Here is a 144,179-nt window from a genome sequence, read left to right as displayed (position 1 = left end):
TATAAAAAATGAATGTGTTACTTGACATAGGATTTTTAATTATCATATTTCCATGACATTTACTGAGAATTACATGGTAGACAGCGTCACAGCAGTTGTGGCATGATTCAGTCCAGTTCACGATAAAGATCCCTCCCTGCTCAATGGCCGTCAGCGTCGAGCATAGGCCTAAATTTTACAGCCCTGTGCCGGTGTTATAGAGCAAGACTTCCCCCATTTTGAGCCTTCCCCTGGGAAGTATGGCTCTAGAGTGAACCTTCCCCCGGTAGTCTCGCCCTAGAGTGAGCCTTCCCCCCAGCAGACTTACTCTAGAATAAACCTTACTCCCAAGAGAAAGACTCACTCTAGATCCATACCACCCTCTTGAAGTCTCGCTCTAGAGGGACGCCCCCGCTTTTATCCCCTCCTGCGCAAACTATGAAATAAATTTTAGCTTATCGGACAGGGAATTACTTACCTACCAATACCTATCTACCTTTACCTATCAGCCTACCTACCTCTCTACTTCTCTACCTACCTCTCTACCTACTTACCTACCTACCTCTCTACCTACCTAACTTCCTACCTATCTACCTCTTTACCTACATGTACCTACCTACCTACCTACCTATACCCACCTACCTACCTCTCTGCTTACCTACCTACCTGAAGTTGTACAAGTTTAAAAGCATAACCGATATTTGTACGCAGATAAGAAGAAACATAAATTCGAAATTTCCTCATTTCATTTTTCAATCTTCTAAAACGAACCAAGGCATGGGTATTGTGTGGGACAAAGTTCAAGGTCTATGGGTCAAACAAAATGACTTATCAATTCCAATGTTTTATTCACCGTTTTCTTCTCTTGAGTTTAATGAACGATTTAAGCAAAATCATTTAATGCCCAGCTGAAAAAGGTCCTGGCATCTAAACAATCCCCATAAAGTGATAGTAGTTTACCAGGAACAAATAAAGGGGAAAGTCCTGCTATGTGGGAAGTCTGACTCTACAACTAGTGATAGAGTGGGTCTTCGCACGGGGAAGTCTGGTTCTTGAGTGAGACTTCACCGGGGGTTCTACTGCTCTAGAGTAAGCCTTCCCCGAGGGGGAAGGCTCACTCTAGAGCCGGGGGAAGGCTCACTCTAGAGCCAGGCTTCCGGGGGGGGGGGGGGGGGCTCATTATGGGGGAAGGCTCACTCTACAACACCGGCAATGGTGACGTCGCCATATGAGTGAAAAATCCTCAAGAGGAACATTAACAAATAGATCATCAATCGATCATTGTACATAATGAGGTACTCTACATCGTCATAATGTCTGACTTCCTTAATTGGAGGAAGATATAAATATCAGCAATATTTGTCTATTCATTTCAAAAATCATCGCCTAGCTGAGTAGCTCAGTAGATTAGCACGTCGATTGCTAAAAGAGAAAAAAATGCACGTCGACTGCTGAACTGTAGATCGTGAATTCGAGTCCAACAGGGGTTTTAAATTTTTTCCAGATTGCTTTCTACTAAAACTTCATTTTTGACTAAATGAAGTAAATATGAAAGTTTTCAATTTCATATCCTTAATGTATATACATAATATTTCTTCCACTTTTCATCCATATCAAATTTATCTGGTGTAGCATACCTCCTTAGCCTGATTGAAAACAAATTCACCATTTTTTGATCACCTATATTTCGGTAAGTCGGATGGTGCATATTTGCTGATGACATGATGCTACATGTACTTTTCACACAATTCTGCGAACTGTGATTTAATTTTTCAGAAAGGCTTCCTTTTCTCAGAAGCATTGAACTCACTTAAATGATTTTGGAACTGATGGAATTGTTTTTGATTTTATTTGCCAGGCACTTCAGTGATAAACAACCTAGCTAAGTGTGTATATTGATCAGCCTTTATCATCTTCTACAAATATCACGTGATATTGTCAAAAACAACTCTTTAGATAAGCCAAAAGAAGACCTGTGCACTTATAAAAGCACACCAATTAAGTCTCTCTCTCTCTCTCTCTCTCTCTCTCTCTCTCTCTCTCTCAATCATGTCAGACCCCACAATAGCATAACAACAGCGATATTACAAAAATCCTTTAATAACATAAAAGAAAAATAAATTAAAAGAAAATAAAGAATCAAGCTTATGTTACAATGAAATACATGTAAATCAATCGCGTACTGAGTAAATAAAAATTAATGCAACAATAAGAATGACATGCGTTTGCGATACATAGTTTTATTTTTAAAATTCCCATTGAGGCTTACAACATGTTTACTACGAAATATGGACCAAAAATACAAATCATCGAGTTCTGTATTCCATGGATATCAGACCTTTTCTAGAAGCGATTCTTTCTTACGATTAGGAATGGTGTGTGTATATCAACAAAACATTTAATTGCACCATTTATCCCCTTGCTCTGCTGGCTTTCATCTCTTCCAACAATACACAAAGCTCCCATTTTAATTCCAATACCTACAAGAAAAATCATTTTATGAATATATACAATTACACAGTTAGGATTTAGGAATGTGGTGTAAACTATTCATATTTACCTTCAATACAATATCCATCTTCTTCAACAGCGCTTCCATACGGATCTTTTTTTGCTCTTGTTTTTCATACATAGCTTTTTCCTGTTTTCTTCTCTTTATAAATTCGATGCACGAGTCCAAAATAAACTCCTTGTTCTTCCTCAATGACCTGGATTTAAAAAAAAAACGAAAATACTTATAATATCAAATGTTGTAGCAATGTAACTTTTTCTACTGGGACTAGGTGACAAGAGCTTGGCACTGTGATGTATTTACGTTAGAGAATTTCTTCATGTTACAAAATGTACAAATGGTTATGGGAATAAACGGCACATCAACAGTAAGTACGTAACTCCGATATACACTACACGAGAGCGTTATATACCAATCTCTCACCAGAGGGCGCGTTATCTACATGTACATGTATATACTTTATATGATTCCTCGAGCTCAAAGTATGTTGGTCTCTGTATTTATAAAATATTTCTAGTAGTGTTTCAAATCAATGCATCCATTTTTTTTCTCCATAGCAAGGTATATTGTCAATCATTTTTGGAAATGGTACTTACTGTGATTTTTTTTTAAATAAGTATAACAACACAAACTGTTGTGAACCTAAAAGAGCAAAGTTTTAACTAAGTGTAAACTATAATTAACGACAGTAAGTGATTTAACTTATTGTGATAATTTTAACTTCTCGTAGTAAATGATATAACTTATTTGCTAAGAGTAAATCACACAAAAAATTATCACGGGAAAGCAAATAAATAGAACTAAATGTGACAGTGATTCTCAACTTGGAACCTAGAGTGATTTCCAATGATTTATTTTGAATTGAAATGTTAGCGATTTCGTGTTAACAAAACACTTTTATCTGAGACGCAATTTTGCCATATTCTTACGGAGATTTGTTGATGCCGAGCATCCTTGCCATCTCTTGATAAGGTTCTTCTGTGCTCTTCTGTTGCTTTGATAACCCTGTAAAGGAAAGTTCCATCCTGCTTTATCATAGCCACAAAACTGTAGCCTTTATTACATATTTTGAAAGGAGATTAGCTGTGAAAGTAATGACAACAATTTTCCCCCCTCAAAATCGCTCAATGGCATAGGAATATATATTGATTAAGAACATTTATTTTGTATAAAAACAAGAGAAACCTAATAAGACTACGTTAGATAACCGTTTTTTATATAGTGTAACGAAAAATAGAAGGACGAATCATTGTCTTGCAGGACAATAAATATCTAATCACCAATATTACATATTCATGTGCCTGCTTCGAGGTTAAAACGTGTTTGAAATAATTAAATACTGGTGTTAGTACTGTAACATTTAATATAGAGCAATTCTCATTGCAGCAAATTTTTTGTTACATAATGACAGCTAATGCCCCTATAATAAAAGTTTTTTTTCAAAAGCAAGGATTTACGTTTTAGAATAATTTGCAATCATTTAGAATGAAAGGTGAAGATACCGAACAGTGATCAATCTCATAACTCCTATACGCAATACAAAATAGATATTTGGGCAAACACGGACCCCTGGACACACCAGAGGTGCCTAGGAGGAGTAAGCATCCCCTGTCGACCGGTCACACTCGCCATGAGCCCTATATTCAGATCATGTAAACGGAGATATCCATAGTTAAAAACAGTGTACCAAGAACGGTCTAACAATCAGTATGAAACACGCCAGACAGCACCTGACCCAATGGTAGAATCCTTTACATGGTATGGTATTGTAGCAACTCCAAATTGTAAGGTTTTTTTTCTCACATTTTATGAATCGTTGTTAACTATGAATGTACAAAACATAAGGCTTCGTCACATTGATATTCTGACAAATAAGTTTCAGAAGTTTCAGCAGTCCCGTTTAAAATCAGCACTTCGCAAATTCTATGGTCGTTATATTGATCTAAATACCAATACATTCTGCCATTGGGTAAAATGCTATCAAAAACATTATGTGATATACTGTTATCTGTAATACTTAGACTTGTATTCTGTCCTTTGTCTTGTTGTAGTCAGACAGAGGCGCATAATTTCACACAAACCCATCACACAGTATCACCACATAAGTTTTAACACTATTTGTATTTGTACTTAAGGGAGGTATGCTACGCCAGAGAAATTTGATATGGATGAAAAGTGGAGGATATGTACCACAATATTTTGAAGTTGAAAACTTTCATATGCACTTTATTTAATAAAATAAAATGCAGTCTTAGTAGAAAGCAATCTGGGGGGGGGGGGGGGGTGGGGGGGATTCAAAACCCCTGCAGGACTTGAATACGCGATCTACAGTTTAGCAGTCGACGTGCTAACTTACTGAGCTACACAACTAGGCGATGTATTTTTAAAATGAATAGATAGATATTGCTGATATTTATATTTTCATCCATGTTTTAGAAGGGAATCAGCCATTATGACGATGTAGAGTACTACCTGAAATGAAGAATGAAAAATCGTATATATATTTATACCCTAACTACAGGGCGATTTTGTGTCATTGTTCCATGTAATATAGGAGACGGATTTATACAACTCTACACGCTTGTTTCCGAATTCTATTGCATCTTAATAAAGTTTGTTTGTTTGTTTGTTTCATGTGAATTATTCAATTAATAAATATAGTTTAAACCAAATACTGTCTGACGTGTTTCAAACTAGCTGAACCATTCTTTATACACTGATTTTGACTATGGATTGCTCCGTTTACCTGATCAAGATATAGAGCTAACGGCTCGTGGCGGGTGTGACCGGTCCGTCGACAGGGGATGCTTACTCCCCAAGGCTGATCCCACCTCTGGTGTGTCCAGGGGTCTGTTTTTGTCCTACTTTTAATTTTGTATTGTGTATGGGAGTTATGAGATTGATCACTGTTCATTATATTTACCTTTTGATTGAATGCCTATTGAAAGTACAACGTTTAGGATAACTTTCATTTAATTATATTATAATAAGATGCTATAATAGTTTGGATGCATTACATCGTATTACTATGGTATCCAGGATCTATTTCAATGGAGAACGTGTTACACAGCATAGGATTTTGTTAGAATACATAACTCTAGAATAATTAAACAAAAATGTTCGTAATAAATTAAATAAATAAATAGATACCTTTATTGCGAAAGACATACATCTGATAGCATCATAACAAAATTGAACATGGATAATAATTACAAAGCTGAAAATAAACGGTCAATTCTTACAAAGACATCTAGCAGATGTAAATACAATAGTATAATGATAGTAAAAAAAGGAGAATGACGAAACAAATTACATATTATGGACTGTTCTTAGTTCAAGAGCTTTACAAATAAATTTTCCTAAGTTACATAGTTCTTTAACATTGTTCACACTTAATAGTTGTATAAATTTGAACATAGAGGGTTTATTCCAGTAATACGTTTCACTAATTTAGCTTTATATATGTATACATAATCACATTATTGATACCACTGTACGAAATCTTTGACTTTTTCATTATCAAGGACATACGTAATCAAGACATGTCTTATGTTTTTGACTATCCAAACATTTTCACATGTTGTGCAAATTTCAACATGGACTGAAATAAAAGTATACACTTCCTTAATTTGAACGTGAAGTGTATAAGAAATATATAGCAATTAATCTTTGAAATCTTTGAAATTGATTTTATGAATAACTAAAACGAAAACAGAATGAATAAGTTTTGATTATCTGTTTCCATACTTATTTGTACGTGTTCGCTTTTTGCCACTGCCATTCTTCTAGTGTTAACATTAAACTTCGCAGGTTTATGCACTCTTGTATTCCCCTGACAAACTGTCTTGTTTTCCTGTAATAAAAGTTTAAAAAACATTATAAATTGTAAAAATAAAAATAAAATCAACGAAGCAAACATATATGATCTGTTTCTTGGGTGTTGTCTTGATGTCATTGTAGATAACATTGTGTTTTTTACGTAAAACTTTTCAGAACGTAATTATTATTTTTTAACTCTCTCTCTTTCTCTATTTCCTTTATATCTACAATTTACAGAGTATGATTTATAATGTCAATTATAGCACCTCTCATACATTGTTTTATCACAAAGTGTAGATCTAGTCGACGAAAATATATTCATCTACTGAAAAAGACATTATGCATGGGTGAGGTTTAGCCTATTGTTAAATCCTCATCAAGTGTACAATTTATGCATATCCGACATGCAAAAGGATTTTTAAAAACTGCATTTGACTTTTGCTGCAATTCATGTGTATACACGCGAGTGATTCAAGTGATTTCAACCACAAAAAAATAATCGTTTTGGGGATGGGAAATGTTCGTCCGATGCTCTGTAAATTAATGGTATATGATTAACCTGAATTCTATTTACAGAATGACACACTTATATGGTTTAGACATAGGACAATACGTGTAAAGTAGGTTAAGTATAAAGATCTAGTTCAAAAATTGCATTTTTATGAGTTAGATTTACACATACATTAACAGATGTATAGGTCAACGTCAGAAAATATCACAATTTCATTAAACAGCATGGTAGAAAATACATTTAAAAAACTGGTTAAATTACAAAATTTTAATTTCAAAAGTTTAACAATGATTTATAGATATGCATAATTGAATTTTGAATATCAAGGAAATCATTGTGTAATAGACATACAATAGCGAAATGCATATACCAGCTTCGGAATAATGTTGCCGTTGACAGGATTTTTTTTAATATACCCAGTGAATTAAATTCCTCCGAAAGATATATTTCTACCATGCACACATTTCAATGAAATAAAGATGTTGCAAACACCTACGACATCACATGAATAAAAATTCGTGGAAAGTCAAATAGGTAAATTTCATGATGTCTTTCAATAAGCGAAGTTATGTAGATATACATGTATACAGAATTGTTTTTATGCAGTGATGTCATTTGCCTCTGCAAACTAATATAAATAATTTTTTCATAAATCCATAGAAGAAACTTGCAGATTCGTTTAATCATTGTATATTTTACATGTTAATTATTACCTTGCATGACATATTGCAATATTTTAGGAGAGGGACTTGTAAGTTGTTAGAACTTGTTCCCAATCCTTTTGATTTCATCAATGAAATATGTTCAAAACAAAACAATGTAGATATGCAACAAACTAATAAGTTGAATAGATAAGAAAATAGATAAACTTTAACGAAATGCTAAAGCTCATATTTCTCATCCCAAACCATTGTATTCCTTTCTAATATTATTTTTTTAAAAGGATAAATGATTGGTATTTATCAACTTTGAAATAATTGCATTTTCGTCTAACGTTGCACATGGAGCCAACCTACATAGTAATTTGAATTTTTGTGCAAGAGGAAAAATTCGGGGAGCGTACAAATGTAATGTTGAAGATTATAATCGTTTTAAACTTGAAAATAAATACAGATGAATGCATATAACTGTTATTCCTTACAGGAAATGACATTAATAATATTAATTATTTGAAAGAAAAAAACAACTTTACTATCTCTTTAAGGTTACAACCGTAATATATCCTTACGTGATTAGAAATATATATTATTTGCATATATTTGTTTTAAACCCATTAAAGTAAAAAAAAAAAAAAAAAAACATTTAAAAGAAAAACGGGAATTTTAATTAAAGAAGTTAGCTTCTCAGCTGTTAAACACAAATCCGCAGGATACTGCAACTGGTTTAATTCTTATCTCATTGGTTCAAACATACATGTAGTTAACAGCGTGCATCTATTATACTTATTCAGTTGGGGAAAAGAGTGTCAATTCAATTTTTTAAAATGTTTAACAGGGACTATATTTTGGAAGGAAAAGTTCTAAATCTGCACGACGGTTTATCCAATATATCCTGATGCATGTACACTATATTTCATAATTTATTATACAAGTAGTTAAGCCTTGGAACTTATTCATTTATTTGGTTGATATCTTTCTTCCAAACAGAACACCGATTCTGATAAAAGTCTAAATTAATTTACCCGAAAATTTGTATATAAATTCAGTATTTTGGCCAATACTTCAAATTTTTTATTTATAATCCCCATTTTTATGAATTCCATTTTGAATTTGAAGATAATACTTGTAATTTATATGCAATTTTAGAAATTGATATTACTCCTAATATGTTCTTTTAAACTCAAAATTTTCCGTATATCAAGTGCAAAAAGGTAATTATTTATTTCCAATATACTAGTATTAAACCTTTTTATGTATCTGTATAGTTAGAAGACATTATATAATACATATATGAAACGCAAAAATGTATTTATTTCATATAATGTTTGATTTGTGTTGTTGATGTTGTGTTAACAGACGAATCAACTTAAAACGCATAAATCTCGAGTACCCAGGGTAAGTGCAAAAGGGTCGAGTTGAAAACCGATACGTTAATAACAAGCACTAGATATGCCCCCAGTTTTTCTGTTTAATTTTCTAATTCTCCTTCGGTGTTGAAATCAAAAATACACTTCCCCAAAAAATTTACAATACCATAAAACTCAGGTGCGAACCCCTTAACATAAATGCATTACATTTGTTAAAATAATGCTCACCATTAAGGTGCAGACACATGTACATTAAGTCAGCTACGTGCACTCAAGTAGTTTCAGATCATACAAAATAACGAGGACTATAATGGCTTACCATCTCCGTTATCAGATGTCCAATTCCACTATTGTATCAGTAGTTTTTCCCCGTCAGTTCAGTTCCACGCAAGGTTTAAAAGTAAACAAAAGCCTTCAACTGCCACCAATACCTCACACCAATTCGCATTCACGAGCTCCCGACACGTCTACCTATATGCATCAAGGTCACGTGGAAATGTCAATCAGACAGAGATCACATGAGGCTCTTTTCTTTCTTTGCCAGACTTTCTTGTTAGAATATTATTATATTGTGTCTCATTTTTCTAGTTACATTTTCATAGTGAAATACTGAAAATTATTCATTGAATAAAAATTCACATTTTCACCATTGTTCTTTTCACACTGTGATATTTTAACTGAATTATCGTAATTCATGTCTGCAATAAGCATTGATAATTATGATTCATATTGTGTATGGGAGCCATTTTGTGTAGGCCTATCAGGACAACGGTTTAAGAAACTACAAGTTTGTAAGTAGTAGTACAATATCTTAATCATTGGTTCTATTATATTACATACCCCCGGTATAATGTCACTTAGCAACACCCTATCCATTTATAAAACTTCGTGCCAATTTTAATTTAGAAAGAGTCTGAAAAAAAAACACCTAAGTTTTATAGCAAAATTACTTTTCTAATTAGAAGAAAAACCTGTACGTGATTCTGCATGACTTTTACCATTTGTACATTATAATTCATCTGATTTATTGTCAGTATTTATGTCGTAGATGAGTCCTCGGATATTTGGAAAGAATAACTTCCGTTACTTTTTGAATTTAGTTATTTTATAGAATAGGTGTGAAATCTAATTAATGTTTTTAATGTATCTGTTTTTATTTATTCTGATATTCAATATTTTATTCCTCGTTGCAGAGAGTATATTAAAAATATGTATTTCACTAAGGATGAATCATATAACATATGTACAAATATGAAATTGTGAGAGCAAAGAAGAAAAAAAACCAAAAAAAAAAAAAAAAAAAAAAAAAAAAAATTACCTAATTACATGTAAATTAATAAAAAAGAAAGGAAATGCGATATATAAGGAACTCAGTGTATTAGTAACTTATAGTTTACATTCAGTTGCTTGTTTTGTATATGGTGAATACTTTAATTAAATAATTCCAACATATAAGTTGTGACTTTTTTATTTGTTTAATTAAACAATAAAATGCTTTCTTCATGCTCTTATCATGTGATGTAGTAGCTTTGCAGAAGAAAAAAAAATCATAACCCATTTAAGCAGGTTATGAAACTTTTTTCTGCAATGTCAGCAATAATACAACAGACATATATTTTAATGTTTCTATCTATATCTTTATGTATTTTTTGAAAACTAGATTTAAATATTGAAATGAAATATAATATCGTTGACCATTTCGTTACTTTAAACGGAACAGCCAATACAACCTTTGACCTTGACGACGTTCCATTTTTAGAAAGATCACGCAGACAGTCGTAACTACAATCCAGACCAAACTCGTTAGCAATTCATATTCATTGTCAATGAGGAGAGCAAATCAATTTCAAAAGAAATGTAGGAGAAAAGATTCAGTGATGATAAAATACACAAAACTGTGTTCGCAAAAACTTTAATAGCAATGTACTTATGTACAGTGTAGAACACAATCACCTAATCCGAGATTCCTCTGACTCTTACCCCCGCTTTTATATTGTGACATGTGCGGGGGAGAGTCAGAGCGGACTCCATATTGAAAAGTGGGAATTTAGCGACACCAGCTGTTGTCGCTGTTTTACCTACCTCTTACAATTTCATTTCGCGGATCTGTCTTTCAAGACGCGAGGATTCAGTTATCGGAAGATTATTCTACACATAGATCATGATTAATATATCCAGTATATCTAGTATATTTAGTATCTCCTAAATCTCCCCAGTTGTTTTATCTAGTATCAGTTCAATGTTAAATAAATGTGTACTACGTCATTGAAACTTGTCGACCTTGAATTGCCATAAAGTCATAAAGAGAACGGCAATTATTGTTTGACACATGAGATGGTCATGGACATTATCCTTTGACATTTTAGAAATAGTATCCGTTCATGATTATTAATATCTTAAAATTAAAATCTTTACTGGAGTTATTTGTACATGTATTAAATATGATTTTTGATCCCTAAGTTGCAGATTCACATATTTCAATGTGTATGGTGAGTGTGCAGAATATGCCCTACAAAATTATTTTTCGGAAATTATGTTTTGACTGAGTAAGCATGGCAACAAAAATATGTCAAATATAATTGACAAACATGTATTGCTTAAACAGTAGATACATGTAATTTATGAATGAAATCAATGTAGACATGTTTCCTTTTTTCCTTGAATTGATAATTGAAGTTTACAATTTTGAAACTTTCTTTATATTTTCAGATTTGAGATGATCGAATGAAGAAATTTATGAAATAAATCCAGCTGAATATTTAATCAATAATAAAAAATAAAAACTGTTAAACATGTTTATGTGTCATTTTTCGATATTTCATGATTTCCTTTCATCTGTCAATGTAATTATTCAAAGACTTGCGATCAATGATAAGCCGCTGGTCAATCAAACTTTTAACAATAGAGCTTAGGTTGATTGACGTTTGCAGAGTCGGTGGTCTACAGCTACCTGAGAAAGATGTTTAAAGTTTGATAACAATCATGGCTAATGATGACCGGCAGTCTTCAGATCTCGAGGAAAGCCCCAGTATACCTGAGTTTTGATAGCATTGACTCGCACCCAGAATATTTTAATTTCTAACGTCCCCTATACAATCCAATTTATCATCGTATTTTCTCTCTCCATCTTTATACATGTATTATAGATTAAACAATCAGAAATCAAACAATAATAATAATAAAAAAAACAAAAACATAAGTTATTGGAATATTTTCTATTAATGATTTATTGTGGCTTTATATTTATAAAAACATGAACAATTCTTTATTGGCGCAGCACATCAACATGTATAATGGTTATATTGCCCATGCGTAAAACTGTTACAGTAGTTTTAAAAAAAATGCTTCTGTTTGAGATACCACATGGATTATAAATTACACAATCAGAAATCAAACAATAGTAAAAAAGCATAAATAAGTTATTGAGATATTTCTATTTATAATTTATCACGGCTTTATATTTAGAGAGAGAGAGAGAGAGAGAGAGAGAGTTACTGAGATATTTCTATTTATAATTTATCACGGCTTTACATGTATATTTATAGAGAGAGAGAGAGAGAGTTATTGAGATATTTCTATTTATAATTTATCATGGTTTTATATTTATAAAGAGAGAGAGAGAGAGAGAGAGAGAGAGAGAGAGAGAGAGAGAGAGAGAGAGTTATTGAGCTATTTATAATTTATCACAGTTTTATATTTATAAAGAGAGAGAGAGAGAGAGAGAGAGAGAGAGAGAGAGAGAGAGAGAGAGAGAGAGAGAGAAATGTGTAAAACTGTAGCAATAATATAGATGAAATAATATGGCATGGCAATAGTGTTGCATACATATGACAATAATTACTCATTTAGTCAATGATTGAGAGTAAGGGAGAGAGAGAGAGAAAGGGAGGGGGGGGTAGACTAGCTATGTGTCAGCTTCTGTTTGGGATACCATCGTTACACGAACACTACGTCCACAGAAACCCTAAAGAGAGAGAGAGAGAGAGGGGGGGGGGGGTACTTCGTGTCAGCTTCTGTTTGGGATACCACCATTACACAAACACTACAGCTACAGAAACCCTACAGACGGCCCATATTGAGGGGTATCTTGATCATTCTTCATTTGGTTGTACATGTACACAGATCTACTTGGATTTATTCATTCTCTCGAAACAAGAAATAGGCATGACGAAATGGTATTAATAAACATCACAAAAATGATAAGTGTAAAAGTGTTACTATACAGCAAATCTTCCCCCATAGCAGGGTTACCCCCTCACGTTTTTTGGTTTTTTCATTTTAGAAAACAGACTATGGAAAGGCAGTCGGGCTTTGTACAACAAATATTGATATTGCATAGATCTAAGTATCGAAAAGTGTATGTGGCCGATCGTTTGAATGCAGATACATGTACCTGTATTTTCATAGGGACAAATTTTAGAGATATGCTTTACGGTATTACTGAGTAAGTATATAACATACGAAATAAAAAAAACCAAACAAAATTCATCCCATAGTACACATGGAGAGAGAGAGAGAGAGAGAGAGAGAGAGAGAGAGAGAGAGAGAGAGAGAGAGAGAGAGAGAGAGAATTAGCTAATTCACAATTGTAATTTGCATTCTCATTGAAAACATGCTCAAGAGTAGGATATCTGTATTTTCGAGTACAATTTAGAGAGTACATGTACAATATTAATTTAATTTGTTGGTATTGCTAATGCTATATCCACGTTTGAACACATATGATGAAAAGTGCATATAATTATTAGAATTTTTGATCATGAATGGACAAATTTTACGGGCCTCCACGTGGCGGTCGGTATGGATATGCAAGTTGTAAGGAGATGTGCGTTTCTACTGCGCTATTGTAACACATCGTTTGTGAAGCAGAAGTGTTTCTTAGCAAAGAATTTGTTCATGTAATAAGAAAAACTTATAAGTAAGAACAAACATAAAGAAAGAAAACGTTTCCTGATAACCATGGTAACGCAAAGTCTGAACTGCGGAACAAAACAAGGTTTTTATAGACCCAATCTTTCCAGGGGGTCCAGCATTTTTTTGGGTGTAGATATATAGTAAAAATTTGAAATTTCAAAATTCCATAGATTGGGGGGAAGGGGGGTGTTACTGCGCAAAATATTTTAATACAAGATGGACGAAATACTACCCCGAGTCTTCGTTGTCATTTTTTAAAACAATCTAGGATCTTTTAGGATAGCAGATACATGTAATATACATGTATGAACATGTACATGTAATGAATTGAGATGGCAAAACGAATAATAGTTAAGCTTTCACTCAGGTGAGCTAAACAGGTTTAGGAGTGCATGTTAAAAATAAAAAAAAAATTCCAGAATATTCTTCGTATGGGAATAAAGTATGATGACGTTGTCCATCTGTCAGATTCAAAATAAATTCATCTTTGGAGAAATTTTGTAGACGAATATGTATAAATCAAAGTACTGACAGTACAGCTGGGAGTTGCACCGCCTGGAATAGTTACGATTATATATCGATAACATGTTCACTTCTATTAATCCACCAATGAGCTGAGAACAGTTGGGGAGGGGGGGGGTGTTCCTCTCAAGAACCTCTAATTCAATTGAAAAATCACAATTTCTCCCAATGAGGTGTTAAGACTCATGTCTAGCGAGAAAGCGAGTTGATTCCTTAGTAGAGGTAATTTGGAATCAGGGGTAGACAATCAACAGAGTTGTAAAATTGAAGTTTTACACCACTATCTGTATGAAAAGCTTTTGTGTTAATCAAATGGAAAGAGTCAATTTTGATTTCTCGTACGATAAATACTTATTTGTTTAACTAACAAATTCTGAGTTGTCTAAATAGGTGCTGTTTTACAAGCACGAAATATTTTGATTTTACATTCTAAATATATGATTGTTTTACATAACATTCGACTGAATGAAATGTTTGTTGAATAATAAATATTTCCAAAAACCCCAATCAAAGGAATTCGGAAATTAACTCTCCATTTAGGATATAAAAGAAATGAATAGCCAGTAAAGGATTAATTTCAGAATGGAAAAAATATGTATGAAAATGGTCCGCCGTAAACGTAACCAGAATGAAAAGAGGGGAAAGATCTACTATATAGTAGGTTTTCCTTGGGGGGGGGGGGGGGGGGGGGCTATAAAAGAGGGGAAAGCCTACTATATAGCCACATTTCCATGGGGAAGATCTACTATATAGCCATTTTCCGGGAGAAAGATGGCTAGGGGGAAAGGCTACTATATAACACCGGCACCACGCGTCACAATACAGACACCGAGAATTTGTGTAATATAAAAGTATTGCATCCATCTAGCTTTAGCGTCCTATACTTCCAGACCATGACGCCGTTTCATCAAACATCGTAACTAGTTGCGTAAGCTTAGTTTGGCGTAACTTTCTGACTAGACTAAATATTTTACGTAAGTCCGTTTCATCAAATGGCGTAAGATTGGAATTTACGCAAGTTTTCTACTAACTAGTAGAAACACTACGTCAGGTCGAACCCTTACGTAAGTACCTACGCAAGCAAAAATCATGACCGACTGTTAGCTGTTTGTAAATATATATGGAATTTTTACCGACGAGCTTTGCGTCGTGACCATTTTTTTCTAGACAGGATGCTTTAAAACGTTTACAACGATAAATATGTAAGGCTATAAGGGTTTCTTCCCTTTGAAAACTAGTAAATTTATGGCTTGCCTTTACTGTATGATTATTTTTCATAAGTGTCTATCTGTACATGAATGTACAATGTTATTCCCAAATCCCTTTGTAAAGTAGTCCACCGTAAAGGGAACATTCACTTTGCTGTATTATATGTAGGCTATTTATAAATCTCTTCAAAACTTCCGCTCTGACTAAGTTGGAACAAATGACCTGCGAGCCCGATTCAATTCAATCTCTGTCGTATGGTGGGTGGATTTACGGGAGTGTAATGTATATTTCATGAACAGTGACTTTAAGATCTACTATTTTCCATTGTATATCTTAAATCTTGAAAAAATATCCCGTCTTAACAGATACATCATATAACTATATTATGATAATAAAGTTCTTCCAAATTAAAAAAAAAAAAGGTCTTCGTAACAGTTTGATACTTGACAAATTTCGGTGATAAGTGATGTGCGAGATAATCCGTGCAGATATAGATTTTATGTTATCAAATAAAGAAAAACATGTACATGTACAAGTATATCAGGCACGAATCGGAGTAAATGGGAGGGGGGGGGGGGGGGGCACCCTGCGTTGCTACTCCACTTTTTTTGACAATACGATTTTTTAAAATTGTGTACTGTAAGTGAATGAGAGGTATTTATGAATAAAAACTATTTAGTGAGGTATGATCATGAGCATTAATAGAAGAAATCTAACCCCCACCCCCACTCCCACCCCCACCCCACACACGCACATGATGTTTGTAGGAAAATGTTTTGAGGCACTCATGATAGAAGACTCTAGCACCCCCACGATTGAAGAAAATGAAACCTGAGAAAGAGAAAGAATGTGGAAACCACTGCAAAAGATTCCTACACCACCCACTCCACCCCACCTCCGAATAAGGATTTTGCAGATAGGACATAAGATTATCTGAAAAGCCAACATCTAATTTATGTCCCAGCTGCACCCCCCATCCCACCCACCCCCCCCCCCCCCCCCAGTCACTTTGCAAAACGATGGTACGTGCCTGTATATAATCCCAAACTGTAAAATATGCACACATATTCAATTTTTTCAAACACATTTGGGCCTATGAGTCTACATTAATTATCCAATTAAAGTATAAATATATAGTTAATATCTATATACAATGTAGATGTATCGTGTCGACCTACATGCACTTAAAATATAATAACCTTTGAAATCATAAAACAACTACTTTTTGTAGAAGAAGAGATGTAAAATATATACATAGGCCTATATAGATAAAAACAAATTTTGTTTATGAAGTGATATGTTTGATTTAGTATGCAGTGCCCAAATAGTATGGTATAGGAAAATTTAACTGCCTCTGCCAACATGGCCACCTCTGTCTCCAACCAATTCCGCTTGTGCATTTTCTTTGCGTTCTTTTTATTCATTATTTTGGTCCAGACGACAAGTGAAAAAAAAAAAAAAACGAACTGAGTATGATGTACGCATGCTCAGGACGCGGTAACTAAGCACGTAAGCTTAGTTGAAAATTTAGTCGAGTAGTAACGTACGCATGTATTTACGTCGTTTCGTGAAACGCGGTTTGCGCTAAACTAAGATTATACGTAACTACATTTACGTAGTCGGCGTAAGACTTAGTTAGTTGAAAATTTACACTTATTGATGAAATGGCGTCCAGATTACGATATAAAAATAGGGACGAATATGGTCTAGGACTATCATTTTCCGCCCTCAGTTTGGGGTTGTAGGTGTGCTACATATACCTGGGGCCTCCCAAGAGTAGAACCACTTTTCAGACCTTTCTAGCTAATAATTGACTACAGGTTTTAGAATAAAACAAAACTGCTAAACGACTAGAGAACAATGACGGCAAAGATATAGAATCCTTAAAAGGGGTAAAATAAGCCTTTAAGGGCAATTGAGCTGACCTGAAAGTTCCCAATTTTACATCATGTAGGGTCGTAATGTAGGGATGTGCTGACGCTGACTCGAATCCCCGATACAAACCCCGACTGAACTGACCTTGGGTCTGGTCATCAACCTATCGGTGAGGGGGTTGGGCTGATGTCCCCGGCACTGGAGTGAAGGGATGTAGTGACGGAGGATGATATTCTGGGAGATTCCCAGAACTGGATATGTAGCCCCCTCACTAGGGTATCGGGCATAACTGGCCCCCTCCCCCAAAGGAGCGGAGTAGTCGTCAACCAACCTATCTAAGGCCATCCTTTAAAAAATGCATGTTTGCTGTAATGCGACTCAGTTTTCTCAGTGTAGATAGGTAGGTAGGGTTTTTCTTCTTTTTTGAAAACCACTTACTATATTTATTTGTAAATGAGCCATATTGTGATGAACACTAAGACAAAATATTAAAAATTTCAAAACTAATAACTTTACTTCAGGAACTAAATCGGAGTCGAGTCTTCAATGCAGAATGTGAATAGATTACGATAAACAAATACTGGTATATATATGCTTATATTTACCTTCTGTTCTATATAACACTACCAAGTAGACAAATGCTTTATTGTCTCACCATTCCCTCGTGCCATTGTGACGTTACTCAAGCTAGCTTTCGGCCGAAGGTAATAGACATAGACAGATTTTACCATTAATCAATAAAAAAATTAATAAAACTTACTTTTTTATATTTAGGAGATAATGTAAATATAAATAACAACTGTCTAGTTTGGGAGGGTAACGAATTGATAAAGCGATTGGCCCACATGGTATTTGTACGCATAAATGCATTCACCAGCATTTATGCCAATTACCATGTGATCTAATCGCGTTTAATATAAATTCATAACCCATAAGAGTTATTCCTTATTTGTATCGTGATAAGTTATGTTTATTTTGTGTGTGTTGTGGCTTATCGATATAACAATTTACCCTTAGTAATTATATTAAATCTCTTTTTGAGTGTGCCTACTGTTGCATACTTAAAGTGAACAAGACACGGACAGCATTCAGACTTCATAAATATATAGGTACATATGGTAAGCGGTAAATGTAGTACACGTGATATTCTATCGACTATTAAGAGAGAAATCATGCAAAAATCGTTATCCGGGACTTTCGGCCGTACTACATTTACCGATTGCCGGCAATATAGAAAGGGATTAATATTTTAAGGTAGTACTCTACATCGTCATTATGGCTGACTTCCTTTAAAAACATGGACGAAAAAATCGATATCAGCAATATTTGACTTTTCCTTTTTCATTTAAATACCTATCCGAGTAGCTCAGTAGGTTAGAATACCGACAGCTGAACTGTAGGTCGCAGGTTCGAGTCCAGCGGGGGTTTTAAATTTTTTTCAGATTACCTTCTACTAAAACTGTATTTTTTGACAAAATAAAGTAAATTTGAAAATTTTCAACTTCAAAATATTGTTGTACATATCCTCCACTTTTCATCTACATCAAATTTCTCTGGTGTAGCATACCTCCTTAAAATACTAGTGTAATTACTTTAGTTTTGTCAGTCTTCAACAGATACTGAAACAAAGTTACCTATATATCAAAATGTTTAGATGTCTTCCATTTTGAAAACCTGTGAATCGTGTCAACCAAAAACTTACACGCTTTTTAGGTACTTGGTGGCTGCATTAAAATGTCGAACGCATTTCTGCTACGTCTAGTTTCAACTTGCAATAGGGACTATTAATTGACTTTTGCGAGATGGGCTGACTTTTACAGTCAATGGCTGACTTTAACACGAACATACTATACGGAAACCTTTTCGTGACATACCTGTATACGTACTCGTACTGTTTCTAAAACAGTCAAGACTATGTGACCTAATATCCCCATAAATATTTTTGGTCACCTGATCTAATGTAATTAGTCAGCATCCGTCGTCGTGCGCCGTGCGTGAACACTTGACCATTCTTAATTTCTTCCTGATACTGTAACTGCCATTTAATTTGTTTTTCAAATCTGATATGAAGCATCTTTGAGACAAGGGGGTATAAAGTATAATTTTCAGGACATCCGCAAAGATGGAGCAAACATTGACCAATGTTAAAAATCGTCCTTACATTTGTAAGAAAATCTGGTCCTGAGAGCTGGAAGGCCTCCACCGAAATTGTAAATTTCATGATATCCGGGGTAGACGTTCTGACTCCAGGAAGGGGCCAAACTAGGTACTAGTATTTAGTGTTTATGTGTAAACCATTTAAAAATAGCATAGATCTTCTTCAATGCTATGCCGTGGGCCTCTTGTTAGTTAAATATTTTAGATGAAACAATTCCAGTTCCATCCCCGCCAAGTTCTGTTTTCATATGTCAGTATTGAAGAGATTAATTGGAGAAAGGGCACCAGACTTATGACTTTCATAACTTACTAGGGTTTCTTTTCAATATTTACGTACTTCATATTGGATAGAATGAAGAGATAAAAAAAATCAACGGGGTTCGACATTAACTGCTACCTAACATGGCTACCTCTACAAACAGAATCAATTGAAGATATGCGTTTTCGGTTCACATGCGGCTTTAATAAATGTTTGGACAGAAATACGGTATACTGGGAAAATATGTCACTAGGACTTTTTTGATATTATGATGCAAGAATACAGCGACCTACGCCGTAAATCGGAGGTTTTTATAATGGGTGGATTTGTAGCTCTCTGGTATGTCCAAATATTTCCCCAGAGAGCTACATATCTGCATTAGTGCGGATGCACATGTAATTCCGAATTAGGAAGAGGGCTGAAATAGGCTATGCCTGCTGCCGAATCCCATTCACTTATTAGTGAATAGAATATTGTTCAAATAAAAATTCCGAATTGTAGGTACGTTTATCATGTTCTGTGTTGTATTTGTGTGTGTTTGATTGAATAAAGTTGTATAACAACATCATATATTTTCATGATAAAATAAAATGCAAACCTCTTGCATGATAAACTAACATTTGATTTATCATGATGCAATGACTTTTTGTAATGTTTTAACAAGGTATCTGTGCGAGTTAACATTTTACACCCAGGTATGCATACAAAAATGAAATGAATCAATAGCCTTGTGTGAAATATGTTAATTGTCAGATAAATAAAAGAAGTTCAAGTGGTTTGAAACGTAACAGGCCTACCGTAATAATATTGTAACGTGTACGCACGCCGTTGTTTAAAGAGAGACTCTACCATATCACTAGAAAAACTACCTCACTAGCGAGGCCGTAGAAAAACCTTACATACTGTCTGCTACACTTCCCCCGCTCAGGGAAGCTTCGTTCCGAAGCTTAGCATAGCTTTTCTCTGATTTTTGGCACCTCTTTAGCAAAAGCATCTGTCGTTCACGACAACAACCACCGTCGCCCCAGGACGAAACCACGTTCGTATAAGGACACACAGTCCCAGAGCTCCAAACATACTCTACCTGAAGGGTGTTCAGGCAGCGCAGAGGTAGCGCTCTCGATTCTCACCGTTGCGACCCGAGTTCGATAGTATGGTGGTCGCCCGCTCGGACACGTGGGTTTCCTCCGGGTACTCCGGTTTTCCTCCCACATAAATGACCCCCTAGCGCAAACATCCGTGCATCAAAGGACCCCATTGGAAATAAGCTTTCGAGCTTTCATGGGTTATCCTTGGTATTTATATATGTATGTTTGTATGTATATACCGAATAAATATTTATTTATTTTTTTAAGCCTCTGGACAGCCAAACACCAAGGTCACTACACTGTCATCATTTTGTAACGTGCAGCGGTTTGAACACGCTCGTCTTTGCTTAATTTGCGTGATCAAGAGAAATCACTATAAAGCTAGCTCAAGAGCGAGGCAGAAGTTCCCTATATTCTGTTCAACAAATCGACATTGCATGTATTTCACGATTCCGTGCTTCCATACAATACTCAGAGTCAGCCGTTGACCGTGAAAGTCAGCCGTTCTCGCAAAAGTCCATTGGTAACTCAAGTCCCTTACAGTGCGTATCATTTTAAATTTCTGTCAAAGTCCGTTAAAACACTAATTCATCATATGGACACGCATGATATGTAGAACCAGTGTGTGGGGTGGCAGCGACTGATGACCTCCGAGGTCAATGCACATCGGAAATAACGAGCAGGAATTACTGTCAGGAAGACAATGATTCATGAATTGACCTACCCTACTGATACAACAGGTTTATGAAATATTCAATCACATGTATGTCACTTAATCTGTTCTTTTATTTTCAATTTATTTACCGTCAGTTACAGCATGTATTGCTTTAAATTGACGGTCACAGCAAACGTGACCATGGACTTGTCCGTCATGTTGGATTTTTTTTTTCGAATCTCGATCTCGATCAAAAAATAAACTTTCGGAGTAGCCATAAAAAAAATTGAGTCGTGGTGTTTTGAGTGGGTCGGTCGCGTTACAGCAAACATACATTTTTTTAATGATGGCCCAAGTCCCTAAACCTTTGAATATAACTTTTCTTGGGTAAAGCGAAACTAATCAAGTTCTCCGGGGAGCCGCACCTAGATGAGGATATTTCCTCATATATACGCTAATATCTAAACCTGCTGAGAACTGAACTGAGGATCAGTAAACCTTTCTTCGTAAACTTTCTTCGTGGACGGGCCTTCGGCCTCCAGCCCATCCAAGCTTCGCTCAGCATTGATTAATCCTGATGTCGTGTGTATACAGTTTGTGGGTACATGCTAAATATGATCTCGATCGATTTAATGAACATTTACAACGGGCAATGACAAGTTGTTTACGGGCTTTTGTGTGGGCTTTTAAAACATGTGTTGTGTATCCTTATAGTTTCTCTAGAGGAATATCTAATGATTTAACATTATGCACTTTATTTACCGAAAAGTTTTGGCAGACTATTTAACTAAAATTTACATTTCCTCATTTTAGCTTATCATGATTTGAAAATGATTATTTGTGAAATTGTTCTACACCTGTCAAAATGAGAAGAAACAAAAATCCCCCCAAAAAACGGAAAAAAAACTTTTTAGCATAATTCATAAAACTTGGTACCGGTATTTGGTCCTTTGAATAACATGTCTTCACAATGAGTCAATACCCAATTTATTACCCAGAAATAGTGTATATACTTGTTACTTTTCTCACAATTCAATTCTTTATTGTCCTGGAGTTATACACCTCATCGGAATACATCTAGTACATATACATGTATATACACAATATATATCTAATTGTATGATACACTTAAACCCATCCATTTCAAATTGACATTGTATAAGTCAAATCAAACTAAGGACGGGTTTGGAAATGACCACATTTTATAGAAGAAAGACTTTGAATTACAAAACTTTAAATTTGTATGATTTTACCATTCTATTATTTCTATTTCACGAAATACCTACAAAGAATAGAGACTTGGGTTCAAATGTTGTTAAACCATGCTTCAATTTGGTTGGCATTTTTTTCCAAAGAGAGCGTCTATTCTTAAAAACAACTGCACTAATTAATCCAATATCGTGTATGAAAATTAAGTTTCTTGATCATTAACTTTGCTAAAACTATAGACTGAATCACATTAATTCCGTAGAAATTCCAGTCTGAGAATGCATCAAATTAACCTACAGAAACCCCCATTCATCAGTTTGTCAATTTCCCCAGGGACATTATCATAATTTACAATTTGAATTTACTAAATATGTAACACAATATCATAAGTAGTTTTTGATCGTAATTTAATGCTCGGTTTTCGATGCTGATGTGTAGATTTATTTTTGTTGCACCCCCTCCTAGACAATTAATTTTCTAAATATAAGGGGCGGTAACAAGCTAGCCTAGAGTTTTCCCTTGTATCGGTGTTTCGCGTATTTCAGGGACACTCCTTATCACCCGTATGGTATTTTTAACTCGGGTGCATAATGCAAAAACGTTATGTTTTTCTAGTCAAACAGTTTTACTGAACCGATGTTTTATGTCATATTATATTGTTCCTAGTCTATTTATTCCTGTAAATATGATTGTCTTAATATTGCCATTTATTTGATTTGTATTTGAATAAATGACCATTCTTATTCCCTTCAGGTAGTTGTTACTGTAATGATTTCATAAGACTGACAAACATAGATTAAGAAAATTGCATTATCAATTTGGATAACATTAATGATAAACATATGATCATGAGAACATGGCTATCAGACGGCTGTTTATGAAAGGTTTGCTTGCAAAACAGTTCTAGAACATTTAATGAAAAGGAAAATGTTATGTATGCTATAAGTGTGTGTAAAGCATATGCAGATATAGGGTTAAAAATTCATGTTAGACCTATAAATTACAAAACAGAATTCAGAGATGATTAATGAAAAAGTTGAAACCTTAATTTAGATTCATGGAACGATGTTATAGTTTAAATATGCTTAATGAGACTTACACGCTGTATGATGTGGTGCCATATTACATGGCACAATGACATTGATAGGCTAAAGATAAATTAGAGAGAGGTGTGAAAAATAAAAAGGAATCTATAAATTTTGTCTATAAACATTGACTGATATGGTTCATTCTGTGGCTTGATCATCAAACAAATGAACAAGGGATATTAATCTATCCCATAAATTGTATATAAAGTATCGGTTGATTGGTTGGTTGTATATTGTTTTATTGTATGTCCCACTCGAGAATTTTTCACTCATAAGAAGACGTCACCACTGCCGATGAAAGACTGCAAAATTTAGGCCTATGCTCGGCGCTTACGGCCTTTGAGCAAGGAAGGAACTTTATCGTGCCACACCAGGTGTGACACGGGGCCTCGGTTTTCACGGTCTCGTCCGAAGGACCGCCCCATTTAGTCGCCTCTTACGACCAGCAGGGGGTACAGAGGACCTATCCTAACCCGGATCCCAAAAGGAAAATATAAGGTATCGGGTGTTTTCATTATATCGTACTTATTTCATAATCGGGTAAAAATAAAAGATATAAATTTTGTTGTGCGGATGTCACCATACTATTATCTAGTTTTTTTCATTAACACTTAACAGAAGAAATAAATTAATAAAGACGGATAAAATGTCGTAAGGAATATATCATACACATGGGCACCTATATACCGGTATATGTACAAGCACATTGCATATTTTTGTATGTATGCAAGGTGAAGATAACGAACAGCGATCAATCCCATAACTCCTACAAGCAATACAAAATAGACAGCTGGGCAAACACGGACCCCGGGACACACCAGAGGTGGAATCAGGTGCCTAGGAGGAGCAAGCACCCCCCGCCGACGACTTTTACTTATGTTACTATTACTTGTACTGTTATTTAAACACTGCTGCATAGGAATGTATATCAATGACTAATAGAAACATTTATTTTGTACAAAAACAAGAGAAACCTAATAAGACTACGTTAGATAACCGCATTTAGAGTAAAAAAAAAATATCAGGAAGAATTATTCTCTTGCAAGACAATTACTGTGGAATCATTAGAATTCGTGGTAGCTCAATTTTCGTGGAATTCATGGGTACCCCTCACCCATGAATTTACATCCTCAACGAATACAGACATTCCAGAGTTATCTTTCTTACAAATATAAAAATCCACGAAATTACGTCCCCACGAACCCGTAAAAATCCAGCAATCCACGAAAATTGGCCCCCACGAATTTAAATGATTATATAGTATACCTTTATACATTACTGTATTTTCTTTCTAATCAAGAATGCAACTTGAATATTATGATTTTGCTTTCTATCATATTTAGAAAAGGGTTTATTTCAGTGATTTGCAAGAGAAAATTATTTTACTGACTGTAATTCTGTGTCTATACAATTCCCGGTTATAGACGCAATAACAAAATCAACCGGAATCGGGAAACTGTATGTTCCACGGTTCCAAATATTGGCCATTTATCAAAAATTGTTTTCGATAAATGATTTTAATTCCTGGGCAGGCGCAGTAACTCTTGAATGATTTTAGAGACCAACAATACAAAACGCATTGAGTGATCGAGTGATTCATGCTTATGATGAGCCTGGTTTCTGATGAATAACCTTTTATACGATCGAGCAAGAAGAACATTCGGAAAATTCCACCTTATTAATCTACAACCATCGCGCAATAGGCCGCATTGAAATGGAAATTGACGGGCTACAAATAACGCGGCGACTATATCTAAGCGGCCCAAGAGGCAGGGATCCGACAACAACAGGAAGCAGGCAGATACCCTGAGCACCTAAACGGCCCCGCACACTTAGCATGCTCAGACTCAGAAGGAAAGCGCCAGACCAGGTGGAACAGGATGACTGACAATGCTGTATCAACTCCGGTTATGGTCCAGGAGTCTCGGTCACTGAATGGCCCCACACTACACGTAGGTAAAGTCTGACAACAATGCACATAGATATCGTGTTCAGAACGAGGCTACATCCGGTACATGGAGTAAAGATACGAACAGGCGTAGTAAGTTGTATCCCTATCAGTACTACCGGTAATTTAGTACTACCGGTAATTTAGTACTACCGGTAATTCGGTAATTTAGTACTGCCGGTAATTTAGTACTACCGGTAATTTAGAAATACCGGTAATTTAGAAATACTGATAATTTAGTACTACCGGTAATTTAGAAATACCGGTAATTTAGTACTACCGATAATTTAGAAATACCGGTAATTTAGTACTACCGGTAATTTAGTACTACCGGTAATGTCGGGAATCAGCGGGATTGGATTTTAATGGAAACGAGTCAACGTGCTGGACAACTCGCTCTAGGGCAACAAGTGCAAAGTTGCCTATCATATGTGACCCGATAGGTATTTACGTGCCTCAGTCCATTCGCTGAAGAAATGGATTGGTTCTCACATCGATTTGCATTACTATTGACTTACGTATTGATACCTATATCACAGGCGAGATAGTAATTCAAACATCCGACATTATTGAGAACAGCATCTACATGTAAAATCTATAAATAACATACAAGCTTGGACTACAGCTTTCATTATACATATGTAGATATACTGTATACAAGGTTATTTTAGCCCCGTGTTATATTCGCCTTCCTGCACTTGTTGTTGGCGGTTTTGCTCCTTTTCTCCCAGACGCAGTGTTGTGTTATAGAGAGATAATGAGAAAAAAAAAACCAAGTTCACCCAGTCAACTGCCAACTGACAAAGGAGGCAAAAATAAAACGGGGCGAATATTTCCCTGTCTACCGTATAAGGAGACATTTCCAGATAAAGCCCAGGAGATGAGAAGATACATGCATAACATCTGTTTAGCTGCCAGCAGAGTTGTGCATTTAGGGTGGGCTAGTTACGATGAATAATACCACCGCAAGAAGGAGCATCACCCTGCATCATCCTGGGGGATTAAGAATTACTAATTATGGGTTATGTACTTTAATGTGGCACCAAGTCAACCATTCCAACAACTTTCAAGTACATGTACTAACATCTCGGCTAGTAATTCTTAATTTCGTCAGGGTTGGGTTTGACCCCAAACTTCACGAGCTGGGACCATGGGAGGAAGGTTCAGGTACAATGTCGGCTTGTGGGGGCAAATAAAACCCTCAAAGCAGTTGGCTGCCATGTGTTCAATAAGTGATCCTGCTCACTTAACCCTGCAAGTTTAAACACACAGGCATGATCTGTGGGGGTTCCACCCTCAAAGCAACTGTTTTGTGGGTGAGGACTTAGCGTCTGTCTTGTCTCTAAACTCTGTGTATTCCATCCGCAGTATTTGGAAATGTGAGTGTCACCTTTGTTTACCTTAGGTGCCGGCTTGACCCTTGAGGTACCAAGGACAAGTTTTGCGGCTTACCATTGTGTATGGCACCAGGGGAGGCAGGATAGAGTGAGGACCTGAGCCAGTACTTGATTTCCTCTTCATATGTGATATTCTCTTTTGTTACGGTAGATGTCTCACTCATCATGGTTGGCACAATTATGATGATACAAGGAAATTATTTTTAAGAAAGTAATTTTAGGATGACAGATTACAAGACGTAAATATTTCCTAAATCCATTAAATTTAAAAAAACAGCTGTCTATGCTGTCAAAAGCCTAGTTGAAAGGTGAACATTGGTTAACGACACGCAAGAGAAATGCAAACACCTATTTACGGTAATATTTTTAGTATTTCATTCAAATGTAAGTTGAAGATAAAGAACAGTGATCAATCTCATAACTCCTATAAGCAATACAAAATAGATAGTTGGGCAAACACGGACCCTTGGACACACCAGAGGTGGGATCAGGTGCCTAGTTCTGAATCAATGGATTTAGAAAATATGTCGTCTGCAGTGGATATAGCGTGCTTTTGAGATCATTAAAGACTAAGATTTTCTGTTATGAAAGCTATAATGTATCCAATGATGAACTACCATTGTATGTGCCATTAATATCGATCATTTCGTTTGATTTTTTATCGAAAGATGATATAACCTATAATAGCTCTAAAACTTCATTGTTATTTCGGATTTCAAACATTTCGGTTGAGCATCACTGAAGAGACATTACTTGTCGAAATGCGCATCTGGTGCATCAACATTGGTACCGTATAAGTTTTACATTATGACCCCTGGGTTGAGGCCTTTGCTGATGGACTGTTAGTCACCGAGAGTCTCTACAGCCCAGAAGCTAAGTACTTCGTTACTAGCTTGAAAATACGGATGTATATTTAATTGCTGTTATAAAATTTAGAAATTCATTTCAAAATTAAGGATGATCTTCCTCACACATAGCTCGTATCCTTAGACGAATTTGACTCCATTTTTTTTGGCACACTGTTTTTCCGTATAATAGCTTTAAAACTTCAATGTTATTTCGGATTTCAAATATTTCGGTTGAGCATCATTGAAGAGACATTATTTGTCGAAATGCGCATCTGGTGCATCAAAATTGGTACTGTATAAGTTTTACATTACTGTGTGGTAAGGAGGCTTCTCGGGGTGGGATTTTAAGTCAGTGACTTTCATATACTTTTCTCTATCGACAATATGCAATGTACTTGCTTTATTCTAGTTCCTAATAAACCAGTCATTATTTCTGTCAATGTTGAAACATCTTCCACTTGCGCCAAAACTATTTATCGTACGAACTTTGAAATATTCAAAATATATTTCCACGTGGCCGATACGATCAATTGACACTAAACACATATATATTAAATATTGAATATTCTTAATTTGATCCATCTAATGAACATCTGCACGGTGGCATTGATTTTGACAACCTTCAAAAATGCTTTATTAGTATGTTTCCATAATCCGGGCACCCTTGACGCTACTTTCCAACTTATTATCGTGTCCGTGCCCTTTAGGATCCATGAGGCCCTAGAGGACTCATGAGACCCTGGAAGACGCATGGGGCCCCGGATAACGTATGATGCCGTTCAACAAATGCGTCACTTTTACCTGTCACTGGCAGCAAATAACTTTGTCTCCCTCCAACCTATCCAACCTAGTTCTCTACATTCTCACTGTTTGTCCTAGGTGGTCTTAGGTCTCCTTCCGGGGGCCATATCAAGTCCATCTGCATGGCGGAGTTGTTGGCTCTACATAAAACACCTTATCTTTATTGTAGCTGATGTTGAAATGGATCTGCATGATTCTCTCTAAGTTAGAGATCTCCTCTTGTCGTTGTATCCTCCAAAGACATTTACTGTGGAATGTGTTTAGTCTTTCTTTGTATTTCTATTTGGATCTCCAAAGCTCTGATCAGTAAAGCAAAATGTTACTGCGTAGTAATCAAACTCATAAATCCAACAAAGAATACAGAATCGAAAAACGGGAGACCACAAAAATCATGAAACCCAGAGGTACAGTAGCATCAGGTGTCTAGGAGGAGTAAGAATCCCATCTTGACCGATCATACCTATCATGAATCATCTATCTTGATCAAGCCGTTGTCAAAATCAGCATTTAAACAACGGCCAACAAATGGTATGAAACACGTTGGCCAATATTCAACGTAACAACAGCCTGTATTTGCAATCAAGATCATTGTAATGTAAAACCTCTACGGTACCAATTATGATGGACCAGATGCACATTACGACAAATAATGTCTCTTCAGGGATGCTCAAGCCGAAATTCTGCAAATTCGAAATAATAATAAACTTGTAAGAGCTAAAAGGAAAAATAGAGTGCCAAAAACTGGAGCCAAATGTACATACAAAACTGAAAGCAGTTGTAACAATAACGTTCAATCTGTGACAGTGGCATTCCTATAGTGAACTATCAAGTATGCATACGTTTAAAATCACGCCCCTACGTAAGTCAATATCTTCTATACAGATACAGATAGTTTATTGCCAAATAATGGAACCCTAAGAGGCATAGATATTATAAACATTGCAATTAAGTACAATATGTTTGAACAACAACTACATGTACCAAGGAACGATGCATAGGGAACATACTGTTATATAGATATAACTATTGTTATTGTATCTATATCCAGTTGCATACACCATTCAATCATAAAAATGTAAATCATAAAAAAGTAAACAGATTATCTCATACAGATTTACTTATCTCTATCTATATCTTTACCGGTCGCGGTAGCTCATGATAGAGCGTTCGCTTCGTAATGGGAAAGTCGTGACTTTGAGTCCCGGTAGTGGCATGGTCGCGTCAAACCTAAAACGTTAAAATAAGTAGTGATTGCTCCTTCGCCAAACGCTCGGAATTTAGAAGTGAGAATCATGGGTATTTCGGATACCTTAAAATTGGAGGTCTTGTGTCGCGGCACGCGTTGGCACGATAAGGAACCCTCATTGCTACGGCCCTGAGCACTAAGCATATGTCTACATTTCTGGTACTTCATCTATGTACAGCTGGTGACGTCTCAATATGAGTGAAAAAATCTCAACGGGACGTAAAATCAATCGATCTATCCATATATGTATTTGTGCGTGTAGAAACCATCTTATCTCTACTACAAATCATGTATCTAAAATATTGATCTCACTATAATGAGTTTTTCACCCTCTTTGAGCATACTGAAAAAAGGAGACATATGGTGATACGTCCTACGGTTTCAGACAAAGCAACACAGATACATTTATTCCGACGAAAGAAGTCTTACAAGAAACATGTGCGTAAAGGGACACATCGGGCTATTTTTCTGTTTTATGTTGTTGGCTATCATAGGTAAGTAATACTACTGTATATTGTAAAAGGAATATCTTGGATATTTTAATTTCTAGAGGAAGATCTCTCCATGTACATGTATACTGTAAAGAGAAATTGATAATATATCCACAAGTGCGAATTTCTTGTAACATTGCTTTTGTCTTTCCAAATATAATTATCTTTAAAAAAGTACACGTTTGTCAGGAAGTTCCTATGAATTGGAAAGTGGAAAGCGGAACAAGGTGTCATTTTCTGATTTCCTGCTTGATTTATTGAAAAAAGAAAGAGTAAGAAGATCAACCAATGAAAGAGAACGTAAGTAAAACATTACACAAATAACTGTAAGTAAAACTGTACACAAATAAACGTAAGTAAAACTGTACTCAAAGAAGCGTAAGTAAAACTGTACACAGATAAGCGTAAGTAAAACTGTACACAAATAAGCGTAAGTAAAACATTACACAAATAACTGTAAGTAAAACTGTACACAAAGAAGCGTAAGTAAAACTGTACACAAATAAGCGTAAGTAAAACATTACACAAATAACTGTAAGTAAAACTGTACACAAAGAAGCGTAAGTAAAACTGTACACAAATAAGCGTAAGTAAAACTGTACACAGATAAACATAAAGAGAGCGTAAGTAAAACTGTACACAGATAAACAGAAAGAGCATAAGTAAAACTGTACACAAATAAGCGTAAGTAAAACTGTACACAAATAAGCGTAAGTAAAACTGTACACAAATAAGCGTAGGTAAAACTGTACACAAACATAAAGAGAGCGTAAGTAAAACTGTACGCAAACAAATAGAAAAATAAAACCGTGAAAGGCAGCAAAATTTAGGCCTATGCTGGGTGCTTATAGCCTTTGAGCAGGGAGAGATCTTTACATGGGACCTCGATTTTTGCGGTCTCATACGAAGGACTGCCATGACGATGAGACCGATGAAGCAGGTGATCTTTCCTTAAAACAAAATGTAATAACAAGCGTAACACTGAATCCATCGCTTAGAGAGATATATTGAACAAAAGTAACGTATTTACATTGTAGGAACGCCCTAGCTACATGGATATTACTGCATAAAGCATACCTAAGTGTGATTTATTTAGCTCTAAGTATTTTGTCCTAGTCCTACTTATGACCCATTTAGAACGTTTTATGTTATGAGCCGCAGGTACCTAAAAGAAGTAAGTACCCCTTGTTGTAGATGCTTTTTAGACTTGCTCCTCCGGTTTCATTTTTGTCCAAATATACAAAAAATTAGATTGATTTTGTTAATGTAAATAAGTTAAAATGTTATTTATTTACCCTGCCATTTTTTCATTTACATAAAAAGAGTGCTAATTTGACATTCTATTGATTAGCTGGATCACTATTCATTATCTTCACTTTTACACTGTATATTATGCTGTGGTATGTTAGTCTAGTCAACACTTTACTAAGATTTTTATGAATCTTCTTTTAATCCAGGTGCCTGTGAATCCTTCGATGATTGTGATGGATTTTCTATTTCGGACGTTCAGCCGGCGTGTTCTTTTTCAAACTGTGGACCAGACAAGAAATGTACTTGCGTTATGCGTTAATATTTGTAAAAGAGAATTAAAATGATGTTAAAATAGAACGCGCTTTGTTCTCACTTTGTATCAAGTAAGACTTTAGCCTGATTTTGATTAATCAATTTTGAAAGCGATTTCATCAAGAGATAAATTCGAACTTGAATCATATTATATCACGAAATAATGGAACCTCCAATACCAACTGAAATGAGGATGAATTATACAAAATGGTACCAATTCCATCGACTGAAAATGACGCTTACTTTTTAAAAAGCAAAATTTACATATCATTTTATTTGAAAACGAGTGTACATGTACATGTATGTAAGGTGAAGATAACGAACAGTGATCAATCTCATAACTCCTACAAGCAATACAAAATAGATAGTTGGGCAAACACGGACCCCTGGACACATCAGGGGTGGGATCAGATGCCTAGGAGGAGTATTATGTACAATATTTTGATATATAGTATATTTGGTGTTTTGTTTACGTATGATACAGGTTTTTTTTATTTCATACATGTGGTGTATAAAACATTAGCTTTATCGCACGACCGTTTGATAAAGCACTTCCGGTCCGAACTACTTTTGACACTGTCCCCGCTTGGATGACCTATTTTCAGTGTTGATGCATATCGATGCATGAAATAAAGCGTATAATTTGTTATTCGGTATTTATTTAGAATTTCATTTATAGCAAAATTTAAAATGATATTGCCCCCACTGACATATAATGCAAATTACCGGTCATAAAGATGTCAATTCGATTAATAATGACTCACAAATATTACGATTAGAAAATTAAGAGATGTCCACACTATTATCATCAACAAGGAATCAACCGCCTACTTGACAGGCCTAATCGAAAGTACCTCGACATGCTGCGGTACCAAGCATTTACAAGCACAGTCTCTTTTCTTTAGAGCCATATTGAATGTAATAAATCTCAACAGCTTTACTTTTTGACTGCGGATAGCTCCGTTTACCTGATCAGGATATGGGGCTCACGGCGGGTGTGACCGGTCAACAGGGGATGCTTACTCCTCCTAGGCACCTGATCCCACCTCTGGTGTGTCCAGGGGTCCGTGTTTGCCCAACTATCTATTTTGTATTGCTTGTAGGAGTTATGAGATTGATCACTGTTCGTTATCTTCACCTTACTAACTTACTAAAGTGCCTCAGGATTTCCTCTCGACCTCAGATTCAAAGAAACCACGTGCATAAAATCGAAATACACAAACACTTCTACTTTTCATTGTAAACTGTTGAACATTCTAATATAAGGCTGCATTAAAATATTAGGCCTATTTTCAATGATCGTTGTTACACATGTTTATTTCAAAATGACGCCGACATCAAACTTTTACCAGAAGGTCAGGCCTACGTCAAAAATTAAATACTCGGTCGATAGTTGTTATTTTGTTGGAATGGCAAAACCATTATGAATCATAAAGTATATCCCTTCTAAAACAATTTTCATCCATGGTTTCTTTTATAAAAATGTCTTTTGTAATATACATGAATCGATTATAAGCGCACTGTTTTTTTCCCGCGTAAGAAAGCGTAATAAGTACGACGCCTGAGAGACGGCTTCAAAACAAATTCAATCAGCTGTTTCTACCATACTGGGGATCATCTCAAAATTAAGCAAAAAGGAAGACGTATGAGATAAATAGAACATCTATAATTGCGTATTTTGATATTTTGGCTTACTCAACTCGTTGATATGATGTATTTATTCCCTCGGCAAGCCTCGCGAATAAATACACCATATCAACTCGTTGGATAAACCAAATATCAAAACATGCAATATAGATATCCTCTATATTCACACGTGTTACATGTACCTAGATACTATTCTGGAAATTATATCATTAAAGCAGTGTTTGGGAACGGAAATAAGGAACCTGATAGTGACTTACATAACGACAGTCTCAAGAATTTGGTTTTAGCACAATTGGGCTGTAAATATTGGGAGTTGTTCCTGAATAAAGAAATTATTGTATTTTTTGCAGATTTAACTTTAGTTTATGTGATCTATTGCATTTAATAGCCAGAACACTCTTACTAACGTGTTCGGAGCATGTCCTTTAGCGATGTTAAACGTGAGCTACCTGTGGCCCGGTGAAATCACCATGTTTTCAGTTCGATTATCTTCACTTCTCACACGTTAGCATCATTGTTCAATAAAATATCGAAGTATGAAGCAGTGTGGGACACTCTGTAGTGTCTTTTATTTCGATTTCACTGGGATGTATCAAATCGACACATCAAGGAAAATGAGTCATGTTAATATATAAAACGTCGTCGATATGTCTAAACATTGAATTGAAAGCCACAGCAATATATTTTTTGTTCTTCTCATATAGACGCTTTTGAGTAAATTCTGCCTAGAAAGAATGCAAATACTTTAAAAAGGAGTACAATTCATGCCCATGGGAATTCCAATAGATTTGTTCATAAAGACTACGAAGATTTTACCAACGAGGAAATCCGACATCTTTTTTATATCAACTTCTGAGTACTTGTGCGTAAAAAGAACGTTAGGTCAGATAATGATCTCAAAATGGTCAGAATTAGGGAATAGGGATAAATAAAATATTTAACTTTCCATAGAAATTTTCTTGATCATAGATAAAGGGGTTGATATCCTGCATCAACAGTACGTATGGTATAGAGAAATAAATGTAAGAACGGTAATCAAAATTTGATCATGTCTGAGAGCATTGGAGGAATCGGTGCGGTCTTTCTCTCTACCCCCTCTCTCCTGTTCCTGTCTCTTCCTATAGTTTTCCTATGCATACATCATAATGTAGATGCATATTTTGTGGATTATGAATATAATATTGGATAATGTTCTACCAATTCATACACTATTGTTACTACCTACTAAAATACATGTATAACTAATGTGAAAGAAACCTTTCAGATGTACTATGCAACGGATATGTATTCAAGTGGTGTAATCAATTTGGATTCTTAATATACCTAAGAACGTTTAGTAGATTTGCATTCATTTTCATTCATACTTCGATTTGATATGCCCCAGTGAACTCTACATAAAACACCAAATAATCTCGTACATTTGTTGGAAAGGTATTAAATAGAGCTATTCAAGAGTATCATCATGAAAGGTCAAGATAACGAACAGTGATCAATCTCATAACTTCTATAAGCAATACAAAACATATAGTTGGGCAAACACGGACCCTTGGACACATCAGAGGTAGGATCAGGTGCCTAGGAGGAATAAGCATCCAAAATAATTTATATGACCAACGGGATGATTTAGCTTCTTCGTCGTTGACATACATGTATCATATCTGTGTACAAAGGTTGTCCCATAAAATCGTGGACAAGTTATACAGAGTAAAACATAATAATAGCCATGTTCTAAAATTTTTACTATCCTTCAGTACATTATACTTCAATACGCATAACAATCCTCATATATATATATATATATATATATATATATATATATATATATATATATATATATTATATATATATATATAAGTTCAAATAAAACAATTATCAAATTTTATGTTATACGCGGTATCGCCTTAGGGCATACCGGTGATAATGTCAAAGTATTATTTGCGATAAATCTGCTAAGAAAGTTGGATCAGCCCTACAGCAATACAGTACTTTCACTGGTACACGCATCCCGTATGTGCCATGAGACGCGGTGCCAAAGTTTTCACTTTAAAATTACCCAAGTCATAATTATTATATAGCATACTAAAATCTGGTGATAATTTGATAGCTTTCCGTCCTCTGTAGTTGTTTAAAAGTCTGCAGAAGCCTCAATATTAAATCTACACAAAACTGAATCGCTTTCCAGTGCGCCGTAACGTCATTAAACCGTCGTCAATTTCCATCTGTCATGTTTACTATTATTTCATTTCAAATGCTGTCGATGGATGTAAAGCTCGGGGCCAATGAAATAAATGATATCATACTACAAAACTCATGACATGGAATTTGGATAAAAGATATAAGTAGAACTACATTAGTCTGACGATACATTCGCAGAAGTTCCTTTGCTAAAATTGTTTATACCCAATGAATCAGTCTCGTAGCGGGCATCCCGTTTCTTTACATTATTTTATTACTTTATATATATTAGTGCATTGTATCTTAATAGTGGTCATCTCAACTGCTTATAGAAAGTAGGAACTAACTATTTTAACGATTTATGAAGGTGATCGGCGGAGAAATAACGTAATTTTTCGATAACATATTGGTTTTAAATTCATTTGGTCATTGGGTAGAGAATGTACGTGTATGTATATAAGATATATATACGCTAACCACACATCAGAAGCCAGCTATTAATATCATCTGGGAGACAGACGTTAACACTATCTTATCCCAGTTCTAATCATTGTCAGTTAGAATTCAGAAGATACGTTGTTCTATTTATAGAGTTTTGTATTTGTCCGAAGCATACACAAGACGTGCTGTTGTCCCTGGTTCTCGATTGGAATGTCCAGCATCAGGGACCATATAGAATTCAGCTTCGGGCCATTTCTACAAATCACATTTGATTCAAATGATAGTCCTTACCTTGCTACATAATCTAAATTTATCGATTCTTTAGTATCAAAATACATCTTTGCTAGTCATGTACTATACTGTATTTTCCATATTAAACTAATATATAAATTCAATCCCATGTGTAGCTACAGCACGTATATTGCATTTGACTGTGTACTAGAAATTTCTTAGCCTTTATCGAATTTAAGCGTCCGTAGAACCAAGTGTTTTATTGGTATTTTCATTCATTTCTGCACTGAAACATATCGTAGACAAATGAAATTACAACAGTAAGTTTATTGTTGTTGTCAGTTTGCATGGTATCATCAACAGAAAAATCGCCACGAGAAGTAAATATGACAACAAATAATAGGGTTGAATGCAGGTGATGTGGCATATCCATATGCTTACCTTGTGTAGTAACCAAGCGGTTTCGGGTGGGCAAACTACATCATAACGGCCCTGAACTATGGTGCATGGAATGTGACGAATTTTGTCCACTTCATTAAGTACCTGTCCATCCGATTCAAAGAAACCTCCATGCGCAGCATAATGACTGAAATATCATATTCTTTGTGCGCATGAATATTTGGATATGAGGAACTCTGTTCAAGGACCAGTTATCATAATAGAGATTGTCGCATGTAGTGCATTAGATAATAGATAACCATTTAATGAGGCGGGTACGTGATGTCTGACATTATGAGCTTTGAGAACCCAAAAACTCCGCAAGAAATTGGTGCTATTTTGTTTTGTTGTGTGTACATGAAAGGTGACGATAACGAACAGTGATCAATTTCATAACTCCTACAAGCAATACAGAATACTGGGCAAACACAGAGCCCTGGATATACCAGAGATGGGATCAGGTGCCTAGGAGGAGTAAGCATCCCCTGTCGACCGGTCACACCCGCTGTGAGCCCGGTATAACGAATAATACCTTAGATACACAACTTTGTTAGTGACATTGAAATATTTGTAATGGTTACATGGGAATAAGTTTTTTTTCCAGTTACATAACAATAGACAGTGTGAATTTAACTAGACTTACATAATTTGAACGGGACTTGTTGTTTCTCATGTGTTTGTCAAGAGAAGCGGTCATTGTTAGCAGCATTTAATCATAAAATGATAGTGCTATACATACGGTATCACTAACCATTCAAGTCTTGCGAAGCCCAAAGTCCAATCATCGTTATTTGTTCTGTTCAACATCTCCTCATCTATTAATAGCCTTGATATAACCATTTCCCAAGTACTCCAAGCCTTGGCCGCCTGCAGACGACTCTCCTTATTATCGCTTGTCAAATGTCGATAATATGCATTTATCATCTCTCCTCTTTCTGCCTAATAATTTTGAAGCAATTATTTAAAAACTTTGTTCATCCAAAATATACATACGTCATTCATCAATTAATTTACCCTGATAATTACATGTTCCAAACTACAAAGATTTTTGAATCCTTAGTAGCGGGATTGCTCTTATGACTGACATTATTGTTCCTCATGAGGCTATGTTAAAGTATACTGGACATCACATAATATTATGCAACCAGCCTTTGAAAACATATCAGTAGGCCTATATATTTATGAACTCGGCTTATGAATATACATCTAGTCTGCCATCAAAATAATCGGCAAAATAAAATTACCTGAAACAGAAATCTTACAAAAATGAAAAAGGAAGCCAATGAGATGGCAGATGGGTGAAAAAACGTGTTATCACCATTAACTGTGGCTTCCTCTGGCAACTTCTTTGTACATGTTAACAACATTGTACTGGTCGGGTAAAAGTAGATATTTGGCACAGTGTAAATATTTTTTTGTAGAACAATACAAACAGCCACAGAAATCGTATCATTTGCAATAATATATGTTTGTAATTGAAATATTCCCCCATGCATTCTCAGAATATATGTCCTGTTTATCATGAAAGATGAAGATAACGAACAGTGATCATTCTCACAACTCATAAAAGCAATACAAAATAGAGAGTTGGGGAAACACGGACCCCTGGATATACAGGAGGTGGGCTGAGATGCCTAGGGGGAGTAAGCATCCCCTGTTGACCGGTCACACCCGCCGTGAGCCCTACATCTTGATCAGGTAAACGGATGTAAACGGAGTTATCCGTAATTAAAATCAGTGTGCCAAGAATGGTCTAACAATCAGCAAGAAGCACGTCAGAGAGCATTTGACCCAATGCTAGGTTGTATTGGCAAACTAGATCGTTCTAACGACCATAGAATTTGCGAAATGCTGATTTTAAAGGAGACTGTTGGAACCCCTGCACCATCAACATGTTTGTCAGTAGCCCTCTTCGAGGGTCTAACATTTAGCATTTACAAACTGAAAATGCACAAAACTGTCAATTTTGAATAAATTGGGGGGGGGGGGGGCTGTTTTGCTTTTCTACCGTTCTAAGTATTTGGGTAGTTCGTCAGGTCAGCGAATGGTTGCTTATATTTGTAAATTACATATATATCACTATAGAGATCATAGTATTTTGGAAATGCTGATTTTACACGATGCTGTTAACACCCCCTTACTATCAACTTATTTGTCAGTTGTCTACCCCGATTTCAAAATTGATCATAAACAATATGGAACGTTGTTGATGGATGTTTAATTGTTATTTTGCCGTGGACGTCCATATTCAATACAATATCCAAATACGACGCAAATATAAAGACTCTGTGGTACGTTCTTTATTTTGAGTTCAATGGGATATATCTAATCAGCATATCAATGAAAACGAGCACTGCTGGTAGATGTAACGTCGTCGATTATCGTGATGTTGAGTTCAACGATAAATCAAGATATCTTTCTTCTTATTCAGAATTTTGTATAAATTATCCCTAGTAAGAATACAAAAACAGGTCATCTAATAAAAGAACGCAGTTTGTGCCCATGGTAATTTCAAGAGATTGTTGGAAGACCTGATCATTAAGGATTACGTAAACATTATCGATAAGGAAGTCCAACATCTTTTTGATATTAGCTTCAGAGTATTTGTATGTAGAATCAAAGTGATGTTTAACAAAGCAATATGACTGAGCAAATGATGGATAGTTCTGTGTTTCATTTTTACTGAAGAATTAGCTGTCTATGATGCCGAAAAGTGTGAGGAATGTCAGTGTAAAGCCTTGACATGGTATACGTTTTGGAAAAAGTTTCAAATTCACTAAAGTTCCTTAGGGGATTTTAGAGAATCCACATGTGAGTTACACCACACCATATATGTGGAGACACAATTTATCTGAAGATTCTCCTTCAAAACAGTTAATGTATATGTTTGGGGGGGGGGGGGGGGTAAAGGGACTTGGTAGAAAATAAAGTGGATCACGCAATGTATTTCTGTGTAGTTTTGGAATCCATTGTAAGTATAGGATAATTCATATCCATTCGATACATTGACTGGGATATCGAATGTATTTAATACTAACACATACTTTTTAAGAATTTCGTCTTTGGAAAGGAAAGAGCACAATTGGATTACCAAATGTGGATTTAAAGGCAAGTTGGATTAAAACACACGTGTATTAATAAGACTAATAAAGACCATGTTGTCACAACCTTTGCCAGCTGGAACCAATACATATTCCTCATGTAACTTATCTAATTATTTCATCACATCTGCTTTCCTATACACAAAAGGATATATTGTGAATACTTTTAATGTGTCTAATACGAGAATGTAATATTCCTCCTATACTTTTTTATCAATTCTGACAAGGTGTCATGTTGTTCTTCTTTGTGAAAAGTGAAAAGTATATTTAGTCACTCGTTTGACATAATTTCTACAGCATCCATAATTCATAATAAGGTAATCTACAGGTTGAACTCTTGAAATTGCTTTAAGGATGCTAAGGGATAGGGTTTCAAAATTCGACTTTAGAAAAGAGGAATTGATAAAAGTGTCTATGCATTTGTTTTCCAATCTCGACAATTCAAATGATGTTTATTTCATCATATTCGTGATTCTTTGAAATAAATAGTTTAAACAAAATTTCCACATAATTTCAAATTTAACCCCATATATATTTTTATTCAGTATTTTAGATATTACCTAACTAATTGTAAAAGTTAAAGAATAAGTTTGATTAGCAGAAATTTTATTATCAGAAAATCCATGCCTGGTAGTATCTGTGAAACACAATTGTTAGGGCAAATTTGCTCAATTACAGGGGTAAATCATTTAATTTACTTTTTTTAATTCATGGTGAATCTTGAATTGTGTGAGACGAAGTTATAAAAATATATTGAGCAAACAATGGTTCTGCTGTCAAAAAAATAAACTAAAGGACTTCGTACTATTTTTCAATTTTGGAATTTGTGACTTTGGAGGCTACAAAAAGTGGATATCAATCTCATAATCCAACAAAACAAACTTGATCATTTTTATTTGTTGTATACAAAATGTACTATGTTTCAGGATAAATTCGAAATATTAACATAAATAAAAGTAGGAAAAATCCAATGGTTGTTTCTCTGTGAGAATTAATCAATAGCCAACTCAATGTTTCAAAATACAGGTCATTTGCTTTTTTAAAAAAAACATTAAACTACCATTCAAAATTGTAAATATCTCTAAATCAAATTTTGTATATGACCAGTCGTGATATTTATGATTCTATTTAAATCTTTCCAAGTGAGCTATAAGAGCATGGAATGGAAATTGATTTAAAACATGTCCACCATGCATACAAAGTACTGTACATATCTTTACGTTTAAATGCAAAGTGACCTTTTCCAATTATTTGACAGAAAAGTCGTTGCAGTGCATATATTTTCAGCACCTAGTAATTAAATATTCGCTCTTTCAAATAACCCCAACATTAAAAACCTCTGGTATTACGAAGTAAATTCAAATAATTTATATCTTCAACCTCTTTAGATATGTAAATTATAAAACTAACCTAATTTTTGGATAAATTATATGAATTTGTTTTTGATGAGCTCAGCACGAAAGTCTAAATCAAGCAAGGATTTTCCTACATTATATGAGACGCTATATCAATCAGCAAGAAAATGGGTTGTGAAAATAATTGGTGGGGATAAAGGAGAATTGCTGACAATGCAATAAACCAATGCTTTGACAAACCTAAGGATATGTGGACAAGTTTAAAGAAATATACAGGTGCATCAGTACCCTACAATGTACTTAGCAGTCGTAAAATTTCAAATACCTTCAATAACTTCTGTGTTATAAGTAATGAATTTCTTACAAATTGATATAATTCACTACCGAAAATCGAACAGCAAATGCTCACTTAAAATTTTAATGTTTCTATAGGGGTTTTTTATTAGAAAAAAAGAAGTTTAAAGCCAAAGTTACATGATTCGATAAATATTCTGTAAAATTCCTGAAAGCGATCCTGTTATAGCTGATAGTTTCTGTTTTATAATGAACTTTTCTGTATAAGACGGCGAGGTTGTGAATGAATGACAAAAAAATAAACTAGAACTACCACGCTTTTCAAAGCTGATGATGTCAACAACTAGAGACAATTTGCTATTTACCTGTCATTAGCATAATTATGGAAATGCATGTTTTTAACACTTTTACGAGTACCTCAATCCCAAGAAGCTTTTAATAGAATATCAATCAGGTTTTAGACCAAAACATTCATGAGATACTGCCTTATATATCAATGTCGAATGGATAGAAAACATTGATAAAATGAAACTTAAATGTGTGGGATTTCTTTGTGGTATGAACAAAGCATTTGACATAGTCAATCATTGTGTATTGATGCACACTTTTTATCCTTTAGGTATAGGTGAGGAGACTAATTTCAATTGGTTTTATTTTTATCTGCACGAAAGCTTACATTGTGTCAGATTGAAAGGTTTTCTCAAAGGAACAAGATGTTGCCATCGGAGTCCCTCTGTGCTCTATTTTGGGTCCTCTGCTTTTTATTATATACGTAAATGTCTTTAACGTTCACAGTCAATATCTATTCAGCTGATACTATGCAAGATATTTCTGGTAAATATTGAGATGTGATAGAAAGAAGGTTACTTGAAGATCTTTAAAATTCTGAGATGAATGTAAAATAAATAGTAAACTGACAACAAATTTAAAGGAAAACAATTGGATTTGATAGGAAAGTCACATAAATTATCGAAATGTCTTGTTATTTGAGCAGCAACGTTATGGAGCTCATTACCAAATTTTATTTTAAAGTGCAAAACTTTGATACCTTAAATTAGCCTATATCCATATAATAGATATATTTATTTATTATTATTGATATAATGATACAAAAGTACTGGTGATCTTACAAATGATAGTATAAGTATTCAATTTTTCAAGATTGTTTATCTGTTGATGACAAAATGCACGTCTACGTACAATTCTTGTTTCTGCAAATATATAGCGCATTGATTGATTGATGTTTTCCGCCACACTCAACAATTTTTCAGTTATATGGTGGCGCCCAGTTTTTGTATGTTGGTGGAAGAGAGAACCCAGATACAATGTACCTGGGAAGAGACCACCGACCTTCCGAAAGTAAACTGGGAAACTTTCTCACTTACCGACGCGAGCAGGATTCGAACCCGCGCCGACAGAGGTGAGAGGCCGTGTGATGTTGAGCCCGATTCTTTAACCACTCGGTCACGGAGGCCCTCTGTAGCACATTGAACATAATTTATATTATTACTAATCTACATACGAATCTCTGAAAGATAGGTCAATGCTAGTACAATATTAGATGCTTACCAATGCACTTGATGTTTGAAATGTGGAACAAAGTAAGTACTAAAAGGACGTTTCCAGAGAGTAAACAATAGCGGACGATAAAATTATTCATTATTGAAATGACACGAGATTGCCCGTAGATATTATCAAACGCAATGTTTTATGATACAAGATTTCAACAGCTGTTCAACAAAAAACATTTCACATTTCGACGACTTAAATTTTTTTTCTTACAATTTGGAGGTCAACATTGGCCATGACCATAGCTCTTTCCCTAGGTTACATACACTGCAAAATAAATACGAAAATTCCCATCTCCCAATATCGCCAATTCAACTGATTGAATTATTATTCATGGTCAAAGCTTACACTTTGTTATTTTCAGAGTCAAACAATTTCCATGCGTGTAAAGTGTAGTCCAGAATTCAGAAATAAAAAAAAACTTCAGCCCATATTTAGCTTTTGTGGCATTCGATGTATTCTTATTTTCATCCATGTTCTTTAAAACAGCCTACCTTAGGAATGGGTTTAATGAAATCCTCCCATTTGTCAGGGAATATGATACTAGCTCCGTCCTGGTAGATCCAATTACGCTCACATCTGTAATATTGGTACATGATAAGCTTGTAATTAATTTAGTCAAGGAGGTTCATAAACTATCGTAAAGATCTGAAGTTTGAGACACTGGTAGTTTAACACATATTGCAGACACACTTGTAAAGAACAAACTTTAATCCACAATACAAGTACACGAACGTCTTCTAAAATGTTCCCCCGGGGTCTTCAAAAAGGAAACCTTATGGGCTACAACGCTTACCCGAATAACCTTCGCCCTGCTGTACTTATGGGAACTATTTTTAAAAGTCTGTTTACCATCTTTATTCCCATGAAGTAACAAAAACCCATACTAGGACCCAACCATAGCCCCATGGGTCATGATTTAACCGAACTTGAAACCACACAACATAGGAATATTGCTATCATAAGGCTCCTGTTCCGGAGAAAGATTTTAAAGATTTTCCCCACATTCATATGTAAAACTTGTACGGTACCAATTTTGATGCACCAGATGTGCATTTCGACAAATAATGTCTCTTCAGTGATACTCAACCTAAATGTTTGAAATTCGAAATAACTATGAAGTTTTAGAGCCAAAAACAGCGTGCCAAAAAAGTGGAGCCAAATTCGTCCAAGGATAAGAGCTATGCATGAGGGAGATAATCCTTAATTTTGAAATGAATTTCTAAATTTTATAACAGCAATTAAATATACATCCGTATTTTCAAGCTAGTAACGAAGTACTAAGCTACTGGGCTGTAGAGACCCTCGCGGACTAGCAGTCCACCAGCAGAGATCTCTTATAAAATGATTCTGATTCTAGCCCCATTATAATCCTAATGTGCATACTTTAGAAACATAACACAACCAGTTCGCTCACACAACTTGTGAATGTTTGTTTATCTATATTATATAGAGTGATCCTGCTATCCTTAAAGATAATTTAATGTTTCCTATATATATTCTCAGGTATATCATTGAATCTCTATTTCTGCTCCACGCGCAATGATTTGATCAAATATTAATGTGCATTACACTGAAATTCCAGTATTCTAATGAAACAAGAGGTCCATGGGCCACAAATCTCACCTGAGTCACCTTGGCTCATATTTAAATATTTTTCGTATATACATGTATTCGCAAGTAAAACTTTGATCCCTATTGTGGCCCCAACCTACTCCCCGAGGCCATGACTTTTTCAAAATTGAATCTGGACTATGTCAGGAAACTTTCATGTAAATTTCAACTTTCCTGGCCCGGTAATTTTTGAAAAAGAAAATTTTCAAAGAGTTTCCCTATACATTAATATGTAAAAGTTTGATCCCCTTTTGTGGCCCCATCCTATCCTCAGGGGCCATGATTTTAACAAAGTTAAATTTGCACTATGTTAGGAAGCTTTCATATAAATTTCCACTTTCTTGGCTCAGTAGTTTTTTAGAAGAAGATTTTTAAAGATTTTCCTTATATATCTCTATGTATAAATTTGATTCCCCCCCCCCTTGTTTCCCCATCCTGCCTCCGGGGGCCATGGTTTTTACAAACATGAATCTGCACTATGTTAGGAAGCTTTCATGTAAATGTCCACTCTCCTGGCCCAGTAGTTTGTGAGAAAAAGATTTTTAAAGATTTTCCCTATATATTTCTATGCAAAACTTTGATCCCCCTTGTGGTCCCATCCTACTCCCGGGGGCCATGATTTAAAAAAAAAAACTTGAATCTGCACTATGTCAGGAAGCTATCGTATAAATCTCAGCTTTTCTGTCCCAGTGGTTCTTGATCTAATTCCCAACTATAAACCAATGAATACTGTCTGATGTGTTTCATGCCAATTGTGAGGTCGTCATTACATACATGAAACACATCAGAAAGTATTCATTGGTTTATAGTTGGGAATTAGATCACTAAATCGAATATATAATTTGTGAATTCTGATTTTCAACACGAAAGGCGACGATAACGAGTAGTAATCAATCTCATAAATCCTATAAGTTGATATTTCTATGAGAAGTAAACATATGCTAATCATAGCCGAAGATTCTTGAGAAGAATTTTCAAACATTTTATAGATCTATTCCCTGTTGTTGGTTTACCCTACATTGTACCCATCATGACAACCATCTAAACAAACTGAAACCTGCACTACCCAATCATAATTGCATATTAACCATAGCCCTGTTATTTATGAGAATATTTCCATTATATCTCCCATGTAAAGCTTTGAAAATATAGTCCCGGTGTAGTATTTTAATCAAATTTGAATCTACACTCTCTGAGGATACTTACATACAATGTATTAATATGACTAATTATGACCATGCTAATCATGAAAACATTCAAAAGTTTTTCAAATAAAATCTTATGCTAAACCTTAATTCCCTATTGCGAGTCCACCCTACCCCTGGGGCATTGGTTTCTGCACTACCTGAGGATGTTTGATAACTAATCAAATCCTACATATTCATCAGATGAATAATTTTAAATACACTTTATTATATCTTCCCATGCAAATTGTGGCCCCACCTTACCCCATACTTACAAACTTCCATATTCCTGTACATCAATTCGAGGCCCTGTTCTTCACAAGAAAATACCCAAGGTTTTATCAGAATTCCACGTGTAAGATCTTGATTTCCAATTCATTGGTTTTTGAGAAGAACCACTTTTAAAAAATGCCATCATATCAACAGTGTATCTATTTCTTAGTTACCTCCCTTTTGAAAAGGGTGTTGTCTTTCATTTGAACAATTTTGAATATCATTTACCCAAGCATGCTTTTTAGAAATTTCAGTTGAAACTTGCCCCGTGGTACTGGAGAAGAATTGTGTAAAGATGGACTGACAGACAGACACCTGGACGCCAGACAACAGGTAATTAGAAAAGCTGCCGTAACCTTATAGCCCAGATGAGCTGGGAACTGGACAAGAGGATCATGGGCCACATCACTAACCTTAGTCACATTGGCCCTGCCATTGTACAGCTGTTGTGATCTATAAATGACTTTTCTCATCAATCTTTATTCCCATGAAAGTTTTTGACCCCATATTGTGTCCCCACGGAGACCAAAGCACCATAACATATCTGAAAATGAACTCCCATAACACAGAGAAGCATCAACCCCAATATGACTAACATGGCATTGCTGTTCTGGATAAAACCAAGGTCATAAATCATGAAATGATAGGAAGTATTTGTCTTACGAAAATCTGGAAGTTCCATCTTCCATCTTAAATAGTTCCAGCCTGAAAGTTATAACACCTTTTTGAGCACGTATTCATACTCAAACTAAACTTCCGTGATCTACATCATACTTGTACTCAAACTTTTATAAAAATCATTCTCATAATTATTCAAATGGAGTACATGCTCAAGATTTTTCGAGTATGCTCCGGAGCTTGCTTAGAGTAGTAGTCAAAACTAACATGGTTGAGTTTAAGTATAAGTATGGTAAAAGTTTTATAACCTCCGGGCCAGGAGATATTGATTAGGTCAGACTTTTATTGAAAGTAAGTAAAACTTCAAGGTCACTATCACAAGATCAAACACCAAAGTATATCAAGGTCTTGCAATAAACAATTTATATACACTGTACAAAATATAAAAGTTTTACCTTAAATAGCTTAAATTATATTGATTAGGTCAGGTTTTTAAAAAACCACTGGTCATAGTAAAAATAACAAGAGGCCCATGGACCTCATCGCTCACATGAGTCACCTTGACCCAAAGACTTTTCATCTATATTTGCATGTAAAACATTAGTCCCTATTGTGGCCCAAACCTATCCCTGGAGGGCAAGATTTTTACAAACTTGAATTTGCACTATGTCAGGAAGCTTTCATGTAAATGTTAGCTCTCCTGGTCCATTGGTTCTTAAGAAGATTTTTAAAGATTTTCCATATATAGTTCTATGTAAAACTTTGATCCCCTATCGTGGCCCAAACCTACCCCCGGGGGCCATGATTTGAATAAAATTGAATCTGCACTATGTCAGGAAGCTTTCATGTAAATGTTAGCTCTCCTGGTTCATTGGTTCTTAAGAAGATTTTTACTTGATCCTACCCTAATTTTCCATTTTTGTGATTATCTCCCCTTGGAAGGAGACATGACCCTTCATTTGAACAAACTTGCAAGCCCTTTAGCCAAGGATACTTTCTGTTAAGTTTAGTTGAAATTAACCCAATGGTTCTGGAGAAGAAGATGGAAATGTGAAAAGATTACAACGACGACACCGACGACAGACAACGGACAAATTTTGATCAGAAAAGGTCTTGTCATAACAAATCTATATACAAAATATAAAAGATCTGCCTTAAATAGTTCAGGAGAAATTAAACGGGTCAGAGATATATAAAGTAAGCCTAACTTCAAGATCACAAGGCCAACCCTCACGAAATGATAAAGTCTTGCCATAAAGAACCAATAGATGTATACAAAATATGAAAGCCCTATCTTACATAGTTAAGGAGATATTGGATAGGTTAGGGTCTTTTTTAAAAGTAGATCAAATTACAAGGTCAAAAGATCAAACACAACTCTTTACAATAGCCTACCATAAAGAATGCATATTCAAAATAGATCTGGATATATTTGATAGGTCATATTTTCTCAAAACTAGGTCAAACTCCATGTTCAAGGTCACAAAGTTCAAGGTCAGAATATGAGATAATTATCTAGCCATAAGAAATATATAAACAGAATATGAAAGATCTACCTTAAATAGTTCAGGATATATTGTATAAGTCAAATTTTTATCAACCGTAGAAAAATGCTATGAATCTGCATACATATGATGTTTCTATATTGTCCGCAGTTATACCGTTAGACATCTATTTCAATTTTATAATTAGCCATACAAAGAGCAGACACTAGAAACTAATTCAAATATTGTAAATTAATCTATTTGGTTGATATATCTTTCGATTCTTTGAAGAAGTTTAGATTTAATTTAAGCCACACATTTGTATGAAAATATAATTTCGCGGCCAATTGATCAAAACACTTCATATATAGCAAATATTTTTTTCATATCACTAAACTCGTAGAAATAAGTGAGGGAGTCAATAATTGAATGTGTAAGAAAACGTTCGGCAATCATCTCGTTCCTTTTTCCATGTATAAAACACAATGACGGTTATACGAATCGCTCACTGTAGGTATGCTATCAAACAATATTCCCTTGTTTATTTTGCAGAATTTTTCTTGGATCTTGGGGATTATATTATATATACCGAAAGGAGTTAATTGATGCATGATTGGATAGTTGAATAAATGCCGTCAGTTGGATGTATATTTAATTGCTGTTATAAAATTTAGAAATTCATTTCAAAATTAAGGATTATCTCCCTCATGCATAGCTCTTATCCTTGGACGAATTTGGCTCCACTTTTTTGGCACGCTGGTTTTGGCTATATTTAGCTCTAAAACTTCATAGTTATTTCGGATTTCAAACATTTCGATTTAGCATCACTGAAGAGACATTATTTGTCGAAATGCGCATCTGGTGCATCAAAATTGGTACCGTATAAGTTTTACATTACAGCTTGTATTGCTATACACCTAACCAGCTGAAATTGAAATTTAGAAAGAAAAAAGTTTGGAAAGGACTACAATTTGTGGCTGAAGGGCTTTTATCTTTTAAAAAAGCGATGAATCTGCATGAATATAATATTTCTATTATACATGTATTATACATGTATCTAATATATTGTCTATATTTATACCGTTAGATCTGTATTTCAACTCTAAAATTTGCGATATAAAGAGCAGAGCCTTGAAACTAATTCAAATATTGTGAATTCATTTATTAGGTTGACATATCTTTCAATAAAAACGCTGATTCTTTAATAAAGTTTAAAGTTAATATAAGCCACACATTTGTATGAAAATACACTTTCGCGGCCAATCAATCAAAACGTTTCCTTTATAGCATGCAACTTTTTTTATATCACTAATTCGTGGAAATAATTGAAGGAGTCAACAGCCTCACATGGTACAGTGCATATACACTTACTAAATGCCATCATTTTAATTGCAGATATTGTGCATCTGATTTGAATTTACATCTGGTGCATCAAAATTGGTACCGTATAAGTTTTACATTGAATAAAATTAATATATATATATATATATATATATATATATATATATATATATATAATTGAATTTGGAACAAAATGATTTGTAAGGGTTTTCTGGATTTTAATAATAGCTGTTATGTATTCAGTCAATGTTCATTTGTGACATTAGCGTGTTGATTCTGACAGGACAATATAATCTTTGACATCAAATCATCATTAAAGTGCAGTGAAACTTTCACACGCATTTCATGTCCATACGAACTTTGTAATACATACTTGATAATATGTTGGCCATGTAAAAATTTGATCCCTTATTGTGGCTCTACCCTACCCGGGGGAGGGGGTATGATCTTAACAAACGTACATTATGTCAGTTAGCTGCCCTGTGAATTTGAACTTTTCTGACCCAGTGGTTCTTGCGAAGAGTTTTAAAGATTCCCCCTATATATTTACATGTAAAAGACAGATTCCCTATTCCCACGCTATTCTCGGGGCAATGATTTTCACTTGAATGTGCACTGTGTCAGGAAGGTGCCCTGCAAATTTTAACTTTTCCGGCCCAGTGGTTCTTGAGAAGATTTTTAATGAGTTGTCCTAGGAATTCGCATGTAAATCTTTGATCCCCTATTGTGGACTCATCCTACCCCATGTACCATGATTTTGATTTTGAACTTGAATCTGTACTATATCAGAAAGCTGCAATGTGAATTTAAACTTTTCTGGCCCAGTGGTTCTTGATAAGAACATTTTAAAAGATTTCCGCTATATCTTCGCATGTAAAACTTTGATCCCCTATCATGACTCCACCCTACCCTCGAGGGTCATGGTTTTAACAAACTCCAATATGTACCATGTCAGAAAGTTTTATGCGAATTTCATTTTTTTTTCTGGCGCAGTGGTTCTTGAAAAGATTGTCTAGTGACCCCACCCTATTTTGGCATTTTCATTATTATCTCGACATTAAAGGGGATATGGTTTTTCATTTCAACAATCTTCAATCACCTCCACCCAAGGGTGATGTGTACAGAGTTTAATTGAAATTGAACTTTACAGACAGACGGACGAACGGACAGACAGGCAGACGATAAACAAAAGGCGATCAGAATTCCTCACTCAAGTGTTCAAGTACGCTAAAAAATAAGAATTAAACCCCCATGATAACCTTGCATGGGGTTCAATGGAATTGACTTCAGCAAACGTTAATCTACACTGCATGCCGAATCTTGCAAATCAAATTGAAATATCTTATCATTGTGTTCGTGGTTCCATGAATAAACTTACCTTTATATCAAACGTAATTATTTGTTTAGTGATCTGACCCAATTTACCAACTGTCTCTCATCTAATTGGTACACTGATTTTGACTATGGATTACTCCATTTACCTGATCAAGACATAGTGCTCACGGTGGGTTTGACCGGTCGACAGGGTATGCTTACTCTTCCTGGGCACCTGATCCCACTTCTGGTATATCCATGGGTCCGTACTTCCCCAACTCTTTATTTTGTATTCCTTGTAGGAGTTTTGAGATTGATCACTGTTCTTTATCTTGGCCTTTCATCCATACATTGATTCGCAAACTTAACTCCCCTATTATGCTCCAAAGAATGCATCCATACCTTCGTATATTTTACTATCGTCCCGAAATGTGTGATGGGTGGGGATGGGAAGGGTAGTGGTGTAAACAAATTAGAATCAAACCTATATGAGAACTCCTGCAATTTTAAAGAATGTCCACCTACATGTGCATATTTACATATATATGTATATATTTCGAAGTAAAATTTCTAATCAGCTTGGTGGTCCCGCCCTGGTTCATGAGATCAGGATTTCAAGCAAATTCGAATCTTTATTATTCATGTAAAAGACAGTTTAACGGTAATGACTTTTCTTGTGATTTATTAGATTCTTTACTCTCAACCAAGTCTCATTACTCCGTAACTGACACACCGGAAAGTAGCATAGCCCGTAATTTGATCAAACTTAGAATACTTGTGTTAAATGTGAATGAAATTAGCGAATTAGTTTTCAAAAACAGAAGTCGAATAGGTGCAAAGACAACAGTAAAAACAACGACAGACAAATTGGGACGTGAAAATGATACCCAATGCTTGCAAATATGCATACACTATTATATTATATAAGTAATATATTTCATAAGATTTCAACTTCTCACCAGTCAATTCGAAATTATCTATTCGAGAAAAAACTCATTTCAATACCTTCTTATGGCGTATATTCCCCTTAAAACAAGAGCCTTAACTCTGTCGGGGTGTGTCTCTGCATAGGCCAGAGAGAGTGTGGATCCCCAGCTTCCTCCAAACACGACCCACCTATCAATATTAAAGTGTACTCTGATCTTCTCCATGTCTGCAACCAGATCCCAGGTTGTGTTGTCCTGTATATGACAGTACAATGCTTAACTTAGTACTACTTTAATGAGGATGTAAGCAAGACGTGTCTAGGTATTTAATTTGTGTTCATTATGTCAACATACATCTCTGCTGGTGGACAGTCTGTTCCCGAGGATACTTGTCGCTCGATATATGTTCCTTCATGAATTTCACCTTACATTGTATATAATCAAAACATTAAAAGAAAGAAATACCGTCTAAGTGGTATTTTAACGAGACACTTTTAAAGCGATATGTCCATAAATTATGGGTATATATTCAGAGAGAGTTTATATTAGCGACTTTATCTTTCCAAGAAAGATAACTATTACCTCCGATATGGAATAAATAATAGCGATACTAAATTTCAGCGATCTCAGCACTGTCGCTAATAATCCCAAAATTACCACCTCGCTATAAGTTCTACTTATACGGTGGCACTAAGCCTGTGAAGTCTGGAATTTACATGAGATCTGTCTTTACGTTTGTAGTATCAACAAGGTGTGATACTAGTATTTCACTAGCACTTCTGAATATCCATCAAAATCCTGATAATAAAATGCATCACTGGGGCACATGATGCATCCGTCTAAAACTACACGTACATGATGCGTATCTGTGTTTATAATTTTGAAGTCACAAGGTGTGACGTTGTGAACTGCAATTCCAAAATGAGGTCAAAGTGACCTACTCTAAGGTCGCGACACACCTTTCCCCAAAATGTATCGAATGACAAAGTTGTTGGTTGTAGGCCTAACAATCTGTAAGATATGATCCGGAGAAGTTCCAAGTACCTGCCAGAAGTAGGTCAAAATAATGAAAGATGAGGATAACAAACTGTGATCAATCTCAAAACTCCTTTAAGCAATACAGAACAGATAGTTGCACAAACATGGACCCCTGAACACACCAGAGGTGGGATGAGGTGTTTAGGAGGAGTAAGCATGCCTTATATCTTGGTCAGGTGAATAGAGTTATCCGTAGTCAAAATCAATGTGCCAAGAACGGCCTAACAATCCGTATGAAACACGTCAAACAGAATTTGCCCTGATGTTAAGTTGTATTGGCAAACTAGATCGTGATAACGACCATATCATTTGCGAAATGCTGACTTCAATCGAGACTGCTGAAATCCATTTACCATTAACGTGGTTCTCAGTAGCTTGCCCCGATTTAAAAACTGACTATACACAGAACAGGCTCTTGCGTATCAGTTGAGAGATATAAACAGTATATACAGGTGATAATGGAATATTACTACATAAATATGGGAAGCTCATGATAGAGAAGCTAAATTCATCCCGTTTGTCATAAAGTTGAGTTGTTGGTTTGCCGTTAGTATCTACTTTCAATAAAGATTTATCGATGTGTCAGATCGTTGGTCTCGGGAGGGTGGTGTTTTTCATTGAAGTAATATAATGATAATATAATGATATAAATATAATCATAAATCTTTATAATATGATAAATATTGGCCAAGCCAAACGTATAACATATATTACCTCTCAACTGATTCGATACGCAAGAGCTGCAAGGCAGGCTACTCACTAATAAGTTGATAGTGCAGGGGTTTCAAGATTCGCGTTTAAGTCGGCATTTCACAAATTATATGGTTGTTATAGCGATCTTGTTTGTCAATACAACCTACCATTGGGTTATATGATATCTGACGTGTTTCAGATCGATTGTTAGAGCGTTCTTCGCAGACTGATTTTCACTACGGTTAACTCCGTTTACCTTATCAAGAAATAGCGTGCACGGCGAGTGTGATTGGTCGACAGGAGCTGCTTACCACTCCTAGGTACCTGCTCCAACTTCTGGTGTGTCCTGGGGTCTGTGTTTCGCCGTCCTTTCTTTATAACGATCATAAATGTCCCACCAAGCCGAAAATATTAACAGCCCTGAATGAGAAACTTCAAACGTACTGTGCCACAAAATATGCCAGAATTGGTGTAAATCAAATGAGGATTTTAAACAAATCTGACGACCTTTTAGTAAATTTGAAATCGAAACACTTTTCGCAATTCAACGTATGCATTTTCAACACTGTACACGACCAATCCTAGCAATAAATTAAAGACTAGACTTTTTAACATCATAAGCAGTTGTTTCTTCAACAGAAATGGAAAAATATTCATATCTAGTGATCAGTCATTCAAAAATTACTTTGTTAAACACCACTTTGATTCCACGGACAAATACTCTAAAGTTGAATTTAAAAATGTGCTCGAGTTCCTCATTGACAATATCTTTGTAGCCTTTGGTGATCAGATCTTTTAACAGTCGGTTTGAATTCCCATGGGTAGGATTTGGGCTCCTTTGTTGGCTGACCTGTTTTATATTCTTATGAGGCAGTTTGTTCAAAAGCTTCTACGTGATTAGAAAAAATCTCTTCCTGTGGCCTTCATCCCGACATTTAGTTAGATCCACGACGTATTCTCTATTTACACTAATCATTTTAATTCATAATTAATATGTCAATTCAATATATCCCAGTGAACTTGAAATAAAACGCACCTCAATACTTGCTTCGTAATTAGATATTTTTAACGGCAAACTAAAAACTCTACTTATTACAAACGATATGATTTGAGCGTATGCAAGGTGAAGATAACGAACAGTGATCAATCTCATAACTCCTATAAGCAATACAAAATAGATAGTTGGGCAAACACGGACCCCTGGACACATCGGAGGTGGGATCAGAGGCCTAGGAGGAGTAAGCATCCAGCGTCAACTTCCCATTAGAAGGCCTTACAATTGGTATGAAACTCGTCAAGCAGCACTTGACCCAAAGACAGGGTGTAATGTCAAACTAGATCGTTATAATGACCATAGAATTTGCGAAAGGCTGACTTTAAATTCCTGTCGAAACTCCTGTAACATCAACGTGTTTGTCAGTAGCTTGCCTTGATTTAAAAACTGATCATATGCAAAACAAGGTCTTGCGTAGCGAATCAGTTGCGAGATATACATGTAAATACCATATGCAGGTGATTATGGAATATTGCTATATAAATATGGGAAGTTGACGATAGAGAAGCTGAAATCATTCCATTTGTCGAAAAGTTGAGGTGTTAGAAAATATCAAAAACTGTAAGAGTAATCTATCTCAGCTCGATATACAAGCATTGTTATGTTCGAGGACGGCAGATATATACGACAAGGGGTGCTAATGAATGCTTTGAATAGTTATGACGTGCTAATACAACTATCGGTATTACATTTCTTAAATGTCATGAGCATCATATAGTATTTGAATACCTGCCTCGAGTTCTGCAGCTGGGGTGCTTTTTCCGCTTCCTCTCTGGTCAAACAAGATAATTCGGTATACCTCTGGATCAAAAAATCTTCTGTCTCGTGGAGTTGTTCCCCCTCCTGGACCCCCATGTCTAGTTACAAAGGATGTACGTTTCATTAGATTAAAGCCAGATGCTGCAAATTAATTCTTTTACCATACGCACAAAATTCAACTCAAGAATGAATTTGATTTTTATCTCTATATTTTTGGAACTCTTCTTGAAAATAAGGATAGTGTATTTTGGTACCAGAATTGCACATGTCGAAGAAATCGGTGAATAGTAGTAGTTAGAAGCGACAAAGACAAAGCCGGAAAAAGGGTTTGTCTTGTGTCTTGAATGGAATATTGTTACTGTTGCTTCCAATAATGACGTTTGTCTCGGGAAAAGAACACATTGGTATGCTTTCGGAATAAGGATGTGCACATTAAAAGGCAGATAACTTTTTAAGAAGATGTATATATGATATAGGGATTTAAAATTCAGGTACACTGTATATCTATCAGACTTACACATATAGTACTGGTTTTCCAGATCTGTTTCCGCATTGCTCTATGTAAATATGGTGTATCTCAGAAACTTTTAAATGCTCCGTGGTGTATGGTTCTATATCAGGATACAACTCACGTTCAGGCTTATCAACAGACATTATTCTAGAATCCGAGAATGTAGAAAGACATCATATGTATTCAAAGATTGAAACTTTATATTTCTATTCAATATTGATTACTATATTTATAAGGAACAACTGACGTACTTTAGCGTAATAATATCAACATGACGTCACAAGGCTGTCATAACGATCATATTTACATCGCGTTTTTTCACTAGACAATATTGACGTCACAATACTAATTACGTTAAAAAAAAAGCAGGTACGGATTTACCATGACTATTACATTTTTTTAAACTTTACATGTAAACTATTAAAACTCCTGAACTGTAAAATCATCACTACAAACAGAACCGAATAAACAATCACAATTTTTTTTATGAAAGGTAAAGATAACAAACAGTTATCAATCTCATAACTCATATAAGCAATACAAAATAGAAAGTTTGGCAAACACGGACCCCTGGACATACCAGAGGTGAGACCAGGTACCTAGGGGGAGTAAGCACCCCCTGTCGACCGGTCACACCCGCTATGTGAAAATGCAGACCTCACACTGTCAATACATGTTCAAGATAATTGTCATGACTTTCACATCTTGATCGTAACAGATACGTAGACAAAAATTTGGTCACTTATACTGAGACCCCACTAGCTTTAGGGGGATGCATTCTAAATATAACCTAAATGTAATAATGTAGATGTTATAATCTAAATGTAGTAATCGAGATGTAACCATCTAAATGTCATGTGGATGCAAAATATAGATGTAATATCATGGACATAATGATTATATATGACGCATGATTATTCGGTCTGTCTATATTACGTCATTTCTCTGATATATGACGCATGATTATTCGGTCTGTCTATATTACGTCATTTCTCTGATATATGACGCATGATTATTCGGTCTGTCTGTATTACGTCATTTCTCTGATGTGGGTCGACTATGCTTTTAGTCTACTCTGATCATATGACTCGATAAAAAAAAAAGTTACTATATCAGCACGTTTGACGCTGGCATCTTACAATTGATGTAAACCACAGGCAATTATATCGTTTGGTTTCAAATTTACCATTATAAAATTTTATACCATTTGGTTTATTGTTTTTGCATCGGCGAACTCGGGTACCTTATATCTAGAGTTATATACCTTACCTGTTTAATAGTAAATTCTAACCCAGGCGATATAATTGTCTGTGGTGTAAACAAATCATAGTGAACCGAAAAAATATTTCAGAATTCTAATGCAAGGGAGGCATTGGTTTGTCGTGACTGTGAGCATTCTCAAACAAGGGGGAAATAAACCTCTGAGCGAAATGAATGATCGCCATTATATGACACTCCGAGGAATATGAACCTTTGCCTCACCATAGAGGCATTTTGTAGACAACCGTCGCTCAGAAAATTGCCTCATTCTTAAAGTCTTTCTAAGGAATAATTACAAATGTGACTAATCAAGAAATCCTGGCCTCTATCGTATGACAAACGAGGTTCTTTGTTCCAAAAAAGGAATGTAAATGGAAACATTCAATTGATTGATGGATTGTTTTACGCCCCGTCGAAAAATTTTCACTCATATCGAGACGTCACGAGTTGTAGATGAATTACCACAAAATTAGACCTGTGCTTAACGTTCAGGCCGTAGCAGTGTCAGAGGGTTCTTTATCGTGCCAACACCTGCCGCGACACGAGAATTTAAGGTCATATTCGATAGAGTTGTTATTCTCAATTCTAAAATGCCGGGCGTTTGGTGAAGCAACAAACACTTCCTATGTTAAGGTCTTAGGTTTGACACGACAATATCCTAAGTGTATAAAAAGTCGAGAATAGTAGCATTTGTGGTAATATCCTAACGGCACGAACGGGGCTCGAACTCACAACATCCCGGTTACGAAGCAAACGGTTCTATAGCCTTATGTAATAACATATGATGTCTGATGACCATGATTTGTTACACAAACGGAAGCATTAACAGTTCTCATAGGCATGTATACACACCTAAGTGCTAAACCATCGGCGTAGGCTAGAGCGCACAAGTTGAGAGAGTTTTACTTTAAAATACTTCATAGAAAATGGTACTGTTCTCGGTTACTGGAACTTTTATAAACTTAGGATATTGTCCTTTTGATTTTATTGATTATAGGATTAAACATTATTTTTGAAGAATTTATCGATGTGTAAACTCCGGACATTTTACTCACAAACTGTTTAAGTTTGTGAGGAAAATGTCCGGAGTTTAAAAAGAATGTTTGATTCTTATAATTCCAATTCATTCACTTTATTGACCATTGCAAAAATTTGAATAGTTTCCCCGCACTATATTTTTTGTTTTCAGGCGTGTTTGAAAACATCGCGATTTCGGATTTGTTAATGTGTAAACTCTTGTTCAGCTTTATTTTTGTCCAATCAAAACAATTAATTGTTATAAATAACATTGGAATTATTAGTAATATAAACTACGGCGGAGACGAACTTTTCTATTATCTATTTCCAACAAAATCAAGGCACAGACACATATTCAAGTGGCCTCGTCGACCTTGACCAAATTACTTAGTTTTAGGTTATGCCACAATATCTGATAATTCGCAATACAAATATAAACTGGTAATGTCTCTCTATTATTTAGGTATGATCCGATGAACTATTGCGGCAGTACTTACCGTCCGTTCGTTTAACGGTCGATACAGTACTCCGCCGAAATCGAGAAAAGTCAATTCGCATAATGAATATCGCGAATTCAGCGTACCCCTCATGAAATATTCACACTTTAATTTACATACTAGCATACATTTAATTAAATTTTTGTTTACTAATAGATGTACATAAAAGAAATAGAATTAATAGGTAAATAATTGATATAGATCATACATGTACATGTAGTTCCACCTTTTTCCGCAGAAGTGTTTTAGAAGCATTCTTCAAATAAAATTTGAAAGTGGCATACTTAAAAGAAAGCGTGGACATTCGCACATGAGCACTACCCGGCCGTCATTGGTGGATACGTCTTCATACACACAGCTTATGAAATGTAATGTAGGCCAGGCTAACTTCTGACGTTGTTCTAATCGGGCTAAGCATCGTCCTAGATCTAGACCTTTTAAATGAGACGATCCTCGGGCGGCAATTTAATATGTACTTAAGAGGAGCTTAAATTAATTACAAGGAAAACAATATAATGAGCAAAATGATTCAACTTACCTTTCCTCAAGAATGTTGTCTTTGCAATTTTTAGTCTCTGCAAATAGACAGGGCAATGTATTTGTAATCTAAATTCAAAAACCATATCAGTGTCAGTTCCGGATAGAAAATATCATAAATACTAACAAACTTAAAAGAACACATTAATAGATAATAGTGTCAGATCAAAAGTAGCAAATCGATGATATCCATTTCTTTACTTGCGCAAATTGAAGGTACATGTATGACATGGAATAGACTAACATCTGGAGGATCTATAAATTGTGGGGCCTGTCACAGACGTACTCTCAAATCCGAGTTTGTTAACAAGCAACAACCAACAAGTTATATGGAACACATAATAGCTGATGTACCATTTTTTAAATATCGAAACTGGTAAAGGTATATTGAATGTGCAAAATTGAAAAGGTGGGGGGGGGGGTATATAACGTAATATATGCTTTGAATGTATGCACATAATATCTAGACACTCACGCTATCCACACTTCAGGTGCCTGTGGTAATTAAAGGCATTGACAATGGAGTTGTATTGTAAGTGCACATAACAATTACAACATTATTCATCGCCATGCTTCATCGTTGGTATTGTGCTTCTAAAATCATTATAGAATGGGATTCTATGTTATGAAAGCTATAATGTATTCATTGATAAAATACCATTGTACGTGCCATTAGTATCGATCATTTCGTTTGAATTGTTATTGAAAGATGATAGGAGTATTGCAACAGTATTCCAATCGGCCACAACGCTCACCTGAATCACCTTGGCCCTCCTATTTTTCAGAGGAATATTTTGATAATATTTCCCCTCTTTTATAACATGACACAGTTTAACCCCAACCTTGCTGCACGGAATTGTAACTGGTCTGAACAAACCAGACAATATGGAATACATCGACTAACATGTCCTCTGTTCTGGAAATGATTTTCTTATTAAAGCAATCCTCCTGTATCCAAGGTGTGGGGCTCACGGCGGATGTCGCCGGTCGACGGGAGATATTTGCTCTCAATGGGAGCCTGGTCCCACCTCTGCTGTATCCGGGGACCCGTGTTTGCCCAACTCTCTCTTTTGTATTGCTTTTTGGGAGTTGTGAGATTGATCATTATTCGTTATCTTCACTTTTCATTCGTGTAATAGGGAATTTGATCCCTAATTTTAACCCCATCTGAACCCCAGGGTCCATGGAAAACCTTGAATTCAGAACATTGCATAGGTATTGATATGAATTAGAGTGGCCCTGCTACATGTACTAGTGCATTTTTCCTCTTCAAATTTCTTGTGTATTTTGTATATACTATCTAACCCAAACCATAGTCAAATACGAACATGCGCTACATTGGAATGCTGTGGTCCTTGGTAAGAATCATTTGAAAGATCGCATCTAATCCAATGTAAACCTTTTATACTTTACTTAAGCCCCATTCTACTTCGGATCATATTTACCAGAAACCTTTCCAGTAACACCACCTTTATTTTTGGACTAAATTAACGAATATTTACTTGAACATTTGAAATGGAAAAAAAAAAACTCAAAATAATTGAAATTCTTCAAAAACATTTTTTATTGGCGCATTTCATGTATCAATGACTATAGTGCCTGATCTGTGTCATTTTACAATTTGTCGTCTTTTCTTTATAATTCGAGGCGAAAATACGAAAAGACGACTTTCCCCCCCACAATTGCGAAAAGACAGCAGAACGAAAAGACGATAAAACAGACGAAAAGGCGACGAAGAAAATCTGAAATTTGCGGTCTAATTTGTCATATTTTCACTTCGAGACGTCTTATACTGTATAATCAAAACAGAAATACTGATAGAATGAAAGACACAAAGAGCATGGTATATATACAACACATTCAAATCTGTCATTGTGATTTAAGGTCTTTATCATTCGATATTTTTACGAATTGCATGAATACGATCCAGTTGTAAAAATCGCGGGAATGAATCTTGATCAATATTAGTAATACGTCTATTTTAACATCTGATGATTGCGACAGAAATGAGAGTAAAACGTGATTATAAGAAAACACAGGAGAGTATGCACTACAACGCTTCGGTAATTATAAGAAAACACAGGAGAGTATTCACTACAACGCTTCAGTGATTATAAGAAAACACAGGAGAGTATTCACTACAACGCTTCAGTGATCATCAGAAAACACAGGAGAGTATGCACTACAACGCTTCAGTGATCATCAGAAAACACAGGAGAGTATGCACTACAACGCTTCAGTGATCATCAGAAAACACAGGAGAGTATGCACTACAACGCTTCAGTGATCATCAGAAAACACAGGAGAGTATTCACTACAACGCTTCAGTGATCATCAGAAAACACAGGAGAGTATTCACTACAACGCTTCAGTGATCATCAGAAAACACAGGAGAGTATATACTACAACGCTTCAGTGATCATCAGAAAACACAGGAGAGTATTCACTACAACGCTTCAGTGATCATAAGAAAACACAGGAGAGTATTCACTACAACGCTTCAGTGATCATCAGAAAACACAGGAGAGTATGCACTACAACGCTTCAGGCCAGTATACTTTTCACGAAGCAGTAAATCGCTTTATGAAGCATGTCAGGGTGAGGCATTGGAATACTTAACTTCACGTATTTTAAAAATATGAATTTGAAGAGTATATCAAATAGAAACAGGGGATGCTTACTCCTCCTAGGCACCTGATCCCACCTCTGGTGTGTCCAGGGGTCCGTGTTTGCCCAACTATCTATTTTGTATTGCTTGTAGGAGTTATGAGATTGATCACTGTTCGTTATCTTCACCTTGCATTGATCAAGAATATTTTCTGAAGTATTCTAGAAAATATCTGTAGATGTTAGGGGGCATGGGGATAATTTTTTCACTAAGAAGGGGATCATAGAATTATTGACATTTTCTTGTAAGACTAGATTTCTACAATCGAAAAACGATTCTCCCTCCCCCAGTACCTAAACAAATGCCTGATTTTTCACGTAGAAATTGCCTCTCCTGTTTTTATTCCTCGTTACACTTTATTATTAATAGTTTGAATCATTAGAATATATATTCTATTGCATAAATGTATATTAAAGAAAATATAGTGTGAGTGAGCTTGTCTGATAAAGAAATGGGATTTTGGAACATTGGGATTTAATATTTATTGGACATTGTAAAGATATAAATGTTTACACTAGCTTTGTATTGACATATAGCACAACGTTCACAATAACTATAGAGTGAAATTCACAATTTTTTCTTTTGAAACGAATTAACTCTGAAAAAACATGTTGCCTGAACAATCCAGAACAAGATATGAAGTAAACACAATATAATTCGGTTGATTGTTTTTCAATTCTTGATTGAATAGTTCTTTCATTGGTTTTATAGAAAATCCTGATGGATGTACTGACACTTCATTGCACAGAACCAGTTGTATATTGATGATCCAGCGTCCCATCGATAAACCCACTCAAAGTCAAACAATAGACTATGACTGACATCGATTAAATATAATTCTTTACAACTGAGATTGATTCGACAACATTCGTGTTCATGAGAAGAGACAGAGGTTTCGAAAAAATGGGACTACTTTTCTTTCTCTGTTTTGTTTTCGTACGGTTCCAAATATTGCTTTGTGTGTCCAATATTGAAGAATACCTGTTTAAGAATTACAGTTCAATGTTAAAACCAAGAAGAATTCAAAGCGAGGCAGTGATTGTGAGCATACATATGACAATAAACTCTGTCCATGAGGTGGATGAACAGTTTCAGTATATCTCCTTTTACGCTTGGTTTAATATTCAATGGTACGACGATTTCTTGACTTGGAATGAGACCGAACACACCGGGATCAAGACCATTGCTGTACCATACCAGAAAGCCTGGATACCTGATTTGTCCATGTGGTATTCCGAAGAACACGTCCACGATCTTGGCCCTCACTCGTTTGTTTCGGTGGCATCAGATGGCCACCTTGTGTGGTTTCCAGGAGGAAAATATATAGTCGTGTGTGACGTCAAGATGAAAAAATTTCCATTTGATGAACAGAAATGTATCATAACAATTTCGGCTTGGCAAAGTAATGACAGCATTCAGAAACTTGTTCCGAGAAAAAGATTAGATAATGACGCAGAATTTATTGCTGAGAATGGAGAATGGGAGTTTACGAATTTCACGTTTCATTCTTTTTATCAGAAAGAGCTTGATATGACGATATTAAAATACACACTCTGTTTAAAAAGACGATACCTTCATTTCGTGCTCAGTACTCTGGTACCCATTATCATACTATCTGTTTTGAATTCTTTGACCTTTTTTATCCCTTTGGAATCAGGAGAACGGATTCAATATTCTCTCACACTTTTCCTAGCTTTTACCGTGTTTTTAACTTTGTTCGAACAAATGATGCCGCAGAACTCCACAGATGTACCCTATATATCCGTGTATGTCGGATTTCAATTAATTCTCTGTGTTATTTCAACGGTGGTCTCTGTTGTATGTACGTCGAAAAAGTATTCGTCGGAGATGAAGGAAGCTAAATATTGCAATAATACGGGTTACTGCAAACAAGAGTGTCGATCACAAACTATTTGCACAGAGATTAGCAAAGGCAAACCTATGGACAAAGACACCGAACCCGAGAACAAGCTTAACAACAGCTGCAACAACAACACCCATGAACACAACATCCACAACATTTGTGCCGTAAACAGCTTTGAGCATAGAACGAACCGTATAATGACCTTATTTAACAGCTTCTCGTTGATTCTTTCAACTGTTATATTGTTTATTCTCTACTGGATTTGAATATAGGTGAAAGTTAAGCAGCTTATATAACCCACAAACGTACCTACCTGTCAGTGGCTCTCACCAAACACAATGACAAGTTATAATCATAAATTAATTATCTACGATTGCTTCTTCATCAGGTAGGACAATTTGCGAAAGACATCCTTTCGAAGCTAAAATATTGTAACCCTGTACGATGGGATGAATTACTTTAGCACTATAATTCCGTACGATGAGATGACTGGATTTACTTTATTGCATTGTGCCGCTGTATGATATAATGACAGGGTTTACTTTAATACATTATAATTCTTTATGATGAGATGAATTACGTTGTAACCCTGTACGATAAGATAAATTATGTTATAATACTGTACGATAAAATAAATTATGTTGTAATACTGTACAATAAGATAAATAATATTGTAATACTGTATGATAAGATAAAATACGTTGTAATGCTGTACGATTAGATAAATTATGTTCTATAAATACTATACGATAAGATAAATTACGTTGTAATTCTGTACGATAAGATAAATTATGTTGTAATTCTGTACAATAAGATAAATTATGTTGTAATTCTCTACGATAAGATAAATCATGTTCTATAAATACTGTATGATAAGATAAATCATGTTTTATAAATACTGTATGATAAGATAAATTATTTTTTAATTCTGTACGATAAGATAAATTATGTTGTAATACTGTACAATAAGATAAATAATGTTGTAATACTGTATGATAAGATAAAATATGTTGTAATGCTGTACGATTAGATAAAGTATGTTCTATAAATACTATACGATAAGATAAATTACGTTGTAATTCTGTACGATAAGATAAATCATGTTCTATAAATACTGTATAAGATAAGTCATGTTCTATAAATACTGTACGATAAGATAAATTATGTTCTATAAATACTGTATGATAAGATAAATTATGTTCTATAAATCCTGTATGATAAGATAAATTATGTTGTAATTCTGTACGATAAGATAAATCATGTTCTATAAATAATGTATGATAAGATAAATCATGTTCTATAAATACTGTATGATAAGATAAATCATGTTCTATAAATACTGTATGATAAGATAAATCATGTTATATAAATACTGTATGATAAGATAAATCATGTTCTATGAATACTGTATAAGATAAATTATGTTGTAATTTTGTACGATAAGATAAATCATGTTCTATAAATAATGTATGATAAGATAAATCATGTTCTATAAATACTGTATGATAAGATAAATTATGTTGTAATACTGTACGATAAAATAATTTATATTGTAATTCTGTATGATAAGATAAATCATGTTCTATAAATACTGTATGATAAGATAAATTATGTTCTATAAATCCTGTATGATAAAATAAATTATGTTCTATAAATACTGTATGATAAGATAAATTATGTTCTATAAATACTGTATGTTAAGATAAATTATGTACTATAAATACTGTATGATCAGATAAATTATGTTCTATAAATACTGGATGATAAGATAAATTATGTTATAATTCTGTACGATAAGATCAGTTATGTTGTAATCCTGTACGATAAAATGAATTACATTGTAACCCTGAATTGAGTTTTACTAAACTTCTTATCTTACACAAAAGGATATGTTAAGTTTAAGGATATGTTAATTTTTAACTTAAGGTACGACGCTTCTGTTTTACTAACGTGGTCTTAATTTTCCAATCTGACGCTGCGCAAACGCATTTGTTACTTTCGCTTTCAATATTTCATAGTTCATGTATATTCCATATGGACGTTCAGTAGCTAATGAGGTTCTCATTGGAGAATTAACAATATAAAGCAAATAAAGTTCAAAATAAATGATTACTAGAATGTACAAAAATGTATTTTGATCTCCATTCATATACATCATTCTCCAAAGTATTTGTTGCTTTTAGTAGCCGAATCTGGGTTTGTGTGTTTTGGTTGTTTGTTTTTTTTTTGGTTTTTTTTTTTTTTTGGTTTTTTTTTTTTTTTTTTTTTTATTGCATACGAAATACCGATCGTTTTCATATATTCTTTAAATACATTTCAAAGTATTGTATATGACCACACACACTGTACAATACACTGGAATTGTCCTCTTAATTTTTACAAACATCTGCAAATTTTCCGTCTTACCATTTTTCAGCCATATTGAATTTTTCGGTGCATTTACCAACGCATGTTCTGTAAAGGGGGTAGAAAGTGTACACCAGAAAGTGTACAACAGAAAGTGTACACCTTTACTCTTAATTACGGAAAGATTTACACTTTGTGGTCGGTGTAGACAAAACAAGCGCGCCTTAGTATTTCAAAAGTGGAAATACACGTGCATTGACAATAGGAAAAGATATGTTCTACCAATTCGGGGGGGGGATCCAATATACCCCTACCTCTATAATGCAGACTGATATAATTATTCATTTTCTTTCAAGCTCGGGAGATGGTCGGTCTGACTCACGCCTACCCCCTGTTGAATTGGTATAGCGTAACATTGCACAATGGGATATATAGGAGGAAATAGTTAAATTCTCTGTTTAATAATAAAGTGGCGATATCCTGAAATTTTATAAATGTATAATAATAACTGTGTAGCGTTGGTGTACTTTTCAAAGAACAAAGTAGAACAACACCTTATTGTGAAGATAACGAACAGTGATCAATCTCATAACTCCTATAAAGGTGAAGATAACGAACAGTGATCAATCTCATAACTCCTATAAAGGTGAAGATAAAGAACAGTGATCAATCTCATAACTCCTACAAGCAATACAAAATAGATAGTTGGGCAAACACGGACCCCTGGACACACCAGAGGTGGGATCAGGTGCCTAGGAGGAGTATATCTAATACAATGTTAAATATCACAGCATTCGCGTATAATAAATAATTTCCTCTGTATTACGTTCCCTCTCCTCATTTTTGTAAGGATACACTGAGACTCATTCAAAAGCCTAGCATTAATTTAGCTGATTATGATAATTTGATATCATGCCTTTGGTAACAGATTTTGTTAGTATGTAAACAAGCATGGCTGATTTTTGGTGTTTTAAAAGTTGAAGCTTTGTTCAAAAGAGAAAATATCGCCTAAGCTTCAAATCATACATGGGACCGGAAGGATGATCGTCCATTAACTACATGGGTTCACCTTACCGTTCAATCTCACTATCATAAGAAGTTTCGAAATTAGGCCTGGTGGAGGGTCACATAATTTATATTTTATACATGTATGTGAAAATTACGCAAAATTAACATCGTCACGTTCTTTAAAAAGTCGATCGATCGATTGATCGATCGAATGAGAGAGAGAGAGAGAAATTCTACGTATTTTTCTAGATATTTGAATAGCAAATTGGGATCGGGTGTTTTCAACTTGTTTCTCATCAATAGCCACACCAAGCATATCAAGCATATGTACAAGGGGTTGAATTTGAATATCCCAAGAGAGTGTTTGCTAATTTGATTTTAGATGCAGTTTGTAGTTTCTGTTCCACAGAACAGTTTCTTCAATATTAGATTCGCCACTTCATCATTTGGATTATGATGTCAAAGCATAGACCATGACGTCACATATTGCATTATTTGTTGCATGGAGATTGAACTCAATTTTCCCGTGTGACTTTGGTATCGTAAAAAGTATTCTTGGAGGTGAACATTTCTGAAATTTCCACTGTGAACTTTATTTTGTCTGACAACTGATGATTCCATGCTTTCGGAAACTTAAAGCGTTCATTGAGTTCTGCATCAGTCACAGTATGAGAACTTCGCTTCTGTCTCTAAAAGTTCAATGAGGATATAGAGGTTTGTTTTCAGAACATTGAACGACATGAGACCAACCATTTTTATTTAGTTGACAGTCAATAACTAACAAAAATATTAAGTTAAGATAGCCCAGAGGCTGTCGTAGTGTTACGGGGATTTGTTAACGTAACTTAACTTAAGATAGCACATAGCCTGTCGTAGAGTTACAGTGATTTTTTTAACGCAACTTAAGTTAAGAAGTTTAATTATTATAATAGTTATTATTACTTCATTCATTTATCAAGCGCAAAATTACCTATAGTTTCTATGCGCTGATAATAAGACGGGTATTTATCGTAACTTAAGGCTACGACGAAATTTTGAACTTCTGAAGTTTAGTAAAACTCAGTTCTGTGTGATAAAATGAATAACGTTACATAAATACTGTACGACAAGATAAATGGCTCTGTATTATTACTGTACGATAAGATGAATTACGTTGTAATCCTTATGACAAGATTAATTACATTGTATAAATATTGTGCGATAAGATTAATTTCCTTGTATAAATACTGTACTATAAGATGAATTACGTTGTAATTCTGTACGATAAGATAAATTACGTTGGATAAATACTGTACGATAAGATTGATTGATTGATTGAATATTGTTTTACGCCCCTCTCGAAAATATTTCACTCAAATGGAGACGTCACCACTGCCGGTGAAGGGCTGCAAAATTTAGGCCTATGATCGGCGCTAATGGCCATTGAGTAGGGAGGGATCTTCATCGTGCCACACCTGCTGTGACACGGGACCTCGGTTTTTGCGGTCTCATCCGAAGGACCGCCCCATTTAGTCGCCTCTTACGACAAGCAAGAGGTACTGATGACCTATTCTAACCCGGATCCCCACGGGATGAATTACGTTGTAATTGTGTATGATAAGATGAATTACGTTGTATAAATACTGTACGATAAGATTAATTACGTTGTAATTGTGTATGATTAGATTATTATGTTGCATAAATAATGTACGATAAGATAAATTACATTGTAATTGTGTATGATAAGATGATTTAGGTTGTATAAATACTGTACGATAAGATGAATTGCGTTGTAACTGTGTATGATTAGATTAATTACGTTGTATAAATAATGTACGATAAGATGAATTACGTTGTATAAATAATGTACGATAAGATGAATTACGTTGTATAAATAATGTACGATAAGATGAATTACGTTGTAATCCTTATGATATGATGAATTATGATGTTCCCTTGTACGATAAGATGAGTTATGTTGTAATCCTGTACGATACGATCATTGGGTTAATTCATTAGGTTTATGGTATATAAAGAATGTTAGTATCTTTCTTCTGAATATTGATATTTTTTACTTCATCATTAAAGTTCTAGTACCTGTATCATTCGCAGCAATGAGACAACTAATTGATTAGAGGACATTGTCATCGGAAAATCTTACTGCAATTTGTAGTCGGACATGTACATTTGTATCAGGAAAGTTTTACAAACCCCTTGTGTAGGACGTACGAGTATTAAGTGGTATATACTGACTTGTAGTTTATTTTTTGGATTTTTTTTTCAAAACAGAAATTAATCATATTCTATGTGAAATAAACAATTTTCCTCAATAAGCTTCCTCTTAGATCTAGACCTTTTTAATGAGACGATCATCAGGCGGCAATAAGTTAATATCTACTTAGGAGGAGCGAAAATTGATTACAAGGAAAATAACACGAACGCGAATTAACAGAACAAAATGATTCAACTTACCTTTCCTCAAGAATGCTGTATCTGCAATGTGTAGTGTCTTTGCAAATAAACAGGTCAATGTACTGAAATCTAAATTTAGAAACGATATCAGTGTCAGATCCGGATAGAACATATCAGAAGTACTAACAAACTGAAGAAAACACATTACACATTTATATATAATACTGCCAGATCAAAAGTAGCAAATCGACGACGAAGGTATGTCATGGATTAGATTAACATCTGGGAGATCTATAGATTTTGGGATCTGCCACAGACGTCTCAAAGCAGAGTTTGTTAACAAGCAACAACCAACAAGTTATCCTGAATACATGTTAGCTTATGTAAAAAACAATTCATATCGAAACTGGTAAAGGTATACAGAATGTGCAAGATTTGGAAGGGGGGCAAGTGTGTTCTAAAACAATATCTGCTTCGAAATTGGGAATATGTCTGCACAGAACATCTAAACAGCCATTTCAAAATTAAGGATTATCTCCCTCATGCATAGCTCTTATCCTTGGACGAATTTGGCTCCACTTGTTTGGCACGCTGTTTTTGGCTATATTTAGATCTAAAACTTCATAGTTATTTCGGATTTCAAACATTTCGGTTGAGCATCACTGAAGAGACATTATTTGTCGAAATGCGCATCTGGTGCATCAAAATTGGTATCGTATAAGTTTTACACCACGATATCCACACTCCAGGTTCCTGTGGTAATTGAAGGCATTGACAGTGTAGTTGTATTGTAAATGTACATAACAATTACAACATTATTCATCACCATGCTTCATTTTTGATAACGTCCTTCGAAGATCATTAAAGACTAAGATTTTATGTTATGAAAGCTATAATGTATCCAATGATGAACTACCATTGTACGTGCCATTAATATCGATCGTTTCGTTTGATTTTTTCTCGAAAGATGATAGAATTATTGAAACAGTATTCCAATGGGCAACGACGCTCACCTGAATCACCTTGGCCCTCTTATTCTTCAGAGGAAAAGGCGATAAAACAAAACGACAAAATGACTATTAGCGACTGTATCAAGTTAATACCCTTAAATAAACGCGGAGGAATACTGTTAGAATGAAATACACAAAGAGAATGGTATATATACAACACATTCAATTCTTGTAAAATATAGTGCATATACATAAGTAATGCACATAGCATGCTATTCTTCAAAACTAATCAAATGCGGACTATGGCGAGTAAAATGCTGCTATATTCGATAATCTTGTGATATGTGTTCAATATCTTCTGTACGTTTGTGGGGATCCGGGTTAGAATAGGTCCTCAATATCTCTTGTTTGTCGTAAGAGGCGACTAAATAGGGCGGTCCTTCGGATGTGGCACGATAAAGATCCCTCCCTGCCTAAAGACCGTAAGTGCCGAGCATAGGCCTAAATTTTGCAGCCCTTTACCAGCAATGGTGACGTCTCCATAATTATGAGTGAAAAATTCTCGAGATGGATTGATTGATTGATTGAACATTATTTTACGTCCCTTTCGAGAATATTTCACTCATATGGAGATGTCACCACTGCCGGTGAAGGGCTGCAAAATTTAGGCCTATGCTCGGCGCTTATGGCCAGTGAGCAAGGAGGGATCTTTATCGTGCCACACCTGCTGTGATTCGGGCCCTCAGTTTTTGCGGTCTCATCCGAAGAACCGCCTCATTTAGTCGCCTCTTACGACAAGCAAGGGGGTACTGAGAACCTATTCAAACCCGGATCCCCACGGAAGTTAAACAATATACAATCAATCAATCAATCAATGAATATCTGTTGATGTATCTTCAATTAAGAAATAACATGTATATCATTTTTTAATGTTATTGGGATATGACATGAAGTTGGCCACGTGATCAAATCGTATAACGCCCGAAGGGAGTTATAGTAGATTTGATCACGTGACCAACTTCATGTCATAACCCAATAACACTCAAAAATGACAATTTATTTCTTATATCTATGTTTTCTATTTTGATTTGTGTTCTTACCGAGCTTATATATATAACAGATGACCGAAATAACGATCGTAGAACACAAAATATAGTTCGTTAAAGTTTTATCGAATAACATATTAGGAACAATATCAAAGAGAATATAAGATATAGATATGCAATAGAAAAGGTTAAAACAAGACGAAACAGTTGTAAAATAAAGGTAATTTAGAGCGTAAAGTTAACTGAAATGAAGACAAGAGCGGAGTAAACTACATACGTGATGTGATTTGGTCGCGATCAGGGATGGAGAAACGGGCGTTGGTCTAGCCTACAAAGTTGAAGACGCAATTGTTGAACACAGATTTCGACAGAAATTCAAAGGATCTGAGAGGATTATGGAGGATCTGATGGGTCAAGCGAACGTTAACCTCTTAGTCGGGTTTTTTGGAAAGAAAAACGACATGTTCATCGTTAGGATTCGCGGTTGTAGCCATGCAGGAGACGATCCGAGACAGTAGGATAGTTTACCTGATCAGGATATGGAGCTCACGGCGGGTGTGACCGGTCAACAGGGGATGCTTACTCCTCCTAGGCACCTGATCCCACCTCTGGTGTGTCCAGGGGTCCGTGTTTGTCCAACTATCTATTTTGTATTGCTTGTAGGAGTTATGAGATTGATCACTGTTCGTTATCTTCACCTTGCATTTAGACAAAGTGCAGGTAGGTTGCTTCTTTTATTTACCTTCAGTGTGTGTGAGAGAAAATAAAAACTAACTGACGGAGTTTTTGTTCACTAGAGATATCTCTGTTGTAGGATTTTAATGAAGATTCGCACAGATACCCTGACATGAACATAATTTTTCGAGCCTCGAAACGAGCCTCGCTTATGATCATGCCGAGTCATAGCCGTGATGGCAGTTGCCAGGAAACAACAGGTTAACTTATCATAAAGTCAATAGGCTTATAACTCTGCCTACATTTTTTCGCTTCCAATATCATAGAACTTTATTTTATAAATTCGCCATGTAGGCTAGAAGTTGCAATTTAGGCATAGTTGCAGAGTTATTTAAAACTATTAAAAAATGAAACAACAGAACGGTATGTTTAATGTTTCTGTTTTATAAATTGATGAAATTCTTGTTTACAAAATAAAATCTTTATAAATATCCTGCTGCGTTTCTTCCTGTTATGATGTCACTGCAGTGGCGGATCCGGGGTTTAAGAAATGGGATGTGTGAAAGTCATGTATTAGCTAAAATTCTCAGTCATTTTGGGTGCCAATCTGGACTTTTACTCACACTATTTCTATTATCTAAATTTGTGGAGAAAGGGAGGTGGTCTAAATCAACCATTGCCAGGTGAAAGTACAGGAACTGACTTTTGAAGCGGTGATTGCATTCATACACAATAACAACAGATCACGTGACTAAATTCATGTTACATGAAATTGAACATCGATTTCATTAGCACTTTCATATCAGGAAGTGCATTGGCGAATGTAAATATTAACTTGTGATATGCATTCGATAATCTTGTTAAGCATATGCCGCATCTTGTGATATATGTTCGATAATTTTGTGATGTAAGTGCAATAATTACAAATGTAGGTAAGATAACGTAACAGTGTTCTATCAAAGTAAGAACAATTTTCATTGGTTGGAAATAACGAAATAATCCGTTGATACCGGAGTAATGTATTCTTTAATGCTAATGATATGAAAATGAATGGAGCAGGAAACCCTTTGCCAAAATTGTAAATTTCATGATTCCAGGGTAGTGCTTTTCATGCCAGGGTGGGGCAGAAACTGTCATAAGGATTAAATATCTTTATCATTCGATATTTTACCTATGAAATGAATGCGATGCAGATGTGAAAAATGCGCGGATGAATCTTGATAAATATTCACAATACGTCTATTATAATGGCTGATGATTCCGACAGAAATGAGAGTAAAGCGTGATCATAAGAAAACACAGAAGAGTATGCACTACAACGCTTCAGTGATCATCAGAAAACACAGGAGAGTATGCACTACAACGCTTCAATGATCATCAGAAAACACAGGAGAGTATGCACTACAACGCTTCAGTGATCATCAGAAAACACAGGAGAGTATTCACTACAACGCTTCAGTGATCAACACAGGAGAGTATGCACTACAACGCTTCAGTGATCATCAGAAAACACAGGAGAGTATGCACTACAACGCTTCAGTGATTATAAGAAAACACAGGAGAGTATTCACTACAACGCTTCAGTGATCATCAGAAAACACAGGAGAGTATTCACTACAACGCTTCAGTGATTATAAGAAAACACAGGAGAGTATTCACTACAACGCTTCAGTGATCATCAGAAAACACAGGAGAGTATTCACTACAACGCTTCAGTGATCATAAGAAAACACAGGAGAGTATGCAATACAACGCTTCAGTGATTATCAGAAAACACAGGAGAGTATGCACTACAACGCTTCAGTGATCATCAGAAAACACAGGAGAGTATTCACTACAACGCTTCAGTGATCATCAGAAAACACAAGAGAGTATGCACTACAACGCTTCAGTGATCATCAAAAACACAAGAGAGTATGCACTACAACGCTTCAGTGATCATCAGAAAACACAGGAGAGTATACACTACAACGCTTCAGTGATCATCAGAAAACACAGGAGAGTATGCACTACAACGCTTCAGTGATCATCAGAAAACACAGGAGAGTATGCACTACAACGCTTAGGTCGGAACACTTTTCACGAAGCAGTAAATCATTTTATGAAGCATGCTAGGGTGAAGCATTGGAATACATACCTTCACGTATTTTTAAAATATCACTTTGAATAGTGTATCAAATAGAAACATTCATCAAGAATCTTTTTTAAAATAGTTTAGAAAATGTCAGGTGATGTAAGGGGGCATGTGGATCATTTTTGGATTAGAAGGGAATCATAGAATTATTAACATTTTGTTGTAAAACATTTTTTCTAGAATCGAAAAACGATTGTCCCGCCCCCGGTACTTAAACAAATGACTGTCTTTTTTCCACGTAGAAATTGTTTCTCCTGTTTTTCATTCCTCGTTACTCTTTATCATTAATAGTTTGAATCATTAGAATATATATTGTATAAATGTATAAGAAAATTAAAGGTGAGTGAGCTTATCTGATAAAGAGATGGGGATTATGGAACATTAGGATTAAGTATTTATTGGACATCGTAAATATATAAATGTTTTCAATTGGTTTGTATTTTCATGTATTACAACGTTCACAATAACTATGGAATGAACGTAACAATTCATTCTTTTGAAACGAATCAATTCAGAAAATAAATGTTGCCTGAACAATTTAGAACAATATACGAAGTAAACACAATATAATCTGTTTGATTGCTTTTTAACTCTTGATTGAATAGTTCTTTTATTGGTTTTCGTCGCTGGAAAATCATGATAGGTTTGGTGTCATTCACATCATTTCACAGTACCAGTTACATATTGATGATTCAGCGTCGTGTCGGTACACCTAAGCAAAGTTAAAGAATAGACTTTAACAGACATCGATTAAATACAATTTTTAATACAATTCTTTACAAATGAGATTGATTTGACAACGTTGGTGTTCATGAGAAGAGACAGAGGTTTCGAAAAATGGTACTACTTTTCATTCTCTGTTTTGTTTTCGTACGGTTCCAAATATTGCTTTGTGTGTGGGATTATTGGATTTACTTTAGTGCATTGTATGATAATATGAGAGGGTTTACTTTATTACGTTGTAATTCTGCAGGATAAGATGGGATACGTTGTAATCCTGAACGATAAGATTAATTACATTGTATAAATATTGTACAATAAGATTAATTACATTGTATAAATATTGTACAATAAGATTAATTACGTTGTATAAATATTGTACAATAAGATTAATTACGTTGTATAAATATTGTATGATACAATGAATTACGTTGTTTAAATATTGTAAATAAGATTAATTACATTGTATAAATATTGTACAATAAGATTAATTACATTGTATAAATATTGTACAATAAGATTAATTACGTTGTATAAATATTGTACAATAAGATTAATTACATTGTATAAATATTGTACAATAAGATGAATTACGTTGTATAAATATTGTACAATAAGATTAATTACATTGTATAAATATTGTACAATCAGATGATTCCAGGGTAGTGCTTTTGGTGCCAGTGTGGGGCAGAAACTGCCATCAGGATTAAATGTTTTTATCATTCGATATTTTACCAATGGAATGAATGCGATGCGGTTGTGAAAAATACGCGGATGAATCTTGATAAATATTTACAATACGTCTATTTTAATGCCTGATGATGCCGACAGAAATGATAGTAAAACTTGATTATATTGATTGATTGATTGATTGATTGATGTTTTCCGCCACACTCAACATTTTTTCAGTTATCTGGTGGCGCCCAGTTTTTATTAGTGGAAGAGAGAACCCAGATACAATGTACCTGGAAAGACACCACCGACCATCCAAGAGAAAACGGGTAAACTTTTTGACTTACCGGCGCGAGCGGGATTCGAGAGATGAGAGGCCGTGTGATTTTGAGCGCGATGTTCTAATCACTCGGCCACGGAGGCCCTCTAAACGTGATTATAAGAAAATACAGGAGAGTATGCACTACAACGCTGCAGACCGGTACACTTATCACGAAGCAGTAAATCGCTTTATGAAGCATGCTAGATTGAAGCATTGGAATACCTACCTTCACGTATTTTAAAAATATCAATTTGAAGAGTGTGTTAAGTAAAAACATTCATCAAGAATATTTTTTGAAATATTTCAGAAAATGTCCATTGATGTTAGGGGGCATGTGGATCATTTTTCTATAAGAAGGGAATCATAGAAGTATTAACATTTTGTTGTAAAACAATTTTTCTAGAATCGAAACACGATTGTCCCGCCCCCGGTACTTAAACAAATGACTGTCTTTTTTCCACGTAGAAATTGTCTCTCCTGTTTTTATTCCTCGTTACTCTTTATCATGCAAGGTGAAGATAACGAACAGCGATCAATCCCACAACTCCTACAAGCAACACAAAATAGACAGCTGGGCAAACACGGAACCCTGGACACACCAGAGGTGGGATCAGGTGTCTAGGAGGAGTAAGCATCCCCTGTTGACCGGTCACACCCGCCGTGAGCCCCATATCCTGATCAGGTAAACGGAGTTATCCGCAGTCAAAATCAGTGTGCCAAGAAGGGCTTAACAATCGGTATGAAACACGTCAGACAGCATTTGACCCAGTGCGAGGTTGTATTGACGAACTAGATCGTTACAACGACCATAGAATTTGCGAAATGCTGACTTCAATCGAGACTGTTGAAATCCCTGTACCATCAACTTGTTTGTCAGTAGCTTACCTCGATTTAAAAACTGACTATACCCAGAACAAGCTCTTGCATATCGAATCAGTTGAGATATATAAACACCATATGCAGGTGATAATGGAATATTGCTACATAAATGTGGGGAGTTGACGATGGAGAAACTGAAATCATCCCGTTTGTCATACAGTTGAGTTGTTAGTTTGCCGTTAATGTCTACTTTCAATAAAATATCTAAGTTTGAATTATTAGAATATATATTCTATTACATACATGTATAAGAAAATCAAGGGTGAGTGATGTTATCTGATAAAAAAGATGGGGATTATGGAACATTAGGATTAAGTATTTATTGGACATGATAAAAATATAAATGTTTTCAATTGATTTGTATTTTCATGTAACACAACGTTCATAATAACTATGGAATGAACGTAACAATTCATTCTTTTGAAACGAATCAATTCAGAAAATAAATGTTGCCTGAACAATTTAGAACAATATACGAAGTAAACACAATATAATCTGTTTGATTGCTTTTTAACTCTTGATTGAATAGTTCTTCATTGGTTTTATTCACTGGAAAATCCTGATAGGTTTGATGTCATACACATCATTTCACAGTATATTGTATATTGTGTATTGACGATCCAGCGTCTCATCCGTAAACCCACTCAAAGTCAAACAATAGACTATGACTGACATCGATTAAATATAATTCTTTACAACTGAGATTGATTCGAGAACGTTAGTGTTCATGAGAAGAGACAGAGGTTTCGAAAAAATGGGATTACTTTTCTTTCTCTGTTTTGTTTTCGTACGGTTCCAAATATTGCTTTGTGTGTCCAATATTGAAGAATACCTGTTTAAGAATTACAGTTCAATGTTAAAACCAAGAAGAATTCAAAGCGAGCCAGTGAATGTGAGCATAGATATGACAATAATGTCTGTCCATGAGGTGGATGAACAGTTTCAGTATATCTCCTTTTACGCTTGGTTTAATATTCAATGGTATGACGATTTCTTGACTTGGAATGAGAATGAGCACGCTGGGATCAAGACCATTGCTGTACCATACCAAAAAGCCTGGATACCTGATTTGTCCATGTGGTATTCTGAAGAACACCTCCATGATCTTGGCCCTCACTCGTTTGTTTCGGTGACATCAGATGGCCACCTTGTGTGGTTCACAGGAGGTAAATATGTAGTCGTGTGTGACCTCAAGATGAAGAAATTTCCATTTGATGAACAGAAATGTATCATAACAATTTCAGCTTGGCAAAGTACTGACAGCATTCAGAAACTTGTTCCAAGAAAGAGATTATATAATGACGCAGAATTTATTGCTGAAAATGGAGAATGGGAGTTTACAAATTTCACGTTTCATTCTTTTTATCAGAAAGAGTTTGATACGACGGTATTAGAATACACACTCTGTTTAAAAAGACGATACCTTCATTTTGTGCTCAGTACTCTAGTACCCATTATGATACTCTCTATTTTGAATTCTTTGACCTTCTTTATCCCTTTGGAATCAGGAGAACGGATTCAATATTCTCTCACACTTTTCCTAGCTTTTACCGTGTTTTTAACTTTGTTCGAACAAATGATGCCGCAGAACTCCACAGATGTACCCTATATATCCGTGTATGTCGGATTTCAATTAATTCTCTGTGTTATTTCAACGGTGGTCTCTGTTGTATGTACGTCGAAAAAGTATTCGTCGGAGATGAAGGAAGCTAAATATTGCAATAATACGGGTTACTGCAAACAAGAGCGTCGATCACAAACCATTTCCACAAAGATCAGCGAAGGCAAAGTCATGGGCAAGGAAACCAAACTCAAGAACAAACTTAACAACATCAATGACAACACCCACAACATTTGTGCCGTAAACAGCTTTCAGCATAGAACGAACCTTATAATGATCTTATTGAACAGCTTCTCATTGATTCTTTCAACAGCTATATTGTTTATTCTCTACTGGATTTAAATGTAGGTGATGTAAATACTATATGATAAGATGAATGATGTAGTAATCCTGTACGATAAATTACATTGTAATCATGTACGATAAATTACATTGTATTCCTGTACGATAAATTACATTGTAATCCTGTACGATAAATTACATTGTAATCCTGTACGATAAATTACGTTGTAATCCTGTACGATAAATTACATTGTAATCCTCTAGGATAAATTACAATGTAATCCTGTACGATAAATTACATTGTAATCCTGTACGATAAATTACATTGTATTCCTGTACGATAAATTACATTGTATTCCTGTACGAGAAATTACATTGTAATCCTGTACGATAAATTACATTGTAATCCTGTACGATAAATTATGTTGTAATCCTCTAGGATAAATTACAATGTAATCCTGTACGATGAAAGGTGAAGTTAACGAACAGTGATCAATCTCATAACTCCTACAAGCAATACAAAAGAGATAGTTGGGCAAACACGAAACCCTGGACACACCAGAGGTGGGATCAGGTGTCTAGGAGGAGTAAGCATCCCCTGTCGACCGGTTACACCCGCCATGAGCCCGATATCCTGATCAGGTAAATGAAGTTATCCGCAGTCAAAATCAGTGTGCCAAGAACGGCTTAACAATCGGTATGAAACACGTCAGACAGTAATTGCCCCAATAATAGGTTGTATTGACTACCTAGATCGTTATTACGACCATATAATTTGTGAAATGCTGACTTCAATCGAGACTGTTGAAACCCCTGTACCATTGTAGGATAAATTACATTGTGATCCTGTATGATAAAATAAATTATGTTGTATAAATACTGCTACAGTACGTAAAGATGAATAACTTTGTATTCCTTACGATAAAATAAATCATGTTGTATGAATACTGTACAATAAGATGAATTACGTTGTAATCCTTCGTGGTAAGATGAATGATGTTGTAATCTTGTATGAAAGTGAATTACGTTTTGATCCTGTACGATGAGATGAAACATGTTATAATCCTTGCCATCAAATTAATTACGTTGTATAAATATTGTACGATAAGATGAATTATGTTGTAATACTGTACGATAAGATAAATTATGTTGTAATACTGAACGATAAAATAAATCATGTTGTAATGCTGAACGATAAGATAAATTATATTGTAATACTGTATGATGAGATAATTTATGCTGTAATTCTGTACGATAAGATAAATTATGTTGTAATCCTGTATGATGAGATAAATTATGTTGTAATGCTGTACAATAAGATAAATTATGTTGTAATCCTGTACGATAAGATAAAGTATGTTGTAATCCTGTACGATAAGATAAATTATGCTGACGTAATACTGTACGATAAGATAAATTATGCTGTAATGCTGTACGATATGATGAATACGTTGTAATTGTGTACGATAAAGTGAATTACGTTGTAATCCTGATGATAAGATGAATGATGGTGTATAAATATTGTACAATCAAATGATATACGTTGTAAAAGTGTACTATATGATGAGTTGCGTTGTAATGTTTATGATCAGATGAACGATGTTGACGTATAAATAATGTACAATGAGATGAATGACGTTGTAATCCTGTACGATACGATGATTACATTTACTTAGGCTTATAGTATATAAAGAATTGTTTGGTTTTTTTCTTCTACATATTGAATGACCGCCGCGGTGGCCAATATGTTAGAGCGTTCGCCCCGCATGCGGAAGGCCGGGGTTCAAATCCCGGCCGCGACAGACCTAAGTCGTTAAAACAAGTAGTGAGAGTTCCATCGCTAAACGCTCGGTATTAGGTGTGAATGTCATGGGTCCTCGGAGATGACCTTATAAATGGATGACCCGTGTCACAGTAGGTGTGGCACGCTAAAGAACCTTCACTGCTCAATGGCCGTAAGCGCCGAGCATAGGCCTAAATTTGAAGCCCTTCACCGGTCTTGGTGACGTCTCCATATGAGTGAAAAATTCTCGAGCGAGATGTTAAGCAAGATACAATCAATCAATCTACATATTGGTCCTCTCTACACTTTTTACTGTCTGTATCGCTAAAAGTGTCCCATCAGCTGCAACCTTTCATTGTTTTGTAGTTGCTCACTTTCGAAATGCAGCGTGCAACGTCACGTGATCATAAATCTTTCGAAACGGGACACTCACTACCCGACTTGGAGAATACATAATTAAATAGGAAATTAGCTTGATTACTTTTTAATCCGATAGAGTTAAATTACCTAATTTGCAGAGAGGATATAACTTAGCTTGATATAAAATACACTGTACATGTTTATTTATTCCAAAGGGGATAGTCCCATGGGTATATGGTTTAGAATAGGTCTTCAGTACCCCTTGCTTGTCGTAAGAGGCAACTAAATGGGGCGGTCCTTCGGATGAGACCACAAAAGCCAAGGCCCCGTGTCACAGCAGGTGTGGCACGATAAAGATTCCGAGCTGGACACAAAGTGGGACAGATAGAGGCAGACACAATCACCATACCATGATACGTCCCCTCTAAAGACGGAAATAAAAAAATCGAACTTGAGCTTCCAACTCAGATGAGCTAATAAACAGCAAAAGAAATAATCTATTCATAATTCATTATCTCAAAGATTCACATGAATAAACAAAGTATCTCATACAAAATCTAACATGGAATCATGATGGCACATCGAATCATATATGTAACAATCATATCAAATGCAAAATGATACACAAAGTTCATGAAACATGTATCTGATTGGTCAGTCATTGATCAAATAAAAGAGAAATAGAAAATAGCAAAACAATCATTTAATATTGTATTGCTTTACCGAAAATTGTAGAACAAAAACTTCCAACAAAGTACACAGAGTTAGTTAGGGTTGGCAGAAAGAGGAAAGCATTATTGATTTCTTTTTCAAGTTTTAACTTTAAATAAAAGAATTTCTCTCCATTACATTATAAAACTATCATCATGGAAGCAAGTTGACATAGAGTTTAAATATGGAAGTTCTATAAGAGGCAGCGGCAGACACAAATACTGAATAAATAAGAGTTCTGGTTTTTGTTTAAGATGCATACATTAGGGGTTGTTCCATTTCTATTTATAGAGTATTGTATTTGTAGCATCTGATACGAGGTTGTTCGATTTCTATTTATAGAGTTTTGTATTTCTCTGTAGCATCCATTAAGCGGGAGGCTATCCCAGATTCTCGATTGGAATGTCCAGCATCAGGAACCATATGGAATTCAGCCTCGGGCCATTTCTGTAAAAAATAATGTATTGATTTAAAGTTGTATCCTAACTTCAAAATTGTAGTATGACCTAAAATATTCAAGGACTATAATAGTTTGGTGAGTGGTCAAATGCAGTTCCCTAAAAAGGACTTTCAATTCTTTAATAGCAAAGCTCACCCGAGTCACACAGGTGATATATTGCTATTACATGTAGCACATGTTTCACACCTTGACCAAAAGAATGTTGCATATACCAAATCACTTGGTACACCCCAAGTCCAAGCTTTGTGGTTGGGTAACCAAGTCATTGTATTCATAATCATTAAACTAATAATTAAATAATCAAGGACAACACATCACACTCTTTAAACAGGTATTTCCTCTTAGTCAATCAACTTATGGAGGTACTCTACATCGACATAATGACCGACTTCCTTTTAAAACAGGAATTAAAATATGAATATCAGCATTATTTGTCTATTCAATTCTAATTTTATTGCCTAGCTGAGTAAATTAAACCCAAATGCACGATCTACAGTTCAGCAGTAACCTACTGCGCTACTCAGCTAGGAAATTATTGACAAATATTGCTGATATTTTTATTAATTTCATTTATGTTTTAAAAGGAAATCAGCCATTATGATGATGTAGCTCTTTTAAAATGTCAACTGATAAGGTATCATACGAGGGCGAGTCAATAAGTAACCAGCCTAACTTATTTCCGGTTGAGATCCAATTCTTCTTTTTCAATGTAATTGCCATCTAGTGTGATGCACTTAAACCAACGGTGTTCAAGTGCCATCAGCCCAGAACTGAAAAGTCAGGGTCCTTTCCATTGACCCACTCCTCAACTGCCGTCACAACTTAGTCAGACTAGAAATGACGTCCACGGATGTCCTTTATCAAGTTTGGGAATAGGAAGAAGTGGCTAGGAGCTAGGTCAGGTGAATAGGCAGGATGTGGTATTAATTCATACTCATTTAGCTCTACTGTGACTACAGCATCCATTGCAACTTCGCAAGTGTACATGGACTCTCGCGTTGTCCTGTTCTAGCAATACACTTCAAGAGTTTACCTCCGCGTTTTTCACGGATGGCGATTCTCAGCTGGTCTAGCAAGTTTGCATAGTACACTTAAGTTATTGTACTTCTTTTGGGTAAAAAGTCTCATTGACAAGGATAATAAATGATTTACAGTATAAAAAATATTTGGGTAAAATGTCTAATATAATAACGTCTCTTGCATCCAAAAATACTGTGGTCATCACCTTGCCAGCAGATGGTTGAATCTTGAACTTCTTTGGCCTCGGGGACCCAGGCCCTACCCATTGACGACTCTGAGCTTTATTCTCTGGCTCAAAATAATGATCCCAAGTCTCATCTACAGTCACCAGACACAAATGAAAATCATCTTTTGGCTTAAAACCCTTCAACAAGGCATTGCATACTGATGCTCTGGTTGGATTTGCTCATCGCTAAGGGATTTGAGGACCCAACGGGCTGTAAGCTTGTGCATACCTAAACGATCATGTTAGATTGTTGAAACGCTACCATGTGAAATGCCCAATGCCTGCGCTATTTCTTCCACCTGAATTCGCCTATCAGAGTATACCAGATCCCGAACTTTCTTACACATTTCTTCGTCGGTGGCATCCAGTGGGAGTCCACACCTGGCTTCATCTTCTAAAGACGTTCCACGGCATCTGAATTCCCTTACCCAGAATTTAACCTGAGCATAAGATGGTACAGAAGACCCATAAACATCGGTTAACTCGCTGTGTATTTCCTTGCCAGTTTTACTTTTAAAATACAAGTTCCGAATTATAACAGTACTCAACTTTAGATGAAAAGCATGCCATTGCATCACTAGCCATGTTTGACATTCAATATCTTATTAAAGAATGACTCGATACGCATGCGATTTTGTACCCAGGTATAAAACATGTATTGAAACAAGGCATAAAAATTGTGACCGTCTTGGTCAATCGGAAATGGGAAAGGCTGGTTACTTATTGACTCGCCCTCGTATTTACTGCACAAAAATGATTAACATTTCCAATTGGCTATAATGTAACTTACCATTGTAAAGCATCAGCCTCCAATTACCTACCTTACTAAAACCTTTATGCAGTAGAATCTATGCATCTTTGCTAGCCAAGGGTTTTTGGTCCACTCCAGAGCAGAAAGGATCGGAAACCCTTGGCTAGCAAAGATGAATCTATGAGATATAACCAAGTTGTAAATATATGTGGCTTCTAAGGAATGTACTTCTTTCAATAACTTAAAATGAACATGAAAGTTACATACATGTACTTTAGTTCCACATCCATAAAACTGAAAATTACCTTGTGCAACAACCAAGCTGTTTCAGCTGGGCAAACCATATCATATCGGCCCTGGACAATGGTGCAGGGAATGTGACGAATTTTATCCACCTCAGCAAGAAGCTGTCCATCTTTTTTGAAGAAACCTCCATTTACAAAATAATGGCTAGAATATAAATAAGATAAAAAAGACAAGTACAGAGACGTCAAAGCAGGTACTATAATAATCCATCCTAGTACTTAGATGGCCAAAAAATACTCCCAAAACTATGAAAGCATAAGGTTAAAGATCACAATATCATACACATCAATTAGGTCTGAAATTTGGGTGTTTAAACTTGACAGGCATTGGCACATTGTCCCCCATGATCCTTATGAAGATATTTAATCAAAAGGATTTAATTAATTTTTTGGTTGATATTCAAATATAAATCTTTGAATCCCTTCTATAGCTTTGCCCTGAGCCCATGATGTAAACAAACTTGAGCCTCCACTACGTGGGGAGGATTGCATTTTGATTTGACAATATCAGTAACCATCAAGCTCTTTCGGTCTCAAATTCACATATGGTGATTCTTCAGGAAATGACAAAGATTTTTTCCCTATAAAGGATTTGACACTAACGTTTGTCCGGTAGCCCAAGGCTTGTAAATTTTGCCCTGGGCTATCAGAATATCAGTTACAAGCAGTAGTTGGGTAGACTACTGAAAAATTAAAAACCTAATGCCATGGACTAATATCTAACCTTGAATGCAAATGCGTCAATTCTGCCATTAGAAAAATATAGCTCATAACACTGCATTTCAAGCATACAACTTACACCCAAAACATCATGGTTTGATAAATAAATTGGTAAATCAGAGGCTGATATGAGGTATAAGGCCAAAAAAATTGATAAATAGTTTCTCGGGCCAAAAATTAAAAAAATTTATGAGGCAGGCAAGTATTTGGTTTTTTTTTACTTGGCTGTTGTATGAGTTATCTTTCCTTTCTTATGTTGACTGTAGAATGCGTTACTTTTCCTTTCTCATGTACATGTTTATATAAAACAAACAATGGAATTCTTATTTCTATTACTTACTATTAAATTTACACTATTATTTTTAAACACCAGCTTGCATATAAATGAGTATACATTCAATAATCATTTGATTAAAATATACCTATAATTCTCTTAAAACCTTCTGAAAGTTTTACATAAATATCCATAACAAAAGAGTTACCTCGATTACATACATAAAGAAACATAAATTGAAATAAAATAATTCCATGTGGTACCTTTTTAATGGATGCTGAGGGGCCTGAGAAACTACTGATTATTATTTTGCAACAGAAACGCAGGATTTTGCTTCTAGACTTTAAAAATGTTCCCAGGTTGGCCATGCGAAGTTAGTCAAGTAGAGTGATGGTCATTTGTCATGTCAGATAGATACGTGTAAACACTAAATGCAGATAGATACAAAATTCTCTAGAAGAAATTTTATAATGGCAGCAGACGACATGAAGTAACATAACACAGTGGGTTGCCAAGACATGTTTAACATAATGTAGGGTGTGCAGTGAAAGTAAAAACAACAAGACGCTTTTGTGACACACTAATGCCTCCGGATTACAACAAAGTGTAACCAGGTCAAAGGTCAATGTAAAGGTCACACGAGCAAAGGTTTTTGGTGTAAATGGAAAGGTCTTGCCACAAGTAATACACATACCAAATATGAAAGCTCTATCTCTTACAGTGTAAAAGATATGACCAAGGTTAAAGTATTTTGCCACAAACAAACAGACAGGCTAAAACTTTATGCCCCCTTGATTTTGGGGGCATAAAAACAACTATATTTCACAGTCACTGATGTCCTAACAATCACTTTATTGTGTGTAAGTTCCTTCTATACCACTCACCATTCAATTCTGGCAAACTGTAAAGCCCACACATCCCCCTCAGCTTTCTTTAACATCTCCTCATCAATGAACAGCCGTGAGGTGGCCATTTCCCAACCACTCCATGCCTTTGCTGCCTGGACACGAGTTTCCTCATCATCCCCCGTCAATTTTCTATAGTATGCACTCATTATGTCTCCCCTCTCTACCTATAGCCAAAGAAAATGCTCCTGTTTAGTGCTCCAATACTTGAAAGCCCCCCCCGACTCAAAAAGAAAACAAAATTAAAAGTCTTTTATTGCATGTCTCTGTATATATTGAATATGAAGTGCTATTAAATTTCTGCTTTTTTTTTATCATGGGCAGATCAGGGCGAAGACCCTCATAAAAAACAGCAATTACTTTCATGAAAATAAAGATCACATCTGAAAATTTTTCACTAACAAATAAAAAATTATATATTCATTAATTAATCTAGCTCTTGAGAGAAAAAAAAAGTTCAACTTTGCATCGATCCATAGTTCAAGACTTGGAGAAACCATTTACTTGCTACCGGGGCGGTATTTAACTTGACCAGTTAAATAGAAAATATCATAAATTGATAACAGACTTTACAATCATTAATATACTTTCGAACAGTCCATAGTCATTTTCCATGAAGAAAAATTTTGCTATGATTTCTTATAGTCAAAACAAGGTTTGTGATCCACCACTTGTCTCACAAATCCTGAACAGATTACATTGAAAATTTTGGGGCTGGATATCTGAGCTCTGAATGACTCCATCACCGATTCATGATCCGATGTTTACCACATAAACAGATACTGATGACACAGGTTTCCAGCATGGGTAACACACCTTTCAAAATGTACTCGCTATGGACATCATTATCGTTAGATACCCACAGTTGATTACACTTCATTCCTCTCTCCATCGTGAGGAGAACGAAGCATATCAACTGTGTGTATCAGACATCATCAACGATAAAATCTGTGGGATGTGTACTGATGTTCAGTCAAAGAGACAAAGAGAGACATTTTTTCAGACTCTTTTTTCAGTTTTCAGTCACTTGTTGAAGTCTTTGGATTTGTGCCTAAAATTCTTATAATCTATTTCAACAAAATCAATTACCATGTTAGATCCGCTTACATACTCTGACTGGCTAAAAGTCAAAGTTCAGTTGAGGTTACTGACCAGGTTATATGCTTATAAAGCTAGACTGGCAATATCACTAACTGCCTTTTATAAAACATAATCAGTCAAATTGAAGAAATTATGAAAAATGCAGAAAATAACAAAACTTTGACTTGGGTAAGATTTTGGTAAGTTTGACCAATTTACTGAACCAACATATCACACTAAAGGTCCAATCTACATGACCGATCTACAGGACCAATATACAGGACTAATCTCAGGACCAATCTCCCAACCTACAGGACTAATCTACCAATCTACAGGACTAATCTCAGGACCAATCTCCCAACCTATAGGACCAATCTCCCAACCTACAGGACCAATCTCCCAACCTACAGGACCGATCTACAGGACTAATCTCAGGACCAATCTCCCAACCTACAGGACCAATCTCCCAACCTACAGGACCAATCTCCCAACCTACAAGACCAATCTACAGAACCAATATACAGGACTAAACTCAGGACCAATCTCCCAACCTACAGGACCAATCTACCAACCTACAGGACCAGATTTTCAACCTACAAGGCCATTATCTACCAGTTTACAGGACCAATATACAGGACTAATCTCAGGACCAATCTATCAACCTACAGGACCCAAATTTCAACCTCCAGGACCATTATCTACCAGCCTACAGGACCATTATACCAACCTACAGGAGCCAATTTTCACCAACAGGACCATTATCTACCAGCCTACAGGACCAATATTCCAACCTACAGGAGCCGATTTTCACCTACAGGACCATTATCTACCAATAATAAATTAAAGGACCAATATTCCATCCTACAGGACCCAAATTTCAACCTCCAGGACCATTATCTACCAGCCTACAGGACCAATATTCCAACCTACAGGACCAATCTACCAGCCTATAGGACCATTATCTACCAGTCTACAGGACCCAATTTTCAACCTACAGGACCATTTCCAGCCTACATGACTAATCTAACAGCCAACAAGACCCATATACCAATCAAAAGGACAGATCTACCAACCTACAGGACCAATATACCAGCTAGCCTGTAGGACCCATTGAATCTATTACTGGAATCATTTCCTATCACCCTACAGGATAAATATACCTCAGGAATAGGTTTGATGTATTCCTCCCATTTGTCCGGGAACATAAAACTTGCTCCGTCCTGGTAGAACCATATAAGTTCACGCCTGCAAAATTACATACCGTAATAACTAACTAGTAGCATTATACTACAACATTCAAATAAATGACAAATAATAACCAGTTTTTTTTTTAAGGTCTTGATTTCTAGGGCCAGGGCCTTTCCGGAAAAATAGCGACATTTGCTTGAAATTGGGAAAATGTTTCATGAAAAAAAAATATAGAGAAAAACCCAATTCAGAGTGCTTTAAGGTATAATTCATGGGCTCCTTCTGACTTTCAACTTGGTCAAAGCTTACCTCATTCAAATAAGCAGAGGCCAAAAAATTTGGTTTACTTAAGAATTTTGAAGCAAAAATTGTAATCTGTGGGCCTGTGAAGGATTAGATTAATGAACGATTTGGCTACCCTGCTTGATTTGTTTTCATTGTTTGGGAATTTCAAAGCAAAAATTGGGAAAAATACCTGCTTTTTAGCATTGGGAATGGGGCCTTATTTCGGCCCCCTTGTCAGACCCTAAAAAATCTTTGTCGGTTTTTACCAGTACATGTCACAAGTACTCAGTCTTCCCTTAGTTTAATTCTCGAGAGAGACGTTAAGCAAGATACAATCAATCAATCCCTTAGTTTAAACAAGACTTTTTTCCACTACCTTCTGAGAGTGAATATTCCCCTTAAAACAAGAGCCTTAACTCTGTCGGGGTGTGTCTCTGCATAGGCCAGAGAGAGTGTGGATCCCCAGCTTCCTCCAAACACGACCCATTTATCAATGTTAAAGTGTACTCTGATCTTCTCCATGTCTGCAACCAGATCCCAGGTTGTGTTGTCCTGCAATGATTGCATAAATGTACACAATAAAAAATAAAGTTTAAAATAAAAAATATATAAAGTTTTTCTGCATCATGTCAATAAATTGTAATTGGCATGGGGAGTGAACTGTGGTTTCATATATTTCCATGTGCATAAAAATTTTGTGGGTTTTAAGGCAGCTAAGCCCATGTTACTGAACAGTTAAATACCCTTCGGTTTCTCCACTTAAACAAGAGGCCCATGGACCATATTGCTAACCTGAGTCACCTGGGCCCTGCTGTTCAGCTGTTGTGATTTTTAACATTTTTTGTCTTCAATTTTTATTCCCATGAAAATTTTGGATGCCCCAAAGAGTCATGACAAAACCAGTATACAAGATCACAAGGTAAAAAAAATTATGGTATGAAATGTAAGGTCTTTTCATAAGCAATCTATATAAAATATGAAAGCCTTACCTTAAAACATTCAGGAAATATTGCCTTGGTTAACATTTCTAAAAAAGTAGGTCAAAATCCAAGGCCAAAGTGACAAGTTCAAAAACCTTGGTAACCAGATAATTAAAGGGGCGTGGACATGATTTGACGTGAAAATTTTCAAATTTTATTTTTCCATTTTTAATGTTTACAATACTTACCTAAGGTATTTCTAATGGTCAGCAAAAATTTGAGTGTCAGTTGTTGAGTTACAAGTGAGATACAGCACTCACAATTCTTTGTTATGTAAACAAGGCTCGTGCCATGTTTTTGTTTACATATAGATTACTTAATAGAAAAATCATGTATAAAACAAAATGAGATGTGACAAACTCTAGAAAATGTTTAATAATTGTGATCAGAATTAACTTGTAATTTGAAAAAAAAATCTGTTTTAAATGAAACTTTTACTACTATATTTAACCTATGTAAACAAAAACATGGCATTGAGCCTTGTTTAGATAACAAAGAATTGTGAACTCTATATTGACCATGTTGACTGAAATTGGTCCCATGGTGAAAAGTTAAAGACAACTGAGGCTGCACAAATTTTAATCAGAAAAGCTCAATTGATACCTCATAGATTCACTTGGTTTTGTGTATTTGTTTATTTTTTTAAAAAAACAAAAACAAAATATGTTGATAAAACCTTTCCAGTAGTTACTGTAAACCAACATTTCGCTACCATTCACATCACAAACCTTGAGTTCTGCAGCTGGAGTGCTTTTTCCGCTTCCTCTCTGGTCAAACAGGATAATTCGGTATACCTCTGGATCAAAAAATCTTCTGTCTCGTGGAGTTGTTCCCCCTCCAGGACCTCCATGTCTATAGTTATAAATAAATGTACAAATTTCATGTGCTTTTAGTAATTGACCTCATTTCACCTTCATCATCAGTAACAGCAACAATGAATGCAACTGATATACCTACTAGTCTTATTGAATCTTGCATCTTTTGAAATTCATTATCTTTCCCATCATTGAAAACCCACGGTTGATCGCTCTACATTTACCTCGTAGAGTGACTGACCTTGGGGGTTTCCGACGATGTATCTTTCCCTGAATGATTATACATGTGACTGCGACTCTGATAGGTTAAAAATTTTTTTTAGGGATACTTGGATCAAGCAATTGCAAAAAATGTACTATGATGTCTTGGCATTTTCCACAATTTTTTTTTTAATTCATCACACAAGATAGATACAGGTCATGAGTGTATTAGATATGGTGTAAAACACCAGTTGGGGGTGTTAATGATAAAAGTGACTCAAATAATTTATCTTTTTCAAATGATAATAGCTTTTAAAGGGTTTTGTTCAATATCAAATGTAAGACCATTAAATATTTGTGTGTAGAAATTATACTTACACAAATATCACAGGCTTCCCGGATTTGTTTCCACACTGCTCAATATAAACATTATGGACATCGGAAACTTTCAGATGTTCCTTTGCATATGGCTCTATTTCAGGATACAGCTCACGTGATTTAGTAGACATTATTCTGAAGAAGGAATCCAATTATGTACAGGATAAACGAGTAAAAGATTTCTAAAATCAATAGATATTGACCTTCCAACAGAAATAAATTCATATTGGTTGTATCATAGCTTTATAGAGATGTATTAGTATTTTCTGCTTCTGTTTCAAATTATTTGACAATGTATTCATGCACATAAAAGTATATTAATTAAAGTCAGTACAATTTTCATTCGTGAGAAATGAATTTCGATGAAATTTAGATGTACATGATTGTATAGATAATTTCATAGCTGCATGAGGGAATTTCTGCACATACAGTAGTGAAGCCCTCAGAGCTTTATCAAAACATGCCAAGTTAAGAATACTCAGGTAATTATTCTAATTTTTAAAAAATAGGATTAGAACTGTCCTAACGGATGAATATACCCCCCCCCCCCCCCACCCCCCTTACAAGGCATATTTGATGGTGGAATATAATGAATTTGACCGTTGAAGAATAAATGATTTATAAGAATGATATAATATCATACTCTGAACAATGACAACATACTCCCCCCAAACTCCCTCAAAATGGAAAATAATATCCGTAACTTCTTTGAAACTTTAAAAATCTCAAACAAAGTGGGTGTATAACTTCAATATTCATAGACGACATTCACAAAGTTTTATTCAGATCTTTTTATTGGTGTTGAAGATATACACTGGACAAATTATGTCTACGGATGCACACATAATTCTAGTATTCATTTATTACATTTCCCACATTAAATGAATAGGCAGATTAAATGCTTAAAGTCGTGTTGCAAGATAAGCTGGATAAAAACCCTACCACAGGAGTACAACATGACATGCCAATGTAACCACTACTTTAGAAATAATACAGGGCTATGAGAGCGGAACTCTTCCTATACAATGTTATAGGTAACATGTTTAAAAGGAAAATATAGAAAACTTATGAAAAATTAAACCTTGAACATTTTGGTTAAAATGGTGTCAACTCGAATGCAAGCATGCCAACATATATTTCACCATTTTGAATTTTAATTGTTTACCCTAATTCACTTCATTCTGAGATGATGTTCACGTTGCATAAAATATGCACGGTGCACTGTTTCCATCAACTGCACTATATTTCCCCGAGTTCAATGAATATAAGCAGATTAAATGTCTAAATCGTGTTGCAAGAGGTTTTGATAACTGTCAGTACTTATCCGGATAACTTTTGAATTTTTTTTAAATTCTACATACGTGTCTGTTTATTGTATTTAATGGATAACACATGTAAATACCTTTTGCATCACCCTCAAGCACGGTCACTCCGTAAGACATATTAACTATTTGTCAAAGTTAAAAGAAGAGTATTTCCCTAATTACTTGTTTATCTACTTATCATAATCATTTCAATCAAGCTGGGTCCCCCCTCCCAATTATTCTAATTCAGGGGCCAATTGTCATTTGTAGTTTTTTACACCACAGCGAATAACTAAGTTGTTCAGTGGTAAATGGGCAGCTACACCCTGATCATGTATGCCTTGGGTATAGTTGATGAAACGTGTTTTCTGTAAAGAATAAGATTCAGCATTCAGAAGCAGCTGCCCTATTTTGTTTGCAGACCTATTAAACTTTTAAAGAAAATAGAAATGTGAAATTTACAAACAGGACGAGTGGATATCACCTACGCTAGTCGATTGTCCGAGTGAAAGTATAAAGATATCTATTTATCAGAGCCTGTTGTGTACCTGTTCACCAGTTTTATCCCTGCAATGTGCAATCTGTTCCGTATTATTATAGATGTGGACTTCAATCTCAGAATCATGTGTCCAGGATCAACACAGGATATGCTTCATTGAAACTAAAATTTAAAACCATACACTACACTTTCAGTCCCGGACAAGACAACCACCGATTCAGGAAAGAGTTATATTGAAACCTAACTAAATATTTTTATACAATATAGCTTAATATTATAACATTATGCAATATTATACATATAGACGAGCATACGGTTATATCGCGTTCGAAACTTCCAATGCTAGCACATATGACGTCACTGAATATCGGCTGCTTGCGGGGCACTGGTCATGACAAACTCCACAGGTAAATTAAAGTTACCAACGTTCAGACTGTCAGAAGAGAATCAAGTCTGTTTTACATATGATGCGGCATTAGTTAGGCTAAGACCAATATAAACCTGATGTAATTTTACTATACTTTAAAACGGTTAGTTCATTCGTTGCCCCTGTACTTTTTTTGTAGCAAGTGCAAGCCCCTGTGCCCCAATAAAAAAATAAACATAATTTAAACTGAGTTTTGTTACATACTTTGTCCACAGATCAAACTAAGGGGCGAGGTCTGACAAAAAACTAATTAGATCTATATAAATTATCGTAAATAAACACGTTTTAAAATCATATCAAACATTATATTATCTTTCTTTTACACATTTAATTTTCTTTAACCTTTTAACATTTTCAACTATTCTATCCAAATCATCATTCCCATTACTCTTTGTTAAGTCTGATGTATATAATTCACAGTGAATGTTTATTCTTATCAAATACATTTTCCTTTCATAATTTTATTATTGGGAAAAATGCAAGATAAATTGGGGGGAAAATTGGCAATTTTTAGGAGGGGAAAGGGCCGAAATTCGGACCCAAAATGGGCCTAAAAAAATCACTGTATAATTATGTGATTTTTAACAGTCGCTTGTCTTTTTTCACTAAAGTGTAATGGATGTCAGATGACAGAAACTTATGGGATTTTATCCTCCCTCCCCCTAACTATTTGAATTAGATTTTTATCCGACATCGATCTTTTGAACTCGCCCTTAAGGCCTGTAAATTATAGGAAATTGTAAGACTTCTCTCCCTCTCTCTTCTCTCTCTGTCTCTGTCTCTCTCTCTATTATATATCTTTTTATTGATTAAAATTCAGTTACCTGTGCTTTGTCACACACATGAACATGGCTTAAAAATGTCACCCTCTCCCCCATCAAGGTATAAAATTATAATTATGTGTTACCCAAACAATTAAGTTGTCGGGAGCAATATCGATCAGAAAGCAAGTCGAGGAAACTCTTTATAATGATATTTAAAGTATATACTCTACTCAGAAAAAGATCAGATCAGCATTATGGTGTTTATTTATGAATGCATAATTTTCATTCAAACAAAATACAATATTGTACGTAGCATAAGATGTCATGTGGAATTTAAGTTAAAATGTCTGATTTTTAGTAGGGGTGAAACGATACAGTACCTTCTCGATTCGATTCGATTTTTGATACTTTAGTCTCGATTCGATGATTTTCGAATCGATACAATAGCATGTACTAAACTCTTCATAATGCTAAGATTTTTTCATGTTTCATTGTATTTATTGCTCTCTGCAAATAAATTCTACATAATGTAAAAACGTTAACATAGAGCAACACTCTTATCACTTGTCCTAAAGCCGAAATGTCGCCATACCCAGGATTTATACATTGGGGGTGCATTTTTCAACTCGACTGCGTCCATTTTGATACAGCAAAGTTTACTTGTATGTTGATTGGGTAATTTTCAATTCCATTGGCTAATCAGAAACCGTGTTATCAAGAGCAATGTGTGCTATGATTTTAAAACCGTATCGAACCAAAACAGACCCCGAATAAATCGAACATCGAATCAGGGCCACTACATCGCAATTCGGCCGCATCGCGATGCATCGCTTCACCCCTAATTTTTAGAAGATAGAGGAGGATAAATGTCAGAAACTTAAATTATTTCTTTTCGTAGTGATTTTTTAATTTGAAAAAATCTAATTGAGTTGTCTCCCCTTATAGAATTTCTTTTGATTGATTTTATATTGTTGTAAATGTCCCACAGAGAATTTTTTACTCATAAGGAGACTTCACCATTGCCGGTGAAAAGCTGCAAAATTTAGGCCTATGCTCGGTGCTCATGGTCTTTGAGCGGGGGGTTATCGTGTCAAAACTGCTGTGAATACGGGGCCTCGGTTTTTGCGGTCTCATCTGAAGGACCGCGCATCGACCGGCCCCATTTAATCGCCTCTTATGACAAGCAAGGGGTACTGAGGGCCTAATCTAACCTGGTTAGAGTTTGCAAAAGAAATTTAAGTAAAACCTACCAGACATTATATGAAATATCCTGTGTACATGAAGAAATTAGTCAATCTACCTGAGACAAATTTAAAAATTTACCTGTAAACTGAAGAAAAAAAACCTGAATTTGTATATTTTTAATCAGTAGTGAATGTGACAATTCAAAACATATTGTTTAATAGCATTTTCTAATATGATGTTATTTAGCATTATAAACTGTTAGTCTCCATTGTCACTCTTGTGACTCATTCTCTCCCATGTCTGATTATCACTTTCGTTCTCAATCTCTGGAATATCCCAGTGAACTCAAAATAAAAGAATAAAAAGATACCCCAGAGTCTACTATATTTGGGTATTTGTTGAGACTCCTAAGATGACCTGATCCCACCTTTGGTGTTTCTTAGCAGGTTGGTTGGAGACCTGGAAACACCAAAGGTGGGATCAGGTTTGATTGATAGCTATTTTCCGAGTTTTTATTCTTTGTCGTATAATTTATGAGATTGATCACCGTTCATTGATATTGTAGTAATTAGGGCTTTACGGACCGTGGACATCGGCCTGGATAGCTCATGCAGTGGTTAGAGCACCTGACTAGTACGGTAATGCAGGGGTCCCGGGTTCGATTCCCGGTCCAGCCAAAGATTTTCTCCTCTCTCCTATACTACCATATCTACACTTTTTCATGTTAATTTACGTTCACAGATGTTTTTTTATTTAATTCTTATCAAATTTAAAATTTCTCATCATGAGTCAATTTGTATGTATCTTTCTTTTGTGATGAAGTTTTTAATTATGTGACATTCAGAGCTCCAGATAATTTTTCACCACAAAGAGTATTTACTCCCTGATTTTCAAATCAATGAGTATTTAATGCTTTTCAGAAAAATTCAAAAGTGTGTTTTATTAATTTACTGATTATCTTTGCTCTTTTGCACAGAAGATGTCACCAGATAAACGATACTTCTTCCGTTAAACTTTGACTTAAAGTTTACACTAAAAGGCTGCTCCAGCTATTTATGGGGAAAATCCTTTGCAGTTCTTTTTTATTAAAACTATTCATTGTCATTGGGAATTTGATACTTATCATTGATGCATTGAATTTGAATATGTCAAACACTCAGTCACATGATTATGATCAAATTATGTATATCATTCGTCCACGATTGATAATACAAGGTTTTTTTTCTGTGCTTTTGACCGCACAGTAACTCTTTAAAGAAAGAAAGTATAACAAGTAGGCTTATATAATAGTGTTTTGAGTTAACTCTTCCAACTTTTCAAAATTGTGATTGTCATCAAAACACGTATTTCACTAAGCGCTAAATATCATGTACATGTATGATCAAGCCCTGGGCTAACCTCAATTCATATGAATAGATAATTCATATTTATATCATACTACATGTATCACAAATACACGGACTAATACGCATTACTTTGGGAGCTAGTGTAAAGCGTATTTACATTCGCTAATGCGTAATTGTACGCATGATTTTCAACTTATATTGCGTATTTGGTAAAATTTAAAGAGTATTTACGCTGATACGCACCTTATGTGGAGCTCTGACATTGATTATAATCAATTGATTGGGAAATTGTTGGTTGGATACCTTGAAATATACCGATTGGATACCTTGAGATATCATACACGTGTAACAGGGTTTCTCCCAACAAGAATGACTGACGAATTACGCCTGTAGGGTCCAGGTCTCAATATATATTTATTTGGATTCAGTGGTGGAATAGACAATATATCTCTATAAAGATAGTCCTGAAATATGATAAAACAACGATGTAATACTAACTTAACAATCAATAAGCCTATGCTAAACGATATTTAATCCTACTGATTGCCATCAAGATACGCTTATCATTTAAGGGAGATAACTCTAAAGATACATCATTTTGCAAAATAGTATTTCTCTCGTGAACATTCATAAAAATTAATGAAATAAAACAATAATATTGTCATACCCTTCTATGGGAAGAATCTTCCCTCAGTAAATTTACAGCTCGGAAAACATATGATATCAGGATTCAAGGATTGACTCTATAATTCAATAAAGTACCATTGAATGTACAATGTTATGTAAAATCACTTTCATAAATTAAACTAAATATCTAATTGCTCATTTTGAACAAAGTCATCAAATACAAATAAAGACCAAGTGTCCGATAATTTTTTCCCAATGAAATACAAGATAAGATATGTCCCAAAATTTATTCTGTTCTTTAGTCATTGCAAAAAGAAAATGTGTAGAAACTTGCGTCTAACTCAAATTAATTTATCAAACTTGCAATCATCTGCAATTCCCCCGAGAGGTTGATAAAACAATTAATTGAGCAATATCCCGTGGAACTACAGATGTCTTTGAAGCATTTGAATTAGGTAATAGATAACAGGTAAATAAAGCATTTAAACTATACTCTGATCAAGAAGTACATATATGTACTTAAACAACATGGGCACGTTTGATTTGAATTTGAGTTACGCGAATTGTTTGAGTTTTAAAAAAAAACGTGTATTTCATAACACTGGTGTTGAACACGGATTGGAAAAGTTTACTCCACTGACGAATCTGAAGTGAAATGCTCGGGCTAATAAAGTACGTCGCTGATGCCATTCTGAGCCAGAAAATGCAAACATGAAAGCTTTCTGACATAGTGCAGATTCAAATTTCAAGTTTGTTAAAATCATGGCCCCGGGAGGTTAGGAGTTCAAAGGTTTACATGGGAATATATAGGGAACGTCTTTAAAAATCTTCTCAAGAACTACTCAATGGTTCAAATTTACATGAAATTGTAAGAGCGTTCCTGATATTATGTAAATTCAAGTTTGTCAAAATCATGGCCCCCAAGTGTAGGGTGGGGCCACAATTGGGAATTAACTTTGCCTATAAAATTTTTGTCTGGTAAAATGTGATTTGGTCCGGTAATATCTCAACCATTACTGGACCAAATGTCCAGTAAGTACCTGAAGACCTTCAGAACACTGTCACTGACCAATAAAAACCCTTCATACAAAATGACCACACTCAGATCCATGACCAAAGCCCCCAAGGTATATAAATTGTAAGTGTACCTTTGTGTAGTGGTTTAAATAAAGGGGTGCATCAAAGATCTAAATATGTATGAATATAAAAACATATATTTGTCAGTAATGGATTGTCAAAACTTAGTAATATTACACACGTTTTCAATATATAAAAGTTGATAATATGCACCAACCAGCTGTCAACATTGCAGATGTAAACCAGTGCTTTAATAGTAGCCCTCATCTGGTCAGACAATATATATACATAAAACATGTATTGAATGTACTAACAAATATAAATATCTAGGAGTAATATTATCCTCCTGTGGTTCATTCAAGGAAGCAAATGATCTGATCTATACAATAATGCTCTTAAGGCCTCATTCAAACTTTATAAAGACATCAAATCTATCGATCCACCAATTAAAACATTTTTGCATCTTTTTGACCATATAGTAAAACCCATCGCCTTGTATGGCTGCGAGATATGGGGAACACTTTCAACATGCAATTGCTGGAAAAAGACAGAGATTTATATGATATATTTAAAAAACCTGAATATTAAGTTTTGTAAACATCTACTGGGTGACGGTAAAAGAAGTACTAATATTGCAATAATCTCTGAATTGGGTAGATATCCTATGTTCTGCTCTATAATCCAAAGTATTTTACTACATTGGCATAGACTTGAGGATTGCCCATAATCATCACTGTTATACAGTGCTTATACAGAGAATATCAATCTGAATTCATATAATATAAATTGTTGGTACAAAAACATTAATTATTTTAAGGAAAAAATGGGCATTTTGGTGCCCAATTGTAAAAATTTCAAATTATCATTTTTCAAAAAAACAAATGAAGAATCAGGTACGGAAACAATTTTTACTTTAATTACTGGTCAAAACGACGTGAAGAGGGTCAGAAATCAGGAAAACTCACAACATATTTTTCGTATAAAGAAAACTTTACTATGGAAAGTTATATATTTTTAGGATCCCTAAAATTAAGAAAAACTCTATGTAGATTTCGAATTAGTGCACATGACCTTCGAATTGAAAGAGGAAGATATGAATTTACAAAAACCAATTCTGGCCAGAAGATTTCTTTAATAGAAAGAAACAAAAGAATATATGTGAATTATGTAACCTTAATTGTGTAGAAGATGAATTTCATTTCCTTACTGATTGTCCATTCTATTGTTGAAGAGAGAAATATGTTTTTTAATGGTATATACATGCAGCTCAACAAAATTTTTATCTATCTAACAAATAAGGACAAATTTACTTGGTTGATGATTAATGAAGACAAACCAGTAATTGTCAAATTGAGTGAATATTTAGTGCAAACTTTCAGAAAAAGAAGTGATGCTTTAAAACTGCAAAAATCATTATAGTTTATTATTCATATATTGGTATAATACTGATACTGTCCATTTACTTGTATATATACATGATTAGCAATTCATATATAATGTACTTGTTTTCCCAACATGTTGCATCCACATGCAGTTTGCAGTCTATGTAACCTGTAGTTATATATATAATGTTGTAAACTTTCTTTCTTTTTATACCCCCCGCAAACGAAGTTTGGGGGGTATACTGGAATCACTCTGTCCGTCCGTCCGTCTGTCTGTCGATCGTCCGTTTGTCCGTAGACGCAATTTGTCCGAAGTTTATTTCTACTACCGCTGGACATATTTCATTCAAACTTTATGCACATCTTCTATATATTATGTAGTTGTGCATCTCCTATTTTCATTGAAATATTTTAACAGTTATAGAAGTTACGCACATTTTCTTTTCATTTTGGGGGTTGCGCACTTTGTCCAGAGTTTAATTCTAATACTGTTGAACAGATTTGATTCAAACTTTATTCTCATCTTATATATATAATGTAGTTGTGCATCTTCTATTTTCATTGAAATATTTTAACAGTTATGGAAGTTACGGACATTTTCTGATTCACATTGATTGCCCTGTAGATAATGTGAAAATATCCAATAACTGCTTGCATTAAATATTTCCCATCATCTTATATGCCCCGCGGGGGGTATTAGTCCCATTAGGACAGTTCTAGTTTGAATTTCCTTCTTTATAAACTGTCTTACTGTTATGCCCTCTGGGCCCAAAATTGGAATAAACTTATCTTATCTTATCTATAAAATGCATATATATATGTCCAGGGGTCCGTGTTTGCCCAACTATATCTATTTTGTATTGCTTGTAGGAGTTATGAGATTGATCACCGTTCGTTATCTTCACCTTGCACATGCATGCGTAGGGAATTTGGGTACATGTTAAAACAAATTTTAAACGCAATTTTATACATTATCAATGACACCAGTTCCTTAAGTTAAAAGCTTTTAATAAAACATGCCTTGAAATTTTACATTTCAGACTCTGGCTGGCCATTTGGACTAATCTTGGACCGACAATACCTCTTCTCTCTTGCTTTCCATTATATATTATTACTTCATGAAAATGGCAGTAAAGTAGTCGATGGGATCTTAGATGTAGGCGCCAAATCTTTGGAGTATATATTGCAGATCCTGAGTACACTCCAACCGGAAACCAAGCTAGTCCTTCTTTTCTGCACGTTGTCTATGATTATTTGTCTGCTTACATGCATAAAAGGTAGCTCGTATGTATTAACCTTAAATGTCTGTTGCGTTTTAATTGTTTGCTTTAATTGACCCAAGCTTCTAAAATTTCTACCAAAATGTATGGAAGTTTGGATGGCAGGGGAATATTACAGTAAGTAGGAACTAGGGGTGAAACGATACAGCAGTTTCTCGATTCGATTCGATTTTCGAAACTTTAGTCTCGATTCGATGATTTTCGATTTGATACAATAGCATGTACCAAATTCTTTATAATGCTAAGATTTTTTTATGTTTTGTTGTATTTATTGCTCTCTGCAAATAAATTCTACATAATGTAAAACCGTTTAACATACAGCAACACTCTTATCACTTGTCCTAAAGCCGAAATGTCGCTATACCCAGGATTTATACATTGGGGGTGCATTTCTCAACTCGACTGCATCCATTTTGATACAGCAAAATTTACTCGTATGTTGATGGGGCAATTTTCAATTCCATTGGCTAATCAGAAACTGTGTTATCAAGAGCAATGTGTGCTATGATTTTAGAACCGTATTGAACTGAAACAGACCCCGAATAAATCGAACATCGAATCGAGACCACTACATCGCAATTTGGCCACATCGCGATGCATCGTTTCACCCCTAGTCCCTGGAACAATGTGGGATTTTTTTCAAAATTGCATATTTTTAGCCCAGATTTTCTAATGATGTCTGAACATGATATTTTTATTATCATCCCAGACAAAACAATCTTGATTGATTTGGGTGTAGCATTGGGAATATTATTGCTGGACCCCCACCAATATCATATTTCTCATGACATTGCATGTGTCTTTATTTATTTACTTGTGTCACAGTCAGACAGGTTTGATCGATGGTAACCAGATAACTCGGTTAGTAGAGCTCCTGACTGGATCGAGATTTAGGAAGCCTGGGTTTGAATACCGGTCTGGTCTGTTGCATTTTCTTCCTTCAATCTGTTAAAAAAAGTGCAATTGACCAGCCCCTGGAACTGACAGGTGAAAATCACTGCCAGGGAAAAAGATCCTAGGTTGATATATATGTATCTTTGAGTGTGAAGACATTTAAGGAGGGAGGAATTAATGTGGCAGCCAGACAGGTTCGTTCGGCATTTGCCAAATATCTCAGTTGGTATAGCACCTGGCTGGAGATTCAAGGAACCCGGGTTTGAATCACGGTCTGGTCTGTTGCATTTTCTCCCTAGATATTCTTAATGAATTGTTCACTGTTCACTCATCATTGACTTTACGTTTGTGCTCCATTTGTGTTCTAGCGGCATTCACCCACTGTTCAGTGTTAACCAAGTTGCATTCAGCATTCACACATATTTCACTCTGTGTTCATTCAGTTCAAGTGGGAAAGTGCATTGTTTCAGGGACTGTATAAACAGATTATGGAAAACGCCAACTAATTTTCATTAGTAAGAAATTTAACAGCTGAAACTCCATTTTTCTGATTACGGACTTAACTCATGCAGTGCTGCTGAGAAGGTCTTAGACTTTTTATAATCTCTTTTTCACTTAGAAATTATGTATTTGACAGCCAAAATCTGTTTTGCTATTTGCCTGAGGGCTCCACAGCATATTTTTAGGTCACCTGAGTAAACTCAGGGGACCTATTTGCAATTGGTTTTCGTCCATCGTGCGTTAACAATTGAACATTTTTAACTTCTTCTTAATAACTACCAGTCCATTTCTTTTCAAATTTGTTATGAAGCATCATTGGGACAAGGGAGACATAAATTGTAAATTTCAGGACTCCAGCACCCCTGGAACCCTAGGGGCGGGGCACCACACACATTTAAGAAAAACTAAATGCATAGTGGTGTAGAGCAGGAAGGCCTCTACAAAATTGTAAACATGATCCCCAGGGTAGGGGTTCTGACCCCAAGGCGGGGCCAAACTTGTTATATAGTGTATATGTGGAAAACACTTAAATAACATCTTCTTTAGTGCTATTGATACTAAATTGAAAGTAAATAGATATTTAGAAAGAATGGGTAGTCCTTTACCAAAAATTGTAAATTTGATGATCCCAGGGGTAGGGGTTTAGGTATCAGGGTGGGGCCAAAATGATCAGTTATTAAATGTGTGAACAATAAACAATTTTAACTTCTTGATAACTATCATTCCAATTCTTTTCAAATTTGGTATGAAACATATGTGGAACAAAGGGAACATAAATTGTAAATTTCTGGATTCTTGCACCCCTGGAGCCTATGGGGCAGGGCAAAAACTGCCCAAAAATGACAAATTTTCAAAAATCTTCTTGTCAAGAACCACACACATATAAGAAAAACTAAATGCATCTAGTGAGTAGAGCAGGAAGGGCTCTACCAAAATTGTAAATTTCATGATCCCCGGGGTAGGGGTTCTGACCCCAGGTCGGGGCCAAACTTGTTATATAGTGTTTATGTGTAAAACACTTAAATAACTTTTTCTTTAGTGCTTTTGATACTAAATGGATAGAGCAGGTAGTCTTTTATCAAAATTGTAAATTTGATTTTCCCCAGAGTAAGGGTTTTGACCCCAGGGTGGGGCCAAACTTAGAATATATAGTATTTATGTGTAAGTTTGCTGATACTGTATAAAATCTAAATGCATACTTAGGAATAGCAGAAAAGGATGTACAAAAAATGGTGAATTTCACAATCCAGGGTTATGACTTTAGGATGAGTCCAAATTAGTATGAATATCTTTTGAAGTTTTAATGTTAATACACCTATTATTTAAAGACATTGATCAGTGTATGCACTTTTGAGGGCAGTGAAGTTGTAAGAACACATCTTGTTTTATACTGTTGCTGAACATTAGAATTTAGCTTAGATATTCAGAACAGGAAATTTTTTTTAGATTTCATAGCCCATGGAAGTAGTGATACTTTTTCACTAGTATTCAGGTGACCGATAAGGCCTGTGGGCCTTTTGTTAAAGTTTCATCTGGCTGTTACTAGGATATATCTTTAGCATATTCTCTAGTTGTAATTCAAGACTAGCTGTTAAGCATGTACAGTGTATTTATCCATAATTTAGTTTTGTAGTTCTGTGGTAGTTGGACGGGTTCGATTGCTTGCGGTAAGATAGCTCAGTTAGTAGAGCACCTAACTAGATAATTCAGGGGGCCCATGTTTGAATTCTGGTCTTCTCCTCTGCATTTTCTCCCTTCCTGTTGCACTTCTCTAAGTATTATTCATATTGAGAACCCTTTCTCTTTTTGTCTTCATCAGTTCTTTTGTAAGTTTAGCATACTATAGCTGTCAATGTATAAATATGATAACATGTATTTAACTAAGAAAACAGTGCTTTAAAGTTTGCATTCTTTTTGAACAGTTTCAAGATACCGCAATAATCACATTTTCCCTCCTGCGGGATCCAATTCAATGTATGATTGGAGTGTGTTTGATCTGGCAAAGGTAAAGATTATGAGTTGTATTTATACAATGTACATGTAAAGTATGTAATTTACATTGTACTAGATCCTTCCCTCACTTTAATTGATTTGTGGTAGTATTCAAGATTACTTACAAATGTACATTACACAAGTGCTTGATAAATATGGCATAATATGTGTTAATTTAATTTAAGTGTCTTGCAATTTATGAGAAGGGCTCAGACAGTAAACTCATGAGCTTTATACATGAACTACAAATTTTAAGGACTATTCACATTTACAGTGTATCTGATTTAAATAGAGAGTGAAAAGTGATAAATAAAACCAAGAAACTTTCAAGACTAAGTCTCACAAATATATGCAAATATTGGTTACCCATTACTCGTGTATAAAAGAAGCTTCTGTACATGTATATGTATAGAGATTCAGGAGGCCCGGCTTCATGTCCTGATCTGGTCTATTGAATTTTCTTTCCTATAGATGTACTACATTTGGTGTCATGGGCCACCCATGGACTTTAGGTGAAATTCCTGCCAAGAATAAAAAAAAAATCTGCAAGGAGGGTGAAGACAATTTATTAAGGAGGGAGGATACTGTAGCTAGTTCTATAATTGGATCGTGGTTATCATCCTGGGTAGCTTAGTGGTTAGAGCACCTGCCTTTTAATGCAGGCATCCCTGGTTTGATTCCCGGTCCAGCCATAAATTTTCTCCTTTCCTATGTTACATTTGGTGCCGTAAGACCAGCCCCTGGAACCGACTGGAGAAAATACCTGCCAGATGATTTAGATTCTGGGTTGATGTCTTCAAGGTGTGAAAACATAAAGTTTAAGATGAGAGGAATGTGGCTGTCAGATGCCCGGGCGGGTTTGATCATGCACCGGTGGCCAAATATATGTAGCTCAGTGCACATATGAAGCACCTTCATTTAAATCAATTAGAGATTTAGGAGGCCCAAGTTCAAATCCCAGTCTGATCCATTTCATTTTCTCCCTTCCTGTTACATTTGGAGTACTTTTGAATACTACAATTTGTCTTTGTTTATATCAGGTGATTTTTTTTTAGCCAAAAAGGTTAAAAAGAACTTTTATTTGATTAAATTTTCCATTGTTTTGTTAATTAGTATGTAAGATTCATGTTCATTTGTTCTCAACTAAGGGTAGCAGTACCAGAATTTGAGTTCCAGTGGGAGCATGGTCAATATATATATATTGATTCCATATAATCATAGTTTTCTGCCCTCTCAGAGTGAATGTTTTGGAATTTAAGCTGCTTGCTTTCTAAACTTCATGAGAATCTCCTTGGTAAAATAGGCTCCCAAGTCCTTTTAATTCTTCTCCTTTCAATGATATACATGTACATGTATATATGCAAACATCATCACCCAAACGTCCCGTCAAATGCCCTGGAATTAGTGTTTTAATGATTTTACCATTTTAGATTTACATTTTGGAATAACAGAATTCTGAACAAATATTTATTAGTTTTTGTCAGAATAATTTGTGAACTTTTTATACCTTTATTTAGACTGCATATGAACCTGGTCACACAGAAGCAGTAGTGAAGTTGGTTGAGAGATATGGATATGATGTAAATTATGTTATGCCAACTAATGGACTCTCTCTATTTCTGGTATGTAAAAAATTATTTATTCTGAGCTATGTCCATTAAGACATGATGTACATCTATACAACAATATTGAAAAAAAATATCAGTACAATATCTACTATTTCAACTATATATACTGGGTTTTGCACTGAGGCTGTAATCCTAAAGGTGTGTATACAGTGCTCCCTCAATATATTGCCCTCTTCTGCCCCTTTGTTATAATGCAACCCCTGTTTATTGCCTGAAAATCCTAAAGAACAGATTTCTTCCCATGACACCCCCGTTGTAAATGGTATTAAACCCTGCATATAATTGCCATATGCCACTGATTCTCACAGACAATTGGTCAAATTTTATAGGGTTTACCATTAATAATAATGCCAATTACCTAACATTCATTAGTACATGTTTTACACTTCGAACAAAAGATTTTTGTGTGTACCAAATAACTTGGTACACCCCAAGTCTAAGCTTTATGGTTGGGTAACCGTGCCTTTGTATTTCTAATTATTAGACCAATAATAATCAATGATTGGTAATAATCAAGGAAGGGCATTGAGCTTTCTGAATACAATGTGTCATTTACCAGATTTAGTATGGAGCATTGAATATTAAAAGAAAAATTTGGGTTGGCTTTGGCGACCAACAGAAACAAAATATAAGACATATGGCATGTCAAACGTTGCAATATTTGATCTTTTCCATTTGTATTCTATATTTTCCATTTGCATTGTATAATTTTTCATTTGCATTGTATAATTTCCATTTGTATTGTATAATTTTCCATTTGTATTGTATGTTTTCTATTTCTATTCTATAATTTTCCATTTGTATTCTATATTTCCATTTGCATTGTATAATTTTTCATTTGTATTGTATCCAGGGAATGTTTATTTTGATTTGTTACGAAGGATTTCATTAGTTAACATCACTAATGTACTACATATGTAGACGTGCTCAGCACACAGGGCCGTAGCAATGATGGTTCTTTATTGTGCCAACGCCTGTGCAGCGATACGGAGTATCTGTTTTTAAGGTCATTACGGAAAGACCCGTGATTCTTACTTTTAAATGCCGAGTGTTTGGCAAAGGAGCAATCACTGTCTTTGTTTATGTCTTAGGCTTGATGTGGCAATGACAGTAACGGTTCTCGAACTCACGACCTTTTGCCTACAAACCAAGCGATATATTGCTGAGGTACCGCGACCAGGTCCATGGAGGACTAGTTATTTTTAAAAATGTGTAGCAAGCTCTAGTAATGGCAAATCCCCCCCCCCGATCATTTTTTTAAAAAATAGAACTGTCCATAAAAGAATGCTTATTTTTATTTAGTCAGAATTCAGTAGATTCGGGGGACTTAATTCGGCCCTTGGGTCCCCACCAATTGTTAACATCGAGTTTGTTCAATGGATTAATCTTAAGTTATCGTTTATCGAATTTGGTACTGCGCGAGATGTTGAAGAAGTAAAGTTCAGGAGCCACGTTTCGCAGGAATGTACCGTATTTGCTAAGTGTAATGGCGTAACAACCCCCCAACCCCCCATTAGTTGATCGCTTTTATGCATCTAATGTGATCAGCATATTCAAACTAGTCTCCTATTTAACCACTGGCTGATCTAGATCATTCTGAACGAAAGGATGCAGTAAACTGCTGGATGTCTGGGGACTGTCTTAAGATCCCTAGTGAGTCCAGTGCAAAACTTTGGTCGAGGGGGTGGGGGCGAAGTCAGTGGCGGATATGAGGGGGCGCAACCGCCCCCCCCCCTCAAAATTTTCAAATTTAAGGTAAATCTTGGTGTCTTGTTTAGAAAAATGTATTAAACGATAAAAGAAGCAATAATTTCTTCAATTCCCGGAGAAATAAATGACAAAATCTTTGACAAATAAAACTTTAAAGCCCGGTATTCTCTTTTACAACTCTATACTTTTCATAGACCAGCATTAGTGGACACAATTATGTATATAACTAGAAGTTTAAAGTCCAGTATTTTATTTTTACAACCAACTTCTTTTTACAGTGGATTCCCCCTTAGGGTACCCCACAATCGGTTCCGTTCCGCAAAGTACCAATAGCCGATTTCTTGAATTACTTAATTTTTCCAGAAACCCTTAAAATTTGCGTCATTTTATTAATTTCCTTTTATTAAAAAATGACATATTTCAAGCCCTATAAAAATCTGTAAAATCCAGGAGCTTCCGGGGGCAAAGCCCCCTAGACCCTATCAGGGCTTCGCCCTGGACCCACTGGGGCCGTCTCAAGGTGGCCCCAGACCCCCTGCCTCATAAAGTGGCGCCCCCGTAACCACAATTCCTGGATCCGCCCCTGGAAGTCCCCTGGAACAAGTGGGTTCTGACAAAATAAAACATACATGCATGCTTTTTTCGACATCTATATACAAAATATCATTTGTAAAGGGGGGGGGGGGGGGGGGGGGGACTCCCAGCGCAAGATTCCTCATTGCTAGCTACATGTATGTTCAACTAGTCCTTATATGGAACCAATCGCGGTAGTTCAGTGATATACTCTTTGGTTCGTAACCGTGAAGTCGCATGTTCGAGTTCTACTCGTGTCATTGCTGCATCAAACCTCAGACGTAAATATAGTAAATTATACTTTCCCATACGCATTGCTATCTAAAATATGTAGCATAGTAAGTCTATTTGTGGTACGTCACCTACAGCTGGTGACGGCTAAATATAAGTGGGACCTAAACTAATGAAATCCTTCGTAACAAATCAAAATAAACAATCCCTCGGATGCAATACAAATGAAAGATTTTGCAATGCAAAACCTAATAATACTTGAAAACTACTCACAGTGCACCCTCACCTGGCTGTTAAATACAGGTAAACTCCCCTTGAGGGCACAAATTATCAAACCCAGCTAGCCAATACAAAATTGCACCAATCAATGTAAATGCTGATGATCTTGATTAAAGGATAAAAAATACGGAAGGGTTTTAATAATTAAATAGAGACCACAAAGAGTTTTCATTTCTCATGTGAAACGTACTAATTAGTATGTTGTTAAACTTTTCTCTCGCCACTTGATTTGGTCCCTCGCTTCGCTCGGCACATATACTTGGTATTCACACATATACCTTAAGAGCGGTGCGGTGAAGTGTGACAGACTGGAAGGTATTCAGGTGTTCAGGTTCATTACAAATAATTGCTGAATTAAACTGAAGATAATCTAAATGTTTAAACAGAATGGAGCCCAAATTAATTTACAGACTTGAATTTCTTTTGACTGCTCAGTGAATTGTCTGTAATGGTAAAATTCACTACATAATAAATGCCACACCCGCTTTATTGCCGAAATTTGTTTTGAACTTAAGTTGGCAATACCTGTATATTGAGGGAACACTGTAGATGTGTCGTATCGATATGGAGTCACTATTGTTGAGATTTCCTGTCTTGATGATATCATATCAATATCTGATTCAGAATGTTCAGTTTTTCCGTCTTGTTGATATACAATATGATATATATATTGATATTGAATCATTTATCGTATTGAATATCATCTGAATCATGCATTGAGATCTTGCATCTTCTTAATATCGATATTGATGCATTTTCATTCTCTTATATTAACTTAAAATCTCTCTTTGTTTCAGTGTGCCTGTCTGAGTGGGAGAAGAGGGTTGATTTCATACATGATTGAGAGAGGTACATGTATGATGTAGCTTACAGAACTATGGCTCTTCTTGGGGGGGGGGGGGGGGGGGGGGGGGGGGGGGGGGGGGGGGGTGGTCTATCTCAATTTTCCTCCAAAAAGCTGCAGTTCTGCCTCTAATAAGACTGCTAATTATGCCTCTAATAAGACTGCTATTTATGATTAAAATTTCTTTTGAGCACATTTTACTACTTGAAATTTTAGCAATACATTGCCTGGTAGTAACATATTTTTCTTAATGAAAAACTTTGTGAATGTTCTAGATCTAAAACGATTACTTTTGCTGTTTAGGAGCTAATGTGAATATGACAACCTCGTCTGGGGACACCTCACTGTACCTTGCCACTTATGGTGTTCTCAATTCCCCGAGACAGGAGCTAGAATTACTCACTGATCTCATCAAAGCAGGTAAGTTGAGACAGCCGAGCTAGAATTACTCACTTATCTCATCAAAGCAGGTAAGCTGAGACAGTCAAGCTAGAATTACTCACTGATCTCATCAAAGCAGGTAAGCTGAGACAGTCAAGCTAGAATTACTCGCTGATCTCTGATCAAAGCAGATAAGTCAAGACAGAGCTAGAATTACTCACTGATCTCATCGAAGCAGGTAGAGACAGTCAAGCTAGAATTACTCACTGATCTCGGTAAGCCAAGACTTACTCTTTGATCTCATCAAAGCAGGCAGCTAGAATTACTCACTGATCTCACCAAAGCAGGTAGCTAGAATTACTCACTGATCTCATCAAAGTAGGTAAGTCGAGACAGAAGCTAGAATTACTCACTGATCTCGTGTAACTAACATCTAGGCTTTCATATACTAGTCTACTGATATTCAACTTACAAATGAAATACAGTAAAATCTTAATTGTTATCTTGAACTTGATCATCCTGGGACCGAGAAAAAACTTCCGATGATTTGAGATATGACATCGAGGGTAAAATAATTGATGAATAAGTGGTTGGGACTTCTAAATATCATTTTGACATATCCATGGTATTCGAGACATCGGTGTTTGAGATAACGAAGTTCAGCTGTAATTTTGAATTAAACTAGAAAAGAGAAATATTTGTCAGGCTCACCACAGTCAATAGTACTTAGGAGGTACTAGTAATTGAGAGATACATGTATGAACTGGTAATTGGGAGATACTAGTATTAGCGGTTCATATTTGGCACAAAGATTGATTACGACCAGAATCAAACCAAACAAATTAATATCGCCCAAAACGACAATGGCACCCAGTTCACACTTACACCATCTCACAATTATTAACACCTTCATGTCTGCTTCTGTATTCAATGATACTCGGACCTATACACCTCTTGTTTTCAAGTTCACGTGGTATTCAAAGTGAAACATGCCTTCAAATATACCCATAGAATAAGCGTCTATATTGAAGATCTGACATGTGACAGTCCATAGAACAAGCCATGAATTCCATGTAATGGTATCCTAAAATCTAGGAGATGCATTATATAATTGAAACTAACAGAAGGGGTTGTTTGTTTTCAACATTTCCCAAGTCTATGACTGTTCCTTGAAATCCACACCCTTCCTGGGTTCATTAATAAAATGTGTAACTTACATTAAAAGGAAGAAAATCAATAACCATTTTTTTCCTAGTTCAAGTTGTGTTAAATGTCGGTGTGTGTATTCCTAGTTACATGTACACATGTAATTAAGTCTCCCAAACGAAGTTTGGAGATTTATTGTTTTTGCTTAGTTCTTATTATATTTCTGCTTCTTCCTCTTTTCTTGCGCGACGCTCAAAAAATGTCTAAAGCAGTTCTCCGTAACTTAATGATGAAAGTATTTATTTAGATATTCATGGATATTATAGGCCAGTGTATTTAGTTGTGCAGAAATGCTTTTGTTTTCAGATTGAAGGGGGTCAGGGTACATTTTGGGAATATCAAATGGGGATGGGGTCTAACATAGGAACCCTATGGGAAAATATTAATTCCAAAATTCAACAGATATTTAAATTGACAAATATTATAGATATAGCCCTGCATGGGGTCTTTGGAAATAAAACAAGAATGAAAGGGCCTACAAACTAGTATCAAGGCAAAAGGGATCCAGAGACCATGACCTCTGACCATGAACATAAAAAATGGGATGATAAGAGGATGATAGGAACTACAAGCTATATTATCAAGGTCATGTGACTCCTGTGACCTTTGATCATAAAAACCTGTATTACTTTAGAACCGAGACAGATAATGAAATAGTGAAACAGGTAGTGGAATCTCCAGAAATGATTAAAGGATGTTGTGACTTACAAACTTAAGTATCTCCAATGACTTTGACCTTGATCATAAAATCTTGTATAACTTTAGAACTGGGACTGCTAGAGACATGGGTTCTTCAGAAATGATGAGAGGATGTTGGGACATACAAACTAGAATCAAGGTCATGTGATGCCAAAGGGAAACAAAGGGATTTTCTGAACATTTTAAAATCAAGGTTTTTGTTATTTAACTTTTTGAAATTAGAATTGGCATGAATTTTATGCAATGGAGTTATTTATGTGTTGGAAAGTAGTAATTACTTAGGAAGAGCACACTTTTATACAGCCAATACTTCATTTGGGAGACTTTATAATTGGCAGATTATAGCCTAGGGAGAGGGCTAAAATAGGCTGTGGCTGCTGCCCAATCCCATTCAATTTCACTTATTTGTGAATAGAAAATTGTATAAATTAAACTCTTGTTGCATGTATTATGCAGGATGTGATGTCAATCAACGAAACCAAAAGGGTTACACTCCTCTCCACCGCGCAGCCAGCAGGGGGAGTATACCTGTCATCAAATTACTGCTCAAACATGGTAAGTAGGAAGTCCGCAAGCACTGCTCTTCTCGCATAGAAATATCAGTACACTGGAGATGTATAGATTCTGGTTGTTTTTTATTTTTTATATTTCTGTCCTGGTTTTTTTTTCATGAACCTAATGTGCATGAATGCTACCTTGCATCGTTTTAACTAAAAAGATAAAAAGTGCAGTCTCTGATGAATTATACATATGTATGACAATTGCAAAGCGAGATTAACAGCCTAAGGCACCTGATCCCACCTCTGGTGTGTCCAGGGGTCCATGTATTTTGTATTGCTTGTAGGAGTTATGAGATTGATCACTGTTCATTATCTTCACCTTGCATTAATTGACACAATGGTTATGTTTATGTGTTATTGCCAGGTGCGGATCCGTACTTCTGCAGTAAATCGGGAATCTACCCAATCGACAGTGCCATTACAGCAGGTACAGAGTTAATTTGAATATTTGATGCATGTAACATGTATGTCTGTGACTTAAATGTAGGTGAATCTGTAGAACATTGAATCAACATCATACAAATTAAGAGGATGTAAAGTTATAAGTTTATTTAAAACTACATTGTAAATATTGTACGTTATTACTTTTTATACCCCCAAACGAAGTTGGGGGGGGGGGGGGTTCTTTGACTTAGGCATACCATATTTGGCACACAGGTGGATCACCATGAGACAATGTGTTGAGTACCTTCATGACCTCTATATGACCTTGACCCTTGACCTCAAGGTCAAAATTAAAGGTTTTTTACAATGGATTCGTGTCCTGGGCATAACTTCTTTGTTCTTTGACATAGGCTTACCATATTTGACACATGAGTGTATCAACATGAGACTATGTGTCGGGTACCTTCTTGACCTCTATATGACCTTGAACTTTGACCTGAAGGTCAAAATTGATTATAGGGTTTTGACATAGTCATACCATAAGACATGGGTGTATCACCATGAGACTATATGTCATGTACATTCATGACCTCTTTATGACCTTGACCTTTGATCTCAAGGTCAAAATTATAGGTTATGGCATGGATTTGTGTTCGGACTATATCTTCTTTTTTTTTTCTACAAAGGCATACCATATTTTTACACTCAGGAAAGAGGTAATTTATACCTATTAACAACACCCTTTGGGAGATTGGGATAAGCTGGGGGTATTCTTAGTGAGCATTGCTCACAGTACCTCTTGTGTTTTTTTTTATGCATGCGACAAAATTAATGCTCAGTATCTCCAGTACAACAAAACCTGCAGTTCCTTACAATGTGTGTTTGTGTATGTGTGTGTTTTGTATTATTGCTAAGACATTCATCTATCAATTTTCCCTTGATTCTTTTTCTTGTATTATTATTGAAAACCTCCAAAATCTTTGCCATATATTCTCATGAATATATCGTGGATATATGCGACTTTTTAGCTCACCTGGCCTGAAAGCTCAATTGAGATTTTGTGATCACCTGTTGTCCGTCTGTAAACTTTTCACATTTTCAATTTCTTCTCTATAACCACAGTGCCAATTTCAACCAAATTTAGCAAAAATCACTCTTTTGAAGGGATTTCAAGTTTGTTCACATAAAGGGTCATGCATGCTCCTTTAAAGGGGAGATAATCACAAAAATGCAACAAAAGGATTTAATTAAAATTTAAAAACCTTCTTCTATAGAACCACTGGACTAGAAGAGCTGAAATTTACCTGAAAGCTTCCTGACATAGTTCAGATTCAAGTTTATCAAGGTCATGATCCATGGGGAGGGGGGGGGGGGGGGGGGTAGGATGGGGCCACAATAGGGGATCAAAGTTCAACATACAAAAAATATAGGGAAACTCTTGAAAATCTTCTTCTCAAGAACCACTGGGCCAGGAAAGTTGAAATTTATTTGAAAGCTTCCTGACATAGTTCAGGTTCAAGCTTGTTAAAATAATGGCTCCAGACGTTAGGATGGGGCCATAATAGGGGATCAGATTTTTACAAACAAATATATGGGGAAAATCTTTAAAAATCTTGTGAAATGTCACTTGGCCAGAAAAGTTTACATTTACATGAAAGCTTCCTGACATAGTGCAGATTCAAGTTTGTTAAAATCATGGCCTAGGGGGTAGGATGGGGCCACAGTAGAGGTCAAAGATTTACATATTGATACATGATCATGTATACAGAAACAAATATTCTTCTCAAGAACCATTAGGCCAAAGAAGTTTACATTTGCATGAAAGCCTCCTGACATAGTGCAGATTCAAGTTTGTAAAAGTCATGGCCCCTGGGGGTAAGATAGGCCACAATAGGGGATCAAAGTTTTACATGCAAATATATAGGGGAAATCTTTAAGGATCTTCTCAAGAACCACTGAGCCAGGAAAGTAGAAATTTACATGAAAACTTCCTGACATAGTGCAGATTCAAATTTGTAAAAATCATGGTCCCTTGAAATAGGATGGGGCCACAATATGGGATCAAAGTTTTACAAACATATCAAATATATACATATACAATGTGCTAGGAAAAATCTTCTCAAGAACCACTGGGCTAGGAAAGTTCAAATTTACATGAAAGTTTCCCTGACATAGTGAAGATTCAAGTTTGTAAATATCATGGCCCCAGGGGGAAGGATGGGACCACAATAGGGGATCAAAGTTTTACATACAAATATATAGGAAAAATCTTCTGAAAAATCACTGGGCCTGAAAATTTTACACTTACATGTACATGAAAACTTCCTAATGTAGTGCAGATTTAAATTTGTTAAAATCATGGTCCCCGGGGGTAGGATGACCACAATAAGGATCAAAGTTTTACAATCGAATATATAGGGAAAATCTTTGAATATGGGCCAAGGTGACTCAGTTGAGCGATGTGGCCCATGGGCCTCTTGTTCCTTTTCTCTGCATTCTGAAGAGTCTGGTTGAACAAAGCTTGATTCAATCACTTTACGATGTCATGTGACTGCTATTTGAGATCAATAGTTGTATAGACACATGTACACTAGGATTGATGTGCAAAAGTTGTCGAAACTTTTGAAATTTGCATGTTTGTAAAGTGCAATTTACTAACACATGTATTACATGTATATACGCAAGTACAAGCTCCTACTTTAAGGAAATTCCCAGCATATTTACGATAAGGAAGTTTTCATTGATAAATTGTTATGATATTTAGTATGTTAAAGGTCATATGGAAGCTGCTGAGCTGCTTAAAATCGAGGTGGAAAACCCTCATGTGTGGGACGTTGTTGACCCCCACACCCCTCCCCGGATACAACTGGGTCTGCAGAGTCCCCCAAGACGTCACCTGTTGGAGTCCTCACGGAAACGGTCCTTCCGAAAAGTTGTGGCGTAAAACAAGTTACTGCATAAGGTGGAAACTGCAATACAAGCGAACACCATCATAGGAGACTAGATAAGAAAGAATCCTTTGAAATTTTCAAGCACCTTTTGTAATTCTACAGACGTAAGAGTGCCTCTGAGTGAGCTGTATCTAGTAGATATGTTGGTATGCCCTAACATGATCTTAGTCTGATCAAAAAACTAACAGTATAAAGCAAACAGCAAAGCCAACTAAGACTCTAAGTTAAATAAAGTTCCTTAACATCAATATGATATTGATGATATATTATCATTCCTAATATAGATACGTTATTATTTTGATATAATAGAAATATATCAGATGGTTACTAAGTGTTGATGAGTTTTATTGTATGTGTGGCGGTAAGACGGGTCCGATCGCCGGTGGCCAGATACCTCAGTTAGTAGAGCATCTACCTGGAGATACAGGTGGCCCAGGTTCGAATCCCAGTCTGGACTGTTGCATTTTCTTCCTTTCTGATACATTTGGTTCCGTAGATCAACTTTTGGAACCAACAGGTGAAATTACCTGCCAGGGGAAAGAACCTGGATTGATGTCTTCAAGGTGTGAAGACATTTAAGATAGGTTCAATCATCGGTGGTCAGTCAGGAGCTGGAGAGTGGCATTTTCTCCTTTCCTGTTCTATATGCATTATTTTAGAGTTGTCAAATTATGTAGTAACCTGTCACTCGCCATTTAAAGGCATAAAGTTAAATGTCTGTGGTAACCGTGTTTCTATTAATATATGCTGTTGTAGGCCTGTGTGTAATTTTCGGGATGCTTTTCCATATCGACAGAATGTTTCAACCAGTAAAAGAATCCGCACGTATTTTCACAGGAAACTAATTATGAAATTAAATTGAACTTTGCGTGGTTGAATGTTATCTAAGAAATAAAGTACCAAGTTTTCATGGGTGTTGCAGGATAACCTCCGAGGTGGAGTGAAAAAAAAAACATTTCGAGATGGAGGTGGTTTTCCTTCATCATCCAAGAAAACAAGAACTTTATTTCTATTCTACTACGGCTTAGAAATATATACAGTCGATTGTTTCCTATACAGTTACGAATCATTAGATCACTTTGTGACATCATGGAGCTTCTGAAATGAAATAGGTCTACATGCTTTTGCTGACAAAAAGTGTCACATGGTAGAGTATAGTAGTAGATCTGTTTTGAAAAATATTTTCAAGTATTCACTTTGATGTTTACGGATTATTTCAACTGCTTTGAATACTCGGTCCAAGACACACATGTATTTGGAAGAGGGTTAGCTTGTCTGTGCACCCCCATGTTTGTTTACAGGTGCATCAATCTCGGAATGTTCGTATTAGATATTCTTTAGTCATTGTAGATTTGTTTTGGAACATATTGATTACAAAATTGAATTACCAGTTATCGACTTGATTGTTGTATTAGCAAAACACGAAGTGCAAGCGAGATGTGTATAAATTTTCATCAGTTATTACGTGTACATGTGAAGGTATATCGCAGACTTTGCAATAACCTGATAGAATTATATGTAATATTCTTACGTATCGCATGCTCACCGATTATACCCCAACATGCTGGGTGTCGGCTATGTTGTGACCGGAGTGTAGGCTATGGTGTGACCGGGGTGTAGGCTATGTTGTGACCGGGGTGTAGGCTATGTTGTGACCGGGGTGTAGGCTACCGAAGCGGTAATATAGATGGTCGAGATTCGTTTTTGTAATATCTCAATTTATTGATATATTTCGCAGGAAAGCATATGGCTACGGAAGAAAGTATTAATTCAGGAATATATCCACTTTACACTTTCTAGTTTTATCAAACATCTCAACACAATTCCGATGATCGAGACAAGTTTGGCACTACCGCATGTCTATGAACAAATATGATTTATATCAGAGCAGCACCGGTCCTACTAAATCGAGTACCATGCCAAGAAATTCTTAGCAAAATCTCCGGTATAGAAAAACCGTTATAAATCTGCAGTGACCGCAATTAAGAGATAAGCGACGGCTACTATTAAGGGTCCTACTAAACAGAGTACGTTAGAGTACTATAGAGTACGCTAGTAAAATTTCATAATTTAATGCAATTTAATTGTTTATTTGTATGTATACCACTTAAATAAACATGATTATAAAATAATATTGCAAAATTTATCAAAAGTATTTGCTTTTTAGCGATATTTTGACCAGAAAACAACTGTTACATTAAAGTTATTGACGATTTATGGCATCACGATCCCGATTATTACTATTTTGTTTGGAGAAAAAATTAAGTGATGTGACATATTGCATCAGTAATTAATTTTACGTATGATTGATAGTTATTTAGAATTGAATAATTGCTGGCCTTTAAAAACACATCCAGTGTTGATTTAAAACCACAGCGACAATCACCAAAGAAATCATCTTCATAGATGTAATCATTTCATTTTTATGTTAATCTAAATACCACTGAATGATTTATTTTCATGGAATTCACTGTTCAGTTGACTAAAAAAGACTTTTAAAATACTTTAAAAATAAGATTAAGGCATAATCTTGGGAAATTTAGTGTAATGCGCTGGTACTTTATATACATATGTAGTTAAATTTGATTGGGATCAAACGGTAAACTGTAATTCAAAATATTTTCTAAATATAATGAAAACAAACACAATATATTCCAGATATATATTTATGAGGTTAAACTAAAGTAAGAACACCTACAAACAGCAGTTAAATTGCATTAAATTATGAAATTTTACCAGCGTACTCTAAAGTACTCTAACGTACTCTAGCGTACTCTGTTTAGTAGTACCCGAGCAACATTTTGTTTTATCGTCACATTCAATCGGAACTCCTCGAATGTCTCGCGCACTCGACAGTCGAGTGCGCGAGACATTCGAGGAGTTCCGATTGTCGTCACATTTACATGACCAACAATTACGTGTTATCTGTGTAAGTTTATGCATATACTGTCGGTGAATTTAACCAATCGTATTCAAATATATCGATGAAAAATTAATATTGTTTACGGGATGTATGCTACATGTGCGCTGCATGGGTGGATGCTACCAGATTTCTTATTATGATAATCAGTGCGGAATATTCAATTTTTAAACATAGAGATTCTAGTAATACCTATATTTTTAGTTCACCTGAGTACACTCGTGTGACCTATTGCAATTTGGTTGTCGTGCGTTAACAATTGAACATTTTTAACTTCTTGATAACTACTATAATTCCAGTTCTATTCAAATTTGATATGAAGCATCTTTTGGGACAAGGGGGACATAAATTGTAAATTCCATGACTCCTGGGGCCCTAGGAACAGGGCAAAAATTGAGTACTTTTCAAAATAACTTCTCTACAACTGCATATATGGGTAAGAAAAACTAAATGCATAGTGATGTAGAGCAGGAAGGTAATACAGGAAGGCCTCTACCAAAATCTATAAATTCATGAGCAGCTGAAAAAAATATTAGTTTACAGAGACAAATTAACATCACTGCATAATAACACTTTTAAATCATTATTGACCAAGTCAAGCATGGACATATACATTATTATATATATAAAACATTCATTCAATAATAGCACTTATTTATATAAGAAAACGTATGTGGTTTTCAAAAAAGAAATGAATTATGTAATTTTCTTAAAGTAGACCTATACACGGCCTACGTCACAATCAAATGTAAATGCGGAACCACGCGTCCGTTTTCCGAAATGTGGTATTTCAAAGATATCAGTTTGATTTTTTACATGGCGATATGATTGTCCGATATTAATTCCTTCCAAGGCGTTCTTATCAGCTGCGGTCAAATTTTGTACAATGTATTATTTTTTTTTTAAAAAAAAAAGGGGGAGCTAAAGATGATTCAAGCTTTAGATAAAAATCGGTTGGAGAACAGACAACATTTTGGCGGATGAGGGCGTCCGTGAGATGCATTGACTATTCATGTATGTAAAAGTTTTACAATGATCCATGTTCAACATATGGAATTACGCGGCATCAGAAAGTTGGAGAGACGGATGGGAAAGGTGGACCAATTCATATTTCCACCAGGATAATAATAATAATATCATTTCTTTTGTGAGGATCCGGGTTAAAGTAGGTCCTCAGTACCCCATGCTTGTCGCAAGAGGCGACTAAATGGGACGGTCCTTCGGATGAGACCACAAAAACAGAGGCCCTGTGTCACAGCAGGCGTGGCACACTAAAAATCCCTACTCAAAGACCGTCGGCGTCGAGAATAGGCCTAAGTTTTGCAGCCCCTCACCGGCAATGGTGACGTCTCCATATGAGTAAAAAATTCTCGAGCGTAATAATTGCTAATTCAAAACTACGCAGCTGTTGAATCAAAATTATCATGAACAAATACATGGTAAGCTTGTGTAAAAATAAAAATTCACACTTCGCTGCTCCAGTGACCACAGATGTCGTAGTTATGTTCGCTGCTCCAATGTTGCAGATATTGACGCAAGCTTCAAAGAACGTCGCAAGCTTCAAAGAACGGCTGCAAATAATTTGTTTTATTTCACCGACCGTCATAAATTTGTCATTTTTTCCTCATCCCCTCTCCTGTTTTTCAAAATTATCGGGGCGGCATCTGTATAATGCGATTACAGTGTAGTTCCTTATTGAGATTGCATCTACATAGATCAGCGTAAGTGGTGTACATGTACGTATATCCAATTTATGTACATACAAATGATTCCAAGATAAAAGATATAACACACATTACACACATGCATTAATCATAATAGCAAAACTATCAAAATTCAGTTTGTTACTTTCATTTTACATTTACATTGTGAATACCATCTTCTAGAATGATTTGTTTTCAGATAAAATGTAAAATCTAATTGCAACCCACATGTAGCTATAATACTTATAGTTTAACATAGTTCAAATTATTATCCAAAGTTATAAATATACTCAAATTTCATATGTCGTATGATAATGTTTAATTCAAGATTGTAATTTTTTTTGGGGGGGGTGTACTTGTTATAAGAGCTTATAGCTTTTAAAATGATGCGTCAATATATGATTTTCTTACGCAAATCCTTTTTCTGAGATAATAATCTGTAAATTAGAAACAACTTATTCAAGGTTTAGCCCATAAGAATTGGAGGAAAAGACCAATATTGACATCAATTGGCATTTTCAACAGTATTTCTTCTAACATGTGTGGGCTCACAAAGTGTACATTATGAAAATAGTTATACATATTTATTAAAATAAATGATTACATATCATTAAATAATGGGTATATAGTCTATGTTGCTTATTACAGCCCATTTGTTTTGGAAAAATAATAAATATTAAGAAAAATAAGAAGGAGGAATACATTTTCATTAATGCTGATTATATGTGGATGGGGTACTTACTTTTGAGAAGCAATAACAATGAAATTAGCATGTTGACATATATATTTTTTAATGTTTATCTATTACTGGAATATATATCTATCTTATAAAGGCAATTTTTTTCTTGATTGAGTCCATTTAAGGCAGAGTATAGGTCTACCTTAAGTGGTTTATAAACAAAGTGGCAGGGGACATTGGGAGGGGGGGGGGGGTCTGAAACATGTGAGCATCAAATCAGATTAATAAAAAATCATATTCCCTTTTATGTCAAAATTTGACCGAATAAAGATACAAGGAATATTTTAAGAGTTATCCATCATTACAATGCCGACTACTTCATTATGTCTTCGATATGTTTCGACCTCGCCTAATTCCGGGACGCTTTATACATATATTTTGTCAAATTAATTGAAATATATACACTATTCTGGTAGTCCTTGCTTCAGAAATGTTGCATCTTTTTACCGATTTAAAAAAATATTGTATATTAGTGGATATATTGGCTCTTCTTACAGCTCACTACTTTATTTCGGCACCATTTCCGGCGTTTAGTACTGCCCTGTTCAGCGTTCGTTCACCGTTCCATTATTGAGGGATATTAGCAGTTCATATTTACAGACCCTGAACCTTACTACTACATCATTTGAACCGTTCCATTTTCTATAAGAACCGTTCCATTCCTACACCAAACCGTTCAGCGTCCCTTTTCCTATGTGTAGCGATAGTTGATGAGCGGATCATAGGATCTAATTTTAATTAGATTGTTTACCAGACCAAAGCGTTTTGTTCTCATCTAAAACCGTTCTTTCCTTCAAACCGTTCGTTTCCGTATGTTCATTCGGAATACGCGCGCAAGTCAGTCATTGTAGGTCAACACTGAGCTTAGTCGAGGTGGAAGAAGACTAATTGCTCTCGATTCGACACAATATTTTAAACTTGCACAAGGCTGGACTTTCTATAGTTCAAATCCATAATAGTTTACAGACAAATTACCAATTCACCACGACATGGCAGAGCATATTTATGTTCCCCAAACAAAGTTTGGGAACATATTGTTTTTACTCTGTTTCTTATTATTATTATTATTATTATTATTATTCTTTTTCTCCGGTACTTTTTTGTCCGGTAGTGTTCTCAGAAACTACAAAAGGGATCGATATGAAACTTTCCAGGATGATAGTATAGCGTTTGTAGATGTGCATAGTGATAGTCATTTTGTTTGCACGTGCATGCACGCGCGCGCACGTGCATTGCAATTTTGGTACAAAAAATGGAAAATCAGAATATTGAAGGAAGCGATATAAAACCTAAATAGGATGATAGTATATCATTTGTACATATGAAAAATAATAGTTATTTTGTCAGCACGCGCATGCATGCGCGTGCACGCGCATTCCAAAATTTGTACACTAACTTTGGAATCAGTCTAACTTTTTTGTTGTTCATTGAAATGGCTTGAAATTCATATCATAGGTAGATATTGAGACCCTTAACTGATTTACATAGTCAAAATTACCAATTTGCACGCGCATGCACGTGCGCTTCATTTTGATTGGATAATACTAAAATGTTTGTAACTATCTTATTTATGAAGCGAATGAGATGATATTCACAGCATAAGTAGACAATATGTGTATCTATATATTGGTGTAATAAAAAAATGCCAACGTACATGCGCGTGCAACGTTTTTTAAATGTTCAATTTTTAAAGGACGATAAGGTTTTTGTTTTTCATCAAATTCTATTGATATTAATGGTTTAGATGTGTCTTGGTACTCCTTACAAATTGCTGTGGTTAGAATTACTGCTAAGCACGTGTATGCACGTGTGCTGAATTCTGATTGGACGATTTTAAAATCGCTATAACTTTCTTATATTTGGTGGAAACGTTATGAAATTCATACTGTGGGTATATGATACAAATGCCTGTTGAACGACATCAACAAAAATTCGGAATCGTACACGCGTGCGCGTGCATGCACGTGCAACACTTTCTTTCATTTCTTGGTACTGAAATGACCATATTGAATGTACTACATGTAATTAAAGACTAAAATAAAATGATTTTTTGCTATAGATTTAAAAGGACATCACTTTTTAATTGGGGGAGGTTTGGGGAACATATGTAACGGTCCCCGTTACAATTAGAACTAGTTTTATTTTGGGATGAAGGGGGAAATTCAAAAGGATTGGGAACAAGTTCTAACAACTTACAAGTCCCTCTCCTGAAATATTACAATATGTCATGCAAGTTAATGATTAACAGGTAAAATGTACAATGGTTAAACGAATCTACACGTTCCTTCTATAAATTTATGAACAAATGAAAAAAAATATTTATATTAGTTTGAAGAGGCAAATTGACATCACTGCATAATAACAATTTTGCAACCAACGATTGCGAACTGAAATCAGCTTACTGATGAACAAAATATGTGAAAATGGATTTTTCACTGTGAAACAAAAATATGGAATGAATGAATAACGATAATGTTACTGTTGATGAAAAGAAGTTCGTGTAGTGGTTTTTTAATGCCCGCCACAAAGTAGTCGGGCATATAATTTTACCCTTGTTCGTCCTTCCGCAACACCCAGTTTTCCAGACTTTTTTTTTCATTTAATGTTAGGACTAGTATTACTTTTTTCTAAACGCCTTGAGATATTGAATTTATTTATTTTATTTTTTTTTTTTTTTTTGGTTTTTTTTTTGGGGGGGGGGGGGGGTTGTATGCAGGTGTATTTTGATCCAGTTTGAGTTTTGTTCCTGTTGGTTGATTTTGATGGAGTTGTGCCTCTTTAACGTAGAAAAGATCAATGTATTTATTTTATGGCTGTTAAAACATATAAAGGATTGTTGTTGAGTTCTTCATTGTACTAAATGTGTGTAACATGCAATCTGAATACCACATTCAATGCTATATTTCAATGGATTTCCTACATTGGACTTTATTGCAGGCGGGGGCATTCGTGTCGTGCTGACATATCTAAGTTGTTGGTTTTTTTAATTTGTCGATAGGGGATTCAAACAAACAAAATGATCAAATTTAAGTAGTATACCTTTAATTTTAGACTAAATATGAATTTGATATGTTCTGGTAAAAGTGTTGGAAAATGAACTGAATTTGATTAGTATTTCAACTGGTGTGGTGTCATTTTCCAAAGTAAGTATAAAGTGATCGAGACACTAGGGTTTGCTAGAGTAACGGTGTACATGTACTGGTCTACGGGAGAAGTGACACGGAGCCCACGCTATAGGTCCCCGTGTCATGTGACATTGGCTTCCGGAGACCCCTCTCTAAATGTTAGAAGATTTATTTTAATGTAAGTATACCGGATGGGAACGGGTACCATGAATCAATGTGATAAGTCTCCATGATCATTGAAACAATGTCGTCATTCCCTTATGAAATTTAAACGCAATTAAACTAAATCATTTATATAAAGAAAATAATAAGTAGTAACAATTTTCAAATTAAATTTGTATAGTTATGAATCATGGATTAAAGTTTACAACAAAAAAATTGTACAAACTGAATTCCTCTTTTGAAAAGAACACCTGCATTAAGCAATCGAAAAATTTCATAACATTTTTGAGTTAAGGGTGACAATGTTATTGAAATCGGACCTGAAATGACATAAACTGCGATTTTTATTTTTAAATAAAATTGCTGTTTTTTTATTGATTGCATTAGATACATTTAATTAAATACTGATATCCCCATGTAGAATTCAAGACTCATAATTATAACTTTATGTATTAATTTACTTTCATCCCTTTTAAAATATTCGTAATATTAATTTAATTAAACTTTTATTTAGGCAAGGAATATTTCTCTTTTCTGCAGTATCTATGTACATGTATGAATAAAAAGTACCGAATTTGAGATCGAGGCCAAACCTTTCTTTCCCATATTGGCCCAAAGCGTTCAGTTCTCGATGAGAACCGTTCGTTCCCTAAACCAAATCGTTTCGTTCTTGATAAGAACTACTCTCGCTGAGAACCAAACAGGTACTGGAGGTTATAAAACTTAAAATTCAGAAAACCCACGAAGTGACAAAATATTGCATTACAGGTTTACGATATTTTATTACAGATACGCTGTATTACTTTCCTACTCGGGGTTGACATTTCGTGTATTTAATGGGGGGGGGGGGGGGTCTGAATGTAAAATAAATAACAGTAGAAGCATGAATGTATGTGTAAATAGGTATTTACAAGAATTCGTTACATGTTTATCAGACCTACGTGTATCTGCTCCTATCGCTGCAGAGATGACTTCACTAATATCTTATAGATCTGCATTAATGGAAAATTTTGAAATTGTTGATTCTGGATAGATTTACAAATGTAAAACAGTTAAGATATTTATCGTTAAGGTACCGTTGCAATACTGATAGTGAACTATTAGGGAGAGGGGACCGTTATGTGCACATGTTACCGGGTTAAATCTCTCCAGACGGAATAAAACGCTGCACCATCTGGGTATTATATCGGGGCCACGGCTCAATACCAGACCAACTGTTGCAAAAACAATTCGATTTGAATAAGAAAAGCGTAACTATAAAATTGTAGTAAATCGAACACTTTACATCTAGATCACAGCTGCGACTGTTAACGAAATATAACGGTGGAAAATGTTTAGTGTGCAAATATTGATATCATGTACCTCTAGCTGTCGGTTTGTCGAAAGTCGATGTTTTTTTCAGTGTGTGCTTATTCTAGAAAACAAGTCATAAATTAATGTAACATAATCTTGACACTAATATCGTAAAAATTTATACCACTGGATTCATATTACTTTGAGGACATCATAACTGTCTCCTAAACGGTCCGTACATGTACGTAAACTTGATCATTATGTCTGTAAGCGTACAATTGTTTTGAACGGTGAATCATCAAATTATTTCATCAATAAAAATGAGAGAGAGAGAGAGAGAGAACCCTCCAAAAGTAGTTCTTAGTATGATAAAGATATCACAAAGCCGATAGTGAGTATGCTTAATATATATTACCAGCGTATTACCATAAATGAGTCAACATCTATTTTTTTTTCACTATACACTTTATTGAAAACAACCACTTCCCCAACTAAGGTCAAATTATGCTAACTCTTTATAGAATGGAATGGAGTACTAAGAGTTGAATTATTCAATATTTGACTATATTAATTGTTGGCCAAAACTTTTTTAATAATCACTAATTGACAAATTTCACTGCATTGATAGAATTTATCTTTCCTATATTATGTTTATAGTGACTTTCATCGGGTAAAATGGCTAACATGGTAGTCGAATTCAAAATTCATTTTCATCATTTTCCACATAATATAAATGTATTTATAGGCAACGATCGAGCTCGGACGGACATCGCACGCATGCTACAGATATATCATAAAGAATCTGAAAATTGTAAACATAAGATGTCGTTAGAAAACTCATTGAAATATTAATTACGGGATAAACCGGGATTTGATGAGAGTTGTAGATCCATAAGAAATGAATGCCTACATACCTTAAATTAATTAACAGATATAGAACTAGTGTAAATAGGGAAATTCTAGTCGAATGTAATGCGATCTACAAAACAAAAATAACCAAGAAAAGACGGAATTTCATGAATTGAGAAGGAAATTCATTATCATACATCAGAAAGAAAAATCCCAAAATGATTTAGAAAAAACAAAAAACACGTACATCTCTACAGACAAATATGCCGATCAGTAATGCACAATCCGGAAATAATAAAATGATTGCTAAGATAATATATCCCATTATCCAGAACTAGATGTTGACTTTACAGTGGAAGAAGTACTGAATGGTGTAAGAAAGCTTAAAGCAGACAAAAGTCCAGGCCCAGATAACATGCTAAATGAATTTTTCAAAATGTTTTCATCAGAAATGGTACTATATTAACAATATTATTTAACAAGGTTATACAATCCGGGGAATTTCCTATTGAATGGAGAAGTCCTTTATTTTACAAATTTTTTAGAAGGGACGATCCCTTCTGGAAAATTTGTATAATAAAGGACTTTGTCCATTCTCCATGATGTAAATAAGTATAGAGGGGTTTCAGTAATGAGTCGTGCTGCTAAATTACTTAAAAGTCTCTTCATAAACGTTTAATTTTTAGGGGAAATTTTTTACAAATGCGTTTTTTTTTAAAAAAAAATGTAATTGATTTAATAGGTTCATGTATTTGTTTAAATTTTTAGTTCATAAACTTTCCACCCACCACAAGCCGCAACAATCACGTTGTAAACAGATATAACCTGATTGGGGTCTTTTTTCTGAATAAACAAACATCGCATATTCATATATCTATCTATAGGGAAGCATATTAAAACTAGCGAAAGGATTATTATTGACAAAGCATTGATGAATGTAAATATTGTGAAATTTCACATATGTACCTGTGAAGTCTAGGCCCTATATATGTAAAAGATAAAGCATGAAACAATTGGATTCCTGCATGTAGGTTATCATTTATCTGAAACCAACAAATACGAACAATGTCAAATGGGTAGATCTACCTGGTATTGTCAACTTGAGTAGTTTTGATTTATTTAAAAATATGGTACTGTGATGTTAAAGCTGTATGATCCTATGTTCATGTATCATTTTTGTACATAATTACTTTAAAGCAGATTGATTAGTTGTCAAAGTATTAAATTTCCCTGTAAAAGAAAAAAGTGAAAAGATTATTTAATTTAAATAGTAGCGGGTACACATAAATAAGGTGTCTATAACACTGTTGTAACAAAATACACAGCTTTACACAGACGAGATCACCGATTGATCTGAACTGAACAAATGACTCATACTGTAACTTGAAAAGGCCGAGTGACGGTTGTTTGTAAACACCGATTTGAAATATAATAATTCTCGGGCCAGTTTCACAAAACTAAATTTATCTTACGACTAGGATCTGTTTTAAGACTAAAATTTGTCATAAGAACTATCATAGCTATTTCACAAAACTGTCATATCTTAAGATTGTTAGAAATTTTAAGACATCCAGAAACTTGTCTTAAGTCTGTAACGAACACGTTGGTGGTAGCTTATCCGGAGGGAATATGGTTTCAGGGACAGGTAGCTTATCCGGAGGGAATATGGTTTCAGGGACAGGTAGCTTATCCGGAGGGAATATGGTTTCAGGGACAGGTAGCTTATCCGGAGGGAATATGATTTCAGGGACATAAACAATTTACCAGACTATATGGAGGATGTGGACATCATTGATAAGCTTCGTATACCCCGATATATATGTGATCTTTATGATGAACTCGATATTCGCTCAGAATATCCCACAGACAATTTTCCCTACTTTCATTTTCAAGTCAATCATTTGAAATTCTCTCATAAATTTTGAAGTGTATTAATTGTGTTAACTTAAGATACATATGTAACCAATTATTAACTGTGTTAACTTAGAATAGCCAGTCATTACATTCGGGTTATATAATATTGTTTCTCGCCATCTTTGTCGAATAAACAAATTTGTGGTGGATATCACTATACTACAGTACACTAAATTAGTATTTAAAAAATTGGATTTCATTTTTGAAAAATGCAAGAGGATGTGGACTTCAACACATCACTGCGGAATACTTAAAAAAGGATTGAAGAAGAAGGTATTGTTGTAGAGCAAAGACCATTAAACTTCAACTTCAAGAGTATGAATAATCTGTTATCTAAAATGAAATCCTTACACTTGAATGTATCAACAAAGTTAAACTTATTTGACACATATATATGTGAGTAGTATTGCGAATTATAATTGTGGAGTTGTATCCTTGCAAAAGAGTTAGAAAGTGTACATTTGAATTTTTGTAACACATTCGTAGGTGTTAAAAATATCTACAGCTTCGATGGTGATTTATTCAGAATTGGGTAGATTTCCATTAGGAAAATTTAGAATGTTAAAAAAAAGTTCAAACTGGCAAACACTGATAACTCTATTTATATATTCCGTAATGTGGTAAAAACAATGTCTTATAGAACTAAATACCAAATGTTGGTTATTTACTGAACGGGTTATGCAGTTTGGGTATGTTTGGTACATGTACGGAAACACTGATAATAAAAATCTGGTGTTAATACAAGTAAGACAGATGTTAAAGGATATATATATATATATATATATATATATATATATATATAATTCTTTCAATAATTCATCGAAGTGTCGTATGTATAGGTACAATGTATATTTACCATGGGTCGGACTTGCAACTTTATCTAACAAAACCGATTACAGTTCAATATATGCTTTGTAGAAGTACATTTATATTGTTCTCTCATAAGCTGTTCAAAAATTGAAAGAGGGAGATATTTTGATGTAGGCCTACCTGAGTGTAACAGAACATGTAAATCGTGCACAAATAAAGGTATTGAAGACGACTTGTATTTGTCCTTTATCTGAAAAACTATTATTGATATTAATTAGTGTTATTTTGAAAACCGGTCAATGTATGAATTATTACAATTGTAGTCAAATACAAGTGCTTTGTGTAATTTTGCGGGGGCGGGGATTATATAAGGCATCTAAAACTGAAACCAGAGGCCACAACTTAATGAGGTTTATCCTCAACATATCAATAAAATGTTCTTTATGTGCCTTAGTTAATATGACTTGCCAAGTAGCCTTTGCTTGTTACTTGATAAAAGCAGTGAAAACATGACAGTGATGTGAATTGAAAAAATGTCATTTATTTTGAAAATGACGAAGTTATATAACAGAAAGCTAGTGGAGGTCAGAATGAGTCGAAAACAAAAATACAAGAACATATGTATCACATAGGTATGGTTATGCAATCTGACCCCCTACAACACATAATGAAATATCGAAATAGAGCTGTCTTCAATCAAATAAGGTGGGTTTTACAAAATAAAACAGGCCATCAATAAAATGTTCTTTATATCATTTGAGACGCGTGTACTATTTGGTGTTTACAAATTTTTGTTATAACTTATTAATGTCTTTCTGATTTATGTTATTATTGTAATGCATGCTCTTTGTAACCTATATAAGCAGTACTGCTTTTGGAAATAATGAAATCGATCAGGGTCATTTGATTCCACGTGTTTTCATAGACATGCATGTTTGAACAATAATGAATTTCGTTGATTTTCAAATACAGCTAGTACACTGCATTATGTAGGGGACCACACAAGTAGGATGAAACAATAATAACTTTCATTCATGTGTCGATTCGATATATCCCTGTGAGCTCGAAATAAAAGACACAACAGAGTCGTCCACTTCCGCTTCATATTTAGATATTTTATTGAAAGTAGATATTAACGGCAAACTGACAACTCAACTGTATGACAAACGGGATGATTTTCAGCTTCTCCATCGTCAACTTCCCATATTCCATTATCACCTGCATATGATGTTGATAATTCTCAACTGATTCGATACACAAGAGCTTGTTCTGTGTATGGTCAGTTTTTAAATCGAGATAAGCTACTGACAAACAAGTTGATGGTACAGGGGTTTCTCGATTGAAGTCAGTATTTCGCAAGTTCTATGGTCGTTGTAACGATCTAGTTTGCCAATACAACCTATCGTTGGGTCAAATGCTGTCTGACGTGTTTCATACCGATTGTTAAACCGATACCGTTCTTGGCACACTGATTTTGACTGCGGATACCTCAGTTTACCTGATCAGGATATAGGGCTCACGGCGGGTGTGACCGGACGACACTCGACAGGAGATACTTACTCCTCCTTGGCACCTGATCCCACCTCTGGTGTGTCCAGGGGTCCGTGTTTGCCCAACTATCAATTTTGTATTGCTTATAGGAGTTATGAGTTTGATCACTGTTCGTTGTCTTCACCTTTCATTGAGAAAATATACGTAAATTCGTAATCTGAAAACTGGGAGATGTGACTTTTCGAGATTTCCGCAATTAATGATTAGGGACTTCTGGGATTGTGACCACATTTTTTTTTTAGATTAAGCTTAGACTTTTTCGAGAGCTATAGTCATTAGAGCCAGCGCTTCCACTCGCTATTAAAACATGGAGAGAAAACGCTTTCGTTCAAACTTCTTATCATAAACTACATCATTATACATATCCATTGTAAACCAAAACTGATTTTTGTCATTGATGCGAATAGATGAGATTACGAACCTGTTAGTCAAGTAGTCAGGAAGTCTGATAATAAACGGTACATGGACTTTATATCTTGAACGAATGCACGTGTCTTAGCCACGGCATATTGACCTTTGTACTATAAAGTGCAGCGGTCTGAACATGCTCGCTGTTGTTTACCTTGAAATTCTACCACATCACTAGAAACGCTAGCGCACTAGCGATGCATCAGAGGTTCCCTTAAACTCTCCTCTACAGTACATATGTATGTATATGTAGAATAAATTGGCATATAATATTACAAATAATATATTAAGTTTTTGTACAGCTCGGGGGTTGGCTATAAACCACAATATTTTCAAGCCATCGCTTATTACTTACAATATATACGTACATGTATATACATACTTGATAAAGCTTTACTTTCGGACATATAATGAACTGACTATCCCAGATTTGATCGCATCCACTTCTTTCTATGTATAGATTTGAATAGGACGTCAATGAAAAACTCGAATCAAATCTCCCGTTTTCTTTATTTTTGCTCATAGATTTTTGTAGAAAATGGGAAAAGGCCTTTGAATCTTATTATACTGCCATTGGTAAACATGAACTCATTAATTTCAACCCAGGCATAAAATGCCCCGGTGTTAAAATATATAGAGACTTCGCAATATGTTGCACCGCTGAAACTTTTCAATCAATATCTCACCAAATGTTACCTAGGCATGCTAGTTACGAGGGAAAACATTAATTGAAATCAATTGAAAGATATTTTACCTTGGAAATAAATACTAGTATTCTATAGAATTACAATTTGTTGAGGTTTTTTTTTAATCAACCTTCATTGAGATAGTGACTTTGATACAATATTTTTATAACAATCATAGCATATACTGTAAATGCTTGTGTATTCTTATAAATTCATCAGAATAGCATTTAATTTGAAATTCGATGCAATGAATTCTTTGTAGATGAATTTCTTCTATCAATATCCTCAAAATAAAGCAGTAATAAATAGTCAAGGTTAAAAATTAAATTAAGGAAGACCCTTTCTTCCTTGTTCATTATGTTTACAGTGTTTTGTAAGACAGGCCTTTGAGTAATGTTCAGTTGTTTAAAAATAACTGGTGAAAAATTTCAAGTTGGCTTCTATATTTTTCTAAAGAAATAAAGCGAACTTCGGTAAGGGCAATCATGCTGTAATATTAAAGGTAAAGTTAGGAAGTGAAACTTTTTTGAAAATGTTTCATTCACATATATATATATATATATATATATATATATATAATGGTCATTGAAATTGAAAAATCCGGAGTATGACAAAACTGCAACAGTATTCTCTCTCTCTCTCTCTCTCTCTCTCTCTCAAAATTGAAAGAAAAATCGCAATTCATTTTCTATTTTGAAAGGACAAATGCATATCTATAGTAATCCACATGTATTTTCAAGTTTGATGTACCTTAGAGACAGTAAATATAATGGCCACATTCTCATACTTACCGATACAGTCGTAAAAGTAGTTTAATTGCTGAGATCGCATTCTGTATTCACCTCTAAAAAAAAAAAACAAAAAAAAAACCACATTCCAGGCTAATTTTACGGTAGTATTGTGTCATTTTTTTTTTTTTGTTACATTATATACATTTAGAAAGGACAAAATTCTAAGCAGCGATTAGCATTGTAAGAATTCAGCAGTAGGTATTATATTATGTAAATTCATATGATTATGTTTAGTTTGTTCTTTTATGGTTAAGTCGTGGAGTCTGTTAATAAGATAAACAATTTTTATTAAAAAGTCGGTTTGAGTTCGATAAACGGCAGTGGTATTATACGATATGATGTAAGTATGTATATATGAACTACTGAAATATTTCCTGAAATTGTATTTTATCTGTATTCCTATTATTATTTTCAGTTATGTAGAAATATGCCTATGTGAGGAGGCTGAAGGTGTATCATCTCATATGAAGAACATTAGTTATTCCAGGTATCAACATCTTTTTGTAATTAGCTTGTTACATACAATGTTATGTCGTTATATTGACTGCACTATGATTTGTTATTCAGCATTACAATTGTTTATCTTATTAACAGAATCCACAGAATACTTGGGTGGCGTGGAGAGTTTGATATAATGCTTTCCACCATCCATTCCATTTGTACCACATAAATGACTAGGAAGAACTGTTTTTACACACTAAAACTAAGGTCTACCGCTTCCATTTTCCATATTTTTTTAAAAATTACGGATCATCTTTGAAGTGGAAAATTAAGAGTTTACGGTGCATAACTGTCAACCTATATATGCACATGTGTATGTGCGTTCAACCAAGGAACAGTGTTGTGAACATATAGTAAATTCAACTTAAGAACATACCAAGCATGAAATGCCTATGTCAGAAGACAAAAAAGTTATGGTTCGGAGGGGAAAATACCCCAAAATTATTTTTTTACCTTTACATAAGGTCAAAGGTTATCAAAAATGGTATGTGACACACTGTCTTATAATGGGATACCCACATACCAAATATCAAAGGCCTATGTAAAGGACAAAAAAGTTATGTCCTGGACAATATTTGTATGAGAAGCGGAAGAAGAATTCACACTTAACACATTATTTCCTCCTTCTGGGAAGGGGATAAATTAGCACCTGTACATATGTTGTTACAGTTACATCTTTACCTTCTTCTGTAAAATTCACGCAAAATGTAAATGAATTGTATCAGGTCTTTCATATCTCCGATTGTAATGCGTAAAACTTTCTACGACAAGGACTCATCGGGAAAATTGGAGTGTACATGGTTGAAAAAGTAATTTATTACATCAAGGTAAAAGTTATCATATTTCTACGGAAGACACAAGTGATTTTGTCGATATCTGAATTTTTAAATTCAGAAAATGTTTGACTCGCATATGTACTAACTACATTCAAACATAGGATTCATACAAACAAGTATTACATACAGCACCAGGATCATGGAAATTTCGATACTTCTAATTCTTAAGTATCAGTCATGTTACAAAGGCAATAGAGCACATAATAAGGTCAACTATTAAAACGCATATATCCATACTGAGTGAGTAGAAAACGATTCATGTCTATCGTGTGCAAATTCTCTACACACACTGTCTCCGCATTCATACAGTGTACATCTCGATTTAAAAAAAAAATCCTCATATTTCTGCATTCGGTAATTTTTCTCAAGGACTTCTAGGATCCGTGTATAGAATATTGTGTCTCTATTTGGGTTATTTTTTCTTCCTATCACAAACCTTCCTTTCACTTCTCTATAGACTCGTTGTTGTAATACGGACTACTACACGTGTGTTCCCGTTTCATGGAATTGTAGGCCTCGCTTTCTTCAGTTTTACAGGGCCTTAATTTGATCGTTTGTGGATCTTGCCCTTCAGAGATACCTTTCATGAACGAAATATATGTCATAGCCAATCTTAGTGTTTCAATTCGAGAGAGTCTTTTCTCGTAGTTAAACGCGGGAAGGCGCTTGCGTAATTCGTCAAAAGCCTCGTTTAGATGAAACATCCGCCTTCTTTCCCGAACATTAGCAGCTCTACGCTGAGATACCGATTGGACTCTTTTGCGTTTCGGCTTTCCGTTTTTGCCAATAACATGATGTCCCCCGGGAGAAGAATTAGTGTAATCAATCACTTGTGAAGAGTCTGATGAGTTGGTATAGGTCACTGGGTAGGCTGGTACTCCGGAGTGAATACCGAGATCTCCAGCTGGCCAGTATGAGGCATTCTCAAGTTCGTTCTGCTGTACTGATGAATATCCAAAATATGGGTACTGCGGCATAACGTCTGGTTGTCGGCCAGACTCAATCGCTGGATGATGGAAGTCATTGTAACCGGTGTATACAATGCCGTGAAAGTTCGTCCCCTCTGGGTACACTGAAGTCGCAAACCCCTGTAAATGTGACTCCGTCGATGACACATCCATGATGATTTGAAAATGGTAACAGTTCTAACAACTATTCACCCTTTATCACGAAGAAATATTTTAAAACATGTTTTCGTATGTGTGTGCGTGTATTTAGAATTATAACGTAGAATCGTTAAAAGTCCATGCAAATTAAAAACTCGAATATATCATGAATTTCATAATTTATACAAGGCAAAATGTTGTCTACATCAATATGATGGCAACAGGTTTCGGCTGCGGAAACAGATTTCCACATTTCTATTGGTCTCCAGTATTAAGGCTCACTTGGCCATCAATAAGATTGACGAATTTTGTGTCACGTATTTGATGTATGGTATTCAAATGTTTCAATGATCCCTCCCCAATGTACATGTACACATGCATGCCAACATGCTTAAAACAAAATTTCTCTAGTTCCACATGTAACAGAAGTAGAGAGAGCGAAAGATAGAAGCACTGGAAAGGCCACAACACTAAGGGCCCGTTTCACAAAAAGGGGATACTACAAAATTATGTAATTTACGCCAAAATTTAGACCGGCCTAACTCTCTTTTCAAAAAGGAGCGTGATAATGCGCGTAAACCCAAAATAGTACACCAGACTTTGAGCATGCGCAATTGCTGTATGTTTTTGTTTAAACATTGAATGATTGAGGTGGATGAAAATGGTTTTAAAAGCTCTAAAGGAATTGTAAACGAAATTTGCTGAGAAATTAACGAAATATACTTAGAAATGTATGTAATGGATAAATAAGCCAAATATTTTCATAATTGTTTAAAAGCAAATGCACATTATTAGTGGCATAAATACAATGTATGTGTATAAAATATAGATTGAAATTAAGGAGTCCGAGACACTTTTATTTTAAAAACACTAAATTTAACAAAATGGGAAGAGTTCAATGGAAATTCAATTGTGTTTATTCTTCTGACGAATACTGCACATTTCAGTAAACTAATTGATTTTGGTATAATGTCTGTTTTTGTTTATTTGAAAAAGAATATTTTGAATACAAAGAGTATACTTATTCAAATCCTTTAATTTACGATATAAATCGTTGAAATACTGATAGGTGACATACCTTTGAAAACATACACCTAAGAACACACCCATATATATATATATATATATATATATATATATATATATATCCAAATTGGGGTTGTTGGTTTTTTTAAATCACCATGTCCGGTATAAGATATTAAAAGAAATAAAATAAACAGTACACAAAGTAAAAAAAAAATTAACTTTGTGTACTGTTTTATTTTATTTCTTTTAGTGTGTGTGTGTTTATTAAAACTTAATGTAGAATTAAGTTTCCAGGTATCATCTCACAGATTTGTGATGACATTTATACCAGGTAATACATGTATGTAGATTCAACCCATTTGAGTTTCTATTGAGATTTGAATTTATCAAGCCGTGGATGTTACATTAATTGAGTTTTTAAAGCATGAATAAATGAAATATCAAACTGTAATTGTATCTACTGGGGGAAAAAACATGTCTTTACACCACCTACAGTGTTGTCTTCTCTGATTAAAGTTTAAAATAATTTATGACTTGAATTATGTTATTACAATCACTAGACAACATGGACTTACGTAAGGTAGGCCTACGTGTATTAACATATTTTTTTTCAGCATGTATATTGCGTAATAATATTTATTCACCAATCAAGGGCTCTCAGGGGGCATATACAAATTAACAATTAAACATTATAACTACATGATACAATTTACACATGTGTACCATATACACGTTAAGGGTTTCTACATTGACATAGGTATTGAATTCTCATCACAATACTGATTGGAAATGTACTGTACAATAATTGTGCTATATGGGAAGTAAAGTAAAACAATATTATAAAATGTTGTCACAAGCACAGAGGGTACCAAGGGACGGTGCCTGAGCCAAGTCTATCAGACTGGCAGTCTTGTACCCTAAGTGTTTAAGACAGCTTATTTATAGTATACACAAAAATAAATACATGATACCACAATATGTACACATGCATACCATATACAGATGTTATATATTCAAGACAGCTTACATGAGTATTTCATACAATTAAATAGAACTACATAATACGATAAACAGATGTATACCATTTCTACATTGATGTTGGTCTTGAGTTGGCTTATAGTACTGATTGAAAATGCGATGTACAACAAGGATGTTACATGGGTAGGAAAATGAAACAATATTATAAAATGTTGTCACGAATTGCGTGCATAACTTCAACATTTCAAAAGTGCATTGCAGGAAAGCATGTATATTTCGTGTATTGCCACTGTCGTCTGATTCGGTATTCAAGACAATAATATAATGGCGTCTTCAAATTCAGTAAAAGAAAATCTAATTGGACGGATGATGAATTCAAGTACCAACATCCCCAATTCGCGAAATTAGTGATATTCTATTTATAAACTTTTCTAGTGATATCATTTCGGAGAAAAAGAAGGGAATCTGGAACGAAATCCCCAAACAGTAAGTAGTCTAGTCTTTCAAGAGTTGAAACATACTAAAGGTTCAGATGAATATTCAAAGAAAGATTACTAAAACATTTCTTGTTGGAACTGACCCCCTCCCTTCTCCTACAATTTTGAATAAGGACTAGATATGCAGTTGTTACCCTCTTCAGTATACATGTATATTATCATAACCTGGGGGATATAAAATTGTAAAATATAGGTCAGTGGATATAATTTTCTTCAACACCGTCGCCATTATTCGTTTAGTTGTTTACAGAGTAAAAGTTATACGTAGTCATGAGCAGGCATAACTTTAGTCGGGTGCAAATGTAGTCTGTTTTACGAAACGCAACTTAGTTCGGTTTTATGACTTAGTCCTGTTTTATTACGCCCAACGAAGCTTACGCCTGGTGCTACGGTAGGCCTTTTTGTGGAGCATATTAACACAGTTTCTCATAAGATGAAATAAATGTATTTGTAACAGTTGTAGTGAAAACAGGCTTTTAGGGGACAACTTTTCACCACATTTTTATTATTTTATTGATTATTTTTGTCGAGACGACAAAACTCTAGGGGGGGGGGGGGTTACGAAAAATCATTGAATGGGTATCCATCCCCAATAGTCTGTATGGATTTATGAATTTCAGACTAAAATTAATTTCAAAGGAAGTTTAAAAGAGTAAGGTTGATAAGTGTTATCTGGTTTTCAGGGAAGGTAACTCATCTCTGGCCTTACCTCTCTTCTCGTGTGATTTGGTCATAATCATACTCTACGATTTTGCTAAGCATTAGGAAAACGTATTGACATTTTTTTCTCTCGTGCCACCGTCCTGTTTATTCCATAAGACGGTAATTTAATTGTTTATTTACCAAGTCATTATTCATGCATAAAAGATATTTACATGTATATATGTGTCACGTCTTAATAAAAGGAAAGTTCCGGCCGAAGAATCAGCATTTTTATTTCATGAATCGGATTTTTCATAAACGATATAATGGAAACTACCATCACTGAGTTGACAATGATAAAAAAAAAATCTGATGAACATGGATGGCATTCTCCTTTTATCATTATATTATTATTTATTTATTCATTTTTCTAGCAAGGAGGTCTCTGTTAAAGGGCATTTTAGTAGTATTTCATAACTAAGAAAAATCAAATGCATTACAAATGACATATGTTATCTTAATGGGTGAATTTAACACATGAGAGCATCCATTTCACATTTATCAACATTAGAGATGCCATCGCACATTTTGTTGAAATGATGTTTCAAACATAACTTAATTCAATCGTACCCTGCTTCTAGTAACTCTTGTCTGGTCACATTATTTTAAAATGTTGTTTGTTTGTTTTTATTATTATCATTGTCTTTTTCTTGTTTTGTTTTTTTTATTTTTGGCACACAGTTGTATATTTATCTATTGTTCTATAGAATTATGGCAGATACAGTACATGAATATTTAGTGTGTACTTCTTGTGTGGCTTATATGGCACTTGTAACATAATTGTGTACTTATTTGGCGATATTGTAATTCAACATGTACAAGTTTATTTGGTAGCGTGTTTTAGTTATATTGGTATTTGTAATAAATGCTCTTTACAACAAACTTTGGACTACTTTTATAGTCTTTGGTAAAACAAACAAACAAAATCAAAACAGAGTAGAGTCATGAAAAACACATGGTATCATGTTATTAGTAATACATTGGTATACTACATGTATATGATAAACTGACCAAAAAACGTGAGGAACTACTTGCATTGCTTTTGATTTCGGTGTACATGAACTAACTCAAGAAAATATATTATCATATTTTCCATAATACTTTGATTTGCATATTTTCCGTAATGCTTCGATTTGTCATGTTTGAGTTTTTTCTTCATTAAAACTACTTTAAGTCCGCTTGTTCATCCACCTGTAAAATGGCTTCCATTTACATTATGACGTCTATCAAAAAGCATATTTGTATTTACTGACTAATAACTCCATACTATTAAAACCACTCATTGAGACTGTTTGCTGGATTACAAAACATGAAAGGACTATGGTTGTTGAACTATGACTAGATTTATATGATAAATTGATATTGTTTGCTGGATTACAAAACATGAAAGGACTATGGTTGATGGACTATGACTAGATTTTAAATGATAAATTGATATTTCATTATCATATCCCTTATAAATCTTAAATTTTAAAGTTCTAAAGATTGAACATATGATGTTTTGTTTCTGTCTAATGAAAGAAGCATACCCTGTACCGGTTCGCATCTAAAATTCGCAGTCATTTGGAGAACACGGCAGCAAAACTGAAAACTTTTTAAAATTTTACTCATATTTGTGCACATTTGCTTTCTTTCGGAAAACAAAGAGTATAGATTTCAACCAAAATAAATTTTCTTTCATTTACATGCAGTAAGATCAGTATATTACATAGATATAAAGTGCAGGGGGCGGCAGGGGCAACGGTCGTCGCCCCAATGATTTGGCAAAAATAAAATAATACAAAATTAGAAAATTTATATCGGCGATATCAGCTCATTGGAGAGGCGAATATAACGGAGATATGTGGTCAATGGAGCGGCAAAGTGAGGGATGTACATATTTGTCCATATATGATTGTACCTGTACCTGGCAGGTGTAAACAATAGATGGGGTATTAAGTATGCTTCATTGCCGTAAGAACGGGTTTGCTACATATTGTTCATTGTCTAATTAATTAGTTGATCGATGTTTGGAAGCTCTAAGGTACATGTATTTCCACCCTCCTGTGACGCCATCAGACTTCGCAAAGTCAATAATTTAATAAGATTTAAGCATGACAGAAACATACATCTTGTTGGAGTCTTTTTCAATAGTTATTGTAAAAAAAAAATTGTTGACCATAAATATTTCAAAAGTCTAAGTTAAATATGAATACATGTAATCAATTATATGTTTGAAAATATTTACTCCAAGTGTAATAACTCTGTTTTCATTGAATTATTTATCAAATCCATTATGCGATACATTTCCTTTATTTTTTACAAACATTTTGTGTATATTTTTTTTAAAGAAACAGTTTCATGAAATTGTTATTAATACTATCATATCATTACAACCAGTGTTTGTTTTTTTGGTGTTTTTTTTTTTTTTTTTTTTTTTTTTTTTTTTTTTATTATTATTATTATTATTATTGTGAAATTTTTATGATGCGGTTTAAGGAAAATTGCCATTTTTTGACGTTGAAAATATGTATATTGTGCTAATTGATACTTTTTTTTAATTAATACTGCAACATACTTATTGCATCATCTTCATTTGTTTATAAGATATATTATTGGAAGAATCAACAATCAATTTGAACCTATAATTTTAAAGGGGTGGAATTACCTTAATTCAAGGTTGTAAGTTATTAAAAATCATCGAAAAATATCACAATGTACATGTATGAGCATATAGCTAAAAGAAAAATACTGAAATTTGCATGTAGTTGAAATCACTGTCCAAAACAACTTCCGGAGATTTTTATTTTTTTTTTACATTTGTCACACATATTCCTGCATTTCAACTTCAAAAAATGAAGGGATTGATAAGTATTAATCGACATTTTAATATTGAATTTCCTAAGCATTGTTTCGGCAAGAAGAATTCAGAGCTACGTTCTTTTAACCCCTTGGTTTAAACCATACACATGGTTACATTATGACAAGGTAATTGTATCAAACTATTACATTTTTTTTATCTACTGTGTGATATTTTAGAAGGAAACAAATCTTAATTCAATGATTCAAAAATAGAATTGTTACTAGTATTCATTATTATTTCATCAAATTTATAGTGTCTTTAAGAGTTTCAGTTCAAAAGTAAAGAACATCTTACATGAGATTGTTACATGATCCTGAGGCCTGGCTTGTAAGTTTATCAACTTTGTTTTTGTCAGGTGGTGACCTAAAAACATTGACAGAATCAATGGAATAAAATATCAAGATTCAGGTAAAAATCTTAATTTCAGTCGAAAGACGTTAGCTGTGGCCTTCAACTCGACATTCAGATATATCGACGACATTTGTCTATTAACAGTAATCACTTTCATTTATATGTTGATTTGATATATCCCAATTAACTCAAAATAAAAGACACGAAAGAGTCCTCCACATCTGCTTCGTACTTAGATATTTATGAAAATAGATATTAAAGGCAAAATAACAACTTAACTGTATGACAAACGGGATGATTTCAGCTTCTCCATCGTCAACTTTACCGCCACGGTGGTCTAGAAGTAGAGTGTTTGCCCTGCATGCGGAAGGTTGGGGTTCAAATCTTGGTCGCGACAGATCTAAGTAGTTAAAACAGGTAGTGGCAGTTCCGTAGCCAGACGTTCGACATCAGGTGTTAATGTCACGGGTCCTCGGAGATGACGTTAAAAACGAATATCCCATGTCACAGTAGGTGTGGCACGCTGAAGAACACTCACTGCTCAATGGCCGTAAGCGCCGGGCATAGGCCTAAATTTAAAGCCCTTTAATGGTATTGGTAATTATAACGTCTGTATATGAGTGAAAAATTCTCAAGAGGGACGTACAATATGCAATCTTCAGTAAGATGTAAAAGACATTTCCTTGAATCAAAAATGCGGTCCTTGTCAGCTTCTGAAGCACCTTCCAACTCAACATTTTGATATGTCGACGGAATTTTAACAGCAAACTAACAACTCATAAATTATGTTCTTGAGTTCTTGCCATGTTTTTGTTTACATATACATTGCTTGATAGAAAATAGTAATATGTTTAAAACAAAATGTGCAACACACTAGAAACTATTTGATTGTTTTCAGAATTAACTTGTAAATTGGAAAAAATCTTCTCTAAACGAAACTTTTACTATTATATTTAACCTTTGTAAACCAAAAACACGACACGAGCCTTGTTTAGATATAACAAAGTGAGCTCTGTATCTCCACTGACGTACGACACCAGCCTTGTTTAGATATAACAAAGTGAGCTCTGTATTTCCACTGACGTACAATTTTTTGCCCATCAATAGAAATACCTAAGTTAAGCATTCTAAACACTATACAAATAGAAAAATAAAATTTGAAATTTGAAATGTTCTAGTTCAAATCGTGTCCATGCTGATTTTGACTATGGATTACTCCGTTTACCTGCTCAAGATATAGGGCTCATGACGGGTGTGACCGGTCAACAGTGAATACTTACTCCTCCTAGGCACGTGATCCCAACTCATAGTACATCCAGCGGTCCGTGTTTGCCCTTCTCTTAATTTTGTATGATTCTTTATTAGATTTTTTAGATTGATCACTGTTCGTTATCTTCCCTTTTTCATTTGTCAATTCGTTTCTCGGCTACAATCATTAAGATTGTAAATTTCAAATTTATTTAATCAAAGTACAGGCATCATGTACATGTAACACTAACCCATAACCCATGACATGAATGATTTTTTTATTTCTGAATTTCAAATCACACATTATATACTAGTAGTCAATTCACTCTATGTCATACATAAGTTATAGTCATTTCATTAATGCACGTATTAGTCTGTTTTATATACGCATTATAGTCAATACATTTATGCACGTATTATAGTCACATTTTCACACATTATTATAGTTCATTCGTCCATCAGAGTCAATAAATCCATCCACACGTGATATTCATTTTATCAAATTATAATCATTTTTACACAGTTTAGTCGCTTTATCAATACACTTTATAGTAAATCTATCCATACATACACTATATAGTCAATTCATTTATACACATTTATGAAAATAGATATTAAAGGCAAAATAACAACTTAACTGTATGACAAACGGGATGATTTCAGCTTCTCCATCGTCAACTTTACCGCCACGGTGGTCTAGAAGTAGAGTGTTTGCCCTGCATGCGGAAGGTTGGGGTTCAAATCTTGGTCGCGACAGATCTAAGTAGTTAAAACAGGTAGTGGCAGTTCCGTAGCCAGACGTTCGACATCAGGTGTTAATGTCACGGGTCCTCGGAGATGACGTTAAAAACGAATATCCCATGTCACAGTAGGTGTGGCACGCTGAAGAACACTCACTGCTCAATGGCC

The 144,179-nt window shown here is 35.0% G+C and overlaps 7 protein-coding genes across 8 annotated transcripts; 3 read left to right on the top strand and 4 right to left on the bottom strand.

Annotated features, from left to right (window-relative positions):
- Window positions 1-2,059: 2,059 nt before the first annotated feature.
- On the bottom strand, window positions 2,060-9,336 carry LOC130050969 (uncharacterized). Its single transcript, XM_056152019.1, has 5 exons — window positions 9,167-9,336; window positions 6,239-6,344; window positions 3,421-3,496; window positions 2,540-2,687; window positions 2,060-2,459 (listed from the first exon to the last, which is right to left on the bottom strand). Exons 1-5 carry the CDS (start codon window positions 9,167-9,169, stop codon window positions 2,391-2,393), a joined length of 402 nt encoding a protein of 133 aa, XP_056007994.1. The 5' UTR covers window positions 9,170-9,336; the 3' UTR covers window positions 2,060-2,390.
- Window positions 9,337-35,657: 26,321 nt separating this feature from the next.
- On the bottom strand, window positions 35,658-59,547 carry LOC130051111 (probable proline iminopeptidase). Its single transcript, XM_056152468.1, has 8 exons — window positions 59,490-59,547; window positions 56,184-56,324; window positions 55,641-55,764; window positions 52,202-52,377; window positions 43,863-43,947; window positions 37,789-37,988; window positions 37,053-37,206; window positions 35,658-36,635 (listed from the first exon to the last, which is right to left on the bottom strand). The coding sequence occupies exons 2-8, from the start codon at window positions 56,318-56,320 to the stop codon at window positions 36,525-36,527; spliced, it is 987 nt and encodes a 328-aa protein (XP_056008443.1). The 5' UTR covers window positions 56,321-56,324; window positions 59,490-59,547; the 3' UTR covers window positions 35,658-36,524.
- Window positions 59,548-63,054: 3,507 nt separating this feature from the next.
- On the top strand, window positions 63,055-65,409 carry LOC130050968 (neuronal acetylcholine receptor subunit alpha-7-like). The gene has a single exon (XM_056152018.1). The coding sequence runs from the start codon at window positions 63,060-63,062 to the stop codon at window positions 64,284-64,286; it is 1,227 nt and encodes a 408-aa protein (XP_056007993.1). The 5' UTR covers window positions 63,055-63,059; the 3' UTR covers window positions 64,287-65,409.
- A 12,486-nt stretch (window positions 65,410-77,895) lies between these two features.
- LOC130050967 (neuronal acetylcholine receptor subunit alpha-7-like) lies at window positions 77,896-80,694 on the top strand. Its single transcript, XM_056152017.1, has one exon. It carries the CDS (start codon window positions 77,918-77,920, stop codon window positions 79,124-79,126), a length of 1,209 nt encoding a protein of 402 aa, XP_056007992.1. The 5' UTR covers window positions 77,896-77,917; the 3' UTR covers window positions 79,127-80,694.
- Window positions 80,695-81,704: 1,010 nt separating this feature from the next.
- On the bottom strand, window positions 81,705-93,473 carry LOC125666839 (probable proline iminopeptidase). The gene is made up of 8 exons (XM_048900166.2): window positions 93,361-93,473; window positions 91,509-91,643; window positions 90,843-90,966; window positions 89,511-89,686; window positions 88,822-88,906; window positions 86,561-86,748; window positions 84,683-84,827; window positions 81,705-82,367 (listed from the first exon to the last, which is right to left on the bottom strand). Exons 1-8 carry the CDS (start codon window positions 93,435-93,437, stop codon window positions 82,257-82,259), a joined length of 1,041 nt encoding a protein of 346 aa, XP_048756123.1. The 5' UTR covers window positions 93,438-93,473; the 3' UTR covers window positions 81,705-82,256.
- A 116-nt stretch (window positions 93,474-93,589) lies between these two features.
- Window positions 93,590-117,411, top strand: LOC125666840 (ankyrin-1-like). Of its 2 annotated transcripts, XM_056152016.1 has the most exons (10): window positions 93,676-93,718; window positions 100,990-101,052; window positions 101,160-101,396; window positions 104,717-104,799; window positions 106,304-106,408; window positions 110,005-110,056; window positions 110,355-110,471; window positions 112,794-112,892; window positions 113,262-113,324; window positions 116,056-116,556. In XM_056152016.1, exons 1-10 carry the CDS (start codon window positions 93,703-93,705, stop codon window positions 116,223-116,225), a joined length of 1,005 nt encoding a protein of 334 aa, XP_056007991.1. In that variant the 5' UTR covers window positions 93,676-93,702; the 3' UTR covers window positions 116,226-116,556. The 2 variants fall into 2 exon arrangements, with proteins under 2 accessions (XP_048756124.1, XP_056007991.1); XM_048900167.2 differs by lacking the exon at window positions 100,990-101,052 and having other exon boundaries at window positions 93,590-93,718; window positions 116,056-117,411.
- A 17,071-nt stretch (window positions 117,412-134,482) lies between these two features.
- On the bottom strand, window positions 134,483-135,832 carry LOC125666305 (protein Fer3-like). The gene has a single exon (XM_048899481.2). It carries the CDS (start codon window positions 135,639-135,641, stop codon window positions 134,964-134,966), a length of 678 nt encoding a protein of 225 aa, XP_048755438.1. The 5' UTR covers window positions 135,642-135,832; the 3' UTR covers window positions 134,483-134,963.
- Window positions 135,833-144,179: the final 8,347 nt, after the last annotated feature.

The sequence above is a fragment of the Ostrea edulis genome, chromosome 10 (assembly GCF_947568905.1).
Source record: "Ostrea edulis chromosome 10, xbOstEdul1.1, whole genome shotgun sequence".
Lineage (NCBI taxonomy): Eukaryota > Metazoa > Mollusca > Bivalvia > Ostreida > Ostreidae > Ostrea > Ostrea edulis.
The sequence above is the reverse complement of the archived record's forward strand: the minus strand, read 5'-3'. Positions and strand labels throughout refer to the sequence as shown.

What these genes read in the sequence shown, in the direction of transcription:
- LOC130050969 (XM_056152019.1), bottom strand. An exon ending in AAGCGAACACGTACAAATAA is followed by an intron (nt 3,497 to 6,238) that starts GTATGGAAACAG and finishes TTTCCTTTACAG; the next exon opens with GGTTATCAAAGCAACAGAAG. An exon ending in CTCGGCATCAACAAATCTCC is followed by an intron (nt 2,688 to 3,420) that starts GTAAGAATATGG and finishes TTTTAAATCCAG; the next exon opens with GTCATTGAGGAAGAACAAGG.
- LOC130051111 (XM_056152468.1), bottom strand. Translation starts at nt 56,320, where the DNA reads ATGTCTGTTGATAAGCCTGAACGTGAGTTGTATCCTGATATAGAACCA. An exon ending in GGAAAACCAGTACTATATGT is followed by an intron (nt 55,765 to 56,183) that starts GTAAGTCTGATA and finishes CTTTGTAACTAG; the next exon opens with ACATGGGGGTCCAGGAGGGG. An exon ending in TCATTAAACCCATTCCTAAG is followed by an intron (nt 37,989 to 43,862) that starts GTAGGCTGTTTT and finishes CAAAATTATTAG; the next exon opens with GCAGAAAGAGGAGAGATGAT.
- LOC130050968 (XM_056152018.1), top strand. Translation starts at nt 63,060, where the DNA reads ATGGGACTACTTTTCTTTCTCTGTTTTGTTTTCGTACGGTTCCAAATA.
- LOC130050967 (XM_056152017.1), top strand. Translation starts at nt 77,918, where the DNA reads ATGGGATTACTTTTCTTTCTCTGTTTTGTTTTCGTACGGTTCCAAATA.
- LOC125666839 (XM_048900166.2), bottom strand. Translation starts at nt 93,437, where the DNA reads ATGATTCTGAGATTGAAGTCCACATCTATAATAATACGGAACAGATTG. An exon ending in GGGATAAAACTGGTGAACAG is followed by an intron (nt 91,644 to 93,360) that starts GTACACAACAGG and finishes TTCCTTCTTCAG; the next exon opens with AATAATGTCTACTAAATCAC. An exon ending in ACATCAAACCTATTCCTGAG is followed by an intron (nt 86,749 to 88,821) that starts GTATATTTATCC and finishes CTTTGGCTATAG; the next exon opens with GTAGAGAGGGGAGACATAAT.
- LOC125666840 (XM_056152016.1), top strand. An exon ending in CAAATTACTGCTCAAACATG is followed by an intron (nt 112,893 to 113,261) that starts GTAAGTAGGAAG and finishes TGTTATTGCCAG; the next exon opens with GTGCGGATCCGTACTTCTGC. An exon ending in CGACAGTGCCATTACAGCAG is followed by an intron (nt 113,325 to 116,055) that starts GTACAGAGTTAA and finishes AGTATGTTAAAG; the next exon opens with GTCATATGGAAGCTGCTGAG.
- LOC125666305 (XM_048899481.2), bottom strand. Translation starts at nt 135,641, where the DNA reads ATGGATGTGTCATCGACGGAGTCACATTTACAGGGGTTTGCGACTTCA.